At 43.9% G+C, this 141,813-nt stretch overlaps 3 protein-coding genes across 4 annotated transcripts; 1 reads left to right on the top strand and 2 right to left on the bottom strand.

Moving 5' to 3' along the window:
- Positions 1-6,030: 6,030 nt before the first annotated feature.
- FABP2 (fatty acid binding protein 2) lies at positions 6,031-10,812 on the bottom strand. Its single transcript, XM_038769327.1, has 4 exons — positions 10,746-10,812; positions 8,588-8,760; positions 6,752-6,859; positions 6,031-6,229 (listed from the first exon to the last, which is right to left on the bottom strand). Exons 1-4 carry the CDS (start codon positions 10,810-10,812, stop codon positions 6,179-6,181), a joined length of 399 nt encoding a protein of 132 aa, XP_038625255.1. The 3' UTR covers positions 6,031-6,178.
- Positions 10,813-32,354: 21,542 nt separating this feature from the next.
- On the bottom strand, positions 32,355-132,795 carry PDE5A (phosphodiesterase 5A). 2 transcript variants are annotated; one of them, XM_038769169.1, is made up of 21 exons: positions 132,730-132,795; positions 103,323-103,911; positions 96,280-96,369; positions 92,240-92,311; positions 88,590-88,679; positions 86,026-86,163; positions 85,194-85,261; positions 76,521-76,629; positions 75,062-75,146; positions 67,615-67,790; positions 63,987-64,046; positions 54,477-54,623; positions 50,065-50,190; positions 47,588-47,682; positions 42,202-42,289; positions 41,999-42,099; positions 40,701-40,778; positions 36,223-36,286; positions 35,320-35,394; positions 34,895-34,978; positions 32,355-33,166 (listed from the first exon to the last, which is right to left on the bottom strand). In XM_038769169.1, exons 2-21 carry the CDS (start codon positions 103,905-103,907, stop codon positions 33,029-33,031), a joined length of 2,469 nt encoding a protein of 822 aa, XP_038625097.1. In that variant the 5' UTR covers positions 103,908-103,911; positions 132,730-132,795; the 3' UTR covers positions 32,355-33,028. The 2 variants fall into 2 exon arrangements, with proteins under 2 accessions (XP_038625097.1, XP_038625096.1); XM_038769168.1 differs by lacking the exon at positions 132,730-132,795 and adding an exon at positions 124,997-125,073.
- On the top strand, positions 125,021-133,971 carry LOC119947611 (basic proline-rich protein-like). The gene is made up of 5 exons (XM_038769193.1): positions 125,021-125,638; positions 125,733-126,097; positions 126,147-126,375; positions 132,651-133,034; positions 133,831-133,971. Exons 1-5 carry the CDS (start codon positions 125,021-125,023, stop codon positions 133,969-133,971), a joined length of 1,737 nt encoding a protein of 578 aa, XP_038625121.1.
- Positions 133,972-141,813: the final 7,842 nt, after the last annotated feature.

Here is a 141,813-nt window from a genome sequence, read left to right as displayed (position 1 = left end):
TGGGGTCTAAAGGCCCGTCTTTCTTCCATTCCCTGTCATTGATGGGTGATGACAAAGCGTGGGTGAACTCCATGCTGCCTTGGGTCAGCCTGCCCTCCAGCCTAACTTCCTCTGTCCTATAGAAACCACAGGTAGGGCAGGATGTGAGGAGATGCCGAAACTGACGGAAATCCAGGCTGCTTCGTCACTGTGCCAGGCAAGACCTTCCTTGCCCTAAGGACTAGTTCAACTCCAGTTTATTCTGGAGAACACATTTTTGTTCCAAACATCATCCTAGAGCCCCATGATTCTACCTGAGAGATCTGCATGTACCCTCACGCCTTCTCTCTGGACCTCAAACAGCCATGGAACATCAAGGTATCTAAAATATGAAACACATTTTTTAAATGAAGTTCCTTAAGCGCTTACTATAACAATAATGGTATTTGTTAAGTGCTTACTATGTGCCAAGCACTGTTCTAAGCACTGGGGTAGATACAAGGTAATCAGGTCGTCCAAAATGGGGCTCACAGGCTTCATCCCCATTTTACAGATGAGGTAATTTAGGCACAGAGAAGTTAAGTGACTTGCCCAAAGTCACACAGCTGACAAGTGGCAGAGGCGGCATTAGAACCCATGACCTCTCACTCCCAAGCCCGGGCTCTTTCCACTAAGCCACGCTGCTTCTCTACTATGTGCCTAACCCATGGGGTAGATACAAACTAATCAGGTTGGACACAATCCCTGGCCCGATTAGGGCTCACAGTCTCAATCCCCATTTTACAGATGAGGTAACTGAGCTACTGTATTTGTCCTGATGGACCCTGAGCTGAGGAACAGAGTATTATCCCTGAATTATTGCAGGGTTCATACCTGTAGAGCCCTTCTATGGTCCTTTTGCCGTCCCATTGACACTCATCTCCGGAGTTGGCTTCTGCTCACTTGTAATAACGATGGTGTTTGTTAAGAGCTTACTATGTGCCAGGCACCGTACTAAACGCTCATAGCAAGCAGCTGTTTTTAAAATGCATTTCTTAACTAACAGACTGAGGCTGTTTCAAATAAAATGAAATAAAGAAGTCTGGGTAACAGCAATAATACAAGTAACAATAATAATGGTGGTTTTTGTTAAGCACTTACTTCATGCCAATCACCATCAAGGCCTTATTAAATACATATTTCCAAGAGGCCGCCCCCAACTAAGCCCTCCATTCCTCTTCTACTCCCGTCTGCATCACCCTTACAACAGGATTTTCACTCTTTCCCCTCCCTCAGCTCCATAGCTTTTAAGTACATGTCCGTAATTTAATTTATTTATTTATATCAGTGTCTTTCTCCCTTTCTAGACTGTAAGATCATCATGGGAAGGAAACATGTCTGCCAACTCTGGTGTACTGTACTCTCCCAAGCGCTTAGTACAATGCTCCGCACACAGTAAGTGCTCAATAACCATGACTGATTTGTTGAAGAGGCAGAGCTGGGATTAGAGCCCAGTTCCTCTGATTCCTGGGCCTTGCTGCTTCTCTATATAGATTTCTTATATAAAGGCTGAAGTTATTTCAAATCAAATGAAATAATGAAGTTTAGGAAAATAGAGAATGGGTTTGGTTGTTTAGCCAACACTCTTATCCACAATCCAAATTAGTATCACCTCAGATAAAAATACAGATAGAGATAACGGTTGAAGGTAGCATATCTTACTGGAAAGAGCATGGCCATGGAAATCAAGAGACGTGGGTTCTAATACCAGCTCTGCCACTTGCCTTGCTCTGTGATCTCGGACAAGTCACTTAACCCCTCTGTGCCTCAGTTTCTCCATCTGTAAGATGGAGAGAAGGTGCCTGCTTGCTTTACCTCTTAGATTGTGAACCCCATGTGGGGCAGGGACTGTGCCATCTGATTGTCTTGTACCTACCCCACTGCTTAGCATACTGCTTGCCACATGAACAAATGCCACAATTATTATGATTATTAAATGCCATGATTATACTGTACAATCCTCTGATCTCTATGTAACACGAAGGAAACCACTAGATGGGGCTCCTAGCTTTGTGAAGACGAGAGATTTATTAATCAACTGTGGGCGAGGGGCGCCGGGTGGGAAAACTGGGCCTTGTTTCATCCCTGAGTCCCTATTGGAAACTTGTCATGTCCTTTTCCTTGGCAACAACGAGTAAAAAAGAAAAAAGCTGAGACCTACAAGTTATGCCAGGTCTGAGAGGGAGCAAGTGTGGACTATTGGAAAGAGCATGGGATCACGGGAGCCATCTCCAAGGGGGTGATGGGGGCAATAGCCCCGACTGTTTTGTGAGCACCCTTGAACCAAACAAGTTTGGACACGCTGACTGCTGTCCCTACTGCTCTTCTTAACGAAGGAAGGAAGAGGAGGAGAAGACTAGGTTGCAGCTGAAAAATGATGGAGTGGGAGAGAGTGAGAAGAAGAAGCACGAGCCCCAGGAAAGGAGAGGAGAGGTGGAGAAAGGATCAAAGAGTAGGAATCCATCAATCAATGGGATCTACTGAGTGTTTACTCTGTGCAGAGCACTGTACTAAGCATTTGGAAGAGTACAATACAACAGAGCTGGTAGACACCAGGTCTACCAGGTGCAAGAAGTTAGTGGGATGAGAGAATTTAGGAGGTGATAGGAGATGCCGGTCAAAGCTAGAGGGATTTGGTGGGAGGTTGGGAAAGTGAGTCATAGTGGGAGTGGGAGTGTTTTTTTGAAGTAGGAGGGGCAGCTCTATTTCCAAAGACAGGCTATATCTAGGCTGACATCCACCAATCAGGACCAGTCATAACCTGTCCATACCAGTGATTCAGAGCTATTGAATTGGCTTTCTGAGAAACTGACCCCCTGTGGCAATTTTTTATTTGTTTTTTTAATGTTCTACTTGTGTTAAATTTGATGATTTGGCACCTTCTTCTTGTGTCTGTGTGTGTGAGTGTGTTTCAGAGGGTACATGGGTATTTGAAAATGATGCTTCCTCCATTGAGAGCCTACCCATGAGTGTTGGTGATAATACAAGTGTGAGGCTGACAATCCTGCACTGAGCATAGCCCTTTGCCACCCTGATATTTACTATTCCCTCTGGATGTTTTTAAATCTGCGCTTTAGAAGCTATAACCTTCCCAAAATACCTGTTCAAAGAGAGAAACCCCCTGCCTCCGGATTGCTCCATCTTCCTTTTTGTGTTTGCCCTGTTAGAGTGAGACACATCCTTCAGGACATTCTGAGTTAGATATCTTGCTAGGATTCAGTCTGCTCACATATTCCACCCTTAGAAGTTCATCTGCGGTGAAAAGCATTGCCTCACTGTTGGCGGATCATGTGGTTGGTGATTCTCGTGTCCCTCCCCACTCCCGTCATCATCCACAAAGGATGCTAGACAGATGTGTGTTCAGCTTCTTTCACAATGTGCAGGCGGTTGGGACTTCCTTTCCTTGTTTTTTCAAGGGTAGAAAGTTTACAGTAACATTTTCAATTCCTGCTAAGCCTCTCCTGTGAGTTGTTCAATTCTTAGTTCATCAGATCTAGAACTCCACATTTCTTTTCAGCACATTAAATTGCTTTTGCACTTCCACATCAAATTATTCATTGGAACATTGCAGTGTTTTCCCTTCCAAACCCTAAAATAAATACAATTATGGTTAAATTGGGAAACCCACATTCTCTGGCCCTGCCTGCTGGATCTGAGACCTCTTCCAGACTGTAAGCTCCTTGAGGGCGGGAATTATGTCTACTACCTGTTAGAGTGAATGCTGACAAGCACTTAGAACAGTGCTGTATACACAGTAAGCACTCACTCAGTACTGTTAATTGATGCGTTGATTCTGCTTCTTAATGTCCCAATTGTAATTCTTGTTTTCACTTCAACTTTGCTAGTTTTCAGTTCCAGAAAATCAGCTCTAACCTGAGGAACCTTTCTAGTGGGATTTTCCAAATCACCACCGCTTTTCCTCTCTGAATTTCCTTTCTTTTCCAGTTTCTGGTCCTGAACTATCATTTGTCTCTACTTTCTCTTTCTTTCCCTTTCACTGCTCACTAGCCAGGACTGGACTAACCCAGAGGGTACTTGAATATTTGCTGAGACTTCTCTGGGGAGATGGCAACCAATTTGTCTGTGTGGCTGATCTGTGTAAACCAACAACCCTGAAAATATCAAGCACCTCTCCCAGTGCCATTCCTAGAAATCACTTCCCTAGAAGGCCTACCCAGTCCCTTGGCATCAGAGGAAGTTGTCTGATGTTTGGAGGTATCAGTTCCTGTGTCCAACACAGATATTCAAAGTCCCATTCTCCAGGAACTTTGGTTTTTCCCTAGTGGTTAAAGTAGATATATTGATAAAATAGTGGGATGACCTCAAAACTATGCAGCTTAATCTAATCATTTTACTGGAACCTGAACCCACCCTACAAAGACTTACACAAACCCAAAATTGAGTTCAACAACTCTTCCAACACAAGGACTAAAAGGCACAGGTTCAAAATAAAGAAAGGGAAAAATGATTTAAAGCACTCAGTCGCCTTGCCCCCTCATACCTCATAGAGAAGCAGCGTGGCTCAGTGGAAATAATAGCATGGGCTTTGGAGTCAGAGGTCATGGGTTCAAATCCCGGCTCTGCCACTTGTCAGCTGTGTGACTTTGGGCAAGTCACTTAACTTCTCTGTGCTTCAGTTACCTCATCTGTAAAATGGGGATTAAGACTGTGAGCTCCACGTGTGATTACCTGATCACCCTGTAACCTCCCCAGCACTTAGAACACTGTTTTGCACATAGTAAGTACTTAATAAATGCCATTGTTATTATTATTATACCTCATCCTTCTACTCTCCTACTAAAACCCAGCCCACACACTTCTTTCCTCTAATACCAACCTACTCACTGTACCTCAATCCCACCTATCTCACTACTGACCTCTCGCCTACATCCTGCCTCTGGCTTGGAATGCCCTCCATCTTCATATCTGACAGACAATTACTCTTCCCCCCTTCAAAGCCTTATTGCAGGCCCGTCTTCTCCAAGAGGTCTTTCTTGTCTAAGCCCTCTTTTCCTTTTCTTCCACTCCCTTTTGCATTGCCCTTTGTTCCCTATATTCATCCCCCCTCCCAGCCCCCCAGCATTATTGTACATACCTGTAATTTATTTATTTATATTACTACCTGTCTCCCCCTCTAAACTGTAAGCTCACTGTGGGCACACAAAATGTGTCTTATCTCGTTCTCGCCCAAGCACTTAGTACAGTGCTCTGCACGCAGTAAGCACTCACTAAATATGATTGATTGGTTCTTTACACACAGAGGAAGTTATGCCATTAGTCACCACAGAAAGTTGCACAGTCCAATAATATAGATTCAAGAAAGTTTGGGGAACTCCGTGGGTAATCAGGGCAAAGGTAGTGGTATTAAAAGGTTCAACCCTAATCTTGAGGGTAAGATATCAAAGAGAGCACCCTGAAGCCACTGTTGGAGAGAGGGTCCTGGGCTATGGGAATCAATGGTCTGACCCAGCCTGATGTGAACTACCCGTGACAGACAAGGAAGTGTCTTCACTGTGATAAAACATTAACACTGAAATGACAAATATTTAAAAAGTACACAGACTCCTTCTGCATGTGTGTAGAAATGTTAACTTTCATTCCCTGCTATAAGGCTGGCAGCCTCATAGCAACGTCTTTGTGCTTGACCGCACACTCTCCACTGCACACATCCTTCTGACTCCTAAAACTCTCAGGCAGTTTTGGACAGTGATCTCTGGGAGCCCGAAATTCTCTTGAAGTTTAGGGAAGAGCACAACCAGAATAACTGGATAGAAGGTAATCACGGGCGCTATGGAGGTCTCGTGCTGGACGATTCCAAAATCCATGGACTCAAATCAACGTCAAAACATTGTATGGCACAGACGTTAAAAAAGGCAAATTGAAACTCTACGTAGGAAGAAACTTTTTATTTCCCATTTTAAAAAAAATGACAAATGTTTTAGTTTCCTCGTGAGATCACATCTAAATGAATCTGGGGATGCAAAACATGTTAAGCCGAATCTGACTCTTGCTTCTTTTGACTTGGTGAGACTGGAAATGTAAACAGTTGACCAGTGGTTGCCCAAGTTCTGATTAGTCCCTAACTTTGTACTTGGTGGGGAAGATGAAAATGGCAGCTGTTTATCCCGGGTTTTTGGTTCCTAACCAGGGAGTGATATATTCAAGCCCTTTTGAAGATCCTCTTGGCTTCCACTCCTTCATATATGTAAGTCTGAAAGAAGGTAACAGAAAAGGACAAGATTTTCATCATTAGCTTTTCTCAGTAAAATTTCATCCAGCCTTCACAACGAAGAGATGCCATTTTCACAATAAGTTTTTAATACGTTTTCTTTGAATCTGTTGGTGTCAGTTCATGTGGAAAATCTGGGCATGAAGAGCTTTGATTTGCATTTGTTAGTTTATTCTGCTAATTTTGAGCAAGTCAGTAAATGGGCCGGTGTGGGGGGGGGGGATGTTCCCATACTGAAAAATGGGCCCCCAAAAGGCATTTGTCCATGTAAATCCCTAAGAGTCAAAGGGGAGGACAGCCAGAGTTAGCGTTCAGGTACAGTTCAGGTGAAGAAATAAAGTGGAAAGCTCCCTATTTCTCACTTTGAGTACTTTGCCATGCCTAGGTACCCTATTGAACTCTCCCAGGAACGTAGTACAGTGCTCAGCACAGAGTAAGCACTCAGTAAATACCATTGATTGATAGACTCTCTAGGTGGTAGGCACTGATTATTCAATAACTCACCTGAACAAGTTCATCGCCTACGATTTCTCTGTAAGCCTTCAGCGTGTTTCCATTGTCAACCCTTTTGAATGTTCCTACAAGCTTGCTGCCTTCCATGTTCCAAGATCCCTACAGGCAAAACAAAATGGATTTTGAACATTAGATCCATGAAGCATTGAAGACAGAGCTTCCTATCAGAAGAGGGTCCTGATCTCTTGTCTATCCTAGAAGAGATGAAACAACACTCAGAGCAGCTATTCAGCATATCTCAACAGTCATAGCAGGAGAACAAGCACTTTGACTAGGATAAGATAGGTGGGTTTATAGAAAGAAACCTGCCCCCGGTCTCAACTGATAGTTGTGCAGAATCCCCTTGCTCTATTTTTCATTAACTACCCATGGTTTGAGGGAGTCTTATCCTTTCCTCCCACTTGCCAGGTAGTCTCAAGAATTGGATTCAGCCCCACAGCGCTAAGTCCGTATCTGCGATTCATTTATTTATATTAATGCTTGTCGCCCCCTCTAGACTCTAAGCTCGTTGTGGGCAGCGAACGTGTCTACCCATTCTGTTGTAGCATACTCCCAAGAGCTTAGAACAGTGCTCTCCACAGAGTAAGCACTCAATAAATAGCACTGATTGATCGACTGATTGATTGGACCCTCGTCCTTCAGTGTGTTCCTTGGATGGGTTTTTCTTCCCATTTTTTCTTTGTTTTTTCTGTAGATAATTGTGTCCATCTCCCTCACTAATCTGTAAATTCCTTGAGGGAAGGCATTGTATCTACTAAGTCCATTGTAGGTACTCTTCCAGACACCTAATAGCAATAATTGTGGTACTTGTTATCGCTTAGTACTGTACTAAGTGCTGGGGTAGATATAAGATAATCAGGTCAGACACAGTCCCTGTCCTACATGGGACATACAGTCTAAATGGGAGGGAGAGCAGGTACTGAATTCCCATTTAACGGATGGGGTAGGTGAGGCACAGAGAAGGCAAGTGACCTGCCCAAGGTCACCCAGCAGGGAAGCAACATGACCTAGTGGATAGGGTGTCAGAAGGTCCTGCATTCTAAACCTGGCTCTGCTACTTGTCTGCTTTGTGACCTTGGACAAGCCACTTCACTTCTCTGTGCCTCAGTTATCTCGTCTGTAAAATAGGGATTAAGACTGTGAATCCTATGGGAGACAGGGACTGTGTCCAACCTGATTAGCTTGTATCTATCCCAGTGCTTAGTAGCAGCACGGCCTAGTGGTTAGAGCACGGTCCTGGGAGTCAGAAGGAGCTGGTTCTGTTCCCAGGTCTCAGGTGAGCCCCATGTGGGACAGGGACTGTGTCCAATCCAATTTGCTTGGATCCACCCAAGCGCTTAGTACAATGCCTGGTGCATCATCATAAGCACTTAGAAATATCACTAGTAGTAGTAGTAGTAGTAGTAGTAGTAGTAGTACTAGTAGTAGTTGTAGCAGTAGTAGTAGTAGTAGTACAGTGCCTGGCACATAGTAAATACTCAATAAATACCACAAAAAAAGGCAGCGTTCTGGGATTAGAACCCAGGTGCTCTGCCTCTCAGGCTCTAGCTCTTTCCACAAAGCCATGCTGCTTCTGTACTCTGTACATCATCATCATCGATGGCATTTATTGAGCACTGTGTGCAGAGCACTGTACTAAGCACTTGGGAGAATACAGTGCAACAGAGTTGGTACACAGAAGATTCTTGATACATTCTACTGCTTGACTGTTTCTCACTTAGTGGGTCGATAGCACTGCCATCGCTTACACGATCAAACACCCACGACAGATTTAGGTGATTTAGAGAAACAGAAAGACCAGATAGGAGCATGTCAGAGGCCTCTTACATTGAGCTCAGTTCCATCCGCCAGGCTGTACTTGAAATCGACGCCCAGATCGAACTCGATTTCTAGTGTGCGGAAAGTGCTGGACTCTTTGAGGGTGAAGTGATTTCCCTCTTGTTTAAATGTTATCTTCAAATTGTCATGGCTGGCCAACTTCCTTTTCACGACATTAACCCCTGCAAAAGGAAAAAAAAAGGGGGGGGGAAGCAGGAGACTAGGATCTTCCTAACCAGCGGAAGAAACGGACTTATTTTCTGCCAGAAGCAAACAGCAGTTCCTCCAGCGGGTGGACAATTGGGGCGGTAGCCCCGGGCTCATTGCCCTTTGTGGGAGGGTCACCGTGACTTCATCCACAGTGGCACAAAGTGCCTCCCCAGTGGCCTCAGTTGGCTGGACCGAGGAAGGGGACGCATTCACATCAGGGGACGGGGGTGGGGGAAGAGGAGCTGGGAAAACGATGTCCTTTGACCTGTGGAACCACAAGGATCTCACTCTTCCAAGCCAATCAGAGCCTTCATCAGGCCCCCCGCGCCCAGGTGTTTGCTCCTAATCAAACCATTTCCTCAACTTCCAAATCTCCACAATTTAATAATGGTATTTGCTAAGTGCTTACTATGTGCTAACCACTGTACTAAGCGCTGGGGCGGATGCGAGCAAATTGGGTTGGACACAATCCCTGTCCCATGTGGAGCCCACAGTCTTAATCCCCATTGTACAGATGCGGTAACTGAAGCACAGAGAAGGGAAGTGACTTGCCCAAGGTCACACAGCAGACATGTGCTGGAGTCAGGATTAGAACTCATGACCCTCTGAGTCTCAGGCCTGTGCACTATCAACTACGCCATCACGTTTTTTATCATGGTTTCAAATCTCGGCTCTGCCACTTGTCAGCTGTGTGGCTTTTGGCAAGTCACTTAACTTCTCTGGGCCTCAGGTACCTCATCTGGAAAATGGGGATTAAGTCTGTGAGCCCCACATGGGACAACTTGATTACCTTGTCTCTACCCCAGCGCTTAGAACAGTGCTTTGCACATAGTAAGCGCTTAATAAATGTCATCATCATCACCATTTGAGAAGCAGTGTGGCTCAGTGGAAGGGGCCCGGGCTTTGGAGTCAGAGGTCACGGATTCAAATCCTGGCTCCGCCAACTGTCAGCTGTGTGACTTTGGGCAAGTCACTTAACTTCTCGGTGCCTCAGTTACTCATCTGTAAAATGGGGATTAAAACTGTGAGCCCCCCCATCGGACAACCTGATCACCTTGTAACCTCCCCAATGCTTAGAACAGTGCTTTGCACATACTAAGCGCTTAACAAATGCCATCATTATTATTATTATTATTATTTCCATGCCCTTTTACTTTCTGGCTTCAGGGCTCTGGTCAACTTACTGATCCAATCAGAAGTTGAAAAATCATTAAGAGATCTTACAACCAAAGTGTAACATGCTCGGCCTCTAGAGCCTGGAATGCCGTCCCTCCTCAAATCTGACAGATAATTACCCTCCCACCCCCCCAACTTCAAAGCCTTATTGAGGGCACATCTCTCCAAGAGGCCTTCCCTGATTAAGCCCCCTTTCCTCTTCTCCCACCCCCTTCTGCTTTGCCCTGATTTGCTCTTCTTCCTTCATTCCCCCCTCCCAGCCCCACAGCACTTATGTAAATATCTGTCATTTACTTCTTTATATTAATGTCAGTCTCCCCCCGCCCCCCCCAAGACTGTAAACTTGTTGTGGGCAGGGAATGGGAATGTGTCTGTTGTTGTATTGTACTTCCCCAAGCACGTAGTACAGTGCTTTGCACACAGTAAGCACTCAATAGATACGACTTAATAAATATGACAGGAAAGAGACTCCCTTTCTAAGTCCCCACCACCTGTTTTCTCTGGGAAGTGCTAAAGTTCCTGGAAAGATTTTTTTCTCCAGGAGAAACCCAAGGACATTTTGTGAATCAGTCCCAGGCTACCATCAGGTTGACCTTGGACAAGGCACCAGCACCTGGTCTGGTCAGTCCTTGGCCTGACCATCTGGGATGACCCAGATAAGGCCCGAAGAGCCAGATGAACAGAACCACAGAGAGGCACCTGCAAGAAAGCAAGAAGACTGCGGAACCAGGGCTACAACGGGCCGGTCCCTGGAGAAGACCAGCAGTGAAAGATAACTTACCCATAACTTCCATGAACTTATCATAGTTCTCACTGCGGTCTACCTTCCAGCTGCCGTCAAACGCCATGGTGCTGGGTGTCTTGGTTCGGTTTTCACTCCACCTAAGATTGAGCTCCAGTTTGTGGAGGGAATTTATCCCATTGCTTATCTTGGAAGCAATTTGTCCACTGATGTGGCTGACTAAAGTTCACACCTGCCTACTCTAGGTAAGAGATTACTCTGTTCCCTTTTCACTACTTACTAGCTCTCTCTTCACTACTCCACCCTAGGAACAAATTGCTGCCATTACAGCTTATTTACATTGCACTCCAACTTGCAAATCGAGGACTATTTTAGGTCTCTTCTTTTCTATTTGCAGGTCAGAAATGCCCTTCAGCTTAGCTCTGTGGCACACATCGACCAAACTTCCTTGTCCTCTGTGTTAACACTTATCTTGTACAAATAAAACAGTTGTGGGGGAGAAAGGAAATATTGATGCTCTTTTTATGGAGTGGGGGTTGCACTTTCCTACCTGCTTTGCTTTCGACTGGAAACGGCATGGGTTTGGGCTACTGAGACCGAGGGGTCTTGATTGATGGAAGCAATAGTCTGGAGCAAGGGGCAGGCCAGGGACACTTCGCCTTATGGGAAGGGAATGAACCTGTCTACCAACTCTGTTTATTGTACTCTCCCAAGTGCTTAGTACAGTGCTCTGCACATAGTAAACACTCAATAAATACCATTGATCGATTAATTGTGAAGGAATCACCCCCATTGGCATTGCACCCAAAACCCTAAACTGCAAGCCACCTAGACACCCAGTGGCAATTCCCCTAAATTTTAGTAAGAGCTTAACAGATTCCCTTAAAAAAAAAAGGGATCTGCCAGGTAGGCAAGGAGAAGGAATATCAGGAGCAAAAAGACAACTTGCAGTTTAGGGTGATCTGAGGAAGATTTGACATATTTGTCTTGCTAAGATAGTAGTTATAATTATGCTATTTAAGTGCTTACTAGGTGCCAAGCACTGTACTAGGTGCTTGGGTAGATACAAGCTAATAGATATAAGATAATTAGGTTGGACAGAGTCCCTGTCCCAGATGGGACTCACAATATAAACAGGAGGGAAGAGGATTTAATCCCCATTTTACAGATGAGGAAACTGTGGCCCTGTGAAGTGAAGTGACTTGCCCAAGGTTATGTAGCAGAGAAGTGGCAGAGCAGGGACAAAAACCCAGGTCCTCTGATTCCTAGGCTCGTGCTCTGTCTACTAAGCCACGTTACTTTCCATGTAAACTGAGCACCTTGGTTCCGAGTGCTGGGTCATTATTGAAGCAGGAAATTTACCCCACAAAAGGCACTCAGTGGTTTGAAGGAGCTCATCCTGAATTTCACACAGCTCCCGGAGGTGTCTAAGTAACTCCAACAAGACAGGCCAGTGACTGGGAGTAGGTGGCTTGAGGAACTTGGACAGTACTAAGGAGAGGTGTAACTGAGAAGCAGCATGGCCTAGTCGATAGGACCTGGGCCTGGAAATCAGAAGGACCTGGATTCTAATCCAGGCTACTCCACTTGTCTTCTGTGTGACCTTGGACAAATTACTTCACTTCTCGGTGCCTGTTTCCGTGTCGGTAAAATGGGGATTGAAGCCGTGAGCCCCATGTGGGACAGGAACTGTGTCCAACCTGATTAACTTGTATTTTCCCCAGAGCTCAGTACAGTGCATGGCACATAATAAGTGCTTAACAAATACCCTAAAGAAGGCAAGCAAAACGAAGAAAAAAACCTCCCTTGCACTGAGCAGATCCCTCACTGCATTTTTATTCCCCATCGCCTCCCCGGCTCCAGCTGGGCAACGGCATTTCAGAGCAGGCTGGGAAGGGTCCCTGCTGTCAGAAACCCCCAACCCCGACCATTGTCCCTGCCCCAGTTCTGCCCAGCTCATTAGAGCAGCAACAATGTAGAAAGGTGCCAGTGTTCAAGAGAGGACAGAAAGGCTAGTGGAGGCAGGGCTGGTGATGCGGAGCTACCCCTGGGGTAAGGGGGTGGCTGCCCTGGGGTCCTGGGAGATACCCTGCCCCTCCTCAGAGCTCTCCAGCTCCGTTCGGACAGCACCAAATAGTCGGGGAACGGGAAGAGACAGCTTGAGAGTGGTGGCAGCAGTCAGGAGCGAGAGCAACTCTCTGCGTCTCTCCCCAAGTACTGCTGGGAGTCACAAGGAGGAGATTGTCCAGCCTCAGTCCCGATGACTGCACACACTTGGGAAGGCCCTCATTCTCCCCACAGCCTTATCAGGCTCCGCTTATCTAGCGGCTCAAAGGCTGTTGGGCTCCACGGGATTCAGTTGCTGATGGTTGGCTCTGGACTGGTTTTGCTGGCAAGGCCCCAGCCTGGACTTTGGCCAGCTCCCTGAATAAGGGGTAGATATACAAATGTGGAAGTGCAATGGTGCCCACGAGCACCGGTCTCTGGCTCAGGGCGGGTTGGAGCTACAGGCCCCGGCTACGGGCCCCCAAGGAAAAGTGCCAAGCAGCTCTGTTCTTCACACTCTGGAAGGGGCTTCCCTTCCTGCCTTGTTCCCCACCACCCCAAGCTCCGGCTGGGCTTAAGCGCTTAGTACAGTGCTCTGCACACAGTAAGCGCTCAATAAATACGATTGATGATGGGCAGCACTGAGCAATCTCAAAAGCTGAGCCGCAACGTGGCCTAGTGGACAGAGCAAGGGCATGGGAGTCAGGAAGGACTTGGATTCGAAACCCGACTCCTCCTCTTGTCTGCTGTATGACTTCAGGCAAGTCACTTTACTTCTCTGGCTCTCAGTTCCCTCACCTGTAAAATGGGGATTAAGATAGCCCCACATGCGATATGGACAGTATCCAGCCTGATTAGCTTGTATCTACCCCAGCACTTAATGAAGTGTCTGGCACATAGTAAGTGCTTAACAAATACCATTAAAAAAAAATCTCAAAAGCTGGCAGATGGTGGGTGAGGGGGAAGCTGACGTCCCCTGAAATAGCAGTTTCCTTTTTGGGAAGCCACAAAGGTTGCTGAGCTGGAAAGTCACCCCAGCTTGGAGGTGACCAGCCTCCTTTTCCCAGATAGACTCAGACCACATCCTTCCCGAGGGAAGGCAACGTGGTCTGGCGGAAAGAGCAAGGAGAGCCAGGAGTTCTAATCCCAGCTCTGCCGGCTGTGTGCCCTTGGTCAGGTCACAACTGCTCTGGTCCTGTTTCCACATCTGCTCTCCCTACCTCTTAGATTGTGAGCCCTTTGGGTCTGACCTGATCTTCTTTTATCTATGCCAGTGCTCATCACAGTGCCTGGTGCATAATCAGTGCTTGAAAAAAACCATCATTCGGTGGGTGCTACACATCCTTTTTGAAGTTGGGCGTTGCACAACTGGGCCTTAATTTGGGGGAAAAATTATTCCTACATTCCTTCTTCCCTCACATCGGGTTGTGTGGGAACCCACAAGGCTACTTCACCCCTTTAAAAACCATCCCTCTAGACCGTAAGCTCGTTGTGGGCAGGGAAAGTGTCTAAGTCTGTGGTATTGTAATCTCCCAAGCCTTTTGCACTAGGTTCTGCACACAGAAAGCGCTAAGTGCCATTGATTATCATCATTGCTATTTACTGAGCATCTGTGTCCAGAGCAAGCAATCAATGGTATGTATTGAGCGCTCTTTCTGTGCAGAGCACTGTACTAAGCACTCAGGAGGATATGATGCAACGGAGTTAGTAGACATGCTCCCTGCCCACAACAAGCTGACAGTCACTGTACTAGGCACTCAGGAAACAAGCAACGAAATAAACTGTGGTCCCTCCCCATGAGAGGTTTAGGTTACAACTGGGGAGACAGCAAACACAATTGCAAACAGATAATGGGAATGACAGTAAAAAAATATACAGATGAAAAAAAACAAAAATAGGCCAGCAAATGAAACAGACAGGTATCTCCATGGATATCATGACTAGAGAGGTAGAGTTGTATATATGTGTAATCTATTTATGTATTTATGTATGTATTTATTTATATTAACGTCTGTCTCCAACTCTAGATGGTGAGCTCGTTGCGGGCAGAAATGTATCTGTCTGTTGTTACACTGTACTCTCCCAAGTGCTTAGTATAGTATATTTGCACCCAATAAGTGCTCAGAAGATACGATGGAATGAATGAATGAATGACTTGAACCCCGGAGAGCCTTCTGAAGGAAGTGGCATTTTAAGAGGGCTTTTAAGGTGGGGAAAGACCTGGTTTGCTGGATCTGCGGAAGTATCTAACTGTAGAGAAGGGAGTCAATTTATTTTTAGGTCTTTCCAAGCCACAGGCCGTGTGGTTAGAGAAACATTGCAGCTGCTGGGCCTTCTTCCCCTGCTCCCCATCTGTAAGAGGCCCATCCTACCAGTCATGGCATGTCAGGGAACATAATCCACAACCTTGTCATGGGAAGTTGTATCAGGGGGTGGAACACAAACACATGGACAGCTTTCTGGTGGTTCTGGTTGTCGGGGCTTGGGGAGAGATGGGGGACACCACCCCTCCTCTGGCCCAGAGGTTCCACTCCCCAGAACTCCACTCCCCAGAACTCGGGGAGCTAGTCGTAAAGGTTTTAGAGGTTTTACGACTGCCAACCTTTGAAATGGAATTAAACTCAGGCAAAGTCCCTCTGCAGAGACTGGTCCCTGACCATGTCAGTTAGAAGGTGAAGTTCGCCCCCACCGACCTTTGCCCCATGGCAAAGTGCTACATCTCCCAGGCTGGTCTTGGCCAGGGAGACGGCACCGGGATGAACCCAAGCCAGAGTAGCTCCATCCCTCCTCACTCCATGGATTGGCCTGGAGCTGTTTTGGAAGCAACCCATCCTTTAGTTCCTGTACAGTAACAAGGAACTACCTTCCATCCTCCAGGCAGGCCCTAGAAGTGAGTTATTGGTCTACTACAGACTTTCCTTAGAAAGAGCTGGGCCTTGACGGTAGCAAGCTCCTACTTGTAAACTTTTTGAGATCAGGGGTCTAACTCTATTGTATTTTCCCAACCACTTAGTACAGTGCTCAACAAATACAAGTAATCATTAATGCTACCACTACTAGTAAGGCTGTTTGATAATAATGACAATAAAAGTGTCTGCTAAGTGCTTACTGGTGTCACACACTCTACTAAGGGCTGGGGTAAACACAACACGATCAGACCAGAGACACAACACAATCAGACCCGAGTAATCTAGGCCAGCAGTGTCCCTGAATCAGCAACCCTAGAAAGACAGCTCATCAACCCAGACATGCCTGGGTCTGACCAATGGTCCATCCAGTCCAGGATTCCAACAGGTGCCAAGGAAGACATGGAGGAAGAGTGTAATGGGGACTGCCAAGACATGCTAATAATAATAATGATGATAATTATGATATTTGTTAACTGCTTTCTATGTGCCAAGCACTGTTCTAAGCACTGGAATAGATACAAAGTAATCAGGTTAGACATAGTCCCTCTCCCACGTGGGGCTTACAGTTTTAACCCCCATTTTACGGATGAGGGAAGTGAGGCTCAGAGAAGTTAAGTGACTTGCCTGAGGTGACGCAGCAGACAAGCAGCAGAGCTGGGAGTAGAACCCATATCCTCTGATCCCAAACATGTGCTCTAACCACTAGGCAGTGACCACTCTAATGTTTAGGGGTGTGAAATTCAACATCCCTAACTTGTCTAACTTCTCTAGTGACCGATAATGGTAATAATAATAATAATAATAATAATAATAATAATAATTGTGGTATTTAAGTATTTACTACGTGCAAGGCACCTTACTGTCAGGGTGAATACAAGCAAATCTTGTATAGGTCTCAAAGCAGACAAGTGGCAGAGCCGGGATTAGAATCCAGGACTTTCTGACTCCCGGACTCAGGCTCTATCCACTGGGCCTCACTGCTTCTCATGTATCTCATCATGGGACACGCACCCTCTCCCACCCCAGAAGATACGTCCAATTGAGTCAGCTCCCGTGAACCAACAGATAGATTCAGCAGGTATGTGCAAGGATTTAGGAGTCAGAGGACCGGGGTTCTAATCCTGTCTCTGCCACTTGTATGCTGTATGACCTTGGGCAAGTCACTGGGCCTGTTACCTTAGCAAAATGGGGATTAAAGCTGTGAGCCCCAGGTGGGACAGGGACTGTGTCCAGCCTGATTAACGTGTGTCTACCCCAGTGCTTCCAGCACCTGGCACATAGCAAGTGCTTAACAAATACCATAAAAAAGAATAATTTGTGTAAGGTGGAGTGGGTGTCGACAGTTCCGCCCTCTCCCTTTCCAGTTGCTGCCCAAACGGGCAAAATCCATTGACCAGAAAAGCCTCAAGGATGAAGAGTGGGGAAGGAGTACTTAAAGGCATTGGTGAGGTGGTGAGGAAGGGTTGGGTCTTGGGAACCAGTGACTAGGTACAATCTTGAACAAGTTCTTGTCTTGATCTCTTCCCCACTGTCTGTCTCAAGAACACTGCCTGCTTTGGAAAAATGACCCATCAACCAGTGCCTTAGACTCATTTACTCTTAACTCTTAAAAATCCTTGCTGCTGCCCATCCTCCTTCCTCTCAAGGAGTGCTTACTGAGTACTGAGCACTGTACTAAGCTCTTGGGAGAGTACGAAAGCTTTGGCAGACATTATCCCTCAAGGAGCGTACAATCTCACTGCTATCTCACTATTGAAAAGCTTCCCCTCTCCCGCTCAGTCAGTTGTATTTATTGAGCACTTACTGTGTGCAGAGCACTGTACTAAGTGCTTGGGAGAGCCTTTGGCTCCTTCTCCTGCTGTCTTTAAGCATGCAAGTTTCCTCTATTCAAAAAAAAAAAATTCATGTCTTTCTCCCTCTCTCTTTTCTACCCTCATCAATATTGAACAAAGTGTTGGCACTTTTCATTTCCACATCTAACCAGCAGAGTCACTTGAAGGGTTTGGCCACCTCTTCTCTGAACTTACCTTCATCTACCTCTGAGGACCTATCATGCTCAGATTGAGCTTTTTAGGCTTTTCCCTGGCCAACGGATATAGTGGAAATAGAGCCTGACATTCAGGAGCTGCTTCCTGTTGAGGGCTAAGGCATCAGTGGTGAAGGTTTTTGACTGAAAAAAACACTCAAGGAATTTCCCGAAGAGGGCAGGGCCAGTAAGAATTGGTGGCATTTGTTCAGTGTTTACTATATGCCAAGCACTGTTCTAGGTTCTAGGGCAGATACAAGATCATTAGGTCCCACATGGGACTTGTAAACTAAGTAGGAGGGAAGATAGGTAATTAAATCCCCATTTTGTAGATAAGGGAAATGAGGCACAGAGAAATAAAATGACTTGTGCAAGGTCACACAGATTGATAAAGGAAGCTGGTTAATGTGGATGATAACGATGGCAGCGGCTAGCAAGGCAACTGCCTGCTGAGTTTTGGTGCTATGACACAGCACAAGTACTACCCTGCTGTTACGTCGGCGTCCTTCAAAAACCTCACAATGTGCTGCACCCCTGCCGTACTCCTCGCTCGTTGCTCTCCATGCCCAAGTGGACCCGCGGCTGGCGGGAATGAGAGCATGAGCCACATTTGCTACATTGCTATGATCAATTCCTCCTGCACGTTTTCGGCTCGGAAGTCTCAAAACGGAGGTTCGTCAGTCACTCTTCATCACGGATGAGATGCTCATCTACGCAAGTCACTGCTCCACTTGTCTTTCCCAGCTGAGAACCAAAGTTTTGATCCTTAATGGCTTGGCTTCCTGGAAGGGGATCTCCATGATAGGGTTGGCCAGGAGCTCATCTTGCATGAAGGGATGGATGATTCCACAGACACTTTTAGGGAACAACAGGCAACACCCATCATAGGAGAGTTGGCAAAGAAGAAGTGAGATATACATCTTGAGGGCAGGGATCCTCTTCCAAGAACTTAGAACAGTGCTCTGCATACAGTAAGTGCTCAATAAATACCACTGATTGAAGTTAAACAGATTTGAACTATATTCTGGAATGGAGATGTTCTCCACAAATGAAAGGTTGCAATCACCTCTAAACAGAGGTAAACATTGCAGTCTTTCTTTGGTGCCAGGCTGGTGATTAGAAGAGGCAAAATGAATGATTAACCAGGCAAACCATCTAATCATGCCATTGCTGATAATTAGGACCACCATCTAAGAGGGTCAGGATAAATGAAACAACACTCCAAAGATCATGATGAAACCAGATAATTGCAATCATTTCTTCCCCACTATCTCATCATGAAATTTCTCTCTCAGCAATTACCTTGCCCACATGGGCAGTCCAAAGATATCTTAGAGTGGCCCTGCATTTCTGCCAACTGGGACCACTTTTAGACACACGGCCTCCTTGCTCCGGCGTTTGAACCATGGACCTTCTTCCCAAGGCCGCAGGTCCAGAGACACGTAGAGGTAGATGCCCTGGAAATCGGGATCTCTCGGTTCGGTCTTTCTGAAGTAACTCAGCTCTCCCACCTCTAGAGCTGCCCTGGTGGATCCTCCCCGTCCATCTCTCCTTCCTCAACTCAGCCCTGTCTGCAGTTCTCTATGAAGCCTGTCATTGCCATACACAAAGAACTAGGTCTCCATAATGTTTTAACTGCTGTCAAGAAAGAAGCGGGTCTTTTTAAGCAAAAGCTTTGTAAAGGGAGAAAAGCAAGGAGGCCAAAGAAAGAACAGCTCCAGGTGCACCAGACATGACACTACAACAGGGGATAGGATTTTTTGGGTACACAGTGTGACTGTGGATTCAATGTTGGCCTTTTGTCTCTTTCTCTCACAGCACTCTCTCTCTCTCACACACACACACTCTTCACCATCAGTGGCATCTCCCTTAAATAAGGACAACCACCAAAGCTAAGAACACCCCAGCTAATCCTTTCAAGGGATGGTCCAGGGCAATGGCTAGCCTTTAGACTTCCTACGGTGCGGACCCTTAAGGCTGCTGCCAGGGAGCCTTCTGGCTTTCTCCTCCAATTCTCCCTCCCTGTGTCCTATCTTGGTCCCAGGCTCCCCACTGTGGGACGATGGCAGTCCAGCCCACTGAGCCAGCCCCATCATCACGTAGCAAGCACTTTCTTGACCTTGACTCTAATAAAGGCAGATTTGGGCAGGGAGCAAGAATAGAACAGCTTGTTTGTCCTTCAGAAGACTGTGTCCACTGGCTTGCCTCCATCAGCGAGCTGAAAAAAACCCACCACTCCTCCGTGACTAGGCCGCCGGCCCCACAACCCAGCTTCTTCATTTCCCAGCTGTGAGACTCTGGCCAAGCCTAGGGGCCTGGCAGACCTCAGCTGAGACTCGCAAACCGAACAGCTCTGGTTTCCGACTAAGAAATGCCGAGACGGATCCAGGGGGTTCGCTGGCCTGGAACAGAAACCGAGGTTCCGTTTGGAAAATAAAAATCCCAAATCGACCTGTTTCTCAAAGGTAGAGCTGCCCGGGGGTGTTGAGAAGGTTGTGCTGTAATGGCAGGGGGGACTTTTGGAGCAGGAGGGAAATTAATGCCCCTTTTTCTCAGTTGCTTCTGTGGAGTGGGAAGAGAGGATCTGTTTGAAGATGAGGTGGAATGTGGGGGTCAGCTAGGATGGCAGGGGGGTTTCATTTATTCATTCATTCAATAGTATTTATTGAGCGCTTACTGTGTGCAGACCACTGCACTAAGTGCTTGGGAAGTACAAGTTGGCAACATATAGAGACGGTCCCTACCCAACAACAGGCTCTTGTTAGGGTGACATTCCTCCCTTTCACTCCGTAAGAAGGGGAGGGAGAGATGAAGGGGACTGAGAATTTGAGTGCATATGCGATCACTCCACAGATGCCTCCACGGGGCCCTGCTTAACGGCCTCACCTGGTCAGATGGAAGAGGAACCACACTTCGATCTTTTGTCATAATTCCTATGGGTTTTATTGCCTATGAAGCTGGAATCGACTCGGAAGAAGCAGTTTTACTTCTGTCTCCTGGGAAAATTTCTCTCTGCTAGCTAATACTTTCTTACTGTGTTTATTAGCCATAGGCAAATGAAACAACCTGGCAAACCAAACAACTTCCTGAAGCCCTTCTTTTTCCTTCCAGGCAGAATTTTCAGTGTGATCGGGCTTTGAGTTTCTCAATGCTTTCCAGTATGGGAACTGCATAAGGTCTGGCATATTTTCAGGTGTGCCGCTATCAGGGTTGTGTGGAAAGAGTCCAGGCCCGGGATCTAATCATGGCTCCATTCCACCACTTGCCTGTTGTCTGATCTTATGTAAGCCACTTAACTTCTCTGGGCCTCAGTTTCCGTTTCTGTAAAATAGGAATTCAATACATTTTCTCCTTCCTACTTAGACTGCAAGTCTCAGGCGGGACTGAGACTGTGCCCAATCTGATTATCTTGTATCTACCTCAGTGTTTAGCTTCTAGTAATAAGTGCTTAACAAATACCACAATTATTATTATTATTATTGGGGCTGCTGGGGTGGGTCGGAGGTCAAACTTTCCAAAACATGCTAGCTTTGTCTACACAGGGTTAGCCTTGCAGACAATCTTACTGTGATTGATTGATTGTTTTAAAACAATCATTTCATCATTCTAGGAACCAGCATTCCTACATAATAAAAATGGGGACACTTTGCCTTGCAACCGTAGGTAATAAAACAGAAACGCCCACAATAACCCCCCGCCAAACCCAGTCCTAAGGTTGCGCACAATTCCCGAGGTGGCCAGGGAGATTCATGAGAGATATAGCCACTCTCCAAGGAAGCCAGTGGCTTATTTTTAGGTGCATTAGCTGAAGGCAAAAAACCAGAAGGATTTGGGTCAATCTGTGTATCACCAGACCATGGTGGACCATTACAACAAAAACCTTTGGGACTTTACATGATCTCTACCTTGCCATTAGGAGGGCAATCATGACTATTAATAATAATAATAATAATAGTAATAATAATAATGGTATTTGTTAAGTGCTTACTGTGTGCTAACAGCTGGGGGAGATACAAGGTAATCAGGTTGTCCCACGTGGGGCTCACAGTCTTAATCCCCATTTTATAGATGAGGTAACACCACAGGTAAGTTAAGTGATTTGCCCAAAGTCACACAGCTAGCAAGTGGCAGGCCTGGGATTAGAACCCATGACCTCTGACTCCCAAGCCCGTGCTCTTTCTACTAAGCCACACTGCTACTCTATAATAATAATGGTATTTGTTAAGTGCTCACTATGTGCCAAACACTGTTCTAAACACTGGGATAGATATAAGGTAATCGGGTTGTCCCACATGGGGCTCACAGTCTTAACCCCCATTTTACAGAAGAGGGAAATGAGGCACAGAGAAGTAAAGTGACTTCCCCAAAGTCACATAGCTGACAAGTGGCATAGCCAGGATTAGAACCTATGACCTCCGACTCCCAAGCCCGGGCTCTTTCCACCAAGCCATGCAGCTTTTCTAAGCGTTCAGAGAAGCTTAGCGTCAACTATTCAGTTGACCCTGCTAGATTGTAAGCTCACTGTGGGCAGGAAATGTATCTTCCAACTCTGTTATATTCTCTGAAGTCCCTAATATATAGTGCTCTGTACTCAGCAAACACTCAATAAGTGCCATTGATTAATTGAGTGAAGACCAAATACTAGGCTGGATGAACCATTCATTTGTTCACTAGACTGTAAGCTGTTCAAAGGCAGGGCTAGAACCTTTTACATCCACTGTATATTCCCCAGGGACTTTGTGCAGTGCTCTGTATACTGTAGGCGTTCAGTAAGTTTTAAAAAATGGTATTTGTTAAGCACTTCCTATGTGCCAGACACTATACTAAGCACCAGGGTCGATACAAGCTAATCAGGTTAGACACAGTCCTTGTCCTACATGGGGCTCACAGTCTTATTCCCCATTTTACAAATGAGATAACTGAGTCTCAGAGAAGTGAGGTGACTTGCCCAAGGTCACACCGCAGACAGCGGCAAAGCTGGGATTAGAAGCCAGGTCCTTCCGATTCCCAGGCCCATGCTCTATCCACTAGGCAATGCTGCTTCTCAGTCAGTATTGCCACTCTGTCAGTAGAAGCATTGCTAGCATTCTTGGGGGCTTTATTCTTAATCGTGAAGATGCTGGGCAAGGAGACCTTTATACTGTTCCTCCAAGTGTCCCTTGGTGCCAATTTGTGCTTCCCAAGCGCTTAGTACAGTGCTCTGCACATAGTAAGCGCTCAATAAATACGATTGATGATGATGGTGGCTCTCGGGAAGATCATTCTAGGCTGGATCAGACCGGTGTTGCAGTTGTTACGCGTGTTTGGAGGGAAAGTGGATTCTTTTCATTGAAATACTAACTGCTAAAGCCAAAGTCCCTGGAAAAGTAGGGTTAAGAATATGCAGAGTCGTTCGTTCAAGCAGATACTTTCCTTCTCTGATATGGCCCTGTCTATTCTAATTGCCCCACATTCCTGATGGCTTCCCTGGAAAGCAAGAGAGGAAAAAAGAGTGAAGTGGAAGAAAGGAGAACAGGGAAAAAGAAATAAGGCCCCAATCTCTCTTTCCTTAATGGGATCTGGGAATTATGCAGGAGATGAGATTAATCCTCTTGGAGTTTGTGATATTTTGGCTTCTGGGCTCTAGTCTCTGACCGTGTCTCTCTCTCTCTCCCTGCAGCTCTAGGAGCTGCATGACAGAATCAGGGTTCTGATTGCTTCCCAAAGCTGTCCATGTTGTATCCCCAGAATCCTTACCTTACTCTGGGGCAGTAGGAAGCTTCTACAATCCCCTTTTGCTGCTCTCTTTTATTTTATCACTAAAAAAACCTTGAAAGACCTTTTTCTGGCAGTTTGCCGCCTGTCGGCCTCATCACCCCTCTTCTTGAGGGCAAGAACCTATCTATTTCAACACTTTATTTAAGGGCTTTTTTAAAAAAAAAATGGTATTTGTTAAGCACTCACTATGTGTCAAACACTGTTTTAAGCATTGGGGTAGATACAAGTTAATTAGGTTGGACACAGTGCCTGCCCTGCATGGGACTCACAGTTTAATTGGGAGGGATAAAGGGAGAACTGAGGCACAGGGAAGTTAAGTGACTTGCCCAAGGTCACACGGCCAGCATTTGTCAGAGGTGAGAGATTAGAACCCAGGTCCTCTGACTCCCAGGCGCTCTTTCCACTAGGTCAAACTGCTTCTCTCTAGGCCATATTAAGCCATATTCAAACACTTAGTACAGTGCTGTGCACACAGTAAGCACTCAATACAATTGAAAAAAATACGATTGAATATTAGTGCACACTAGATCTCTCATGGGTGCTCAATAAATACTATTTCACTTCCTAATGGGATAAGAAACCCCAGCAACTGAATCTCCTCGTAGCCTAGAGGAAAGAGCACGGGCCTGGTCATCAGAGGACTTGGGTTCCAACCTTGCCTCTGCCAAATGCTTCTGTGTGACCTGGGGCAAGTCATTTAGCTCCTTTGTGCCTCAGTTTCCTCATCTGTAAAACAGAGATTCAATTCCAGCGCTCTAGTTCCACACGGAAACTGAGCTCCACGTGGGACAGGGACTGTGTCCAACCTGATTATCTTGTATCCACTGCGGTGCTAGTACAGTGCTTGGCACATAGTAAGAGGTTAAATGCCACAGTCATTATTATCCTCATTATGCTGGGTTGGCCCACCTTAGCCCAGCGGGCAGTTGCTTTGGTAGCCGCTGCTGTCATTGCCTTGCTTGTTCACTTGTTCTTTTTCAGGATTCCTGCCAAGTCAGCGTGTCCTAGGCGGGTCTTCGGTCAGAAACCTTCCCCTCTGATGGCAGAGTCCCAGCAAACATTCCCCTACATGGACGGTCAGAATTAGAACCCAGTTCTCCTGGTCCTCAGAACTGGGCTCTCTCTACTGCACCAACGGCAGGGTTATTGAGGGGGAACAGAGGAGAAGAAACAGAAGCAGCATGGCCTAGTAGATGGAGCACACGCCTAGGAGTCAGAAGGAGCTGGGTTCAGATCCTGGCTCTGCCACTTGTCTGCTGTGTGTTCTCGGGCAAGTCGCTTCACTTCTCTGTGCCTCGGTGACCCCATCTGTAAAATGGGGATTAAGACTGTGAGTCCCTTGTGGGACAGGGACTGTGTCCGACCTGATTAGCTTGTATCTACCCCAGGGCCTGGCACATAGTAAGCACTTACCAAATACCATTATAAAAAAAAAAATAAGAGGGGATCCCCCTCCTCTTAGGAACACGTCTATACACTCTGTTATATCATACTGTCCCAAGCATTCAGTTCAGTACTCTGCACACAGTAAACATTCGATTAACGCCGCTGATTGACATGGCCAAGATTTCCCGTGAGGACCCCCTTCGTTTTCCTTGTACAGTAATATTTTTCAGGAACTCACATTTAGGAAAAACTGCTGAAAAAATATGTATTATAAATAACGGAAAAGGAGTAAGACCTAGAAAAGGCCCAGAAAAGGACAGTTCATGGTCATATTAAGGCAATAGCTTCCATTTTGTATGGTTTCAATAGCCAGGATGGGTTGTCAAAAGGAGAAGAGAGACTGGGAGGAATTCAAGAGGTCCAGGTTCTAGTCCCAGCTCTGACATGGACTTGCTGTGTGATCTTGGGCAAATCACTTAGCCTCTCTGTGCCTTTGGGGTTTTTTTTTTTAACCTATAAGGCTAAAATATATCTTCAGTTGTGATCCTCAGGTGGAAAAGAGACCGTGTTCAAATAGATTATTTTATATCTACCCCAGCATTTAGCACAGAGTAATCGCTTAGTGGTATCATTTTGTCTGGAAAGAGGAAGGCTGAGAGGAGCCATGATTAAAAGCCTATAAAATCATGAAGTGGGTGGACTGGTTACAACTGGAAATGTTGTGAAATATAAGCACAAGGGACACCAATCGAAACTTGGAAGACCAAACAGAATCACTTTTTTTACCCAGTAGGTGGCAAGCACATGGAACCTGTTACTTCAGAAAGTTGTGTAGTAGAAAACACTAATAAGTTTAAGACAGGGTTAAACTCACAGACAATAGAGACAAAATGGATTATCGGAGGGAAAAGCTAAAAGGCTCCAAGAACATGTCCTAGAAAAATTCATGGTTGAGGGGCCCACGATAGACTTTTAAAGGGAAAAAAGGAGAACTCTTTGACAGGCATTTCTAAACCTGAGGTAAGCAACCATCACACGGTCTTTCAACCTCAGTGCCACACCCAGGTGCAGAACTCAGGGTTGGGTGGTTTTGTTGATGGTGATGCCCATTCACAGGATGGCAGAATGCCCTAGCAGAGACTATGGTCTCAGGACAGCTCTCAACTACCCTTTTGCCCCTTTGGGATTCAGCTCTATGGAATGGAGACAGTTGTGCTGGATGCGGATTGTATTGGAGCAAACCACAGTGAAAAACAGCCACTTGGGAACTTGACTTGGTTTAATTTGTCAAATTGGCCACGGGCCTTACCCGAATTTGTCGACTGCTCCCCTTTTCCTTTTCTGACTGTGCCGGGAATTGAAGACTTCATGGACTATTCTCTCTTTCCCACCCCCTGCCCTTCGCCTTCCTGTTCTCACCAAAGCTGCCACACACAGGGAGCCTACTTGTCTAATAAACTGGGACTGAAACATGAAAAACTGTTTCGCTCCAGCGGTCACACGGCACATTTTTCCAGCTGGACTTGAGCCTCTGGAGCTCTCGATGGCTTGGCTCTTTGGCCGGTCAGAGTGGCAGAGCTACCCCGACTTCTGGACTTACCTCAGCCCTCCGTACCGGGGGGTAATCCACACGTTCACATTCCACCTGGGGATTTCTGGATTGTAGGGTAATGAAACAAGCATCACATAGTGGCAGACAAAAAAAAAATATATCTCTGTCCCCAAGAGGGTACTTGGCCTCTGAGCCACTCCCAGGGAAAATTATCCTTCCCACTGCACTGGACAGGACAGTCCCACTTAGAGTGATTCAGCCCTCCGCTAGGGCCAAGGAGTGGACACTAGTTCTCCTGTCGCTTAGGGTGGAAGCAGGGAGAGTTCTGGGGAAAAGGGCAAAATTGCCAGACTGAGAGGCAGTGACAGGAGGTGAGTCAAAGCAGCATTCCTTCCTTCCTTCCTCATATTTACTAAGTGCTGTGTGCAAAACACTGTACTAAGCGCTTGGGAGAATACAATCTTCTTTCAATCATATTTATTGAGCGCTTACTGTGTGAGGAGCACTGTACTAAGCGCTTAATAACAATGTAACAGACACATTCCTGTCCACAACGAGCTCACAGTCTAGTGGGGGAGACAAACATTAATATAAATAAATTACAGATGTATACAGACTCATATACACACAGAATCTGGCTACCGAGAATTCTTCTGGTTGTTGCTCTCCTTGCTGTGATGACAGCTCCGACAAGTCAATGGGGATTGCACTCAGTTCTTGCTATTACCCTCCTATCAGATCTACTCAATGTATGCCAAGCACGTGGGAGTATGTCTAGGAATCAGTTTCTGCCTCAGTGCATGTCTTCTCCCCAACTGGCAACCTGTGTCTTTCTCTGCCTCCCCCTGTGTCCATCGCCCGACCACCTGGACGTACCTGGTTCTCTCTCCAGAAGCCTTCTTGCCTGCCCCACTTTTGCACCGGAGGAAGTCTCAGACTTAACTCCTGGGCGACATCTGCGGTGTTTGCTGCTTGAATGGACTTTAAAACCCTCCGGGGGGGTGGTGGGGATTTCTTCCCCGCTCCCAGCCCCACGGCACTTAGGTCCACAACTGTCAATTTATTTATTTACATTAATGTGCGTCTCCCCCGCTGCCCCCAATCTCATGTGGGCCGGGAATGTGTCTGTTTATTGTTGCATTGTACTCTCCCAAGTGCTCAGTATAGTGCTCTGCACCCAGTAAGCGCTCAATAAATAAGACTGAATTAATGATTTACAGGGAGAGAGGTGGCCCCCCAATGGGAGGGTTACAGACTCTAATGTAAAATGGGGTGTGTGTGTGGAGGTCCCCTTAAAGACTTGCAAACCTCTACGGTACACACGGACTTGCCAGCATTTTCTCTGGATCTGTAGAAACAAAAAACTTTGGAAAAATCAAATCGATCAATCAGTGGTATTTATTGAGAGCTTACTACGTGCAGAGCACGTTACTAAGCACTTGGGACAGTAACAACAGAGTTGGTAGGCACATTCACTGCCCACAAGAAGCTTACAGTCTAAAACGCTCAGACAAGGCAGCATTCCTTTTTTTGTCCCACCGCTCAAGGAAATTAAATTCCCAGGTTAAAGTGACCCCAAATAGGCAAGTCTAACTGTTCAGCATTCTGTTTATTTTACAAAACATGAAAATCGATAAAAAGAATAAAGTGAAAAAGTAGCACACGAGCAGTTTATGTAGTGCACTGAAAACCATGCTAAACTCACTTCCTTGCTCACATCAGCTGTTAGATTGGCCAAACTGTCCCTTTAACTCTACTTTCAATCAATCGTATTTATTGAGCGCTTACCGTGTGCAGAGCACTGTACTAAGCGCTTGACTTTCGTAATGCAAAGTGTCATCTGAATAGCTAAGATGGGGGAAAACGCAACACAAACGGCCATTCAAAAACCTCTGAAACTACTCTAGGTAACTCCATTATCCTAGTACAAAAATAGTACCCAGAAACTATATATTTGTTCAAATATTTGGAAAAGGTAAAAGAATACAAAAATCGATACCAGCCATGGCTAGTGATAGATCATTAGGATTCTTTTCACGGAACTACAATATAAATTTATTCATTAAAACTATTTACAGTGTTTTCAGCTAACGTTCATTAGTACGTGAATACACAGGCTTTTGGTAGTCCAAAGGGAGGGGATGGGAGCAGAGTGCTTTAGTTCCCCTTCTCTTTTACAGTGGATCCAAAGGGACCTGGCAAGTGGATTCCAGGAATCCACCATCATACCTGGTAGCTCAACAGTTTGAGAACAGTTTTTCCTTCATGGCCTCAGCCCTAGGTGACCCTGAAATAGAAAAATCTCCGTGGTGGAACAGACAACTCCATGTGCAAATCTGTTCAGCTGATCAGCTAACCTTCAAACTATAAATCACCGGAGGGCCCATATTAGCGGCTCTATCGCCAAAGCCGCTTCAGCAATCAACTTATGAGTTCTACAAAGCCCGGTCTCTCCGAATGCCCAAGGTCAACAGAGGTGGGGAAACTGAAAGGAAGCAACCTGCCTCAGGTTCCAGAGCTCCAGAGGATTTGGGACTAGCTAACTGTCACCTGTCGCCCAGCCTGGGAGCTTAGTCTCTGGAACAGTCTTCCTCCCTATTAGCCTTCTGGCTCAGACACCATTTGCGGCTCAGGGACTGGAGTGGCATCTGCTCAGAGCCCGCCATTTCGCCTGCCACTTCCTCGTCTCTTTTAGGGAACCCCACGATAGACAGCAAACACAGGCCCTTTTCTGCCCCGTGGCTTCGGGTTTTCGTCCACAGTTAAACCTTTTCTGCCTGAATTTTCCTTTACACACCTATGTACCCACACACACTGAAAGAGACACACCTGTTAATACCTTATCTGTGCCAGCAGACCTGTGAGTCACCTCATCACAACCCCTGGTCACTGCACTGTACCTTTCCCACTAAACCTCTGCCAGGGGAGTGATTACTTTGAATGGGAATGGCAAGGGAACTAGGCCACCGTAATTTACCACAGCTCCCGTATTAGGAAAGTGCTGTGCAAACTTCTAGGCCTGACTGGATTTTGGTTTTCAACTTCCTATTCTGGTTTCAAAATAGCTCACCTCTCACAAGATGGAAAATTGAAGGACAACAGCCTTCTGAAAACCGGGATAAGAAATGGGGATGAAATTTGGCTTCAGGCACACACCAATCCCACTCGCACTTGGAGGCGGACGCATCCGGGGGCTCCCCCTTGTCCTGATGATGCCCTGAACCTCCAAATTCTCTAACGCTCCAGTCATCTAATGTGGAAAGAAAACAGCTCCCCCCCGGTGGCATCTTCTAAGCTTTAAATACTTGACTAGTACAGGAAACACATATTGCTATACAAACATAAACCAAACAAATTCTACTTCTAAGGCGAATGTCTTGCTTTGGTTTCTGAAAATGAGAAACATGTGAACTTTCCACACTTGATCTACTCTAGGCTCTGCAAAAAGTCATCGGGGAGTGATTTAAAAGGCCGGTGAGGAAGATCTGAGTTATTGTGAATTGTGATAAGAACATCATGCTATAACAAGGATCAACCCACCCCACTGCCCCATCCCCACCCCAAATCCCGTGGCCACCTACCAAATTGGAGAGGCCAAGGGTCTGTTGGCCAAGTAGAGAGCTCACTGCAGTTACACAGCCACTTCCACCCATGGTGGCCCTTTCCTGGTTTGAAAGTGGGGACCCAGTTGGTAGCCCCACTTCATTGCAGCCATCAGGAGCATGAAAGGCTGACGGGGAGCTTATCTGCACCAGGCAGTGGCTCTTAGCTAGGCCAGATCACCTGTTAGGGGCTGGGGGTGGGGGGGAGGAGAGAGAGAGAGAGAGGGAGAGAGAGTGTGTGTGTGTGTGGTGTGCATGCTCTATCAGTGTGCAAGAAATACACACTCCTTCGTCATCAAAAAGTGAGGTCACGGCACCTAACTGTACAAAATAGAATAAAAGTAAAACGGTCCAACAAAAACGTTACAAATTCCCAACAAAATGGTTGGGAACTTAATATCTGAACTCCATGCAGATAAAGTACCGGTCAGGCCCACGTTTAGCAAGCCTGCCGGTGCCAACCCTGAACAAAGGCAAGTCGCAAACGGAGTCCCGGATTTGTACTGCAGATAGGCCCGCTCCGCAGAGGGGACACCTTAGCCAGCGCTGTCCCCTCTAGGAAGGGTCCAGAAGGGAGACCCCCTGAGACAAACCAGAGCAGAGCCAGGGATGGGGTTCTGGGGTGAAGGGCAGGAGGGGGAGGTGTTTCTATGGGAGGTTTGGTCATCAGGGAGCCCAGCTGAGTATGACTTGCTGTTGCTCCGGTCTGCTGCGTTGACTGGGTACCTATGGCCACTGCCATCCCACCCGGTGGAGTGGATTTCTACCTGAAACTCGGTTCAACTGGGTTCATGCTCATAGACCGGACTCAGGGCCCCCGAGAATTCAAGCCTGAGTCGGGCACGAGTCCCATCCTAACCCGAGCTCATCCTCAACAGCAATTTGTTAGATCAGGTAGCAGGCGCTGGCTTACACTTGGCAGGTGAGAGCAAATTCACATTACATATACATATATGTATGAAATATATATACGCCTACGGCACCAACGTTTTTACGAGAACAGCAAAACTTTATGCAGATGTGAGTGGTAAAACAGCTTTGGAAATAAGTATATTAGTGAAGTTACTATTCCTGCAGCTCATACAGCAATAGGAGCTTGAGGAAATAGGGAGTAGTCGGTTTGGAAAAACAGGCCCATTGGTTTTCCTCTGCCTCTCCTCCCCACCTCCCTCTGCCATCGCCAACACAACTGGATCCTCGGGAAGGTCACTCACATGCTTGGCTGAGATTGTACATAGTCCCTGTGCACATCTGAATGCGGAGGCCTGGCTGTAGAGACAGACCCACCCCCACCACCCAAAAAAAAACTAGCCCAGTTCCCCTCCCTAACTGCACCCAAGTCCTGCCAGGAGAACAGGGTGGGTAAACAAACCAGGGGACCTAAAGAAGCACTGGCTGTCGGCATGTGTTGGACGAATTCCATCTTGCTTTCAAATTCACTCCAACTCCAACCAGAAATGGGGAGGTGCTTTCTACTCTGCGGAAAACCCTGCAAATCCCAGGAATGAAAATCCCAGCCTCAGAGCTGCTCCAAGTTTGGTTGATTCCCTATTTAAGCTACCGGACTTGAGGGTTTTATCCATGCCGGGGCAACTATTTTACTTTCCTGCGCAGCATCAGCGGTGCCATAAGTCTTCCCCATGGGTTTGCTTAAGTTCCCTTCAGCCCATTCCAAAGGGGCATAAAGAGCATAGGTTTACATCGAACCTAAACGCCCCATCTCATACGGGACCATCACCTCTCCCTGGTGTTTCTCTACTGTATTCCGAGCTGCGAGCCACAAAACCGCACAGTATGGGGAGAGGAAGAACTGAAAGCTGGGAGAATGGGTTACAACGCCTCCCCAGAAAGAGAGCATCAACATCTCCTTTCCCCAAAGTTCGTGAAAGAGTATTTTTTGCCCCAAGGGAGACCTTCTGAAGAAAGGATTCCCTTCTTTGTCTGCTAAGGACACAGAGAAATCCTGCCTCTTGCTCCTGAATGAACTGGCTTATATCGCCCGCTACTAGCAATAGCTTGACCTCTTGAGCTTTCCCTTTGTATTCGCTCCAGTGCTTTTGAAGCCATCAGCCTGGGCAATGTACCACAGGTACAGGAAGCTTGCTGCCCTGCCCTTCTCCTCCGCCCCTTCGTCCCAACTGAAGCAGCGTGGCACAGCAGACAAGGCATGGGCCTGGGAGTTGGAAGGTCATGCATTCTAATCCCAGCTCCGTCACTTGTCTGCTGTATGACCTTGAGCGAGTCACTTCACTTCTCTGTGCCTCCGTTACCTCATCTGTAAAATGGGGATTGAGACTGTGAGCCCCATGCGGGACAGGGACTCTGTCCAACCAGATTTGCTTGTACCCACCCCAGCACTTAGTACAGTGCCTGGCACATGGTAAGCGCTTACCAAATGCCATCGTTATTATTATTATTAATTCAGTCATTTTTCTCTATGCTCACAGGCCTCCCAGATACCAGCTGACTCACAGCATTTTCTTCAACATTCCCAAAATTCTCAAAAGGGGCTGGCAAAGATGCAGGTGTGCATGAAAGGCAAGACTGGCAGGAATGACCAGAATCCCTGGAGCATGCCAATCAATCAACTCCTCTCCATCTCCCACATTTCAGTCTATTCAGCAGGAGAGACGAGAACCTGCCTTTACATCACGAGGAAAAAAGGTGCTAAACATTCATCAAGACAGACGGCAACAATTCTACATATGCAGAATTCAAAAGCAAAGGTTTCTCTATGGCAGCCGACGAATTTAACTCGTACCTTTCCACAGGACATGACAATGCAAACTGCCTTCTCACTGCGATGAGTGCACTCTGCACTCAAGTGGCAAAAGAAATATACAAAACACTTTTCAGCGGTTACCTAAAAATGGTGCATGCTCTGCTCTTAAAAGGTTGTGCAAAAAGGAAAACCGGGGGGAAAACAAATACAGCAGTGACAAAGTAGACACCAAATCCGCTCGGTGTACCACAAGGTTTAGTATTACAAAACTATGGCATCTTCTCTGTAAACTTAAACTCTGAGTTATCTTTCAACAGGCTCCTCAGTTCCGTTTGGGCTGATTGCTTTCTCCGTTAATCAGATTCTTCTCCTGCTGCTCTGCGAGAGCCTGCCACTTCTGCCTGTTCTTTCTGCAGCCATCCAACAGAGGCAAACAGGCCTCGGATACGTGGGTCAGGGCCTTAGAGAAAGGAGAGAGAATCAAATGACAAATGGTAGCGCTTGAGGCTGTTCCTAGAAGTTTAGCAAACTCAAAACTAAGTCTAAGGTTTCAGGCCCAGAGGAGGAACCTTCAATGTGTGAAGGCTAATCTTGACAAAGGGAGATGGCTCTCTGCTTATTGAGCTAGGAATATTGAAATTAAATGCTATTTGTTCGAAGCAGGGGCCCTCCCACTTCTGATCAGAGGAATTGTGAATTCTCGGTAGTTGAAGGAAAAGCAAAAGAGCATAACTCAATCCAGAGGAAGTGGGAACGGTGTATAAGTAAATCTCTCTTGTATATGGTCTCACACAATTTACTGTTGTTAATTTCAATCCAATACAAGACTAGACACCTTTGTGAAAATAGAAAAGAGATCCTCTCTCAAACCTGGCACAAGAGCCTTAATTGGACACATCTCTGTCAGTAAAAGAGCCTGATATTTCCAGGAATGAGGATGAATACCTCCACAAATGATGGGGCAATCAAAAAAGTGAAGATTAAGGCCATTATTAGACTTCATGTTGAGAGTGGTTTAAAAATGAAATCCTGGAACACGATGTTTTGCATTTTGTTCTTAATTTACCTGTGGCTTGTTAAAATAATTCTTCATTGTAACTGGTCAGTGTGGTCTGCCTATCTTTGGAAAACAAATTGAGAAGCAGTGTGGCCTCATAGATACAGCATGGGCCTGGGACTCAGAAGGACCTGGATTATAATTCTGGCTCTGCCACTTGTCTGCTGTGTGACCTTCACTTCACTGTTCTAAGCCTCAGTTACCTCATCTATAAAATAATGATAAAGACTGTGAGCCTCATGTGGGACATGGATTGTGTCCAACCTGATTAGCTTGTATCTACGCTAGCACTTAGTAAAGTGCCTGGGACAAAGTAAGTGCTTAATATATACAATTATATATATCATGAATTAAGGCGCAGCTTATGAAATGGGCTATCCATAGTCAGTAATAATAAAAATAATGATGATGGTATTTGTTAAGTTCTTCCTATGTGCCAAGCACGGTTCTACGCACTGGGGGAGATACAACGTAATCAGGTTGTCCCACGTGGGGCTCACAGTCTTAATCCCCATTTTATGAGGCAAAGAGAAGTTAAGTGACCTGCCCAAAGTCACACAGCAGACAAGTGGTGTGAAATCAATCTTCACCACAAAAAGTTTCATCTTTTCAAACATGAGATAAGTAAACTACATTCAATTAATTCGGTGTCTTTTTTTATCAGGGCTAGTAGCAATTGGCCAAGATGACAATAATTCATGGTGTAATCTGATCCTATGAGAAACTGTGTGTGTGTGTGTGTGTGTGTGTGTGTGTGTGTGTGTGTGTGTGTATGTTCTCTTGTGTACGTGCCCCATATAATAATAGTGATATTTGTTAAGTGCTTACTATGAGAGAAGCAGCATGGTGCAGTGGATAGAGAAAGGGCCTGGGCATCAGAAGGTTGTGGGTTCTAATCCTGGCTCTGCCACTTGTCTGCTGTGTGAACCTGGGCAAGTCACTTCACTTCTCTGTGCTTCAGTTACCTCAGCTGCAAAATGGGGTTTGAGATTGTGAACCCCATGTGGGATAGGGACTGTCCCCAACCTAATTTGCTTGTCGCCACCCCAGCGCTTAGTAGAGTGCCTGGCATACAGTAAGTACTTAACAAATACCACAATTATTATTATTATTGTTATTATTATTACCTACCTCATAGAGTTGTAAGCAGATGGCATCTATAAATCCAACTTGCATACTTGGGATTTTATTTTTCTTCTCTCTGTTCATCAGGTCCTGAAAACACGAGAAAAATCTGCATTCGCTTAAAGGACCCGATGGGTATTAGCTCCTCCAAAGTGAAGGAGAAGCGGCGGCTTAGCCGAGGCGGCCCACACAGCCACAGTGCATAAAGAGATCACATCCGATTCTAACTCTGGAAATGGCCTCTTGGTACGTTTCTCTGCCCCTTGCTGGGGTGTTTGGAAGTTATCCTCAGGGAAAACCAACAGCGGTGAGGGAATAAAGGGAAGGAAGAACGAGAGGTTGGGGCTCCCTTGGGAAATAAACCAGAAAATCCATGTGTCCCCAGCTGTGTGTTGGGGCTTAAGGACCACCCACAAGGCTCCCCTACTTACTGTTGGCTCGATGTTGAGTTCTTTTCTCTCCTTGTCTCCTTGGTCAAAAAATTCAGCAGCTACCAGTTCTGCTATCTGCAATAAATAGCACTGACTGATTTAATCCTTCGACAAATGGAAAATTTGCCTGCTTTGAATTAAAAAGACATACAAAAGCGACAGATTTGACAGTCCAAATGGCAAAGAGGGAACAAAACCTTCCCAGGAAATAATAAAAAAGAAGACTAGACCAAATTTGCTATGTAAAAATAGCAAGCTGCTCAACCTAAAACTGAAAAACTTCATGCTTAGCTAGAAAACTCAATGAGAATGCCATTCTATTATGTAGGTTCTAAATGAAATTACAGCACTGGTGTCTTCCAAGCCAGTATTTATTGTTATTATTATAATGTAATCATTATATTACATATTATTATAATGATTATATTAGACAATTATAATGATTAATGAATATAACAGAATAATATTATATTATTATACCTTTTATAATTAATTATTATAATACAATAATAATACTGGTATTTATGAAGCATTTATTATGTGCCAGGCACTGTACTAAGCACTGGGGTGGATACAAGCAAATTGTATCTCTGTCCCACGTAATCATCATAATCACAATCCCCATTTTACAGATGAGCTAACTGAGGCACAGAGAAGTGAATGCGCTGCCCAAGGTCACACAGCAGACACGTGGTGGAGCCGGGATTAGAACCTCTGACCTCATGACTCCCAAGTCCGTGGTCCATCCACTAGTCCCTACTGCTTCACTTGCATATTTACCTGCTGAACCTTCTGTCAGAGTACCAAACTTCCTTTAACGGCTAAACCAGCCCAGAAACGGTTTGCACGTGACGGACATCAGTGTTGCCGGCAAACAAATGGTAAATTAAGAGAGCAACCCACCCGCTGCTGCACTGGCCACGGCTTGGTGATCGCGGACAAGTCGCATGCGGTCATCAGCATGGCTCTGTTGAGACAAATCAATCAATCAATCGATCAATCGTATTTATTGAGTGCTTACCGCGTGCAGAGCACTGTACTAAGCGCAGGGGAAGTACAAGCTGGCAACATCTAGAGACAGTCCCTACCCAACAGTGGGCTCACAGTCTAACAGAGGGAGACGGAGAACAAAACCAAACATACTAACAAAATAAAATAAATAGAATAGATATGTACAAGTAAAATAGAGTAATAAATATGTACAAACATATATACATATATACAGGTGCTGTGGGGAAGGGAAGGAGGTAAGATGGGGGGGATGGAGAGGGGGAAAGAGGCAGAAGTTTGCAGCAACGGGACTGCGTGTTCTTAGGACATTTCGACATCATATCAAACATCCTGAAGTGTCTAGGGGTGACAAAGTTAGAAGTAAAGACAGAAGGTTTTGAGATGCAGCGTGGCTTAGTGGATACAGCATGGGCCTGGGTTCTAATCCTGGCTCTGCCACTCATCAGCTGTGTGACCCATGGCAAGTCACTTCACTTTTCTGGGACTCAGTTCCCTCATGTGTAAAATGGGGACTAAGACTGGGAGCCCCTTGTGGGACATGCACTGTGTCCAACCTGATTAACTTGTATCCACCCCAGTGCTTAGTACAGTTCTTGGCACATAGTAAGCACTTAACAAATACCATTAAAAAAAGGTCAATCCTGTCAACCCTGCAAGATTGTACTCTCCCAGGTGCTTGGTACAGTACTCTGCATAGAGTAAGTGATCAATAAATACCACTGATTAATGAATTAAGTGCGTAGTACAGTGCTCTGCATACAGTAAGCGCTCAATAAATACGATTGAATGAATGAATACATTATCATTATTGGAAATCATCCCACACCAGCAACGCCCTGTCTTTAGCAAAACCTTCGGTCTTTGTTTCCAATTTTATGTCACCCCCTTACAAGTCCTACACACTGTACTAAGCTCTGGGGCAGATACAAGATAATCCACTTGGACAAGGTCCCCGTCCCACAAGGGGCTCACCTAAACAGGAGGGAGAACAGCCATGGACCAGAATCTGTCCTTGATTACCCAAAGGATATATTACCCAAATTAAGTCCTAAAATCAGCTTAAATGTGATACTGAGTTTTCCTTATGGAGCTCACTCTTGGGATGATGAAGTCTAGCTGGTATGTACTCGCTGGTGATGTCCAAATGGTTCAGTGTGACCTAGTCGAAAGAGCGCAGGCCAGGGAAACGGTGACCTGGGTTCGAAACCCTGTTTAGTCCCTTGCCAGCTGGGTGATCTTGTACAAGGCACTTAACTTTTCCGGGCCTTGATTCCTCATCTGCAAAATGGGACTTAAATACCCATTCTCCCAGTGCTCGGTACCCTGCTGTGCACAAAGTAAATGCTTAATACCACAATGATTATTATTCCTGTGAGACACATGCACACCTCCTAAGTACACTATCGATCAATCGATGGTATTTATTGAGTGCTTACTGTGTGCAGAGCACTAAGGGCTTGGGAGAGTGAAATACAGGAGTTGAGAGACACATTCCCTGAACACAATGAGCTTATAGTCCAGATGGGGAGACAGACACTAAAATAGCATGGCCTAGGGGAAAGAGCACTAGCTTGGGAATCAGAGGATCCGGGTTCTAATCCCGACCCCAGGAGCTGCCAGCTGTATGACCAGGGGCAAGTCACTTAATTTTTCAGTGCCTCAGTTGCCCCATCTGTAAAATGGGGATTCAATATCTGTTCTCCCTTCTATTTGGACCGTGAGTCCCATGTATGACAGGGACTGTGTACTATCTGATGGACATATCTACCCCAGTGCTTCGAACAGTGCTCGATGATTTGTAAGCGTTTACCAAATGCTCATAACTGTTGTGAGTGGGGTGAATATCAAGTGCTTAGAGGGGAAAGATCGAAGTGCCAAAGAAAGCCTCTTGGAGGGGATGTGATTTTAATGAGGCTTTGAAGGTGATGATGATGATGGCATTTGTAAGGTGCTTTCTATGTGCAAAGCACTGTTCTAAGTGCTGGGGAGGATAGAAGGTGATCAGATTGTCCCACGTGGGTTCACAGTCTTCATCCCCATTTTACAGATGAGGTAACTGAGGCACTGAGAAGTGAAGTGACTTGCCCAAAGTCACACAGCTGACACTTGGCAGAGCTGGGATTTGAACCCATGACCTCTGACTCTCAAGCCCGGGCTTTTTCCATTGAGCCCTGCTGCTTCTCTACTTAGAAGGGGGGCAGAGTAGTGGTCTGTTGAATACACAGGGGGAGTAATCTCCAGGCCAGAGGGAGGATGTGGGCGAAGGGTCAGCAGCGAGGGGGACATACAGTGAGTAGGTTGGAATTAGTGGAGTAAAGGGTGCAGGCTTGGCTATAGTAGGAGATCAGAGAGGTGAGGTAAGAACAGACAAGCTGATTGAACGCTTTAAAGCCGGTGGTAAGGGGTTTCTGTTCGGTGTGGAGGTGGACGGGCAACCCCTGAAGGCTCCTGAGGAGTGGGGTGACAGGCTGAGCGCTTTTGCAGAAAAATACCCTGGGCACCAAAGTGAAGTAAGGACTGGAATGGGGAGAGCCACGGTGGTCGGCGAGGAGGCTGATGCAGTAGTCAAGGCGGGAAAGGATACGTCGCAGTTCGGATGGAGAGGAAAGAGCGGATTTTAGCAATGTTATGAAAGCAGAACCGGCAGGATTTGGTGACAGATTAAATATGTGGCTTGAATGAGAGAGGTGAATTGAGGATAATGCCAAGGTTATGGGCTCGTCAAACGCAGAGGACAGTAATGTTGTCTACAGTGATGGGAAAGAGGGTGAGGACAGGGTTGGAGTAGGAAGATGAGCAGTTCTGTTTTGGACATGTTACGTTTGAGGTGTCAGCGGGACATCCAATTAGAGATGTCCTGAAGCAGGAGGCAATGGGAGTCTGTAGGGAGGGAGAGAGGTCAGGGCTGGAGAGGCAGATTTGGGAATCATCTAATCACCTACAAGGAGGTAGTTCCTGAAGCCATGGAAGCGAATGAGTTTTCCAAGGGAGACCTATCAGAACTCATCACCCAAAATGTCCAGTGATGTTGGTATTGCACGTAGTAAGCGCTTAATAAATGCTATTATTATTATTATTATTATTACTGACCACCTTGGCAGAGAAACAAACAAACGAAAAGACTGGAAAAAGTGAGGCTTCAATTAACTTCCTTTTTCTGCAGGTCTCAGACTCTACAAACCTTCATCACACCTGGATTCATTCATTCATTCATTCAATCATATTTATTGAGCGCTTACTGTGTGCAGAGCCCTGTACTAAGTGCTTGGGAAGTACAAGTTGGCAACATATAGACGGTCCCTACCCAAAAGTGGGCTCACAGTCTAGAAGATGTAGAAGGATCAGTATCTCCAACTTGGTCGTCTTCCCTAGGATTTTCCCAATGCTCTCATTTTTTCATCCAGTTGAATAATAATAATAATAATGATGATGATGGCATTTGTTAAGGGCTTACTATGAGCAAAGCACTGTTCTAAGCACTGGGGAGGTTACAAGGTGATCAGGTTGTCCCAGAGGGGGCTCAAAGTCTTCATCCCCAGTTTACAGATGAGGTGACTGAGGCACAGAGAAGTTAAGTGACTCACCCAAAGTCACACAGCTAACATTTGGCAGAGCTGGGATTCAAACCCATGACCTCTGACTCCATAGCCCAGGCTCTTCCCACTGAGCCACGCTGCTTCTCTTGAATGAAATACAGGAGGGACACACTAATCAATTGTATTTACTTACCCTGTGCAGAGCACTGTACTAAGAGCTTGGGAGAGTACACCAATGAATGCATCTATCTGCAAACTGTTAGCCTACTTACATCAGCCTTGGTTGGCCTAGCAGAAAGAACATGGAATTGGGAACCAGAAGGGCCGGGTTCTAGGCCTGGTTTCACCACTTGCTTGCTGTGTAACTTCTCCATGCCTCCCTTTTCTCATTTGTAAAATGGGGTTAATCTACCCAGCTTCCACTGTGAGCCCTGTAAGAGGCAGGGACTTTGTCCGCTGTGATTATCTTGTATCTACCCCGGAAATTAGCACAATGCTTGGCACATAGTAGGCCTTTAATTCACAACACGATGAGCGCATTAGTGGGATCAGATTTGCTATTTCCTCTCCAAGACAATGAGAGCAGCGAAAGGGCGATGAGACTGTCCTACCCACCTTATGAGACCATTTCTTGGACAAAAGCTGTTCACTGGAGTTCAGCAAACCAACCTCTCTTACAGATGGATAGATCAAGGGCTCTGCCATCAGAACTGGGCCAGCGTGATATTAAGCCTCAACCCTACTAAATCCCAATGCTGTTGGACTAGAACTAAAGAAGGAGAAAAGCTTCTCATTTCCAAGACCCACAGCTTCAACCACTTGAAAGCCACTTACAAAAACAGTTCCTTTTGCGGGGGATCTTCCAAGTTAAATTGCTTCTTCCGTATAAGTTCGAAAAAGTCTCCCCGTCTCCTGGAAAACAATGAAGGCCACACAGGTTAGAGGCCACCTTTCCCTAGGCTGCCATTCCGAAGCCTAACAAGAATTAAAATAACCCAGGAAAAAAAAAGTGCTTGTGGATTTCTTTTTTTCCTGGAACTAGCTGTGGCCAGACCACCTGAAAAACATTTCCCTACACGTGCAAAGCAATGGGAAATTTGGAAACACAGATATCATTAAGCGGAACGTCTTCAGGAAGGGGACCACTTTAAAGAACTCTGGCTCTGGGTCATCTATGCTTACACTCGCTTATTCTTATTCTCGCTTCCCCTTCTGAGATTTCTTTTTCCCAGAAAAAGCAGGACATTTCACCTAGTCTGGAGAAGACTGTTAATTAAGAATGGTTATAAATTTTTCTCTCAGCCGGAAGAATCCCAGTAGGTCCCAAACTCCATAGATGTGTTACTTCCCAACAGAGATGTACATCACCGCCTCTAAAATGCACGACAAAGAACATCTGCCGCACAGCAGGGATGCAATTTGCGGCCAACTGCTCGGGATAAAGCATCCTGCTTCCAGTCTGCGGGGAACAGGTCCAGTGCCTTGGGTGTGGGTCACACAGGGAACACGTGGTGTGTTCTGAAACCTTCTGGTTTCAACTGCTAAAAAGGCATGAGGAAGTGTTTTAAGGGCCATGCCAGATACCCACACTGGTCTGCATTAGAATGCAAACAGATTTCACTGTTTCCCATTGGTGATGGTGGGAATAATTAGAAATCAATGAACCCCATTTTAGGTAATAGCTTTAACATCCTGTGTTGACACCAAACCTTTTGCCAGAACAATAACAAAGGACCTATGTGACCTGCTTTGAATTTCATCTCATTCCCCTCTGTACAGCTGGATGTGAACACCAAAAAGGCCAAAAACCTGGACCCGGAAGGAAAAGGAGAAGGAAAGGGCCTGGGAAACACATAAATCAAACCCTCGGCCTCCAAACGGACATGCATTGATTATGTTTGTGCCCTCTGCGCTCCCGGAAGCATGGCAATTTATCTATTTTCAACTACAGTGAGTGTCTTGCTCTCTTTATATTTATGGGGGCTTTTTTGATTCTTTGTGTCTATTCGATCCTGATGCCTCTCTCTCCCCAGACACTTTCTCCTGCAAGCCTAAGAGTTCCCGACAAATGTCCAAGTCGTTTTATAGAGCCTAGCCTTGGCTAGGAGCCCTTAGTGGGGCTTGCAACTTACTTAATGTACAGGGCTAAATCAGTTGCTAGGATGGCTTGCTTGATCATTTTCAGTGTGGTCTTGTATTCTTCAACGGAGAGGCCGCTGAGAATTTGGTTACCCTGGGCAGAGGAAAAACAGCATTAGCACTTTGCTGCGTAACAACCTAAGTTTGCAGAGCGTAAAATAACCACGAACACACACATACACACATGCACACTTACGGGACTATTCAGGATCATCAGGCACTGGTCAAAATGATGGTGCTCCATTATGGAGTGGCAGTAAAGCTGGGCGAGGGGGTGTTCGCTCCTGAGGAAACATGTGGTGAGGTGGGGGGAAAGGGACAGAAACACCATGTTAATCGTCCCCTCCCATTCAGCAAGAGTCAGCCCCTCTGTGGAGGCTTCCTGCTGTCAAGCAACTTCCCAGGCAGACTGTCCCCAACCCCGCCACCACTACCTCCTCGAGACACTCTTCTCTGGCTTCCCCTTGGAAAAGGCGCGGAGAGAGGTTGGAAGGCCACTTATGCACAATAAACCTAGCCAGAGAGATGGGCTGTGTCTATGACTGCCGTGAGAGTTGTTTTGTCAGAATGGAGCCGACGTCGTGGGTTCTGTTTCAAACCACGCGTGAGGAAGCGGGCAGGACATAAGGAACTGCAGCAAAAAGCACAAACACTAAAAATGCAAATGCCCTCAGAGAAAACTATGGATGCACAGGTACACCTGCTTGGAAAAGCTCCCCACAGTGGCTTCTAACCTGAAAATTATGGCCTGCAAGAGGCACGTGGCCTGTTCCCCGCTGCTCATAGACCATTGGCTCACAGATAATAATAATTATGGCATATGTTAAGCACTTACTATGTGCCAGGAACTGGACTAAGCGATGTAGGTGGATTCAGGATAATTGGGTTGGACACAGTCCCTGTCCCACATAGGGCTTACGTACTCAATCTCCTTTTTACAGATGAGGTAAATGAGGCCCGGCTCCACCACTTGTTCGTTGTGTGACTTGCCTAAGGTCACACAACAGACAAGTGGTGGAGCCGGGATTAGAACCCATGACCTTCTGACTCCCAAGCCCGTGCTCTATCTGCTACGCCTTGCTGCTTCTCAAGCAGATGGAACAAAACTGCTGGAACAAGCACAAGCAGATGGAACAAAACTGCTGGAACAAGCAGCTACTCACTCTCACCTTGTAAAATCCTTATAGTATCCTTAAGCCATTTATTTGCTGGATTCAACTTTGGAAGGTTATGCTTTTCTTGTTAAAAATTTACTTTCTCTCTCTCTCAACAGATGGCCTAAACATATAGGTAATTCAGGCCAAAAGAGAGTTTTCAGATTAAATTCTCCACGTAATTTGCTAGGTGGACTCTCCCACTCACACCCTGAAGAGCGCACTCCTGAATGAAACTTTATGTCTACATTATGAGAGAAGCAGCGTGGCTCAGTGGAAAGAGCCCGGGCTTTGGAGTCAGAGGTCATGGGTTCAAGTCCCGGCTCTGCCACTTGTCAGCTGGGTGACTTTGGGCAAGTCACTTCACCTCTCTGGGCCTCAGTTCCCTCATCTGTCAAATGGGGATTAAGACTGTGAGCCCCCCGTGGGACAACCTGATCACCTTGTAACCTCCCCAGTGCTTAGAACAGTGCTTGGCACACAGTAAGCGCTTAACAAATACCAACATTATTATTATTCTTACATTAAGAGTTGGGAAAAATTTGTAGGAACTGATATTTGGCTCCTGTTAGCTCCTCAGGAACTGTAAGCCATAAACAGAGAAGCCATTGTTTTGCAAGTGCCCAGGGTGCAAAAAGATCCCAATTACTCACCAGTTCCCTCGGCTTCGTTTGCGCTCACAGATCATGAGTGTTGCCGGTAGTGATGATAATAATAACAACAATAATAATGGCATTTGTTAAGTGCTTACTATGTGCAAAACACTGTTCTAAGTGCTGGGGAGGATACAAGGTGATCAGGTTGTCCCACGTGGGGCTCACAGTCTTAATCCTTATTCTACAGATGAGGGAACTGAGGCACAGAGAAGTTAAGTGACTTGCCCAAGGTCACCCGGGTGACAATTGGCAGAGCCGGAATTCGAACCCATGACCTTTGACTCCCAAGCCCGTGCTCTTTCCACTGAGCCATGCTGCTTCTAATGTGATGTCTTTGGAGATCCTCATGGGCAGGAACTGTGTACCTTGCTTCTGTTGTACTTTCTCACAAGCTTAGTACAGTGCTCTACATTCAGTAGGTGCTCGATAAATACCATTACCAGTACTATCTTGAAGGATAAATGGGGGGCAGGAGGGGTCAGTATCCACACACCTAAACATTCCTCTCATTTGCCGCAATTTTACCATCTGAGGTGCCAAGGCCCAAACCAGAGAGGGCTTGAGGCCCACTCACTGAGAGCTGGAGACATCTGTCCTTTCTAAAAATGGTTTTTTTCTGCTATCTCTAAGTTGAAATTTACCCTCGAATGTAAGTTTTAAAGTTCCATCATCTCCTCTGCACGGGGCAGCACAGGGTTCATTTCAAAGTCCCACAAGCAGGGTTTTGCTGCTCGCTAGAGATCCTGAAGTAGGTGGCCCCAGATGGCTAACAACCTTTTCCTTATCAGGCAACGTTCAGTTACGTTCAGGAACTTTCGGGAGAAAGGCTCGGAGGATTTCCAAACTGTTTGTATTTGCCCTCCTTACCCAAAAAGGAATAAAATATGTTTAAGAATTTATAATGTTGGGCTCACATCCAAAAACCTAAAAATAAAATTGAAACAAACAAGCTTTCCCTGCCCCCTCCATTCAAGAAAGAACACCCTAGAACTTATGCGCATTTGCACATTAATTTCCACTTATTTATCTAACTCTCCCATCTATAGTGTCTGTGAGCATTTTGTTTGTCAGTCTCTCTTCCCTCCTCCCTCCATCATTAGATTATAAAGTCCTTGACAACAGGGTGCAAGTGGAGATTTACTCAAACGTACTTTCCCAAGTGCTTAGCATGGTGCTCTGCACACACTACACCCTACTGATTAAATGTTGTAGACTTAGGAAGACAAGGTTAGGGTTGATATATCTATTAATAGAGAGAAAACAGAGGGATAATGAAAGGTCAATCTTTGATCTTTAAGATAAGTGATGGAGACCAACCATTACACTGTTCCTCCAGGCATCCTACATGGCCATGGTTGGAGAGAGATGGTAAGCTCATTGTGGGCAGGGAATGTGTCTGTTTATTGTTGTACTTTACTCTCCCAAGCTCTCAGTACAGTGCTCTGCACACAGTAAATTCTCAGTAAATCCAACTGAATGAATGACCTGGATGGATCCAGGATGGATGAATGTCTGGATGGATCCATTATTTTGACCCAGGATGACATTTCCTATGTTCTTAATCACTCTAAGGAATGTTTGCTCTTCTATTATTTTTTCAAAGTTCATTGCTTAAGAGAAAAAGCTCTTACGCCAACTCTCACTCCCTCACTACCAGAAAAAGAACTGGAAAACTTTCAGTCTTCACTAACCACAGGGATTTAGAAAAGAAAAACGTCTCCAGAACAACTTTGGTCAAAGAAGATGGTATTATTGAGCTGTGCTAATCTCTACTTTGTGGCACGTATGAAGGCAGGATTTTGCTGTGTTTGACTGTTTCCCAGGACATTTTTGAAGAGATGACATTTCTCCAGATGTTTTCCGGCAATTTTTTTTTTACATAAACAAAGCAAAAAATAACTGAACGGGCTCATTCTTTGGGAGGGAGCTGCAGCCTTGTCTGGGGGCTTGCATTTATATCTTCAAAGTTATCACTCGCTCCCCGCAAGGGTTTTTTAAATTTTTTTTAAGTTATGCATCACAGATGACTCATATCCCTCAACTTTATAAATTTGAACAAAGAATGTCAACACTGGCTCAAGATGAAAAGGTAATTACATTTTGCTCTACAGACCTTTCTACTGCTTTTCTATCATTTTCATGTTCTTCCTCCTCTCTCCCCTATTGAGATACAAGGGGTCATAGGCCATAGCTGTCCTTGGGAAAGCAAGCCTTAAGAGGCCTCTTAAGCCCCTTTTTGTTTCAACAGCAAATACTCGATCTTTACCTCTCGAGCGAGGGCCTCACATCTTTCTTCCCAATCCAAACTCAGCATAAGGCACTGTTGATGCTTCAACACTACACATTTTTTTTCAACATGAAGCTTTTCATGTAATTAGTCAGTCAAGGGAAGGGACTGCCAGACCTACCCAGAATTTCACTGATTTAAAAAAACAAAAAACAAATCAAAAATGGTGCTTCATAAGAAAATCTAATCACTGACATCCAGGCTTTTTAACCTGTTGGATTCAATTTTAGACTTTAAATTTCTTTTAAACCCACAATTTTAAAGCAGATTCTCTGTATGGCGAAATGAATTATCCCACGGAGAGGCAGCCTTTAGCACTGAATATGCCAGTGGAAGTTTCCCTTTGGTAAGTTGAGCCTCTCTTTGAAGGGTTTGGAGGCAGCTAATGCAGGAGACGGAAGAGTCAACAACTTAAGGGCAAGTCCTGCTGGCGTTAGGACATTTCTGTCCCCTAAGAGTCAGTGGCGTCTGTGGACTTCCCGCCACGGCTTCTCGGGGTGGCGGGTCAGGCTTTGAATCTAGGCTCATCCTCTAGTCCTTGCCTCTAGTCCTCTAGACTGTAAGCTTGCTGTGGACAGAGAATGTGTCATATTGTTGCATTATACTCTCCTAAGCGTTTAATACAGAGCCCTACAAAGTGTCAGCACTCAATAAATACCACTGATTGATCATTTTTGAGATGAGTCAGAAGGAGCATAACTACTCTTCCCAGGGAAGCAGTGTGGCCTGGTGGATAGAGCATGGGCGCGGGAATCAGGGGACCTGGGGTTCTAATCCCAGCTTTGCCACTCGTCTGCTGTGTGACCTTGGGCAAATCACTTCACTTCTCTGGGTCTCAGTTTCCTCATCTGTAAAAATAGGAATTAAGACTGAGCCCCGATGTGGACTGCGTCCAATCCGATGACCTACCCCAGTGTTTAGTACAGTGCCTGGCACACAGTAAGGATTTAAATACCAATAAAAAAAAATCAGGTAGAGTATTCCTACTAGGGAGAAAAACAAAGTCAGCCCCCAAAATGTGCTTCTCTCCCCAAAGGTCAGGCTTTTAGGTTCTCAAACATTTAAATATATCTGCAAAAACAATTTAACTCACATCATCTGAAAGTGTAGCTGTTTATTATTTTAATTTTTTTTAAGGATATTTGTTAAGTGCTTACTCTGTGCCAGGTACTGTACTAAGTGCTGGGGTAAGCTACAAGCTAATCGGTTTGGACACAGTCCATCTATGTCCCACATGGGGCTCACAGTCTTAATACCCATTTTACAGGTGAGGTGACTGTGGATCAGAGAAGTGAATTGACTTGCCCACGATCACATAGCAGACAAGGGGCAGAGACGGAATTGGAACCCAGGTACTTCTGTCTCCCAAGCCTGGGCTCTACCCATTAGGCCATGCTGCTTCCTTTGGCCTACTGAAGGAAGACCTCCCTCTACCACTGAGGGAAGGAATGCAACTCGTCCTGTTCGTTTGGGAGAATGACTTACCTTTGGATATATGAATTGTTCACACCTCGGTGATCCAAATCGTGGCTCAGGGCTGCAATCAACAAAGCCAGGATCTCCAGGTCGGTCAGCTTGTTCTGCGTGAAACAACAACAAACAAGATTTAAACCTGAACGATGCACTACGTGGGAAAGGGAAATGTAACGGTTAGCGGAGGGGTTTATGTTGCACAGTGATGGTGTTACAGTCTTTGCAGTAATGACAGGTTTTCCCAATGTTTGGATCCTATCGTTAGTCACAAAAGACATACATTACAATAATATTTCCCTTTCCTAATTAATTTGGTTCATTTGGAGGTCAGACATCGCTTCAAATGGGAGCAGAAAAAGAACATCAGGAAACTTGTGGCACCTGAAAGTGTTTTTCAACATTTTGAACTTGACTGGAAGCTACTGATACCAGTTTTCAATAAATGTTCCTGCTGGGAAAGAAAAGACGTTTCCCTTCCTGTTACAAGAACGGTCCCTGGGGAAATGGTCCCCTGGTTGTCAGTAGAGTCAAAGGAACACATATGCATCCTTCTTTCTCCCAAAATTATGGCTTGCTTTTCACTCCATAATCTCAGGTAGGGACCACACTGCCATAACACTTCCAAAGAGAATGAATCAGATCCCTAACCTATGCTCCATTTACTGAGTTTAAACCCTTGTCCCACAAAACCCTTCTCTCCCCTACTCTCCTCTTCTCTCCTTCTCCAGCCCAGCCCGCACCCTCCGCTCCTCTGCCACTAATCTCCTCACCGTGCCTCGTTCTCGCCTGTCCCGCCGTCGACCCCCGGCCCACATCATTCCCCGGGCCTGGAATGCCCTCCCTCCACACATCCGCCAAGCTAGCTCTCTTCCTCCCTTCAAAGCCCTACTGAGAGCTCACCTCCTCCAGGAGGCCTTCCCAGACTGAGCCCCCTCCTTCCTCTCCCCCTCCTCCCCATCCCCCCGCCTTACCTCCTTCTCCTCCCCACAGCACCTGTATATATGTTTGTATGCATTTATTACCCTATTTATTTATTTTACTTGTACATATTTATTCTATTTATTTTGTTAATATGTTTTGTCGTCTTTCTCCCCCTTCTAGACTGTAAGCCCGCTGTTGGGTAGGGACCGTCTCTAGATGCTGCCAACTTGTACTTCCCAAGCACTTAGTACAGTGCTCTGCATACAATAAGCGCTCAATAAATATGATTGAATGAATGAATGAATGAAAACCCAACTAAATGAAGATTGATATGAAGACATCCTTTGGAAGTGAGAATCAAGGCTGGACCAAAAAAGGGAAGAAGCAGATGCCTAATTTAGCAGGGGCAGAATCAGGATTTGGTTTCTCGCACTGTGAATTATTGATCAAAGGAGTAAAATCACCATCCAAGGGGTACAATCCTGCCCAGTCTGAAAATCTGGGGTCTGGGAGTGGATCCCATTTGATATCTCCCAAACCGACATCATCACCTCTGACCCCTTGCTCACGCTGTTCCTCCAGCCTGGAACTCATTTCCCCCACCCACAACCCAAATCCACCCCATCTCAGCCCTCCCCAACTTCAACATTCTCCTAAGATCCCTACCTCCATCGGCAAACCGCAGACTAATTTCCACCGTGCCATGTCTTATCAACCCAATAGCCACCTCTAGGACCGAGGTTTTTTACTTATACCCATCCTCATCACTTGGGTCTATATGCATATTAAACTGTTCATTAAATGCTTTACTCTGATTCTACTATTTGTAAGTATTTTTATGCTGGTCTCCATTAGACTGCACTCTGCTTGCAGACAGGGAATGTGACTGTGTCTTTGCTGCCCTTTCCTGAGGACAGGGTTCGTGCATTGTACTTAGTAGGCCCTCAGATAGCATCATTACTGCTGCTAAAGCGTCCCAGGCAGTTGACTAGCTGCATAAGCTCCTGGGATTGATGCCGGTGAAGAAACAAGGGCTTTCTGCGCTGTGTGACGCACTATGCTCACAAGGCAGTGCCTCAACCATTGAATCTGCTGGGGTCATAGTCTCCCCAAGACCGAGGAGATCCAAAATGGGGCTGGGATTGGGGATCTTGCCCAAGACTAAGCCTGTCCCACTTTTCTGTGGACTTCTCAGCGCTAAACAAAGATAGGCCCTGCTGGAGAATTTGACAGCAACACTGGCTCTCTGGTCAAAGATACAAACACCCAAAGGGCTTCACTCTGTGGAACTTGGACTCTCTGCCCCTGCATTTCCATATGATTTGTAGAGAAGTCTAAGGTCTGAGTTTCAGCCACTAAACAACTATCCTAAGGTAGATTTTTGCCACCCATTGTAATTTGATGTCATTCGATCTCTCTCTTTCTCTCCCTCCACAGAGATATTGCTCATAGAATGGATTGGCTACTTAAAATGCTGGTCTCAACCCGAAGCTTCCAAGACTTCCAAGACTTTAGCTATGAAGGTTTGCATAGCTACGAAGTAAGACGTCAAAGCCTGTAGCCCATACCTGAATTTTGCCTGATTTTAAAGCAGCGAACATACACTGTGCTGTATTAAAAGCATGTCTCCAATTGTGGTAGGCGACATTCTTCCGGTAATTCTTCTTCACACTTAAAATCCATTTGCAAAGCACCTGAAGGAAAAAAGCATAATGAAATTTCGAGTTAAATAGGTAAAGAGCTGAAAGAAAACCCATGAGCCATTTAGCTTAAGCCTCACATTGGTGAACTTCATCTACAAATACCTCTCTCTCTCTCTCTCTCTCTCTCTCTCTCTCTCTCTCTCTCTCTCACACACACACACACACACACACACACACACACGTATTCTGATTATGCACAACACTGAGGGAACCCCCTGGATTAAGGGGGTGACATAAACATCAAGGAAGGGAATATTGGTTGACAGTTTGCCTCTACGGGTGCTGAATGCATTCTACTGGCAGCAAAATGGCTCTTCCCACTAGACAACACTGCCAGGAACTGGAAGTCAGGACATCTAATTCTAGTCCTGGCTTCACCACTTGCCTGTTGTGACACATTGGGGTGTGTCATTGAACTGCTCTGTGCCTCAGTTTCCTAATGTATAAAATGAGCAAATAATATCTAGACTGTGAGCCCGCTGTTGGGTAGGGGCCGTCTCTATATGCTGCCGACTTGTACTTCCCAAGTGCTTAGTACAGTGCTTACAGAAGTGCTGTCTCACAGTAATTGCTTAATAAATGCTATCATCATTAGGGCCAAATGAGGAGATTCAAAAGCTATCTTCACTCAACAGCCTCCCCAATCTCCCTCTGCCCTTCACCTTCTAGGATGCACCTATTCCTCAAAGGTGGGTGAATCACGGCCTGTCAGCTGGATCCAAGCAGTTGATTTGACCGATACCCCGGCCCCGACGCTGGCCAACAGATCCGGAGTCCTTGGTGGGCAGCAGCTGACGACTGCACCGATGCCAGTCTCAGAGCCATTTATGAACAGCAGAGGCCTGAAGAATCTCCACTTCTGCCTCTCAGAACTCCCCTCTGATCTCCAGCACGTTGGCCGGGGGCTCTCAAGGTATGCCCTCGATGCATTGGTGAAGATCACCTGGCAGTCTTCCAACCTTAAATAACTGTCCCCCTTTCCTCTCCACTCATCTCCTTGTTGAGTAGGGAACGTCTTTATATGTTGCCGATTTGTACTTCCCAAGCGCTTAGTACAGTGCTCTGCACACAGTATGCACTCAATAAATACGACTGACTGAATGAATGAATGAATGAACTCGCAGGCTGGCAGCAGGGCTGCCTCCCACAGAGTATTTTCCTTTGAATTCATGGGAAAAGTAAAGCCTCAGCGTCTGTTCTAAAAATGCATTTCAGAACTTGGGAAAAGGGAAAGTCAGCGCCGAGTCCCAGAACTTGAGTTTATTTCAACCCCTGAGGAGACACTCAATAAAATGCCCAGTGACTGACTCATGGGCACAAGCAGGGCTACTCTTTCTGGATTAGAATGCAGTAAGCGCTCAATAAATACGATTGATTGATTGATTGATTGATTAGTTGAAACGCAAGATGGCAGTCTCTTTGGAGTCTGCCTCACCAAGTCTGAATGATTCATGGCAAAGTAGGAGTAAACAGAAAACAGACTTGTGCTCTTAGGGGAAGCAGTGTGGCTCAGTGGAAAGAGCATGGGCTTTGGAGTCAGAGGTCATGGGTTCAATTCCCAGCTCCGCCAATTATCAGCTGTGTGACTTTGGGAAAGTCACTTCACTTCTCTGTGCCTCAGTTACCTCATCTGTAAAATGGGGATGAAGACTGTGAGCCCCCTGTGGGACAACCTGATTAGTTTGTAACCTCCCCGGTGCTTAGAACAGTGCTTTGCACATAGTAAGCACTTAATAAATGCCATTATTATTATTATTATTATTGCCAAACACAGATTCCTCTAGATGCAGCACAGGTCTTGTAAAGATGGGAAAGGGTGAAAAAAAAAAACCCAAAACAAACCTTTTTTTTTTTAAACATAGGTTCAGGGGCTTCATAACCATCATAAAATGAGATTCTGCTGTGTTATGTGAAGCTCACAGATCTGGGGTTGAGAATGGGTACCACGCTAATAACTTCACCTGTTTCATATCCATTTTCTTGTTCCTCCCCTAATTTCTTGTTCCACAACTGACGTAGTGCTTGTCACATAGCAAGGCCTTAATAAATGCCATCATTATCGTTATTGTTCCACCCCGATCCTGGAGGCCTGAGAACCTCTATCCTTCATACCCCCTGCAGCCATTGCTATGTGGCCTTTAATTCGAAATGAAAAGTGCAAAGTTAGCTAGCTACGGAGGGACTGTGAACTACTGCATCTGAACTTTTCTGATGCTTTGCATTAAGCTCCATCTTTATTCTGAGAGTTGGTGACTTTCCAAGTATGATGCCTCACTCCAATTTTTAACCACGGACACCTCGTGGGAAAGGACTGAGTCGGCTGGTTGTCACTGCATTTTCCTTAACACCTAGGACTCCGCAGTGCCTTTAACTGTGAGAATGACACTCCTGCTGCTATCGCCGCTGGAGAGGACGGTATTGGGGTTTCTGAAGGTGACATCTCTGTAAAGAGGAACACCTCTCAACTACCAGGATAGTCCTGGTACTCAAATCCAGGACAAGGTGTTCTGGACAAAGATTGTGATCCTGGGGACCTTGACCTCTCGAACTGCTTGGCACTGGGGTTGGGGAGGAAGGAAAAGCCGGCGGGGGGGATTTGCACCTTGGCATGCTGACCTGCTCCTGTCAGAAAGTGAGGAAAGAAGCCCATTGACATAGAGTGAGTAGATTGGGAAAGAGTGAGATCCAACAGCGAGAAAGCACAATCTATTCCTCTCTCTGGGAAATTCCCTTCTCATGGCAAGGTCCTCCCAGCACCCTACACTCAGCAAACGCTTCTCTCTTTTGCAGTCCCTTCCTTCCTCTGGCTGAGTTCTCCCCCTACAAACTTCTCCTCTTCTAAGTAAATCTACTCAGCAAAGCTAATTTAGATCAAGTGATGGATATTCACCCCGGATCTCCTCTGCCCCAGGCAGCTCAAGGAACATGAGGTTGGACTGGCTGCCAAACAAACCCTACTGACTCCTGACCTTTCCCACCCTACAAGGGAGGGCAGCAGGAACATTATATGATGTTTCAGTGGCCAAAGACCTCGATCATGGTTCTGTCTGGCCAAAAAAATCAGCTAAGCTAATCTGGGGAAGAATGCCTTAGGGAAGGAGGGGACAAATCTTTAAGCACATTTTACACTCAAACTGCCAATGTGGTTTGAGGGGTCAGGGCAATAACTGCTACAGGTAATTATACACTTTAGGATTACACGGCTCAGGATATATACCTCACTGTACCTGATGAAAAATTTACTGAAAAATGAGTATGAGGATTTGGAACTCTGCTTCACAGCCACATCAGTTTCAAAACAAGCAAGTTTTCCAAACAGTTTAAGAGCAAAAGAATCTGGACATCTAATGATCTTTATTTTAATAGGATATAAAATAACAAAACCTAATTTTCTTCTCTGACGAAGTTATGGGTTTGGTGGGTTGGGGGAAAGCAACAGTTGAAATACAAATTAGCAGTGACCGCAGAATGGAAAAGGGCCTTTATTATAGAAAAACAAGGCACTTGGGATTTTTTGCTTGGAGAAGAGGAATCTGAGGGGTGAGAAACTGCCTTCAAATCTATGATAGTTTTTTTTATATAATAGTATGAAACTAGTAGTCCTGTCCTAAATGAAAATGGAAAGTAACAAGAAGAATGCAAAGAGGATTTAGGTAAGAAAGGCAACTGGGTAGTTTTGTTGGTTAAACACAATCCATGCTGGGCAATGGCAGCAAATGTCCCCACAGCTTTATAGTCTGGATTCCTAGCCTCGCTCAAACCTGGAATCTGAAAAGACCTGGCCATTTCCAATCTGGGACGAAAAGACCCCAAAGCGTGTCTTTCTGACCTGTTAATTCTTTGAAGTCAGTCTCCTCCCGGCCCCTCCTTCCCTTAATTCCCTGCCTCTTCCGCACCCCCAAAAATGGGTGTCTGATTATTTTTAAATCCCCAGGAGATGCATTAGACACTCAGTTCACATGATTTCGGTGTAGCCCTAGTATTAGATGGCCACTCATGATACCCAGCCTAATGATAATGATACCCAATGCTCTAACAACACTGGCAGAAATCAACAAACGTGCACCAGACCACTCAATATCTTGGGGGCTGATTCAAGCTAATCACCTACAGGTGACAGGGCCAGCATAAATTTTCTGGGTGGCTCTGCCCAGTGTCCAAAGGTCCTTCCTCAATTTGAAAATGTGCGGGTCACTTTGCAGGGGAAGGAAGGGATATCTGACTGACCGGTTGGGTTCTTGTCCAGCTCTGTCCCTTCCATTCACCAGCAATCCTACCTCATGTTTCATCTGGAAATTCTGGACAAGGTTGAGGTCAGTGAACATTCGAATCGTGCACAGTGTGGTTTCCAAATCGGAGAGCTCGAAATCACTGAAGCTGAAGTCGATTAACTTGAGAGACTGGGCAGATGGCACAACAGCGGCCTTATGGAGGAAAAAATGGAAACAAACAAGGAATTAGTCATAGCAACAATAAAAAGATGCATATCTCTCCATCATTATAGCAGGCAAAAAAACCCCTTGGAAACATTCTTTTATGTTATTCATTGCAAATGCTCGTTTCATTCTCCTGCTCCTTTCTCTCTTGCTTCTGGCTCCCTTTAAAGATCAGCGAAGCTTCACTTGTTCCTGAAACTTACGGCAACTCTCTCTTGGTCTAAAAGAAGAATCCTTCCCAAGACCAAAATTCTCAGGAAAATATGCATTCTAATAAGTCATTTCCTTGGGCTGAAGCAGAGGAAGGAGGAGGATTTAAGTTGTTTAGATACATAACTTCACTGTTTACGCCAGCGACAAACATCAGAGACGAGAGGCAATCAACACCAGCTGAGCCTGGAAATCTGGAGGTGGGAACGGACCCACCTTATAACTCAGCATACCGCTAACAGCTGCTTTAGTTAAACACACTGTGCTCTCCAAGGGAACAGATGTCTTTTCCTTGGGGCATCATTATTCTTAAAGCAGGAAGTCTTTTTTTTCTCCCTCCCTTTGACAAAAGAATATTTTAGAATATACTGAGCCAACACAGCTTGTGCCGCCCTTCACAGACACAACCTCATCCCCAGTGTCCAGGATGGCCCTTTTCAGCTTCTTTCTTAGTTGTCACAAGAAAGAAAGTTTCCTTTTCTCTCACTCAAACCACCACATAAGCCCTCCGAGCTGACCCAAGAGAAGAAAAGAAAACGGTGAAGGGATCTGGGTTTGGCTCCTGATTCCTTGTATGGTCCATGTGGAACACAGCACATCTTTTTAACCTTCTGTGTCTCAATTCTTGATCTCTGTCAAGGGTATTTTGAGATTTTCACTCTGCCTCAGACCTACTGTCTTCAGAGAGGCTGTAAAGCATGTGGAAAATCTCGGATGAAATGCAATGGGGAAAAACAAAACTTTTATCCAAACCCTCATTACTCTCTACCTAGTGACACCTACATCAAGTATTCACTCAGGTCTGTGGAACTGCCATCAGCCAGGGACAAATCAATCAACTGTATTTACTGAGTGCTTACTATGTGCAGTGCAATGTACCACGCTTGCAGCTCTCCACAAGAAGGGTTTAAGAACAAACTTGGGTCACCAAAGCCCCTGATTCAAATGCTGACTTGCTCAAACATCCCTCTAAATAGCCTTTCCAACCAGCTGGGGTGCATTTAAATAGGTGGGGAAATGCTTTAATTCACCACTGAAAAAGCAGCATGGCTTAGGGGAAAGAGCACGGCCCCAGAGTCAGAGGACTGTGGTTCTAATCCTGTCTCTTCCCCTTGTCTATGACCTTGGGCAAGTCACTTAACTTCTCCAGGCCTCGGTTTCCTCATCTGTAAAACGGGGATTAAATCCTGCTCCCTCCTGTTTAGGCCGTGAGCCTCATGTGGGACCTGGATTGTGCCTGACCTGATTATCGTGTATCTACCCCAGAGCTCAGTATGGTGCTTGACGTGAATGCAGTAACTGCTTAACACTGGAAAAAAAAACAATTATCTGAGTGGCCACAGGGCCTGAAGACGACTACATTCTCACACAACCCACATTCTTCTGTTCCTATGGCACAATGGCCTGGAGAACCCAATTTTTGTGGTTTCTGAGAAAACACCACAATCTCTCTAGCTCCAGGGGGCAAGTTACTGGGAGATGAGTCTGGGAAAGTGACAAGTTCCGGGTTCAACCCTGAATGTGCTAAGCAACCTAGGGAGAAAATGTGTTATTTGAAAGTATGTGGCTCTTGCCTTCTTGGGGATAGTCTGTCCCTGACTGTAAACTCCGAGGAAGGGGTCTAGATCTTGACTCTACTGAGTAGACATTCCCAAGTGCCTAGTTCATAATTCTGCCTGCAGCTCCCGCTCAGTAAATCCTAGTAATAATAATAATAGTGGTATTTGTTAAGCACTTACTAAGTACTGTTCTAAGCACTGGGGTAGATACAAGGTAATCAGGTCAGACACAGCCCGTCCCACATGGGGTTCACAGTCTTAATCCCCATTTTATAGATGAAGTAATTGAGGCACAGGGAAGTTAAGTGACTTGCCCAAGGTCACACAGCAGGCATGTGGCAGAGTCGGGATTAGAACCCACATCCTCTGACACCCAGGCCCATGCTCTTTCCACAAATCCACGCTGATGATGGAAAGGTTCCCTTTACCCAAAACCTGTCAACTGGAGGAAAAAGAGAGTCAGTTTCAGGCTGGAGAAGCAATACCTGGCCCTATTTAGTTGATTCTGCATTTGACCCAGTTTTCCAGCTTATTTTCCCCACAGCTGTTGCTAAATATTGGAGAAACGGACTCCACGATGAAAACACTGAAACTCTTCTGTTCTAGCAGTAGACATGGGTGTGCCTATTAGATTAGGGAAGGTTTAGTTGCAAATAGGAAGCTGTATTGAGGATCTCAGGAAGTTTTTTTAACCTCTCCCTGCCAGTGTCAATAGTAATTAAATGGAAAAAAAGAAGAAGAAAAAAAAGCCTGCATCCTGGAAGCAGTTGAAACACTATTAACTGCATTAAATTGTGTTTAGTTCACCAGCACTTTGCTGGTGAATACCAGTAGAACTCCACCTCACCTCTGACACACTGCTTCTCTGTCCTAGAGCTCCACCCAGACCCCCATCTGCAAATTGGCCAAACCATAACTCTCCCCATCGTCAAAGGCCTCCTAATATCCCACCTCCTCAAGGGAGCATTCCTGATTAATAATAATAATAATGATATCTGTTAAGCACTTACTATGTGCAAAGCACTGTTCTAAGCGCTGATTAATTCACAACATCCCAAATCACGTGCCTCCAAAAGTCACCCTAAACCTTATGTATTTATACCCATCCTTAGCACCTGTGAACACATGCACATTCCAGGTTCTACCCAGCTATTTCATCTTACGCATTCTTACCAACATCTGTTGTACCGTCACCCTTTGCCTAAATCCCCATTTGACTGTAAACTCCACGAGGGCAGGGGCCACTTTCACTCACACTTACAAGTGCCTCCTGAGTCCCTGTATCCAGAGGCAGGCACAAGTCGAAGGGGGAGACGAAACACTGTGCCTCAGAACCTCGGGGAGAAGTTCGACCTTGCCCCTTGGCCTCTCTGACACAACTCCTGCTTCCTGCCCTCCTTTTGGGATTAGAGTTAGGGTACAAAGTGTGCAACGGTGATGCCTGGTGGGTGAGGTAGGTCCAGTGCTACAACTGTTTCAGTCCAGGAACACAAAGGAAGGAAGCGCCTAATTTCCATTCAGCGTCCTGGGTGCTGCCAGGGATTAAAAGATAGATCAAACTGTTGGTTTTTCTTTCCATTAGCGACCCCGTTCTCCATGATACAATTTTGCCTGTGCCTCTATGATGCAACACAATTTTGCCTGTGCCTCTATGATGCAACCTCTGCTTGAAAAGTTCAGTTAAAGATTGATTTAGAGGGCTTGTCAATTAAGGAGCAGACAAAAGTATACTGTATTAATGAAATGCTCTTAATGCCCTGCATAGCTACTGAGAGAAACCTCAATTTGGCAATAGCTCTGCAGTACTGTTCTGCATTTTTCTATACAGGCTTCACCTTTGAAATAGTAACACAACACAATCCCTGTCCCCTGAAAGACTGTAGGTTAGCACCCATGAACACGGTCTGGGTATACTATTTTTAACATTTTAATAAGCACTAACTCTCTGCTGGATACACATATGGCTAATGCAATTGAATATTCAGAGATGCAGAATTCAGTCTGATTCCATCTCCACTGGCCCACTTATCTACCTAATAGCACCTCTCCTGGAAGACGGGCAGAGACTCTGAGGAGATGCCCCTCCGTCACAATTGTGTTTCTTGTTAAAAGATTGGATCAACTCCTACGAGAGGAAGTTAAAACTACTGGCTAAAAGAGTAATCACAGTACTAACTGTGCACCTATAGAATGCAATACACTCTACTCGGTGCATGGAGAGGTTGACCAGAGTCTAGTGAAGGAGAAAGACATTAATATAAATAAATGCTGTGGGGCTGAGACTGGGGTGAATACCAAGTTATATTTTTCCATCTGAAATTCCTGAGTCTTATTTTTGGTGTGAAATACTCATAAAAGTCTATATTCAGCCTCTAGTAGCTTGATAAGTTTGTCTTTGGACCTCAGGCACAAATTCAGAAATGTAACCAACTGCTACTCTTCTGTCCAGCCAGCTACAAAACTCATCTGGCCATCAGTGGAAGCTCAGCTAGGCCTGAAGGATCAGGTCCCAAGAGCAATCTTAAAAACTATGGAAACCTGGAAGCAGCCCCTAATAGTTCCCCCCCAAAAAATGTAATTTGGAAGAGATCCCTGAAAACATTACCCGCTCAAGAAAGTTGAGTTAATAAAAAGCGGCATCTACTGAACTTTGTCCTCTATAAAATGTCAAATTTTTCCACTTAACTGCAGTGTTTTATTAGGGAATGTTACACTGTATTACATAAGCACCAAGTATTAACTGCAAAAAGAGGAAAACAAGGGATTGCAATGTCAGAGCAGTCCTGAGACTCTCTATCTTGGTGATTCTTTTCTGGACTCAACAGGTCAACAACCAACTTCAGGGGTTATGGATGAAGAGCAGTAATTTCACTGTTCTGGCTTTTTATTGACAGTGCCATTGACTGGAACGTGAAGTGTGCTACAAATGCAGCCAGCTCCCAACCAGGGACACTGTCTTAGAGTGCAGGGTGGATCCTTCCCGGACTGTCAGTTCCTCTGATTCCCCGTGGGTCTAGTCTGCTCCATACTCCTCTGAGCCACCCTTCCACAATACACGGGCTCTTCACTGAGGAAAAATACTTGGAATTTACATCACAGGGGCCTTACAGCCTGAATCGGACCTCCAAATTGGCCTGCCTCTTCACAGGAAGGCAAGCCAGGGGTCCTGGGGTGGGTTTTGGGGTGGGCAACCAATCCAGAAATACATTCTACTAGCGAACGAAGCATTTAACTGTCCGAATCAAATCTTGAGAGAAGTTACATGACAGAAGGGTCAAGATTCCGATTAATGTACATTTTCTTTCTTCACTCCTTGACTTATTTCTCTCGAGGCTCCCAGACCTCGTGTGAACTGTCAATTAGGATCAGTTTATTCTGATTTTACTGTTGGCAAATATTTCAGTTCCTGTCTCCCCCATTAGAAGAAAAGTTCCCTGAGGGCAGAGAAACGGGCGCACACCTCTGTTGTCCCCTGGGTCAATTTTCATTTCCACCACCGCACTGGAGAGAAATTTCATTATCTACTTCAGAAGGTGACAAGCAGGAGGACCGAAATCTCAAGGTGAAGAGGCAGAAAGATTTATCCAAAGTGCATTTAAAATAATTACACTCAGTTCTAACACAAACATATTTTCATTACACTTTTAGGGAATGTTTACCGGAGTCTACTTGGATACGGCTGTATCATCATCAATCGTATTTATTGAGCGCTTACTATGTGCAGAGCACTGTACTAAGTGCTTGGGAAGTACAAATTGGCAACATATAGAGACAGTCCCTACCCAACGGTAGGCTCACAGTCTAAAAGATTATCTGTATGAGATAATCGGAACACACCCCTGGTGTGTGTGTTTAGTGCTGGGACATTGTGAATGCTACAACCCAAATTTTTCTCACCCTGGGGTTTGGCAAGAACACAGTCACCACTTTACAGGAGGACCAGGTGTCCTGAAGTCTGCTCGCAATACAACAGTTAGGAAATACCATATCCCCAGAGTTACTGTAGAAGGAAACAACTTTATTTGCAGCCCAGGAGATTAGGCTATCATAGGCCAAGCCTGATAGATTTCTCTGTGATTCCTTCCCCTCTTTTAGCAGAAGGCGTGCTTTCCAGAAGGCTGTAAAGACAACTCCCATAGAAGCCAGCGTGACTCCTATTCCTAAAACAGTAAGACACATTAAGTTTAGAACTAACCAAGTCCTAACCAGGTTTACAGTGAACAAAGGCCTCCCTCATAAGGCCGAGTTGTGAGAGCGCAAGATCTGGGGAAGATGGCATTGCAGTTCAGCTCTCCTGACATGCTACACCTCTGTTTGCACTCTCTGTCCCTCTCCTAACCGCACCCGGCTCATGCGTTCCCCACCTGACTACTTGCTCTTGCTATTTCCAGGCCTGGAACTTACTTTCCTCCCCAAATCCACAAGACCTCAGGCCTCCCAACATCAAAAGTCTTCCTTAAAGCCCACCTCCTCCAGGAAGCCTAACTAATTTCATTTCCAAGAGAAACAGCGTAGTCTAGTGGTTAAAGAACGGGCCTAGGAGGCAGGCGGACCTGGGTTCTAATCCTAGCTCCACCACATACCTGGGCAAGTCACGTAACTTCTTTGTGCCTCAGTTACCTCATCTGGAAAATGGGGATAGAGGCTGTGAGCCCCAGGTGGGACAGGGACTGGGTCCAACCAGATAACCTTCTATCTACCCCAGCACTTAGAACAGAGCCTGGCACATAAGTGCTTATCAGATACCACTAAAAAAAAAAATTACCTCAAGTTGTATAAACCCCTAAGCTTGATACATTTATGAATTTTACCTACCCTCAACAGTTGGGCATGGCCTAGTGAAAAGAGCCCAGGCCTGGAGTCAGAGGATCTGTGTTCTAACCTCAGCTCTGCCACTGGCTGCTGTGTGACATTGGCAAGTCACTTCCCTTTTCTGTGCCCCAGTTTACTAATCTGTAAAATGTGGATTAAATCTGTTCTTCCCTCCTATTTACATGTGAGCCCCGCAAGGGACCTGATGACCTTCTATCTACCTCAGTGCTTAGTACAGTGCTTGTCACAAAGTAAGCACTTATTACAAACCGCAATTATTGTATTATTATACATGCACCCAGTCTCCGGTGTGGAGGAAAGGAAAGAAGCAGCGTGGCCCAGTGGGAAGAGCATCGGCCTGGGAGTTAGAAGACCAGCATTCTAATCCTGCCCTACCACTTACTTACTTTGTGACCTGGGGCAAGTCACTTTACTTCTCTCAGCCTCAGTTTCCTCACTTGTAAAATAGGGATTTAATACTTATTCTCCCCTCTTACTTTGACTGCGAGCCTCACATGTGATAGGGATTGTGTCCAACTGGATTAACTTGTATCTATCCCCGTACTTAGTACAGGGCTTGACACATAGTAGGCACTTAAATTCCATTACCAGTTATAATAAAAATCAACCCTTGGAACAGCTGTCACAGAAGGAGATGTCTGAAGTTCACTAATAATAATAATAATGGTATTTGTTAAGCGCTTACTATGTGTAAAGCACTGTTCTAAGCACTGGGGAGGTTACAAGGTGATCAGGTTGTCCCACGGGGGGCTCACAGTTTTAATCCCCATTTTACAGATGAGGTAACCGAGGCACAGAGAAGTTAAGTGAGTTGCCCAGAGTCATCTGTAACCGAGGCACAGAGAAGTTAAGTGACTTGCCCAGAGTCACACAGCTAACAGTTGGCGGAGCCGGAATTTGAACCCATGACCTCTGACTCCAAAGCCCGTGCTCTTTCCACTGAGCCATGCTGCTTCCAGCCACTACCATTTATACCACTACTTCTTTCACTGTTAGGGTTGTGAATGCCGAAACTGTTGCATGCAGCCCTTGTTAGGCCCCCAGAAAACACAGAGTCATCACCCTTCATTCTGCACAACCGCCCTCCATATATCTGTAGAAGAGCCCTTTATGCACCTCCTTCTGGTCTACCCCTAAGTCGAGCACATTCAACTCCTGCATCACCCTTTTTGTTTCTCTTTGATTCACTCACTTTGTATTTGGAAACACCTTGGTTACAACTCATTGATCGATACACTGTCTAGAACATAATCCTCGGTTTAAAACTATTTTCAACTGCACTGCTGATCTGGAGAAAACGTGGCGAAAGGAATAAGAGTCCATAAAAGCACTGTAAATTTGTAACTGTTTTCATATTTGCTTTTTCATTTGTCCACCGAGTCCTTGGAAAGATCCCCTTGTATATTCTACAATGTGTGAGGGGTCTAGAGAGCGGTTTACAAAGAAAGAACCAACCTTGGCTTTCATTTGAGTCTATTTCATATCTGGGGCCTCCAAACCTCACCCTCATGCTGTGCTCCGGCTTCCCCATCAGAGTAAGTCCAGTGAGGTGAACATAATGATCCACATAACCATCACAGTCACCTGGAAATAGCCCTCAGTATCCCTGACATCTGGGGAGGACGGAGGGAGGAGAAAAGGTGGGAGAGGAGAGTATGGGGGTAGAAGGACACAGCTTCCTGGGGGCTTTTTCTCCCTAAATTGTCAGTGTTTTATTTGGGGGGCTAGTTTCTCCCCTTTGCAAGGAACAGTTGCATAGGGAAACCCCAGGAAACTGACTTTCAAATAAGCTCAAGTTTACCACTGTCAGGGGGGAACATCTCTGGGCAATAAACTGACAGAGAGCTGACCGGGGTTTAAACCAACATCAGTTTACCACAGCAATCAAACGAAACTACTTCTCTCTGCCACATACATCTTGCAAGTACCATCTAAGGATTATTGGTCTCTTTTGATATCTTTATCTCGGTACCTCTCTGCCGTCCTCTGCTGCATTTGATATTGACAAATAGGATCACCTATTTATTCAGTTACCTTGGTTTACCTCCTCAATGAGTAGAAATGATTATTGGTGGACTGCAGTAATGACACCTTGCAATACATCTGGTCTTACTGATAGGCGGAGGTTAAGTCTGCTTAAATGGCGCACATATAGTAGATTTGCAACTAGTGAATTGTTAAAGCCATTGGAAGAAGGGGATTAGGTTCCCACACAAATGGCTGTCCAAAAATTTGGCTTACAAAATACATTTTGGATTGAGCTTATGTTATTTTAACCTACTGTGCAAGAGAAAAGATTCTGAGCCAAGGGACTGTTGTGCGGGGAACTAGCTTTGAGTTGGTCTTATGTTCTGGGGAACAGATCTTTGGAGGCAATTAATTTGTTTTGAACAATTTTGTAGGAGGGAAGGCATTTTTGTGAAGGGAACAAACCATGCTGGAAGGCTGCTGATGGGGGAACCTTGTGAGAGTCTACTGTTTCTACATTATAAAAGCACCAAATTTGAGATGGACAGAATGTGGCTATGTAAAATGACTTGGGTCGCTCTGCCCATTTTTATATATCATCAAATGGTATTTTAAATCTATGAATTCACAAGGAGGAAAGTGAAAATCAGTTGCTGCTCATTATCTCAGCCACAAATGTTTATCAACCCACACAAATTTTAAATCCTGAGAACCGATGGACGTATGCTTACTTGTAAGATGTCTTGAGGTATTTGATAATAGAGAAGAAAACTAAATTTACCGCTAGCGACTGCAGCTCCCTAGTTTCCTCTTCTGCAGCTGAAGCATGATACGAGAGAACCTACAGGGTATGAAAGGGAAAAAGTTTAAGTGTAAAACTGCTCTGTTGGGGGGGATATCACATCACACTTCAGAACCGTTTTGGGAGTGTTGCTGCTTCAAATACAGTGGACGTTGCCAAAAGGCCAATTTCCAGAAATGTCCATGTCAAGAGAGGTGAGTTAGTTTCTACGAGCAAATAAAATGCCCAGGAAAGAAATGAAACAGTTCCTCTCAGCAGAGAAGAGCTTAACCCCTTTACATTCAAGGAACAACTTACATAAGAAATTCCAACTTTGGGTCTGACATTGTTGAACTAACACACCAATGTAAAAACGTTTATAAGACACACAAGGAAAAACATCCTCCTGGTGGAAACTTGGCACAACAAGCTTTTGCCTTAATGGTGAATTTTTTTTTCCAATTTGAAAAGCAAACGTAAAAACCCCAAGGAAAACCACAACATGTATCTATCCATTTTACACTGAGGAAACTAATGAGAAGAGGTAAGAAAATCTTAATGGTATGCATGTGAGTTACTGGGATAAACGATCTTTGGTAATATACTGTATATATGTACATATGTTTGTACATATTTATTACTCTATTTATTTATTTATTTTATTTGTGCATATCTATTCTATTTATTTTATTTTGTTAGTATGTTTGGTTTTGTTCTCCGTCTCCCCCTTTTAGACTGTAAGCCCATTGGGTAGGGACTGTCTCTATATGTTGCCAACTTGTACTTCCCAAGCGCTTAGTACAGTGCTCTGCACACAGTAAGCGCTCAATAAATACGATTGATTGATTGATTGATTGGTAATGCTATTTTCCAGTTGGAATTCAGCAACACGTAGCATATTTTAAAAGTAACATATTCTGGTTGAATGTTAAGAGATATGTGAAGATCCTGAGACTACCTTAAGAGAAAACACAACAGATGTGCCTGTAGAGGATAACTATTTATTTCCTTTCAGGATTTTCATGTTTTTTCCTGGGGCTCTATTACAGTCATTTTTTTTTCCAATGCATGGTTTTGCTATGCATTTTGGACAGAAGACACATGGAAAGCTAGGGAATGTTCTTCCAGCAACACAAGTCTGTCCAGAAAGAACTGGATGTGATGTTGGGAGAAATGCTAAAGGGGTATGAAACTTCCATGTTCTAGAAGAACTGATTATCTGCAGAGCAAATTTAATGTGAAGACACTTTCCTGCTGTGTGATGTGGGCAAGCCACTTAACTTCTCTGTCCCTTAGTTTCCTAATCTATGAAGTGGTGATTAAATACCTCCTCTCAGGCTGTGAGCCTCACATGGGACAGGAACTGTATCTGATCCGATTGTATTTTCCCCATTACTAGGCATATGGTAAGCACTTAAAGACCACAATTATTATCAATCAATCAATCGTATTTATTGAGCGCTTACTGTGTGCAGAGCACTGTACTAAGCGCTTGGGAAGTACAAGTTGGCAACATATAGAGACAGTCCCTACCCAACAGTGGGCTCACAGTCTCGAAGACTGTGAACCTAAATTATAACTTTAGGTTCTTGGGAAATCTGCTGAGCAGATGGGATCAAAGTTGCCTGCCACTTACCTGCTCTCCCAGAACCCAGATTAATTAATCTTAATTATTGAGCACTTACTGCATGCAGAGGACTGTACTAAGAGCTTGGGAGAGTATATTACAGCAGAGCTGGTAAGCATGTTCCCTGCTCACAAGGAGCTTACACTCTAGAGGGGGAGACAGACTTTAAAATAAATTCTGGATATGAACACAAGTGTTGTGGGGCTGAGGGTGGAGTGAATATATAGTGTTTAAAGGGTATAAATCCAACAGCACGGGTGATGCAGAAGGGAGAGGGTGTGGGGGAAATGAGGGCTTAGTTGGGGAAGGCCTCTTGGAAGAGACGTGATTTTAATAAGACTTTGAAGGTGGAGAGAGTGGTGCTCTGTTGGAATGAAGGGGCATGGTGGAGTTCCCGGCCAGAGGCCTGCTGTGGGCAAGGGCTCCGTGGCAAAACAAATGAGAGCGAGGTTGTGGAAGCAAATCTACAAAGTAAGATGGGGCAGGGTGATTGAGTGGTTAAGGAGTTTCTGTTTGATGTGGAAGTGGATGGGCAACCACTGGAGGTTTGGATTTTCTAACCTCAGCCTTCTCTCTTCTCCCAGTAAAACTCTGGGAAGCCTCAGAGATTCCAGGTGGACTGGCAGTTGAGGCAGTCGCTGTAAATTATACGATATGCTCTGCATATAGTAAGCATTCAGTAAATACCACCGATTGATTGCCTCCCAGGATACGGGAGAACACGTCCAAGAATGAAGAAATCCCCCACCACAACCCAATGCTTTTGAGTCCCACCATGTTTCAAACTGCTACTAAAGTTAGGGTGGGTAGAGGTTGAATATCTTTGACACCTTTCAGACCCAAATGATTCTGATAGTTTTTATTGCTGTAGGCAATTCGTATGTTGTCCAGAGAGGATGAGCTCCTGACTTCCATTGTGTTTCATTACAGACATGTAAACAGCAGAACTGCATATTATAAAATACAGTTAACAATTCAACTCAAAACAGGCCAAATTCAGAAATAAATTCTACCAACTCTGTTATTGCTACAATCAAGTCAATTCATCTCAACCATAAAAACTCCAGAACATTTTGGTTCTCATACTTCTAAACAAGGGCATCTCCTTCTGGGTTTTATGAACAATGGAGCCACTTCCCACTTTGGTCTGAGGCTGTACAAATTACTTCCCTTTGAAGCATACTGACTGTGTCTGTAAAAGACAAGTGGTTTGGTTTCGGGTTGATGAATATGTTTGAAAAGGAATTTTCCAGTGGAAAATTGCCTTTCTGGTCCCAATCTGCCCAAGACAACCCTAGCTTTAATCACACAGCAAACATTAGGAGAACCTGCACCCCGTGAAGACAAGGCTGAAAATTTTAGTTCCACACGCTGCATGCACTTAGTACAGTGCTCTGCAGGCAGTAAGCGCTCAAGAAATACGATTGAATGAATGATTTGCCTCATAGCCTACTCCTGGAGCCCTGTGATCCACGTGTCCCCCTATTTAAAATAAATTATTTATATTCATGTTTGTCTCCCTCTCTAGACTGCAAGCTCATTGTAGGCAGGGAACCTGTTGCCACAACTCTGTTGTACTAACTCTCCTAAGAGCTCAGTACAGTCCTCTGCAAACCACAAACGCTCAGTAAATACCACTGGTGACTGACGTAATACATCATGGCCCCCTCATTCCACCCTCCTATCCCTCTGATCCAGTCCTGATCTGTCCTTAGTGTCCAAGCAGTCTGCCAATCACAGGAATTATCAGGCCAATCAGGAAACCTACATGAAGATGTAATATTAAGGAGAAGCGTTCTGCCTTCGTGGCCTTAACTACATATTTTTCTGTTCTTCGATGTCAAAAAGTGACAAAAAGCACTACTACCAAATCATTCGAACATCAGCTGACCCTCAAAGCAGAGGGGTAGTGCAACGTTACTGCTATCTTCTTTGAAACCTTAAAGTCTTGTGAGATGGAGGGAAGCTGAAAGCTTTAGACTCTAAAGGTCTTGGACTCACCTCTAACGTTACCATCTGTTTGGCCATTGCTCTCTCCACTGCTTCATACATCTGTGTGTTCTGGATTCCCAAGCCGCAGAAGATGACAAAAGCTTCCAGAAATTGCTCGTCATTTCTGTTGAATGGCTTCAGTTTGCCAGAGTTTTCTTCCATTTTATTAACAAGCTGGCAAACCCCTACAATGGAAATTTTACAAGCATATTACTAATAATCCATTTTTACAACATGGGTTTTATATTTTTGCTTGGTAAAACTTAAGGGTCTCCAAGCAAACTAAAATCCCACAGAAAAAAAGATGTACTATTAAGTAAATAGATTAATTTAAATTAGAACCATGTTCTCATCTGTCTTAAATCGATGATAAGTGTCTTGCAGAACCTTAGAATATAGTTCTTCTGACTCTGAAGAGCACTTTAGAATGGTTTGGTCCCTTAAGACAATCTGCCCTTCAGGGCTAATTAAGTTTTGGGAGGTTTTCCAAGAGAACAATTATGATACACATCAGAATACAGGGGTACAAACTTTGCTTTTTCCTACAAACTAGGAAGATTAAAACAAACCCATCTAGATAATAAAGAGGGAAAATATTATCTTTTGCACACACAGACCCTAGATTAAAACTGCAATCTACGGCTTAGCATACAACTCTTAATAAATAAATACATGACTAATGGGAGGTTAGCCAGACCCTGGCTATCTCATGCTGACATTTATGAATAAGAAAGATGACTGGATAATTTTATATTACTTTTGATATTGAATTAGGTAGTCTGAGCCAGTAGACTCTGGGGCTCTTCCTGAGACGGTCAGAGACTTTAACCTTTCTCTCATCCTCAACTCTCTCATCTGAGAAATCAGAATAATATCAACAATTGGCATCCATTAGTGTTCTGAGTCGGGCAGAAATACTGCCAAAGATACCTTTTCACTCTAACCAATACCTTCGCTGGAAATCACTTTTCCCTGCTTTTCCAAAGGCTATCTTTTATTCAACTCTACTACTTCTCCTTAATAATGGCATTTATGAAGCGCTTACTATGTGCAAAGCACTGTTCTAAGCACTGGGGAGATTACAAGGTGATCAGGTTGTCCCACGGGGGGCTCACAATCTTAATGCCCATTTTACAGATGAGGGAACTGAGGCATAGAGAAGTTAAGTGACTTGCCCAAGGTCACACAGCTGACGGTTGGTGGAGCTGGGATTTGAACCCATGACCTCTGACTCCAAAGCCCTTACTCTTCCACTGAGCCACACTGCTTCTCCTTCTCCTTCAGTCTCCTGATCCACAATAGATAGTTAATGGTGAAACATACCCCATTCCAGCGCTTAGAACAGTGCTTTGCACATAGTAAGCGCTTAACAAATGCCATCATTATTATTATCCAAACACATGTAGGTCATATACACCTCTGCAGTCAGCTATCTTTTTTAGAACACGATCTCTACTGCTTTCAGCTTCTGATTTGTTATGTGTGAATTTTCCCTTAGTTTACAATAGCAACCTTAATTATCTTGCCTTTATTTGTTTGAACAGTGTGGGTGGCTCACATTTGATTAAGGCATTATATGTCTTTACACTTACTGCAAGAAAAAACAACAAGAAAGAAGGTAGGTGTATCTAAGGCCATTCATGAAAAACCATGAGAGAATAAATCACATTATAGATGCTTAATCATGTCGGGATTACTACAGCACACAGCCTCTCCCACCTACATTTCCTGTAAGTCCTGTCCACTATTTAGGACAAAGAGAGTTTATTTTTTTCCTGTGATTTCTTCACCTAGGTGTTACAGAAAAGTCATTTATCATAACCAAAAATATTTGTCATTCTCATGACTTATTCAGCCAATCTGTATTTACGGAACAGCTCTACTAATTATTTTTGTTGTGGAATTAGAAATTTTATATAGAGATTGCATGACCTTCTGAGGTCTATTCAGATGTTTTTGTTATTATTATTTGGATTATCCCTCAAGTAGAGGCCACAGCTCTATCTTTTTGCCTACTCCTGCCTCTCCTATAAAATTCACAGCCTGGCAACACCCTATCCCATCTGTTTTCTTCCCTCAAACAAGTTTCAGAGATGTCAACTTCTACATCTAAACTAGGGAAGCAGCATGGCGTAGTGGATGAAGCATAGGCCTCGAAGTAAGAAGGTCATGGATTCTAATCCTGGCTCCACCATTTGTCTGCTGTGTGGCCTTGGGCAGGTCACTTCACTTCTCTGGGCCTCAGTTACCTCATCTGGGACATGGGAATTAAGGCTGTGAGCCCCAGGTGGGACAAGGACTATGTCCTACCAGATTTGCTTGTAGCCATCCCAACATTTAGTACAGTGCCTGCCACACAGTAAGTGCTTAACAAATACCATAATAACAATAATTATTATTAATAAAATAACCCAAGAAAATTTCTAAGAAAATCTAACCCAAGTTTAACACAATATTTAAATCACAAGTAAGCAGCAAAAGGCTTATAAAGAATAAACTGTGGGACTGAATGGCAAGACCTGTGAGCTCCGTCACAAATTCCTCTATTTTATTTCATTACCTAAGGATTCTGGGTTCCAAAAAAATTACGTGTGATACTAACACCTTCAACCCCACCAAAAGAAGCAAACACAAGCAGCTGACACAGGCAAGCTAATTTAAAAAATAACATTCTTTCCCGGCCAAGAAAAAGGGATTAAGGAGTTGCAGTTTCTCCAGATGCTTTTGAGAACTTAAAGGAAATCATGCAGTACGCCATCATTCCAAGAGTTCTCAAAACCATACAACCATAACTATCAATCAACCAATCAACTGTATTTATTGAGTGCTTATCATGTGCAGAGCACTGTACTAAGCTCTTGGGAGAGTACACTATAACAGTATAACACAGACATTCCCTGCCTATAACGAGCTTACGGTCTAGAAGGGGAGACAGACATTACTATAAATAAATTACGGATATGCACATAAACACTGAGGGGCTGAGACAATTAATGAGAGTCATTGTGAGAGAGAGAGAGAGGAGGCAACAGGAAAGAGAAAGAGCAAGAGACATGGAGAAGATAGCGGCAGTGCCATGAGTCAAGTGTCAGAGGAGGAAGGTGCTAGAAGAGAGACAGAAGGAGAACAAAAGGCAGAAGCATGGAAAAGAAACAGACAGAATAAAAAAATGAAGAGGCAGAGAAAGCAGAGTAGTGAGAGTCAAAGAGCACACAATAATGAATAGCCAAGACAGAGGGACATCAATCTGAAAGGCAGAAGCAGACAAAGATTAAACCAAAAAGAGTCAAGGACTCAACTGATTAAGTGAACTGAGTGCATTGATGACTTGTTGAATGGGAGGAAAGGGTTTTAGTGGATATGTGGGTGAGGTTGGGAGCAAGTGGATAAAGCAATTTTAAAATCAACTGTTACATTTTCCAACTTGACAGCTTCACTAGTGAACGGGAAAAACGACAAAACATGAAACTTAAAACTAGTAAATTCAGTGGCGTCAAAAACACTAGTAAGATTCCAAAATATATACTGCACTGTCCCCTTGGAAGGAAATCTAAAGTAGTTGTTTGTAGGGAATAAATGGCTTGGAGATAACCACCCTAATATATAGACTATATAAAGAAAAATAATCACTGGAAACATATTTCAAGGAAAAATTGGGCATGGGAAAGTTGGAGAAGACCCTATAAATGTTCTAGTGCTGCTTCATTCACGTATTCGTTTGGGCTAAAAAAAAGACCCTTTTTAATTTTCATACTTATTTACATAGTTTTGGACACACTGTGAATTTTTCACTGTTCTTCATCAGGCCAATTAAACTTTTTCTATTTCCAAAGTTGGTACTTATTTCTTTTTCTTTCCTATGTACTCTTATTATCTTTTCTGAGTCCACCCTTCCTTTCTCATTCCCCAGTGCCTGACAAAGAGGAACATACACAAGCAAAGAGGGCAGACAAACACTCCCAAGACACGGTATGGACCACTCTCAAACAATGGGGCATGGCATTCCATCTCTGGGAGACAACAGCAGCAGACAGGCCGGCTTGCCTTGCGGCACTCCCTGAGCAGAAGTTCTGGGAAAATCTCAACTCCAAAAGGCAGATTCAAAAAGAGCCGCAGAAGTTGCAAATAGCAAACATATTTATTTGGCAAAGAACTATCTTAACACGCCCTCTGTGTGGAAAGGATTCTCAGCCTCTTATTGGTCTTTTCAGCCGCAGTCACGGATGGGCCGCAGAGTTATCTGCGAACACAGAGGATGAGAGGAAGGTAGGTAGGTACTAATCGCCATTTGGGAACCTTTTTGCAGTCTCAGAGCGTAAAATGTCTAGAATTCCAAGAGTAGTGGACTAGAGTTCAATAAGAATTGCTTTCAGACTTTCTAAACAAAAGCCGACTGAATAGCTAACAGAAAATGGGACAAGTGTTGCAATATAATATTGAAAAAAAATATAGTCAAAACAAAGTAGACATCATAATTTGAGAGTGCTTCTTCCTAAGCCATCTCATTACAAAGCAAAGAATTTAGTGTTCCCGCCACATCCTCCTGGGAAGAGCACTATGGCTCTGTTCTGGGTGATTTGTTACCCAAAATCTGAGGAATGGAAAGAAATTCAGGACTAGAAGGAAATAGTGATGGAGAGCCCAGACAAGTGGATCTGACAGTGAAATTAAAGAATTTAACTTAAAGAAGTGCTGATGAAGAGGGATAATACAGAAGGAAAATTATTTATTCTAGGTTTTAAACTGTGGAGAAAGAGAGAGGGGAGACGGGATGAAATGAGTGTGACCGCATAAGATGCAGATCTGATGGTTTTGGGGTAGGCTGAAGGAGAAATTAGCATAGGAGAGATGGGGTTTAGTACCTTTCCTAGTCTTACTGCGAATGCCTTGCGAAATACCAAATACGGTGAAGCAGTAATGTTGCTAATGACTGGAACAACAACAGGAAGAAGTAGAAATAAAAGAATCAGATGCTGACCAGAGAGGGAAGTGGTGAAAATCTCTGTTACCTGAGATATTTAAAACTCAGGTCGGGCAAAGCCCTAGCAAAACTCTGGTAGGAAACAACTCCGCACTAGCCCTTGGGAAACAGATGAGATGATCGAACACGAGTGGTCTGATTTCTATATTTCATTCTAAATGTCAGTATTGAAGAAAGAAGGGGGCAAAGGGGAAGGAAGAGAACACATGCCCCTCCCCACCCCCCACATCCCCCCCACCAGAGTCTCTCAGCATGCAACTCTCTGGGAATGTGCTCCGAGAAGGACATAAGAGAATGGATACCATGACACATAAGAAAAATGGTCTATAAACAGGATCTTTTTCAAAGGTTTTCATGAGGCATTTGTGGGTCTAAGGAGAGTGTAGAGTTCAAATTCCTGGTTGTGTCATACTAATAAAACAGTAGGACAGTTCCGGAAAGTTTTTCTAAGTATCTCAAAGGTGTATGAGCCACTCAAAGGAAAAAAAAAAAAGCCTTTTTTTAAGGACACAAAGGAATCTACTCCCTTTAAAACTACAATCACTAGTAAGCGACTGTTAAGGTTAATGGAGATGTAGGCATTGTTATTTACTTTTTTAAAACCAAAAGAATGGAGGGAGTAAATTCTATTTACCATATCACTTTTAACAGTCATTGACAGATGCAAAGACAATAGGAGAACAAAGGATATCTTGGTAATTGGCTTCCTCCCCTATTTCAATTCTCACTCAAAATAACTTCTATGAGGAAAATGGGGGTAGAAAAACTGGGCACTGAAATTTAGATATTTTCTTCCCCCACCTTTATTTAAAATTAAATCACCCATTCTCATAACAATTGTTACAGGTTAATTAGTGAGGTCCTTGGGTGACACCAAGTAAGACTGTGTTAAGAATACCTTCATTTCCATTAATTCCCTTAATCAGGGCACTTTTATAATACAATTATTTACTGGACAGAATGTAATAGTTCTCTGGGAGCCTTTACAGTTTACTAAGAAAGCCACTATTTGAATGATGTTTAAGGGACTATTTGTTTGGTAGTCAGTGTTGGGTTCCCTGGAGCAGTTTTGTTCTTTTCTGTACTTGCTAGTATTGTACACCTGAAATGAATGGCCTTTTTTTTATTCTTTTAATTTTCCATGGGAGAGGTGATAAGCTATGCACGGTGTTCATTTGACACTTAAGTACAAGGAAGGGGAGGAATCAGTGGGCCAATATGGCCTCTGTGTATTCTGGACAAGAAATCTGTTTTCTGTGGCAAGTCATTAACCCAAGAATCAAAGACCTTTCGGCCCAGAGCTCCTTCAACTGAATTTAAAGGCTCCAACCAGCTTGAAGATTGGCTCTCTGACCCATATGTGCCTAGGAAACATGTCCACCAACTCTGTTAATTATTACATTGTACTTCCCCAAGCGCATAGTACAGTGCTCTGTAAACAGCATAAATGCTCAAAAAATATGACTGAGTGATAGAAAATGTAATTCCCAGCCTGGGAGTGCTACAAGAATAAGTGTCTTTCTTCCTCTTAAGTTGCTTGACCTCACTTCTGCCTCTGATAGGAAATGGTACAGTCTCTTCAGCAAGAACATACTGAAATGAAAAAGCTTCCTTCTACAGCTTTAATGAACTCAGAAAACAAGTGCTTCCTAAATAGTTGACTTTAATGCTTTTTCCGAAGAGATCATTTGTGATGAGTGTTTTGGTCTTGTGAATATCACAATGGTGTGGCAGTTATAGAGATGCACACTCCTTGAGTGGCTTTTGGTAATTGTTTAATTCTGTCTTTGAATTAATTTCTCTACCTGTAACCCCACCCCCTTTTCTAAACTCCTCATAGCTGGCGATCAAGTTTTCTAGACTCCTAATTTCTAGACTCCTTCCCACAGTCTTCTGTAATTCCTAATTCGACCCTCTTCCTAACTTTATTCTTCCTTAGTTGTCCCGAATAAGGAATTTGTTTTGGAAAGGAGATGAAAGGGGGCCAAAACGGCCCTGATTTCAGTTGTTGATCATAAGTTTGGGTAAATCGGAAAGTACAGTCAACCCCCTTTCAAGAAGAATGCCTCCAGAAGAGTGAAGGAACATTTTATCTGTTATTGACACAGAACAGAGGAGTGGAAACATGGTATTTTGCAAACCTTATACTATGGATTTGGAAATAGATAGTAAAATATATTTTCTGGAAGTAAATAGACTTTTTATCTACGGTATTTTTAAAATATAACCTTTTGTTTAAACAAAAACAGTACCATGGTTTAATATCTTTATATCTTCATGGGGAAGGGGGAGCACCAATGTATCCCCCTTCTCTGCTAGACACTTCATTCGGAGAACAGCAATTTTGCTTCCACCCTGCAATAAATCCCTGGAGGTAGCATTCTGTGTGAATGTATGGAAAATTGACTGCTCTGGCATACAAATTACAGATTATTTTAGTGGCATGCAGAATTCAGGTTAAAAAAGTAGTAATACCTATCACTTTATTCTTCTTTCCATTTTTTATGGGTGTACAAAGCAAACTTCTAATGTGCTGGTTTGCATTTTCTGTATTTTCATTCTATTGGACAAACAAATGAGACAGTTAAAAGCTACAGAGGTTCACTGATTAGCTTCTGCATATTTAGTCATCTTTCACCAGAATGCAACACCTAAACAGATGATATGCACACTAATAAGCAACATTACTACTAAGCAAAAAAGATTCAAATTCTGCCCATCTCTCTTTTGGCATTTTTTAACCTAGAATGGTCAAAAAATACTCAGTTTGCCCCACAGGTTATAGTTAGAAATAAGAAGTTTGATTAAAGGTGCTTAATGAGAACAGACGCTCCCTTTGAATACTACAAGCTTACAGAAATCAAAGGAGATTAGTTGCTTGAAGAATACACAGTCTAGTTGCTAGAGGAATACACAATCTACACTCTGAAACCATGAGTCTTCAGATTGTGAGCTCCCTCTCTGAAGGAGAGGGACCATGTCTAATTTTCACCAGTGAATTCTTTCCCAGCACTTAGTACAGGGCTGTTCTTGCAATATATGCTTAGTGAATATTACTACTACTACTACTACTACTATTACTACTACTACTACTACTACTACTACTACTACTACTAATGAAATCTAGGAAGCTAAGCTTGTCTACGGAGACATGAGCCGCACAGAGGAATCCTGCCTGCACTATCCAGGGAATAGCCATTTCAGCACTTCTGCAACAACTGTATGCACATACACGCTCCTGGAGCACTTATTATTATTATGGTATTTGTTAAGCACTTACTATGTGCCAAACACTATTATAAGCACTGGGGTAGACTCAAGTTAATCAGGTTGGACACAGTCCACTTCTGCACATATTGACAAATACTCTATTTATTCCTCTCTCTTCTATCTGTAAACAACTGTCTGCCTCCCGGAGGAGACAAGCCCGAGTGACATTACAATTAACAAGCAAAATCTTGTGACAGTTACAACTAGCTGTAGCCAAAATACTCTATAACGATTCGGGTTTCAGCAAAACAGAGTTTTGGGCCACTACACCATTAAGAACAATTCCTTGTTAACTTGATTCAGTTTTCATTGACTATCATGGTGAAGATGTCCAAACACCTAATCATTCACTGGTTTTTCTCTTCTTGCCAGCCATATTTCCTTGAAACATCTCATTTGTTAATATATCCATTATGGAGGGCCTGGTACGGTTGTATACAATTTTGCCTTTGACACAGTGAGCACAACATACTCCATTTTCTTTTTAAATGGTACTCTTAGACACTGCTAGTGCTCGACAATTTCACAGTAGAGAGTGCTGATGTTCCTAAATTCCCATTACTCTCAGGTGGACCAAAGAAGTCTCCTCCTAATCCTTTGAGGAGAACCCTAGGGAATAGGAAAAGACTATTCTCTCGCCCAATTCTAAATTCAGTTTACTTACCGTCCAAGGAAATCGTCTATCTTGGCAGACATCTGGAATATTAAGAGGCTCCATAGTGTTCTTGACATACTGTGCATACACGTAATTGATCTTGTTTGTGTCATAGTTCCTGTTGAAGCAATGTGAAAAAAAAGTATTTGGGGGAAGAAAACATGTCAGATACAAGTATATTAAAATAACTAAGGCAATATCAAACCACCATGGTTGACCTAGTAAAGTATTCTTAATTAGAAGACTTCAATCTCTAGGAGGGATTTGTGCAATGTGAATTTTTTTAAAAAATCAATCAATCAATCGTATTTATTGAGCGCTTACTGTGTGCAGAGCACTGTACTAAGCGCTTGGGAAGTACAAGTCGGCAACACATGAAAATGAAATACTTCATAAACTGAGAAAGGAACATTTGAGGAAATAAGCAAAATCAGGGAGGGCCTCATTTATAGCCTCATTTATCCTTGAGCTATTCATTGTAAAATCCTTGTTTCTGGACTGCTTTCAGTTTCAGCAACTCTGGGGAATGGTGCCCACTTGTACATCATGTATTCTACATTTTTATTAAAGTTCTTTCTTGCTCGCAGCCTAATTTCTTTGGCACTCTGCTAATCCAGATGGCCGCCTTAACTCGCCACTCCTGCGTCTCTTTAATTATGCCTCGGCAGGAATTTAACTTTGTTGGTGAACTCAACCAAACATTTGCTTCTAGGCATATACGGTAACATAATGGGAATCAGGGGGAAAGGGTGAAGGCTGATGGGAAGCAGGGAGGGGAGAGGAGAGGCCCTGTTCAGGCAGCTACCCTGGACACAGCAGATGGAGGCAAAACTCTTTGTGGCCTCAAATTTCTGGAATATAATTGAAAGGTTATTCCACTCATTTAACCAAATTTTCTGGTCTCAGGCACCTGGTGAAGACTTCTAGATGCCAACCTTTGTTCTGTCCCAAGCAGGTGTGCCAGAAGTTGAGGTAATTGTCGGCCTGGCCGGGAATGCGAGGCAAAGGTACCCAGGGGCTGAACTTGCTTTGACGGAGACAAGAAGTGAGAGGAAGAAGAGGAGAGTTGGAGCTGTGCTTCTTTCTTATTCCTTAAGTGCTACAGCAAGGGAAAACCCTTAGCCCTCACATGGAACTGCCTTTCAAATATATTCCAGAAATTTGAGGCCACAATTTTTCTTTTTTTACGGGCTGCAAGGCTAGGCCTCTTTCCACATCCCAGCCCTCCATCTGCTTGGGCTCCGGGCAGGAGCCTGCAAATCACACCCAATTGGCTCAAGTGAGTTTACAAAAAGCCTGTGGCAAGGACTGTTTGATAAACAAGGCAGCTTTTGCCCCTTATCTTTCTTTCAGTCACAGGAGAGTTTAAGCTCGAAGAAGGAGTAACTGGAATGGAAATACAAAATGTTGCTTTATGAAAATAGTAATGGTGACTGAAAAAGTATTCTTTAAACCTGCTTAAAATGCTGCAATGAATACCGCAAAATCTAATTTATGAAAGACTTGCTACATAGCAGTGGTTGAGTGAATGAATGAATGAAGGAGGGATATTAATGACCTGTGGCCAAGAAATTTGTTTATTAAATTAAAATGATAAAGAGAGTTAATGGTGGTCCATTAGATTTGTTCTGCACAATAGCCAACTGCACAATAAAACACTGACCCTTACTGAATTCTCCTTCTTATAAATGCTAGACATAAGAGAGCCAAACTGTCTGGATTTGTACAAACTGATAGATATTAATTTACACCCTCAGTAAGTAATTTTTAAATGAAGATGTGGACCACTGGTACTGAAGGCTGTAAACTCCTTGAAGACAGGTAGCATGTCTACTAATTTTATTACTTTCTCCCTAGCTCTGAGGACAGTGATCTAAACCCAGTAGGGGACGAGTACATACTGTTTGGTAAGTGTCCACCCAAAGTAAAATAATGCCCACTGCGGCTGATAGTGTAAGGGAGCACTAGAAGCCCCACAGTTCAGAGTCAAGTAAATCACTGAAGCTAACAGAGGCAAGAAAGAGAAAATTAATGTCAGCTGCTGAGGCATGTCTATAGATGGAAACCTTAATCATGAATTTCAAATTTACAGAAAACACACACATTGTCTAACAACTCTATAAATCAGTAACAGAGCAAATCCCCCTCCCCTTTAAGAAAACTGGAACAACAGAGCAAACTTGTGAATTGCATCTCACCTGAAAAATGTGTTTCTTTATGAATAATTGAGTTACTACATTGCGATTGTATCACTAAAACATCTGTTTAGTCAAAATAAAGACTTAAAATAAACCACACAGCAACAAAATTTCTTTTCACTCCCCTTAGTGGGTGGCACTTTTGCTGAGACTTTAAAAACCACCCACACTCTGGGCCAGGACTGTTTCCATATAATTCCTACTTAAAACTCTCTCCCAGGAGGTTTCTATGGTTTTTGCTGCAACATCTGCCATTAAGTTTTCTACATTAATTTTAGGTACCCTTAAGCTCCTCGTGTCAGCTAAGAAGTCAGAAGTCATTTCGACTTTCTTTAAATTAAAGGAGAAATTCATGTAAACATGTTGGTTTGGGGGTGGGGGGAGGGAAACAGCCAAATTCATCCAGATACCTATCTCAGATAGAAAAACTGTTTAACACTATTACCAATTTGTTTTCCTACTGCTTATCTCAACGATCCTGCTTCACTGCCCTTCTATCTAAGGCACAGACCAATAACCATACTTGGAAAGTGACATACGCAGCTAAGTATTGAGAAATGAAAATCAGAGAATCATGTAACATTCTTGACTCAGCTTGGCTTGCTTCAAAATGTCCAAATAAGAAGAATTTACTTTGCAAAAGGTGTGACCTTATGGTAAGAGCAGAGGATCTGGGGTTCATGAGAGCTGGATTCTACCTAGTCCAGGCTCTACCCCTGCCTTACTCTGTGACCTCAAGCAATCAATCAATGGTATTTATTGAGCAACTATATGCAGAGCATTGTACTAAGTGCTTGGGAGAGTACAATACAACAAAGTTAGCAGAAACATTCCCTGCCTGTAGAAAACTTACAGTCTAGAGGGGAAGACATCATTTATGTATATATTCATTAATATAAATAAATAGCTTATGAAATGTACATAAGTGCTGTGAGGTTGAGGGTGGTGTGAGTATCAAATGCTCAAAGGTCACAGATCCATGTGCAAGAAACTTAACCTCTTTGGGCCTCGATTTCCCTATCTGTTCAACGGGGATAATAATCGCAGGATGCTATGAGGATAGCATAATCTTACCGCGTGGTGTTGTGGGATCCCTTCAGCCATTTCCTGGTGGAAAAAATCCATGGAGCCATCTGTACCCAAAAGGATCCTGGGGGTTTCTGGGATCCTCGGATTTTTTCCTCTCGGGTTAGGGATGCTTTGAGGGGCTCAACTAATTGTGCCTCCAAGTGCCATCCTTTGAATTGCTGCCAGCACCCTGTGACTTTTAGGACCACACCCCAGTAGGTGCAGGACACATCTGAGGTCAGGCTAGCCCATCCCACCTCCAGAAGCATGGTGACTCCTACCTCTGTACATAGTTATTACTCTATTTATTTATTTATTTTACTTGTTCATATCTATTCTATTTATTTTATTTTGTTAGTATGTTTGGTTTTGTTCTCTGTCTCCCCCTTTTAGACTGTGAGCCCACTGCTGGGCAGGGACTGTCTCTATATGTTGCCAATTTGTACTTCCCAAGCGCTTAGTACAGTGCTCTGCACACAGTAAGCGCTCAATAAATGCGATTGATGATGATGATGATGATGATGCTCTGCACACAGTAAGCGCTCAATAAATACGACTGATGATGATGATGATGACTCAGAGCTTGGAAGAGCTCCTTATTCCCTTTCTCCTCTAGGACCAAAAGGCACACTCTCCCAATAGACATGTATCCCACACACTCTTCTCCCCCAACACAGATGCTAGGGGTTACGAATCATATATTGCTTTCTCTAAAACACTGAAATTTAACAATATATTGCCAAGTGTGGCAGTTTAGTTTAGGCAAATTATAGGTGTGCATTTTACCGTTCCTCATCGAAGTTTCCAAAAGCATCAGAATATCTGAGCAACACCTGTTCAAAACCCATCCATTATCTAAATGCTTCTCCCTAAAGCTGATAACTTTCCTAAAGGGGGAAGGTCCCCCTCATCCAGAACAGTTCCACTACACGGCGACAGTGGCAGAATTTTTTCTGATTCACAGATATTTTGGTCTGGTCCCCCTCACTGAATATCGCTCTTCTTGGGGAAATCCAGCCAATTCTGTAAATAGAGCTATGCTTCCTGGTCCTTCCCCTCTGGGCCCAAAGTGAGGGATGTTCTCAGTAGTGGTATTTGTTAAGTGCTTACTATGTGCTAGGCACTATACTAAGTCTTGGGGTAGATACAAGGTAATGTGGTTGGACATTGTGGGACATATCCCACAATGGACTCACAGTCTTGATCTCCATTTTACAGGTGACGTAATAGACACACAAAAGTGGAGTGCACACAGTAGACGAGTGGTGGAGCTGGGATTTTAGACTGTGAGCCCACTGTTGGGTAGGGACTGTCTCTATATGTTGCCAATTTGTACTTCCCAAGCTCTTAGTACGGTGCTCTGCACATAGTAAGCGCTCAATAAATACGATTGATGATGATGATGATTAGAATCCAGGTCCTCCTGACTCCCATGCCTGTGATCTATGTTCTTCCTCACAGCTCATGGAGCTCTCCCCTTAGTTAGCCTCTCCGCCTTATTTCCATTTTTTCGGGCTTGGTTCTCTGATGCGAGCAACGTCTTTTGGGCTGTGGGCAACACGGAAGTTAACTCCTCTTTCCCCGCCCCACAGCACTTATGTCTCTATCTATACTTGTTGTAGTAATCTTTATTACTCTATTGTACTTTCCTAAGCAGTTAGGTACAGTGCTCTGCACCCAGTTAAGCGCTGAATAAATACAGCTGAATGAATGAATGTTTTTACTTTGTGAATAGGCAGAGGTAAAGGACTCGAAATTTGCAAAATGTTTTGCTTTCATTAATTAGTTGTTCCCCACAGAAATAGCATGAAGGAATACCTACTAATTGGCTAAAGTTTTTTAAAAAATAATATTACCATGTTCAAATTTCCACAAAAGAAACCCTCTTTCCCCCTGTGATTGGCTTTGTTCCGGGTTGGACTACCAGGAGGCTGACTGTCACCTTATGTAGGTGAGTTTTCCCTTTGGGAGATGATTCCCAAAACGTGCGACTTCCGTGACCTTCTGAGATTTTCCCCCCATCTCAGGTGTGGGGCTAGCCTCTCTCAACCATCGCAAACTTATACGAAAGTTCTTTGGAAAGCAGAAGTGCTAGACCCAGCCTGGGTATAATTATAAAATATTACTCACAATTCAAAAAATCTTTTGTTAAATTACTGTGTCCAACCAATTAGCTGGTATCTACCCCAGCGCTTAGTACACTGCCTGGCACATACCAAGTGCTTAACAAATACCATTAAATGAAAATCAGCACCGAGTCTTTGACATCAATCATCAAGATTTCTTCCAGCACTTTAAATGATGATTTTATTGCTGATGCATGTAAGCGTCTTTTACCATCTAAAACACTAACTATATATCTTAATTAATGCTTTTTCCTTCCCTTAGATTTACTGTCAAGTTGCTATGGAGTATGGAACAGTAAGTGAATTAAAGATGTCATTTGCTTCATCCATATACCTCATTGATGAATGTCTGAATTTACCATTTTAGCAGGGAAAAGAACAATTTAATATATAACACTTCAAAACAAAACCATTTCAGATTCCTAATTACCAGTAGAGGTCGCTGTTACCCAAAGAGAAATCCTTGGATGATAATAATAATAATAATAATAATAATAATAATAATGGCATTAAGCGCTTACTATGTGCAAAGCACTGTTCTAAGCACTGGGGAGGTTACAAGGTGATCAGATTGTCCCTCGTGGGGCTCACAGATTTAATCCCCATTTTCCAGATGAGGTAACTGAGGCACAGAGAAGTTAAGTGACTTGCCCAAAGTCACACAGCTGACAATTGGCGGAGTCGGGATTTGAACCCATGATCTCTGACTCCAAAGCCCAGGCTCTTTCCTACTGAGCCACGCTGCTTCTCAAATGAAACTACTGCAGTCTGCCCATGCAAGGCCAGAAACAATGTGTTCACTGAGTGACTAGGCAGAGGTAAATGACTCTAAATTTGCAATGTGCTTTTCTTTCATTCATTAGTTGTTCCCCCCCCCAAAAATCGCATGAAGAAATACCTATTCATTGGCTAACATTTTTAAAAATAATATTACCATGTTCAAATTTCCACATGTCCTCTGTCCTTCAAGAGTAGGAATTAGCTAGTGAACAAAACCCAAGAATCAATCTACTGCATTTCTAATTCTAAATAATTCTAAACAAATGATTTTAAATCACTCTAAACATTAAGTACTCTAAAAAGGACCTCAAATCTCTTCTCCCAGGTCGCTGGGTTTTATACTACTAGTGGAGTAGAGGGGTGTGATTTTTGTACTCCACTGCCATTTATGGTCAGTCTTTGAAAAATAAAAGATGGGGATCATTATTTGTAGCATTTATCACAGTGCTAAATGAAAAAATACAGCTATGAAGCCTTTATTTTCACAGATTTAATAGCCTGGTAATTCAAAATAGTGAAAAATTTGAAGCAACTCATTTCCTAGCTGCTTAGATTCCTAACTGACTACTGGCTAACCAAATCTCTTTGATTAGAGTGGGTTTTTTTTCTAGCCCCTTGATTATACACTAATGAAGTTTTACTCAACGTTTCAATCGTATTTATTGAGCGTTTACTATGTGCAGAGCATCATAACAAGCACTTGTGAAAGTACAACAATAAACGGACACATTCCCTGCTCACAAAAATACAGTTGCTTAACAATTTTCAGTTTTTCCCAATGGCCTTATGAAATGGTTTTGAGAAAGCAAGAAGAATTCTGCACTGTATAATAAAAACCCTATCGATAAAGCCTTGAGAGCACCTTTTAGAAAGACGCATAATGCCTAGATAGGGCCTTTTAAAAATGGTATTTGTTAAGAGTTTACTACATGCCAGGCACCATACTAGCTTCAATCTTCTTCTAGACTCCCACCTCCTCCATGAAGTCTTCTCTGGCTAATTCTCAAAAACTCAGTCTGCATCAACTTGATATTCACCCAGAGCACTTACATTTATATGTATAATCATATTACTTCCTGTTATATCCTTGTTCTTCCTCCTGCATTTCTTTGTAAATAATTTGCCTCCTGTATTAGAATATAAGTTCCTCCAGGACGAGGAACATGTGTTTTTGCTAAACACACATTCCTTATTTTGCTTCTGTTGCATTTTCCCAAGTGCTTAGTGCAGTGCCGCACTCATTCATTCATATTTACTGGGCGCTTACTGTGTGCAGAGCACTGTACCAAGCACTTGGAAAGTACAATTTGGCAACAGATAGAGCCAGTCCCTATCCAACAATGGGCTAATCAATCAATCAATCAATTGTATTTATTGAGCGCTTACTGTGTGCAGAGCACTGTACTAAGCGCTTGGGAAGTCCAAGTTGGCAACATATAGAGACAGTCCCTACCCAACAGTGGGCTCACAGTCTAAAAGGGGGAGACTGAGAACGAAACCAAACATACTAACAAAATAAATAGAATAGATATGTACAAGTAAAATAAATAAATAAATAAATAAATAGAGTAATAAATATGTACAAACATATACATATACACAGGTGCTGTGGGGAAGGGAAGGAGGTAAGATGGGGGGGGATGGAGAGGCTACTCAGGAAGGCCAATGGAATCAATGAATAAATACCATTGATTGATAGATAATTCAGAATGCGCAATACCAAAAAAGTTACATATCTGCACCACAACCATCAGGTGATTTGGACTGCTCCTGGGGCACACAGCACTAACCTGTACTTGACACAAGTCCAGCTTTGGTCTGGTGAAAAAGAGCACTGCTCTGGAAATAAAAGCAGTTTCTGCTCAGTGCGAAAACGATATATAAGCGCCTTGCAATGGGCTGCAACCAGGTTTCCACTTCAAAGCCCAGTGGGAATACATTTGTCAAGGAGAGAGAGAGAGACAGAAGGAGAGAGAGGGAGAAAGAGAGATGTCCTACATAAGCCACCAACACTTTCCTTAATTCCTTTGGCCAGGTACTCAGTTCTAACACTGTAGGACCATTCACTCATTCATTCATATATATTGAGCACTTACTGTGTGCACAGCACTATACGAAGCACAATACCACAATAGACAGTGACATTCCCTGCCCAAGACAAGCTTACACTTTAGAAGGGGGGAGAAACACATCAATACAAATCAATAAAATTACTGATATGTATCTAAGAGTTGTGGGGGTGGGAGGAGGGGAAGAGCAAAGGGAGCAAGTCAGGGTGATGCAGTGTTAGTGAATCCTTTTGGAGTGACAATTCCAGAATCACATCGAAGATCTCAAAATATTGCATACATGTATTTTTTTTACAGAAATACAACTAGAAAGGAAACACTACAAAACAATCAATGTTTGTCAATGTGAATTTCTTGAAAAGATGTTTCCAAGAATAAAACAAATGCATTTATTACTGCATCTCTATGTGGGGAGGAACAATTCAGAATAAAACATTTTACCTCTTTAAGGCATCAGCAGAATCTTCTAACTCCGCAAATTCCATGTGAAACACACTAGAAAATGATTCCTGAAAAACATCATGAAAAGATTGTATGAGATATTAAATTCGGTGAGAGCAAAAATAGTTTTTTACTTTTACTGCACTCTCCAAAACACCTACTGCGTACTCTGATTCAGCAGGCACCCAATAAGCATTATTTAATGCACAAGACTTCTTTTGTCAGGATGTATAAACAATACACACACACACAAAGAAAAAAAAACTTAAGACGATCATCCTTGGTGCAGAATCAGGAAATACGGACAATTAACTTCATTTTCTTTTCCCCCTATTGTTCCTGAGGCTCGGAATTTGTCAGGTGCAGGTTGCCAAACTGAGTAAAATTATTTTCAGAACTTCCTAATTCCCAGTACCCAGAATGCCAACTTCTGTCATCTTCATTTCTATCAACTTTTCCTCACCAAAATTTCTAAGTCCTCCTTTTTGTGGGAAGTCCATTGGGTTCTACATTTTCTCTCACAGATGCTTATCCTCCACCCTCACTTTCTTCAAATGAATTGCTCCCTTGCAATAATGGAAAAACATGTCAAATATATTCTTTTATTGCTCACAGTGATTCTCAATAAATGATTTATTTTACGAAACTCTGAAACCTTTGCAATAGGCAAGAGCTACTGTGCAGAGCACTGTACTAAGCACTTGGAAAGTACAATTCAGCAACAGAAAGAGCCAGTCCCTACCCAACAACGGGCTACTGTGGATTCTATATCGGAAGCAGGTTACTGTCTGGATTTCTAAAACACAAACGAAGAGTCGTACTCGGTACTCACGGAGCAATCTTCGTCCACTATGAAAATGGTGCACTCCTGCACCTGCATAAAAGAGATAATTGTTGCTGCTATCTTCTTCAGAATGACTTCCAGTGATTGCTGCTCTTCAAAAATCAGGCTAGCAAGGTCAAGCAGCACCTGGACAAAAATGAAAACCCTATGATGACCTCTGCAATAGTTTTGGGAAGAAATGAAACAACACATCAATGTATTCTATCCTTCTCAAAAAATTTATTTTCCATCTGTATATTCGAACAAAGCACGTCCTCCCATGGAAATAGGTGCTTAAACTGATTGGACTTCAATTTGCCAGTTCATTCAGCTCTCCTATGACACGGGGATGGTATTGGTGCAAAACATGACAAAGAAAAATTCGCCCTGAGATATATTCATCAGTTTTTATGCTACACACATGCACATAAGTAGTTTCTTTGAGAAATGGCACACCAAGCCCAGACTGGCACCGTTAGAAAAATGTTCCCTAGTTCGGTTTCCTACTCCCTAGAGTTATTCTGACCTTTTCCTCAGCTAATGGGGCTTAATTAGATGCATGGGCATCAAGAATGAATCACCTGGATATTCGTCCCATTATCCAAGTATTTGATGCAGTGCAGTTATGACCTGAAAGGTCCATTTTTCAATATTTTACCTCAGAAACGTTTCTCTTTTTATTAATAAGAAACAGAATAGAAACAAATATGTCAGAAAATGAAAAGCTACATACACATTTTTTTCTAAACAAGATACACTCAGCTCTCCTATAAAGCCCCTCCCCACGGCACTTGTATATATTTGTACATATTTATTACTCTATTTTATTTGTACATATTTACTATACTTATTTTATTAATGATGTGTATATAGCTATAATTCCATTTATTCTGATGGTATTGACACCTATCTACTTGTTTTGTTGTCTGTCTCTCCCTTCTAGACTGTGAGCCCGTTATTGGGTAGGGACCGTCTCTATATGTTCCCGCTTTGTACTTCCCAAGCGCTTAGTACAGTGCCCTGCACACAGTAAGCATTCAACAAATACGACAATGAATGAATGAATAAAGCAGGAGTTACATTCTTGAAGAATACTGACTTAGGAAAACTCACATTACAGTGTGTTTGGCTTAACGGAACCAGTGTGCATGTGCACAAACAACTTCTTCAGACATCACAACCAGACAGACACATGTTGTTGAGAGAACATTTTCTAATTCCCTGGCCAAGTTCTATCCAAAAAGTGAAGTAAAAATATGAGTTACAGAAGAGTGTTTTCTGAATAGTTATGATCCAAATCACTCAGTTCATATGCTTCAAAAGGCAGTGTAACCAGAACTGCTTATAGAAAAGAAAAAGAGATGTCAGAGAAAAGCCAGTGAAGAGAGGCAAATGAACAGAACTGCAATTCAAGATGCAGCATGTGAAGATATCTCCCATTTCCTCCTTCCCCTCTTCACCAAAAACATGCACTGAGTGCCCGTGAGATGTGGTCTACACATGACAATGTTCAAAGCTAGGTAAGTACATGTTTCTGTCAATAGGTATATACATAGTAAGGCTTGTATAAAGATAAAGAATATACAAATAATTGACCATTAAAACCATACATAAGTTAAACACAAACTGGGTAAATACAAGCTGGGGAAATTTAAAGAGGGAATCCTGGAACTGAAGGAAGTCCTCATTTCTAGTATTCCGATACTTTCCTTTCAAAGAGTGGAGTTTAGAATAACATATTACCAACAACAGTTTCTACAGCTGTTGGCACTGTAGGCGGGAGAAAGGGACTAAGAGTAAGAAAGTGCTGAGAGAGATCTAACTTCAAAAATGAGAACAAGAACCAAGATGCTAAACAAGTTGTGATCAAACCCCCTCAGTATCAGCTTGTTGACAGTCACTCAGTCCTGCAAAATGAATGAATGGTCTCTCTCACTCCCATATACATCAATGGCTAAACTTAGAATCCAATAACATCAGGCCAGAAATAAACAGAAGTAAAAGGTTTTTTTTAGGAGATGGGATGGGGGCGAATTCCTTTAACTTTGTGAACCTAAGTCAGGCAACATTTCTCATCCTATGTCTTGGGAATACATCTTCTGGACACAGTTATGTACATATCTGTTATTTTATTTACTGGTATTGATGTTTGTCGCCCCAACTCTAGATTGTGAGCTCGTTGTAGCCAGGGAATGTTACTGTTTACTGCTGTACTTTCCCAAGCACTTAGTACAGTGCTCTGCACACAGTGAGTGTTCAATAAATACAATTGAGTGAATGACTGAATGAAAAGCCAAACAGCAAAATAATCTGGGAAATGGTCCTGCTGGGCTGTATCCATTCTCCTTTGCCTGAGAGAATAGCAGCATTTATCTTATGAGATTACTGGATTTATTAGTGGAAAATGGGTGCGATTTCTCAGGCTCATTTACTATTATGAGGACCTACAGGGCATTCTTGTACAGACAGACTGTAGCAAATGACAAAAATTTCATGTGTGTAAATAAGACACACCAAGTCCCATCTGACCTTTACCATTCCCTCTGGCCCTTGATTAGACTCGCTGGCTGTACCTGGTTGCGTCTGTTTTCAAGCAGGGATGTCTCATACAGTTGAGCATTGTGGAGAACAATTCCACAAAATGCCAGATAAGCAGCAAAATCCTGAAAAACATACAATTAATTAGGAAGAAGATAATGAAGTGCCAGAGCAGGGTTTCTAATTGCTTGCCATCTGGAAAATGAAAGAACAAATGTTTGCTTTGAATCAAACTGGCAGCAACTACACAAAGGTCAATGAACAACTGGCAGTCAAATTGAAGTCCCCCAATCAAACACACAGCGGTAGTCACACTTCATGGATACAGGCTGCCTCTTCAGTTGGTGTCATTTCATCAATCCATCAGTTTTACTTCTTTAGCGTTTACTGTGCAAAGCATTGTTCTGAGTGCTTGGGAGAGTAAATATGTTCTCTGCCCACAAGGAGCTTACAGTTTAGAGGGAGTTTCATATGACTTATTCTCAGACAAACTTGAAAATAAGAGGCAGCTATTAGAGAGATGAAGTTTATGTTTACTAAATTTAAAAATTATAATAGGCACAATGCAAATCTTGTAAATCAAAAACTATGAAGGATACAGACTTCTATTTATCCAATTCCTCAGCTCCAGGGAGCCAGGAAAACAACAGCAACAAAAATACATGGATGATATGCACACCTTATCTCCCTCCCACTTCAGCATATAGGTCATCGAATAACTGAGGCAACTGTTAAAGCGCTAAGAACAGTGCTTTGCACATAGTAAGCACTTAACAAATGCCATCATTATTATTATTAAAGGAGCAGCGTGGCTTAGTGGAAAGAGCATGGGTTTGGGAGTCAGAGGTCATGGGTTCCAATCCCGGCTCTACCACTTGTCTGCTGTGTGACTTTGGGCAAGTCACTTAACTTCTCTGTGCCTCTGTACCACATCTTTAAAATGGGGATTAAGACTGCGAGCCTCACGTTGGACAAACCTGATTACCTTGTATCTACCCCAGGGCTTAGCACAGTGCTTGGAACATAGTAAGCACTTGGCAAACACCATCATCATCATCATCATTATTATTATTATTATCATTAAGTGCTTACTATGTGACATGGACTATGCTAAGCGCTGGTTTCGATACAGAATAATCAGATGAGACACGGTCCCAGTCTCACATGGATACACAGTCTAAGGGACACCTAAGCACCACATGGCACACATATATATATATATATATATATATATATATATACACATATATATATATATATATACACACATACACATATCTTTAAACTCTATGGCTTCCTACCTCTAATTTATTTTAGAGTCTGTTTATCCCATTTAACTGTAAGCTCTTGAAGGCAAGGGACATGTCTACTAATTCTATTATATACATCTCACACTGTTAGTAAAATACATCAGCAGGACACATTTATTTATATTAATGTCTTTCTCCCCCTCTACACTACAATCTTGTTATGGGCAGGGGACGTATCTACCAACTCTGTTATATTGTACCTTCCCAAGTGCTCTGTACACAGTAAGTGCCCAATAAATACGATTGATAGAACTGATTGAGATGTAGGGTTATGGAACTGGAAAACAGCTCTGGGCAAGGGGCAGTTGAAGTACCGTGCTTCTGAGCCTCCTTCTTTCCCAAAGATAACTTGCATTGGCTGTTCAGGAAGCCTTGCTTTGGATATGCATGGTGAGGCTAAGGATATTGCTGGCTATAGTCAATCAATCAAGCAATGGTAATTACTGAGCGCTTACTGTGTATACTAATCACTTGGGAGAATAGAATACAACAGAGTCGGTAGCACATTTCCTGCTCACAATGAGCTTACAGCTTAGACAGAGATATGCATAAGGACTAACAGGGCACAATGTTCAGTGATTAGCTTTGCGTCTATTTCGGTTTTGTCCCAATTAATCTACAGAAATAGATTTTCTTAGGTCCTTACTAGTAAATTTGACATTAAGAGATGCACTGAAGCTATAATAGACTAATTGCTCTGTATGACCTGAGAGAGTAATTTGCCTCTCTAAGCATTTAATGTCCCATACTGAAAAGAACAATTCTCTGTTTTTTGTTTTACACAGAATTCTGGGAGTACAATTAAGCATGGAAATGGAAGACTTGTAGATGCCCCTGTTATTGAAACAAAAAGTGTTTTATTACACAAGCCTTATTCCCAAATAGATTACTCCGCCGATTAAAAGAAAATCTTATTCCTGTGCGCCGTAGAGTTTGTTCTCCTATTTGTTGATGTACCTGGCCTGTCCAATACAGAGTTTTTTTTTATTCGATTGACTCTCTGATTCGACCATTGCTTAGACCATTTTCCACACCTGGGGTATTCTCCCCACTCAATTTTGTCAACCCAAGCCCACCCACCTCTTCCAAGTCCTTCTGTACAAAAACAAAAACAACCAAAACTCCCACAACCAAATACACTTCCTCCAGAAAGTATTTCCCCAGCAATCCTTCCCCATTTCCAGTCAAGCCATCCCTTCAGATAATAATAATAATAATAATAATAATTGTGGTATTTGTTAAGCGCTTACTATGGGCCAGGCATTGTACTAAGCGCTTAAAATTTTTAAAAAATCTAAATAATGGATATGAGCAGATTTAAAATCTTTCAAAATAGCTACTGCTTGCACTTGGAGTGAGTGATGAGCAGAGCCACACATTAATTCAGATGGTGACTGCCTTTCTTTCAACTGATTCAGCCTGAAATAACAATAATAATTATGGTATTTGTTAAGCACTTACAAAGTGCCAAGTGGTGAAATGACACCAAACACCCCACTGTCTTGTGCTAAGTCTGTAAAATCATTCTGGAAACTTCAGATGTCTACTCCGGAGTCTTAAACTTGAAACTTCTCAGAGACTTATTCGGGGTGTGAGTTGTTCCAAGAGCTCTCGAAAGTTAAACGATACTATAATGGTTAAAGCAACATTTAAAAGTCACTTTGTCCTGCTCCTCCTGTGCAGCTGGTGCCACATAGAATACTTGATAGAACACAACCTCATGTCAATAAATCCCACTGATAGATTGATCAATTCAAGAGACCCTGCTTTAATTTTGTAAGGAAACTGATTACAGAGAGTCTCCCAACAAAAGATTTCAGGATCGAGAACCAGCGCGAAGTAATTTTTTGTGGTGCTAATTCATGCAACACCACTCACACTTTCACATCACCAGTTGTGTTTCTGCAGTGGCACGGAGTGTAACAAGTGATTAGGAGGGCATGAGTACAGTACGCTGAGAAATGCCCACAGGAATTTTACACACCCAAACTACTTGCGACCAAAGTGACCGCAGCATCCTGCCGATGCTGTGCCCTAAGCCCACGGACTACCAGATGGTTGTCTTGGTAGCCACCGCCGCCCTCGCTACTCACATGAGCCAGCTATTTTCAAGATTCCTACAGAGCCTGTCCATCATTTAAACTGCCCTGGTTGATTTGTCAATAAGAGACCTTCATCTCCAATGGCACGGACCTATTAGAAGTGGCTGAACTGTAAGTATATTTTTGTTTTACTTCAGCAAATGCATTTGGCCTACTTTTTATCTGCTTCCAGTTTAAAAAGCATCAAAAACTGTTGGTTCCAATCGACTGCCCAAATAAAGTGAGAGCTCACCCATAAACTGACTCAAAAATAGATACACCGTCTGTTTGTACCTTTTCATCTTTTTCTGTGAATGTCCCGCCATTTCCGGATTTCTTATTGATAGCTTGAGCCACACCGACAACCTGAAGAAACAAAAGGATAAAAGTTCAACCAGTTTCCAACAGGTGAAGCGATTCTAATAAGAGAAAACTATTGACTGAACACAAGGAGCTCTGCTTACCTTTTTTAACACTTCAGTTATTTTTACGACATTTAAGTCTGTTCCTTAGAATGCATTGTACCATTACACCTCATTTGAGATAATACATATTTGAATTCTAAAATCCCCAGGTGGAATCTGTGAGACTGTATCCAATCCTTTCTTTCTGGTATGGAATCCTTGAGCATTCATTTTAACTTGCAGCATTCTAAAAGCTTTTTAACATTTTAAATTCACCTTCTCTTACAGCATCTCGTTTAATTTGCTTTATCGCCAATGCTGTTCATCATTCTGATTCAGATCAACTAACACCATTCTCAGGATGGCGGTGACCGCCCGTGCAGGTACCAGACATTCTGCTGTGTTGTATTATATACGTTCTCTGGACTGTGAGCTTGTTGTGGGCTACCAACTCTGTTGCACTGTACTCTCCCAAACGCTCAGAATAGTGCTCCACACACAATAAGCACTCAAGAAATACCATTGATGACAATGATTATGCTGGGCACGCAGCACAATACAATAACATATGTGACTTTTTGTGGTCATCTGTCTGAGAGTCTGAACACTGAATTTCTGGCCACCCTTTGCTCCAGACCCATTGTGTTCTGGTCCCTATGAACCCAGGCCTCACTTTGGGACCAAAGAACATGGCAGCGGGAGCCGAGGCAGAGGAAGCCCATGGGGCTAAAATAAAAACTGTCAGACACACAGGACAGAGAAAAGTTGATGATGGCCCACTCTAAACTTCACAGTACAGTGCTTAATAGTCTCCAAAACTTCAACTGGGGCTCGGTACAGTACTCAGCATAAAGTAGGTACTAAGCAAACACTGCTGATACTGATCCTTTTCTCTGCATAGTCAAAAGGATCCGCTATCTTCCAAGCCATAGAAGCAGCGTGGCTCAGTGGAAAGAGCCCGGCTTTTGGAGTCAGAGGTCACAGGTTCAAATCCCAGCTCCGCCAATTGTCAGCTGTGTGACTTTAGGCAAGTCACTTAACTTCTCTGTGCCTCAGTTACCTCATCTGTAAATTGGGGATTAAGACTGTGAGCCCCACGTGGGACAACCTGATCACCTTGTATCCCCCCAGTGCTTAGAACAGTGCTTTGCACATAGTAAGCGCTTAACAAAAACCGTCATTATTATTATTAACAACCCCACAGCACATCACTCTGGAGAGCTAACCAAAAATAAACTGAGCAAACGAATATGAAATGCTCAGAGCAGACAACCTTATTAAAACACAAATCATTCTCCAGTCAACATTCCCCTCCCTACTCAAGATATTAATAAAGTGGCTATGGTATTTACTTAGACTGTGAGGTAGGGACTATCTGACCTGATTAACTTGTATATTCCCCAGCACTTAGAACATTGCTTGACACATAATAAATGCTTAATGCCATTATTATTACTCCTGAGTGTCCAGTTGGTGCAGTTCACTATACCAAGCTCTTGGGAAACTACAACCGAAGAATGAGACAACTTTCTGTCTGCAAGGAGCTTACACTCCAATGGGGGCATGGGGAGGAAGACACAGAATAACAAGTTAACTACCTAATTAAATTGTCTTTTCATCCTAAAAAAAGCTCCTTCAACCACTTTAATTTTCTCAGATTCAAAATACAGTGTGTACATTTTATGTATAACACCACAGTACTTTAAATAGTTAAACTGTCCTATTTTAAAATAATGATACCAATTACCTGATGAAAGGACCATCATACTTTACCTGGGGCCTGAGCCAAGTAAGCTAATTCTATAAATTGATATTACTCATTTTTGAATGACAAAGGTGTCTCACTACCTACTGGAAATGTTGGGGTGGGGACAACCTTTCTGATATGGCACTGTTTCTTAGCACAGTACGTTGATGAATATTCCACATTTATTTTCAGGTTCCTTTCACATACAGTCTGAGACAGCCCATTTTTTAATGGAAAAATCACAATGATCAAATTATTAGTAAGGGTGAGGAATCTATTTTCCAAGACTGAAAACCGTATTACCCCGTGAGAACCTCAATAATAATAATAATTATGGCATTTGTTAAACACTTACTATGTGCAAAGCACTGTTCTAAGCACTGGGGAGGATACATGGTGATCAGGTTGTCCCATGTGGGGCTCACAGTCTTAATCCCCATTTTACAGATGAGGTAACTGAGGCACAGAGAACTGATGCAAAGTGAAGCACAGAATTTTAGTGTAAAAATGTAATACTTAATATCCTCTCCCCCTTTTTGCCTCAGACTGGTTTACTGATCTGTCAATGTTTCATTTATTTTGTTTTCATTTCCAAACTGAAAAGGTCTGTTTTATGTCACTTGGAACCATTCAAAAAAAAATTATCTAGAGATAAAAGGATAGTTGCAGGCTTGTTCAATCCACTGGGGCCAAATCAAACTGGAACCATTTTATCTGAGAAGAATATGAGGATTAATTATTCCCTAATGTGTCTGATTTCCAAAACCACATATAAAAATACCCCTACATGTTTAAAGAACTTCTCATCAACTATTACACTGAAAGATCAGTGATCGGTTACAGAACTAAATCAGGGAAATAATTGGAATTGTCTTCTATTCCCCAGAGAGCTCATTATCATCTGATTAGATCAATTTTAGCAGTAAATATATGAGAATGATACCATATGTCTTTTGATAAAGACATGCTATTGTTGCACAAATTACGTGACAGAGCTGGTGGAAACTTTCCTTCCAAATGTTATGTTTGAAATATACAACCCAAAGGCCCTATGAAAATTGAAAATATCAAAGATCAGCCACAGTGTATCATGCAATCTGACTGCCCGGAAAGGAAGATACAATGTGTTTCATAATCAATTTCATTCAGTATAATGACTGGAAAAGAGATGTCTCCTAAAATGTTCTAAACAACCAAAAATCACATTAATGTTTCATGATGAATTACCAAAATTTATAAAATTTAAAGAGAAAAATGAAAAAAGAGCCAAGGTATGTCCATTATCTTTAGAGTCTTTCATATGGTCTTCTTCAATGGTACTTGAGAGAAAATACTCTACTTTAATGCCATCAGTTAGAAACTGATTGACTATGTTTTTCACATTAATCTGGGATGGAAGCCTGGGCACCACACTGGTTTACAACATTCCAGTTTAAATACATATTTTAACCTTATTAATTAATCGATACTGTACTCTCCCAAGAGCTTACTACTGCTCTGCATACGCTCAGTAAATACGACTGACTCATCACTCATACTGTAAATACGACTGACTGATCACTCATACTCACGATATATGGTCACGTGCTATGAATCTGTTTAAAGGTTAAGAAAATCTAATTTGGACTCTCCACAATTTCAATATTGCAATGGAACAATAAGAAAGAGCAATAAGCAAATCCTCCTCAATTTGGCAGGAAACCAGCACAAAGCAACGTAAAGAGATAGCTTCCAGAAAATGACCCTGATTTCCAAACTATTTCCACAAAGTGAAATTTCACCTTCGATTCATCCAAAACCCAGAGTTCATAGTTCCTGTTTTGAGGTTAAGGCTTACTTAAAGGAAGAATAAACCAAAGAAGCATCCATGGAGCCAAGAGGGATCACCAATAAGGCCAGAAGAAGGCATCTAGTTGTTACTCCAAGAAGACCCCCTTCCTCTCACCACCATAAAGAGCATCTCTGAGTCCCCATACTGCTGAACTGATTGCCCCATGATGGTTCTGCTCATTTCTCTGTAGAAGGTGATGTCGCTAATTAGTCACTAATTAATTACGCGTACATACAAAGTACACTTAGCAAAGTTGACCTAACTTCTGTAGACTGTAGTTTGTATTATCTTCCAGAGCTAGAAACTAGAATGCAGTGTTAGCTGACAATACAAGATGAATGAACTGACTTACCTCCTCCCTGTGGTTCTTAATTGGCATACAAAGAATACTCTGCGTCTTGTAACCGGTGATCTGGTCAACTTCTGCATTGAACCTGGGATCCTATCAAGGGAAAAAAAATTATATAAATACCTGCTTGCTCCAAGATTGATTTTCTTCTGTGGTTTAAGAGAATAGAGAAATCTAACCTTCTGCTTACCTTGTTACTAACAGAAAATATTTTCATTATGACCTGCAGCAGTGGATATATAAATCTGTATCCTTCTTGACAGGGGGGAATTATTTCTCAAACAAGGTCTGTGGGAAGCATACCACCAATGCTGACTAATGCACAAGTTCCAAACCCAATTTCACATACTACAACTCTGAATGCCCATCGTGACTTCTACCTTTGTCAAACTGCATCTAGCTTGTAGTTTGTATATATATCTATAATTTCATTTATCTATTTTAATGGTACTGACACCTGTCTACTTGTTTTGTTTTGTTGTCTGTCTCTCCCTTCTAGACTATGGGCCCGTTGTTGGGTAGGGATTGTCTCTATCTGTTGCTGAATTGTACTTTCCAAGCGCTTAGTACAGTGCTCTGCACACAGAAAGCGCTCAATAAATGCGATTGAATGAATGAATTTAGCATTTGCCAAAGTAGATGAAGGGATATTGAATCTGGCAAAGGGTAAGAAAACCATTTGAATCATCAAGTTAACAAATCAATCTGATTTAACCTTTATTTGGCTAGCCTGCTTCCTTCCCCAACATTATCGGTGAATTAAGTTGAAATGCTAAGGCTGTGCAGAGATGCCACTGGAACTGATTCAGAGGCTTCATAGACGAGCCTCTCATGACATTTCTATAGACTTTGTCTGTGCCCAGCCTGGGAAATCATCGAGAAACCAAATACCACCACCTCCATGCAATGTCACCCTCTTGATTAAAGTCAGGGTCAGTAGCTGTGGGACTCTGGGTTTGAGTCCAAACCCAGGAAAAAGGAAGGAGACAAGGAGGGGAGGCAACGCTCAGGTAGAGTAATGTATCAACACTATGGAGAGGCATTTTTTTATAAACCAACCCCCAAGTACATGAGTGAATTAAACCAACATGAATCATGCCCTCAAGGAGGCAGCGATATAAAAATAAAATTGGTGCGGACAAACCTAAAACAGTCATGCAGATAAAGATACACTCATATTAATGTGTAAAAGCAAGTATTTATTTTGAGTCCAGTTCTCCCAGTGACTAAAGTTACTCCCCGGAAGGTCAGCACTTTGAGAGCATTGTTAGCTCTTTCAGACCTCTTGTGAGAGTTTAGTGCACTGCTACATTAGTGTGCACATATGAAGTAACACCCAGGGTATTTCCCTAGTGGCTTGAACAAATTGATGCTCCTCTCCAAGTGCTTCTGAGAAAATCCTACTGTGGTGTATTTTGTTGGCATTGAAAAAAATGGCAGAGTGGAGGAAAGAGGATCAGTATCTTACTATTTCCACTGAGTCTGGGAAGATTTCGGAAATATAGTGTGATTTCAAGAGCTCCTAGGAAGTCGCAAGGGCGTAGAGTCTGACAGGTGTTCTAGAATTAGGACATGGATTTGGAAAGATCACTGGCTATATTAATATCAAGGGACATCGAATCCCAACACCTCTGCCTTATTTCTGTTGTCACCCGAGGCCTCAGAGTCTTAGTTGTCTCTGGTCAATGGTGTGTCGGATAAACAGCATTTTGCAGAGAACAGATCTGAAGAAGCTGCACTCACCCCAGATACTGACTCACGCTGTACTTATGGGAAAGTCATTTATCCCTTCTTTGTTTCTTTGCCTTTCGTTTTAAAATGGAAATGGTTCCTGTTCCTGTTGGACATTTGTTAATAGTTCTTGAGGAAAAGAACAAATTGTTGCTTGGGAAAGAATTTCTCTCAAGCACCTTGATTTTCACTGTATATGCTACTTTACACTTTCCATTTTGGCACTCTTCAGCGACCATTTCACTTGTCGCTTTTCCGCCTCCCAAACTAGGTTGTTATGTTTGGGATCTGAGCATGCCAGAGAGAAGTTTGTTTTAAGAAAGACAAGCTTAACATTTTCCCAAACTATGAAACTTAAAAACACTTCCTCTGTCCAATGCTAAGCATTAAGTGCCTCTTTTAGGAATGCCAGATGGCATTAAATTTCAGAGTTTTCAACTGGGGTTCCACACAACACACCCCGATGGGCTCTGTTATTTTTCCATCAGGGTCAGATTACCTCTAAGCGACAGGCCAAACTCATTTCCCCTAGACCAGGCAGAACTTCCAGGGAAGACACTTTTGGGAATTAGCTACATCTTCTGTGACTTCACTAGGGGATGGGGTTCAAGCCACAGGGACTGAGGCTTCCCCTGCCTCTCTGGGAAAAGTTCATAAAGTGTGGCTTGCCCCATATTCCCCCTAGGGAAACAATCCAAATTCCTTCTGGAGGAGTTCCAGAATTCTGGGCCCACCATATTCAATTGCATTATGAATGTGGGCACAATCTCAAACTTAGGACCATTTTAGTTCCACGGGTCCAATGAAATCAGGAGGAGAGGTTCTTGAACTTCCCACACTCCCTCTCCTCTGACAGTTTCACATGCCTCAGAACACAAATGGTTAGGAATCGATGCTCCTCAGCAATTAATGGGAGACAGAGACCAGCTTGGCTGGTGGGTTTCAATCAGACTGTTAATGAGGAACATACTGTTCAGCACATTATTTCAGGAGCGGAATGGGGAATAAAGTATCGAGACAGAGAAAATCAAACTCAGAGATGAAATTCCAGGAAGCAAAGAACTAAAGTAAACCAAGCTATTTCTGATCAGGTGCAATTAGTAGAACTAGTCCTTCTCACACATCTGACTCCAAAAATCTTAGAAAATTCACTTCCTAGGAAAGAAGGCCCTCTTACTCTCCAACTACTGCAGCAGTTTTGGGAAATTATACCTGATGTGGTTATTACGGCCAATGACCAACCACCTCTATTCCTTACTTGCCCAAGTGCAACTTCATTGCCACTTTTGGACTTCTGTTGAGAAGTGAGTGGGGGTGGAGTAGCATCTTCAGGCTCATTTTATATGAGACTTCAAAATCGTGATTTTTCAACTTCCCACCACCCTTCCAAGCCCCCCTCGCTCCAGGCAGAGAGAATTTTCTTCTGAAGCTGTAATTGCTGGAAGAGTGTGAAAAGGGAAAGGAGCACTGTTTGGCTTGGGACTCATATTGGAGAACCAAAACCATTCCGATGAATATTTTATGAAGCTTTCCAAAACCTTAACATGAATTCTTCCACTCTAGAGGACTGGTGGTCAGATAGACAACTTTATTAGGGAGAAACTTAGCTGAGCAACGAGCTTGAGGAGCTAAAGATGAAAGTACTCAGGACTCTAAGGAGAGAAATCAACAAGACAAAGAAAATAAACATGAGAAAGTAACTTTAACAAGCTTAAGAAGGACCCAACTGAAAGAAAGTCTAAGAACCAATAAAATCCAAAAATCTGGACTCTCTCTAAACTGTTTGGCAGAAACAAGAACATATGGAGACTAGTCAGTTACACCCAGAATTATAAGTGGGGAGGCCTGAATGAAGTTGAAAGGCACAAAAAGTCACTATGGTGGAATATACAGAAATAGCAAGTGGAATATACAGAAATAGCAAGACGATGATGAACAACAGAAAATTGGGGTTTCTTTTATAAGACAACAGAGGAAAATGTGGCTTCCAGAAGAGACTGGACGGAGAGTTGAATTGCGATGATTCCAAACGGTAGAGGCCTTAAGCTATTTTTTCTGTCTTTAAAAAGAAAAGAGTCCCTGTAAGGTTCGGGCTAATTCGGGGAACACTCAGCCAGGAACCTGTGGATGTTTCTTCTTGCGCACTTGGCCAGAGTGGAAGAATGGGAACACAGAGTAGCCTTTTCCCTGCCCTACACTCTTCTATGAAATGACTGGACAAAAATCACTCTCACTGACCTCAACCATTCCAGCAGCACTGAAGCTTTGCTCCTAACAAGTGGGTCAAATGGGATGACACCATGCTATCGAAAGAGCCGCTGTCAGGTGAGCTGATGTGTTGCTTCTGCAAACACAAAAGGTTGAAGAAACAAGAGACCATTCTGAAGCCAGCATATGCATTAGGCAGCATACGCACTGCCTGCTAGGAAGGAACAGCAGCCGACTGATTCGTCTGCAAGGAGAAGAAAGGGGATGGCTCTCTACAAGCAGAGACATCACGCGGCCCATAAGGCAGAGAAGCAGAGCTACGGCGAAGATCTGCCTTACAGATGTGGTAACATCTGCCACCCAGATGTATACTTAGAAGATGGGGATTGAGGATTAGAGTTTTCAGCACCTTTTAACACATGGATTCTAAACCACAGAGTGACATTTTGAAAAATAAAGGGAGATAATATAATGCAATAATCACTAAACTCCTACGGATGTTTTAGAAGCTAAAATGGATTAATACTATCCCTAGCAGTGTCTGAATACAAGACCTCATTTAAACAAGTTTCCCAAAAAACTTCATAAATTAAATAGCTCATGTCTATACATTACATTAATAACTGTTTAAATGCATAACCATCTTCAGACTGGCAATATTCAAGTATTTTTATTTGTAATATTTAAGGTTTTAAAAGTATTTTTCTTTTTTTTGACTACTTGATCTTAAGGTATATTGATAAATATGTACACTTATATACCATAGTCCTGAACAAATTTTTAACCACTGCCGTTCTTGGATAAAAAAATGAAACCAGTTCCCCACTGAAACCTCTTTGAGGCAGGGACCATGTTTTATTTCTATTCTAGGTTCTACTATGGTGCACTCCACGTCACCCTGACTTGCTCCCTTTAATCCTCCCCCAACCCAGCCCCACAGCACTTATGTACATATCTACAATTAATTTATTTATAATAATGTCTGTCTCTCTCTTTATAGTGTAAGCTCACTGTGGGCAGGGAATGTATCTGTTATATTAGACAATACTCTCCGAAGTGCTTAGAACAGTGCTCTGCACACAGTAAGTGCTCAATAAATACTACTGACTCACAATAAATGCTGCTGTGGATGATGGAGCATTTTCAAACTCTCTTTTGGCCCTATGATTAAAAGAAGGTAAGATTTAGTCCTAAAGTCAGGAACAAAATTAAGTTCTAAAGTTACTCACAACCCCCTTAAAGATAATATAAGCTCTCTATTAAGTACAAAGTGAACACAATTTGGCTCCAAAGAGTAGAAAATAAATTTCCCCCTGCCTTTATTTCATTCTACTGTACATGACAAAAATGCTTAGGAAGGGCTTCTATCAATTCTGAGCCTTTTAAAGGGAAAGTCTGAGTTCCAGTGTAGATAGTGAAGCAGCATGGCATAGTGGATAGAGTCCGGGAGGCCTGGGACTCCAAAGGTCATGAGTTCAAATCTCAGCTCCGCCACTTGTCTATTGTGTGACCTCAGGCAAATCATTTCACTTCTCTGGACCTAAGTTACCTCACCTGTAAAATGGGGATTGAGACTGTGAGCCCCACTTGGGACAACTTGTCTACCTTGTATCTACCTCAGCACTTAGAACAGTGCCTGGCACATAGTAAGCGCTTAAAAAATACCATAATTATTATTATTATTACTACTATAAGGAAAAATGATTCAGATTGTTGGGACCACAGACGGCAGCACATTCATTCTGCACATTTCCACATCATTTAAATCCTAACCTCAGAGCCGAGCTAAAAAATATGTAAGCATCTTGAGATACAAAACATACATACCGACTGGTACCATGTATGAATAGAGCAGCTCATTTCTTAAGACACACTGCTTGAAGCTACACTGTATCTGGTTGTTTTAAATGGTGGACATTTTGGTGAACCGAAAAGCTTCTCTTGACAAGGGATGGGTTTAGTCATTGCTCTGCCTGAACGTAAGTTTAAGGGTCATACAGAGGTCTGAGAATACAGAGTCAGAGGAGTATCAGTGCATAGTTTGTTTATATGCATAATTAGAATGAAAATTCAATGTATTTATTCTGATACTACTGTTGTAAGTATTTTCAGGAATCTGTCCCTTAGAATACAAGTGCCTTGTGGGAAAGGAATATATTTTGTACTTCTGTTGTATCTTCCCAGATGCTTAGTTTGTACTTAATATATATCGGAACTACTGCTACTGCTGCTGCTGCTACTACTACTACTACTACTACTACTACTACTACTACTACTACTACTATCTTGTGGGTGAAACCCCCAAAGTATCTTTGGTGTGGGATAAAGGCACAGGATAGGTTTATAAAAGAGGCTTTAGATCCATGATGAATCCGTGATGCTTCACGGAAACAGACTTCTCTATTTCTTTCTTTGTGCTTTGAACTTCCTACCCACGCGAACTCTGGGCTGATAGCAACAACTAATTTTCACGCTTATTCCCCTAGAGAACCAACACTCACTCTGGAAGTTCTGCACTGGAATCCTTTGAGAAATAACACTATTACCCCCACCATCCACTTGAGTCCAAGTAGAGCAGTGCTCCTTGGTACGCCATTAGGCAGAAGATGACACCAGACTGGCCCAGTTCCTAAAAGGATAAATTACAAGGCGCAAAGTGCACAGCAAAGGTAGTCTTTAGTTCCTCGAAGCATTCCACAACTCAAAGAAAATCAAATTCTCCATGTAGAAAAACCGGCAACACTCTAGTAGGTATTTGACATGAATCTCAAATGGACTGTCCATTGCCCTGCTGACACAGAACTGTCCTCTACAGTGCTGCCCTGGGACCTGCCCAATACAGATGAAAGGAGTCAAGACTGCCTAAAGGGATGGTAAGTGGATAGAGCAAAGAACTAGGAAGGCATTCTGTTCCCTGACAAGCTCCAGCGAAGCACTTTTGACTTTAATATCAAATCCCGAGTAATGACAGTTTGTGGCAAAAGCCTTCACATCCATTACCCGGTAGACTAGCCTTTTAGTAACTCCCTTGCTTTTAATAGTTTTTGGTGGCCCCACCATTCAACCCAATGCTCCCATTCTCTTTCTTCCGGAAGGTCTATAGTTACCTCGTATGCATCTTTGATGTTCAAAGGCTGACCAAGAGCCGCCACGTGGCCCACAATCCCCTTGTTCCACTCCAATCGGATACAGTTATTGGATGCTTCTTCCAACGTAGAGCCCTCTGCAACATCAAACAGCCGGCTGATGAGAAATTTCTCGTTGGAGCTATCCTCACAGACCAGGAAGAGGGAATAACGGTCAGCGGCAATGAGCCCGTGGATATGGAGGAAGATTTTGTGGCACAAGGCCGTGACATCCAAATGACTGGAAATATCTTTCACTAATTCCAGTAGTCTCGAGCACTGGTCGCCAGCATCCGTTCCAAACCTGGGGGACTGCAGAGGCATCTGCTCCTTCTTCTCAGAGTCAGAGAGGAAGCTCACCGTCCCAATGGAATCCTTGACCACGATGGGCCTGAGAGGTCTGTCGAACTCAGAGGCAGAAATTTTCCTCACCGGGGTCCCGTGGGCAGCAATTTCTGAATGCGGTGTCTGCTGTGTAGGACAAGAGCAGGACTCGGGGTGACCTTTGACTCCCTCTTTGCAGGCTGGGATGGTGTGAACTCTTTCAGCGAACCAGGCATTGACCATTTCTCTGAAAAACAGAGTATGAGAAGTTATTCAAGATTCCAATAGGGGAACAAGTGCTGAAGGACCCTGAATGCGGATTTAAAGTGGCCCCGCTAATGCATGAGCACTCGCCTGCCCTTTTACAAGTGGTAAACAAAGCTGTGCACTCAATGTGGGCACCTGTACAATCCCCCATGTCTAGGCAGTGGTGATGTTGATTTCAGGGAAAACTAACTGCCTTATTCATTTGAAATTACGTGAAAGCAGAAAAAAGGCGCCACCGAGCAAATGAAATAACTGGTTATTGTGGGCAATTAATTGGGGGAAATGATGGCTTGTTTTCAAAGCTGCAGTTTTCATTGCGTACATCTGTAATGCTTACACTTTCCAGCTCTACATTCCATTGCTTTTGAGTTCATTTTAAGGAGAAAATAGGAAACACGCTTTGGCTCTAATGTGATCAAGTGACCTGAGAATTTTCTCTAAAACTTAGGGGAGAGTTCTGCCCAAAAGTGCCCCCTGCTTTTATTGGAAAAAGTAAACTGGGATAGTAGGGAAAGAATAGGTTATATTTTCTAAGCAAAAAATGATTTAAATACATAAGTTCGGTCTGTTTTTTATGGCCTATAGTCAAATAGCACAGATTACCTACAAGACTAAAAACTCATTGATATGTAAAGCCTGCTAAGAAAGACAACTGAGACATTCGTTTTTTCTGGAAAATTACAACCAACCCTCACCATTTTAGCAGAATTACCTCCAAAAGGAAAATGGTGGGAACACATTCGAGGATGCCCCAAGTATCCCAACTTGCCTTCCACAACTATGGCAAGAAGGCCAAAGACAACCGCATCACGAAGGCTCCACAAAATGTAATAATAATAATTTTGGTATTTGTTAAGCGCTTACTAAGTGCAAAGCACTGTTCTAAGCGCTTAGGAGAATACAAAGTGATCAGGTTGTCCCATGTGGGGCTCACAATCTTAATCCTCATTTTACAGACGAGGGAAGTGAGGCACAGAGAAGTTAAGTGACTTGCCCAAAGTCACACAGCTGACAAGCGGCAGAGCTGGGATTTGAACCCATGACCTCTGACTCCCAAGCCCGGGATCTTTCCACTGAGCCACACTGCTTAACGTTGGGTAGACCAAGGGACTGTGGAGGTCACTGTGGATACCACTGAGAATGATAGATTCTGAGGAGCCAAAAAACTCTGCTATTCTAACCACAGAACCCTGCTTCTTTTTAACTTTCATTTTATGCATTTGTCTGTCTTATGTCATCTCTCCTTATGTATGTCTGTGGTCATTCCCCCTTCCCTACTTCAGTTCTTAGATTGTGAGCCCTTCGAGGGTCAGGGACCACGTATGACTAACACTCATGCATGGAAGATTTCCCAGGACTTGGTATAGTTCTCTTCACCCAGAAAGCATTTAATAAATACCATTACTTCTACTCTTAACTATGCTAATTATCTTGACTATTTGCAGTGTGACAAGCAAATTCTAGAGGAACTCCTATGTCCAAGAGATAAAAAGTTTCCAATAAAAATCTACAAAGCACGACTAGATGCCATTTAAAAAGATTTATTTTGGCAGGGTGATTTCAATGAAACTTCGAAAGAAAAAAAGGGGAAAAAATTGAGGAAAGTCTACCACCAAAATATCTCCTTTCGTAGCCTCTCAAGTGATAGAAAACACTGTCAAGGGTAGGTCTCCTTTAAGACTCCAAGTCTGAACTTGGAATTCTGAGCAATCTCTTGTGACAAATACCCAAACATTACTGTTGGGGGTTTGGGTTTGTTTATTCTTGGGAAGAGTTTCCTGTTTCTAAGAAAAAAAAAAAGCTGACCACCAACCTCCTCCGAGTCTCCCTCCCCCACCCATCATGGCCACACAAGTTTCAAAGAAACTCCCTATTTTTCAAAAGGCTCATAAAAAATTAATCATTTGATAAGACGCTATGGGTCGGAGACTACTCGCCGGCATAAGACAAGACAAAACAAGTTACAGGAAAAAAATCAAGACATACGAATTTAACCTGTACTAAAATATACAGTTTGGATTGTTAAAAATAAAATGGATTTTATTCCATCTAATTTTAAGTTTTGTTGGACCACCGTATTTGAAACAGTATATGATCCCTTGAGAGATCCTTCAGTCCCACTGCCCATTATGTAGCCCTTTAACTCCAAAAGATAAAGGCTATCGGAGTGAAACAAGGTATAATAGGCCCTTAGTACCACCTCAGGAAGAAAAGCCTTTCTTCTCTGCCTGTCACATAAGATGAAATGCTGAGGTAAAGAAACAATTTGGTCACATTTTCCAAAGGCCTCATTTCAGTCTCTCCGGTCACAAAAGTAGCTCAAAATCATCCACAGTGGTAAATCAGAGAGTCTCCACATGTTTAGTTGGCTAAGCAGAAGCATTAACTCAATGCAATGAGCAATTATGTCCCCCTAGTCTACTGCAAGATAAACAATGTGAGCAAAAAAATGCAAATCTGCTCTTTCAAAAATTGGCTTTATAGTTGTTGCTTTTTACATTTTTAGGCATATTTTTAACCAAAGATAATCACCCTAGCCAGTACCTAATGATGAAGCCTAAAAATTCTCTTGAATTTGGGTAAACAAGTTTTTGAAAAGTAATCATTCCAGAAATTCCTTCTTTTTTTTCCTAATCACTTAGGTAGTATTGAACAGATGTACTAATCTTGAAAGAATGTTAACTGGAACATTAAACTAGTTCATTTTTAAGTAAGTAATGGGACACCTTTCTATGGAACTTAAGTACATTGTAGCCGATCGCATTTTCTTTCACATCCTTCCCACATGTTTCTAGCTCTATGACATTCTTGCACTTTATAATATATATATATATGTGTGCATATATAGAAGTGCATGCACACACACACACACAGTGCATCTGCACAAGTTTACATAATTCTTCCCCTTAAAGTCTGAAACAACTAGACATAGAGACATGGAGCTATGTCATCAGTGGTGCAGGTTTTTGAGCCCAGATCCAACTGGAAGAGAATTTTTCAGGTTGCCTGGACGTCAATCAATCAATCAATCAATCAATCGTATTTATTGAGGCGTGGGCTGCGCACACCGCTATCGCTGCAACGCCTTTTCATTCATTCATTCATTCAATTGCATTTAATGAGCGCTTACTGTGTGCACAGCACTGTACTAAGCGCTTGGGAAGTACAAGTTGCCAACATATAGAGACGGCCCTTACCCAACAACGGGCTCACAGTCTAGAAGGGGGAGATAGACAACAAAACAAAACATGCAGACAGCCTTCCTCCAAGCAAGTCCTCGGTCCTGAAATCTTTGTGATCAGAAGGAGGCACACCTGGAATTTTCCAAGGGAGATTCCGCATAATTCTAGCCAACACGAAGTACAGCTGCATTCCCATACTGACCACTCATTGACATTACTAATAAGACATTTACTGGGTGAAGAGGGAAACACAGAAGGTCAGAGAGCCATAGAGGATTGGACTGTGGGGAGAAGGGTAAGGACTGTGATAACAGGAAGGAATTAAGAGGAAAAAGGGTGAATGACAATAACAGTTTAGGATGGCAGAGCGGGTGAGGGGCTGACTCGATCAGCCCTAGTTGGTGGTGGTGGTGGGGATTGGTATTTAAAGAGGGTGGATGATTGATAATTGTGATTTGTTAATTATCAAATTAACAAGTAGTAGGAGGGTGGACAGAGATTTAAAGAGGGGTGGGCAAAGTATGCATTCTGTGTTAAAATAAAGATGGGGGGGGGAAGGAAGTCAAATGACTTGTATTTCCCCCAGTGCTTAGAACTGTGTGGGGCACATAGGAAGCACTTAAATGCCATCATCATCATATATACTAAAAAAGTAATCTTGGAAAGAAACAATAAAAACAAAAAATTCAGAATACATTGGAGAAAGAGAGGGAGAGGCCATTAAGTAGGAGAAGGGGAAAGGAATAGAGAAAAAGGGAAAGATGCTTTCAAAGCAGTCTGTGTGAAAAGGAGATATTTCTACTAATAGACCACCAGCCTGATTTGCAAACAAAGATACCAAACTTTCCATCTGGCTTAGAATTTTAGCAAACCCAAACCATCACTCCACTATGGTAGGACTAAAAAATGATGAGGTTCCCAGCTACCCATCGCTAGTTCAATCAATCAATCAATCAATCAATCGTATTTATTGAGCGCTTACTATGTGCAGAGCACTGTACTAAGCGCTTGGGAAGTACAAATTGGCATCACATAGAGACAGTCCCTACCCGATAGTGGGCTCACAGTCTAAAAGGGGGAGACAGAGAACAGAACCAAACATACCAACAAAATAAAATAAGTAGGATAGAAATGTACAAGTAAAATAAATAAATAAATAAATAAACAGAGTAATAAATATGTACAACCATATATACATATATACAGGTGCTGTGGGGAGGGGAAGGCGGTAAGGCGGGGGGATGGAGAGGGGGACGAGGGGGAGAGGAAAGAAGGGGCTCAATCTGGGAAGGCCTCCTGGAGGAGGTGAGCTCTCAGCAGGGCCTTGAAGGGAGGAAGAGAGCTAGCTTGGCGGATGGGCAGAGGGAGGGCATTCCAGGCCCGGGGGATGACGTGGGCCGGGGGTCGATGGCGGGACAGGCGAGAGCGAGGTACAGTGAGGAGATTAGTGGTGGAGGAGCGGAGGGTGCGGGCTGGGCAGTAGAAGGAGAGAAGGGAGGTGAGGTAGGAGGGGGCGAGGTGATGGAGAGCCTTGAAGCCCAGGGTGAGGAGTTTCTGCCTGATGCGCAGATTGACTGGTAGCCACTGGAGATTTTTGAGGAGGGGAGTAACATGCCCAGAGCGCTTCTGGACAAAGACAATCCGGGCAGCAGCATGAAGTATGGATTGAAGTGGAGAGAGACACGAGGATGGGAGATCAGAGAGAAGGCTAGTGCAGTAGTCCAGACGGGATAGGATGAGAGCTTGAATTAGCAGGGTAGCGGTTTGGATGGAGTTCAATAAAAAACAGGAGTTTCTTTTGAATTTCAGAAACACCAAATCCTCACAGGCTTTACTACACCTAGTTCTCTTATAAAGGACGGGTTGTGTACTTGCAAAATACCCCATTAAGGAAAACTCACACGGTAGTGTTCACCCATTAGAGTGGAAGTTTCTTGTGGACAGGGAATGTGTCCCTTTTTTCCTCAGTACTTCCCAAGCACCTCCAACAGTGCTCACAACCTTGACAATAGCAACCCACTTTGATTCCAGGTGCTTGGGCCCAAAATGGTTTCTTCCAACAGTGCAGCGTACTGTCAACAGGCTCGCACTGTTGTACAAACATTCCCTTATTCCTCTAACAAGGTTCTAACCAAAAGGGGTAAGAAAAACACTCAAGTGCTCCAATTAGAATAGAAGCAGTGTGGCCTCATGGTTAGAGTATTGGCCTGGGAATCAGAAGGATCTGGGTTCTACGCCCAGCTCCCCCACTTGTCTGCTGTGTGACTTTGGGCAAATCACTTCATTTCTCTGTGCCTTAGTTTCCTCATCTACAAAATGCGGACGGAAACTGGGAGCCCTTTGTGGGACAGGACCTGTATCCAATCCAATTTTATTTTGTATCTACCCCCACCTGGTACAGTGCCTGGCACATAGTCAGCGCTTAATGAATACTACAATTAAGATTATTACAATCAGAAAGGAAACTGAGAGTTCATCCAGTTGGCTTTCTACTTCCATGCTGACAAGCACCGAAACTTGTCTCCCAAGCTAGCTGTCTCCCTAGACTTGAATTTTTGAGCAAGGGATTTCCTGGACGTCTTTGAAAATGAATTCCAGAATCTGTCCGACCTTTTCCATCCATGAAAAATATATCCCTTCTGCTGAAATTTAAGGCCATTTCCTCAATAAATACCACTGTGTGATTATTTTGGACTTTCAACTGAAATTGTCAGGATAAGTCCTCAACTGAAATTGTCTGCAAAAACTGTCTAACCTCCCTACTTAAATATAAGAGTTCACCACTTATGCCAGTCCCTTAGCCACCACTGCCTGGAGAATAAAACTGGCCATAGCATGAATTCAACCCTACCCTTCCCTAGAGCGATGAGTAAGGGTCACACAATTTGAGAGACACTGAGGGTAATACTTAATGGAGAAAGGCCAAAGGAATCAGAACTGCTTAGCCTGAACAAGAAGGAGAAAGATAACTTACTAGCAATATAGAAATACAGTATATGAAGGGTTACTTCCCTGAGGCTTAATTTTCTCCATTTCCCCTAAGGATATAAAGAAGGAAATGGAGTAAAATTAGATTAGGACAGATTTAAATTAGGCGCATGGAAAACTTCCTGATTACAAGGGATATTGAATAGTGCACTGAAGAGATGAAGAGAAGTCTCCTTTCAGAAGTACGTTAAGGCCCTAGACTCCTGCTAGGGAAAGTTTAAGTTCAGCATTGCCTGAAAGGATGGAGATGACTAGAAAGGGACCCTTGGATTCTAGATTTAAAAAATCAAAGGGGGTATAATTGCTTTGTTAATAGCAACTTCCCTAAAAAGCTTTATTATAAATGTTTTTTAACTAATCGCCATCATGCCCTTTTGATATAATTACAGACAGAATAAAACCAATGTCAATTTCACATGGGTGGACCAAAAAAAAAAAAATCACCAAATAAGAATATTAAGGAGTCAAGACTAGAAGTCAGATGTGTTCCTCTAATCCCAGTTGTACTGTTTCAATAAGAAGCTGCTTATGGGATTGGCAAATAAGGCTTTTATGCTATTTGAAGGTTTGTTTGTTTTTTTTCCTGACAAAATGACACAGTCCACATGTTCATTGTTTCTCTTTTTGGTAAAAATGAAATAATGGGTCCAAGGAAATCTTAAGAACACCTCCACAGATATAATTAATGGTTAATAATTTATATTTTATAATATATTGGTAACATTTTTTATAATCATAGTTAGTACATACTGGCACATGTAAAAAAAATCACCATAACACATTTTAGTATTATTGTCCAAAAAAGGAAAAATTTATGGTATGTACGGATAGGGCAAAAGGGTAAAAGAACTTCTTGATACTGATGAATACAGTATTACATAACCCTTTAACCACCAGTTGGTAATTATTTTAACATTTTCCTCATGCTTCAAATTTGGCATTGCTGTGAATTCTACTGCTGGAATACATTACTAATACTACAAGCATCAAAAGCACCACTTGCTAAGATACAACATGATTAGGAAAGCAGATATAACATATCTTCAGTAAAGTGTGTAATTTAATTTATTGCAATTTGTCAGTTATTTTAGCATCTGTTGTTCTCATTAAATTGTAAACTCCTTGATAACAGGAATCACATCTACTAATTCTGCTGTAATCTCCCAAACACTTAGTACAGTGCTCTGTAATAAGAATAATAATGTTAGCATTAAGCGCTTACTATGTGCCAAGCGCTGTTCTAAGCACTAGGGGAGATACAAGGTAATCAGGTTGAACCACGTGGGGCTCACAGTCTTAATCCCCATTTTACAGATGAGGGAACTGAGGCCCAGAGAAGTTAAGTGACTTGCCCAAAGTCACACAGCTGACAAGTGTCAGAGCCGGGATTAGAACCCACGACCTCTGACTCCCAAGCCTGTGCTCTTTCCACTAAGCCACGCTGCTCTGCACCAAGTAGGTGCCAAATATTTATGATTGGTTATAAAAAAATCTTACGGTTTTTAATTAAGATTAGTATTGAATTTTGCCTTAGTTTATGACTTGCGCCGTAGTTGTTCAATTCTTTTAAAATGGTACTTGTTAAGCATTTACTATGTGCTGAGCACTCTACAATGTGTTGGGGGTAGATACAAAACAGTCAGGTTGGATACAGTCCCTGTCCCTCTTGGGCTCATAGCTTAAGTAGCGGGGAGTGGGATTAAATCCTCATTTTACCAATATCTTCTCTATGCCTCAGCTACTTTAAATGACTTGTCCAAGGTCACACAGCAGACAAGCGGCAGCAGAATTAGAACCCAGACTCCCTGTCTCCCAGGCCTGGGCTCTTTTCACTCGGACCCACTGCTTCAATTGAAACCTAAAAAAAATACGCCTATGTGATTGGTTGCAAATACAAAGTGGTGGTTTGAGGAACATGACTCATTTTGATATTACAAAATGACTAAAACAAAGGAATTTTATCTGGAAATCTGGAAATTCTGGAAGTGATAAAGAACTGTATTTTTAAAGAGACTTTACAAAACTATTTTCTCAAGGGTTTGGAAGATTCACTCTTCACTGTACTTAGTACTTTGTTTTTTAAAAAATAATAATAATAAAGCGCTTACTATGTGCCAAGCACTGTTTTTACCAAAAGCAATGTCACAGGCATAACTCTGTAACCATCCTACTGACATTCCATCTTTACTTTAGGTTCCTTTGCAAACAATTAAGTCTGTATTTCCAAATCACTTCATTGTGAAAAATTAACAATATTTGTACCTCATAATTTTGTCTTTATAGTCACCTTCTCATACATGATACAATTAGGGTTTTAAACAGACCACAGAGATAACTTATACCCAATCCTTACACCGCACAAAAGACAAACTTTAGAGCAACTTCGGACTTGTAATGCTACATAAGATTTTCCTTCCTTTTGAATAACTTGGAACAATCAGAGCTTCAGTGCTTAATTATCCTTCACTTTCTGGATTATTTCAAACATCCTCCTTATCAGCAGCACTTAAAGTCTAAATTGCAAGCTCCTTGAGAGCAGAGAACATTTGTCTTGTTCCTGTTCACTCCCAAATGCTAAATTCAACACTTCACACTCAATAGGAGCTCAATAAACACAATATCAGATATGTTAATGGATCTAAAAAAATAAACAACTGATTGAATGACTGATTTCTATCTGCAGAACAGAACCTTAAGTCCTTGGGGGATGTTGAAGAGAAGTGAAAGACAGGACCCCAACTCTTTGGAGGATTTAGAATCTAAAAGGATGGGAGCACGCACAAACTGCCAAATCCCAAAGATGGGGGGGGGTAAAAGAGGGAGTGCCAACCCTGTGACAAACACTGTGGGTATATAAACAGATGTCTATATAACGGCCCAACGGGAAGCAGCGTGGCTTAGTGGGAAGAGCACAGGCTTGGGAGCCAGAGGTCATGGGTTCTAATCCCGGATCCATCACTTGTCTGCTGTGTGACCTTGGGCAAGTCACTTCACTTCTCTGTGCCTCAGTTTCCTCATTTGTAAAATGGGGATTAAGACTGTGAGCCCCACATGGGACAACTTGATTACCTTGTAGCTACTCCAGTGCTTAGAACAGTGCTTGGCACATAGTAAGCGCTTAACAAATACCATCATCATCATTATTATTATTATTAGAGAAGCAGTGTGGCTTAGTGGAAAGAGCACTGGCTTGGGAGCCAGAAGTCATGGGTTCTAATCCCGGCTCTGCTACTTGTCAGCTGTGTGACTTTGGGCAAGTCATTTAACTTCTCTGTACCTTAGTTACATCATCTGTAAAATGAGGATTAAGACTGTGAACCCCATGTGGGGCAACCTGCTTACCTTATATCTATCCCAGTGCTTAGAACAGTGCTTGGAACATAGTAAGCACTTAACAAATACTATTATTATTATTGTTATTATTAGCAGGCAAGACAATCAGGGAATGCCTGTTGACTTTAGTGGGGGTTTGGGGAAGGGGAAGCTGTGAGACAAGGCTGTGGTAGCTCTTGGACTTCGAGATTCAAATTCAAATATTTTCTCAAAAAATATTTTGAGCTTAACTCTCCCATGATTAGGAAGGGTGTGAGGGTCTGTAAGTGGTGTACACTAGACCAAAATGGTGAGTTGCGGTAAAATCCTGTAAAACTGACCAAACCAAGAAACAGGTCCCAGTTGGTGTTGGAGAAGGCAATGGCATGCGCAGGACACATTGTACCCTGCATTTTCACCTCATTTCAGAAACCTAATGACATCTCCAAAGGGGTAAAGCACGGAGGCATCTGTTCTACTGTTTGAAGGAAGCCGAGCAGATGGAGAAAAAGGAAGAGAAGATTAGTCAGTGCTTAGAACAGTGCTTTGCACATAGTAAGCACTTAATAAATGCCATTATATTATTATTATTATTATTATTAGGGGAAAAAAGGCACTTTCCTATTGAGGTGGGTATTGACTGAGTGTCTAATGACAGCAATACTTGGGGAGTCGTGCACCTCGAATATTCAACAAATCCTCTGGGGAAAAAAATGGTTTGGTTCAACCTTAGAACATCTGCTTTTGCTGAAGACCAATGATTACACTTTTGTTGGAAAATAAACATTACCTTCATATACTTTGTAGAGAAGTTGCCACAATCAATCACCAGTTTCTCAGTAATTTAAGGACATGCCATTTTAGTTTAAGAATGTACCAATCAACCATATTTACCGAGCGCTTCCGGTTTGCAGAACACAGTACTACGAATTTGAGAGAGTACAATACAACAGGGTTGGTACACACATTCCCTAAGGGTTACTTATTTTCTCCTGCATAGTACGGTTTTCTCAGGATGCTGCTCCTTAGAAACCCACTATACCTGAGCTGCACAGGGCTGCTAATGAAAGACAACACCGATCATAAACATGTCAAACAAACCCTGACTCAAAAATAAATCCAAGGAAAAATGTATGCAAAAACTTGAATCCAATCCGGACCCTGACGTTTGGGATCCCATCCAAAACATCCTCACAGAGATCTAGTTGGCCTATTTCATTTTATAACTTGTAACACTAAAACGAATACAATCCGTTATCCTACACAAACAAGGACAGCTAATACTTGCAGCACAAAAATTCCCTTGCCTTAAATGAACCCTCAAAGTACCCATTCTCATTCACTGGGTTGCATGAAAGGAAATAACAAGCCAAACAGACGTCTTAAGGAACTGACCCACTCCGCTTGTTGTGAGATTTATATTTAGAAACTCTTAGCTGCTTTCTAAACAATACATCCAATCAGAGAAATATTATTCCCCACTCCACTTGCTTCTTATGCAACAACAACAATTTAGTATGAAAAGCATTATCAATGGAAACAATGCTTAACAGACTAATTTCACAAGGCATCTTTATAGCACTAAGAATGCTTAACTTTCTGGGGTAATGCTGCAAGGAGGCGGGTGTGCACTGTGAAAATAAATGAGCTCGTGCTCTTGAGGGGACATGTCATCCTGGTTCTACCTAACAGCTGCTTTAGGGCAGGGCCGCGCGGACAGCATATTTCCAACGTTGAAAAAAACAACAACCCACACAGAAATCCCAGTTCTTCAGTAATGGGAAGACAGAGGGAAAAGGTCAAAGAGTAACTTCCCAAGGGAATGATGGAAATGGCTGAAAGACTCTTCAGAGCAAATATGCTTATGAAACAAAGGGTAGTATATTCTTACAGTGGGATTACTGAACTTGTCACTGTAACACGACTACAACAGAGAAACATGCGTTACCAACGGTTTAATTACCAAATCCAAAATAGATTCACGTTCTTGAGAGGAATGTGTAATAAACATACCTTAAAAAGATCGGTTTTAAGAGCAATAACTACGGTGAAATATTCTAATGCTGCAAACTCAAAAGTTTGATTGGTCTTCAAACAATACTTTGTATCTAACATGTCAAAAGTTCTTGATAAAGTAGTACCTGTACTCTCTTATGATCTACGATACTAAAAACAAGAGGCAGTGAGATTACAGGGTAATTAATAGTGAGTTGGTAAAAAAACCAACTCAGAACCTGCATCACTTCTAACCCAATTTCTACTTTCATCATGTGGGTAAAATAGGAGTTGGAAGCTCATGGTTTGGTACTTAAATAAAATGGACAATTTTTAACTGATGTAAAAGAAGTAGCAAGCAGTTAATCTTGTAGATTTTCAACTAACCTAGCCTAGTGAGTTTGCCCTAACACTTGAGCTTCAAGTGTTTTTCTTCAAAAAATAGCATAAAATACAATATTCAAGGTCTAGTAACATGATTGATGAAAGCTAATACTCACTGAAATCCAAAATAGATATTATTTCCATTTTCGACAATCATCAAAATAGTAAAAGAATGAAACAATATGCTTATGGGGACTTAAAACTAAAAATGACTAAGATCCACTAAATGATGCCCATTCAGCATGGAATGCTGATTATAGAAGAAAAGGGTAGAGGATTTATTGATTTTTTTTTCTTCCAGATCCCTGGCAGAGGAAATATATTCTTGAATTGTTTTTACATCTGGCTCTTGTGGGCAGTAAGGATAGCTAGAGTAGGGAAATCTTTGTGAATGGAATAAAGGGACTCAGTTAAATATACTGGTGTACCTTATTTTTGTGGCAACTGACAATGCAACACTTCTCATTTTACATTCTTGTGGGAAATGTTGCACATGAACACTTATTTCCTTGAACTATCTATGGGGCAAGAGATATTTAGGGTGAAATTTCCAAGTAGCCACAATCCGACATCCAAATATACCCTCTTTAAAAAAACAAAAAACCCCAAAAACAGATGTCCCTGGGGGTCTGCAATTTCCCACACTCCAAAAGACAGGACTCACTAGAGTAATTAAATAGTCTCTGAGAGGCAAAGAAAATTTGGAAACATAGCAGAGTACCCTTCAAGTTAAGAGCCTTTGTCAGACATTCCTTAACACACCCTTGCTACTCTTGAATCTCCTGAAAAATCTGGCTTAAGTGTTTTTTTGTTTTGAGCTAGAAATGAACACTATGGTACTGAAGTGAGAGGAGGCGCTACAATTGGTGTTGATTCTAAAATTCCATTTCATTTGAAAAAAATCTGACAACTGGTTTCCATGGAACAACCACTAGATACCAATAACCGTTGTTTTCAAGTTGGTAATTTCTCAGTAGAAACCATTCACGTAAAACACTTGGGGGCTGTTTGAGAATTCATTCATTCATTCATTCAATCATATTTATTGAGCGCTTACTGTGTGCAGAGAACTGTACTAAGCGCTTGGGAAGTACAAGTTGGCAACATATAGGGACGGTCCCTACCCAACAACGGGCTCACAGTCTAGAAAGGGGAGACAGACAACAAAACAAAACATGTGAACAGGTGTTGTTATCAGAATAAATAGAAGTAAAGCTAGATGCACATCATTAACAAAATAAAATAAATAGAATAGTAAATACGTAAATAGTAAATATTGGATCCCCTTCAGCTGCTCTGAGGTGAGGAGAGGCTGGGAGCACTGGCAGAATGACCCAGAATTGTAACTGCCCCCCAACACCCCACCAGCCTAGATTCCGGTGGCTTCAGCTACTGCCTGCTTCCCCTGAGCCCACAGTAGCGAGCCCACTGTTGGGTAGGGACTGTCTCTATATGTTGCCAACTTGTACTTCCCAAGCGCTTAGTACAGAGCTCTGCACACAGTAAGCGCTCAATAAATACGATTGATTGATTGACCGGAATGACTTCCTAAGGCAATGAGCTGTGTGACGCACGTCACTTGGATCTTACTCAGGTCAGATGAGCCATTTCAGTCACACACCAGTGGTCACTCCCCCGGGGCCACGGGAATAGTGACTTTTATGGCATTTTGAGCTGGACTCCCAACCTTCCTCATCTCAGGTCTCTGACAAGATGGGAAGTTTCCAAGCCATGCTGAAAAGACTCCAAATGGCAGCTTTCACAATGAAAAGTGGATTCCTCTGGAGTCAAGCCAACTCTGACTACAGGTGGCCTGAAGTGGAACCAAAAGTTGTCTTCTTAAAGAGCAGAGGAAGATGGTTAGGCTTATATCTGGATCATTTTTCTGCAAAAACCTTCAATCCACATCTCTCCTCTCCTCAAGAACCTCCGGTGGATGCCCATCCATCTCCGCAACAAACAGAAACTCCTCACCATCGGCTATAAAGCCCTCGGTCTGGTGGCTTCACCTCACTGATCTCCTATTTCAGGCCAGCCTGCATACTTCGTTCCTCTAACAGCAGCTTGCTCCCTGTACTCCAATCTCACCTGTCTCACTGACGACCCCTGTCCCACATCCTCCCCCGGGTCTGCAATTCCTTCCCCCTCCATTGACACCAGACCACCACTCTTCCTCACTTACTAGCCTTATTAAGGTCACATCTCCTCCAAGAGGCTTTCCCCAGTTCTCCAACTCCTTCTCTCTTCTGCATCATCTATGCCCTTGGACTTGCATTCTTTGGGCACTTGATATTCACCCCACCTCCAGCCCCACAGACGTTATGTACCTATCTGTAATGTATTTATTTATATCCACGTCTGCCTTCCCTCTAAACTGTAAGAGTTCATTGTGGGCATGGAACGCACCTACCATCTCTATTATAATGTACTCTCCCCAGGCACACAATACAGTGCTCTGCACATAGTAAGTATTAACTAAATATCACTGTTGGATGGATTATGTGGATAAAATGAGTCATCAGAAGAACCAAATTATTAAATAGGCTGCCCATGCTGTTTTGCGTGGAAACCAGGGCACTGGTTTTATTAACTTTAGCTTGAACATCACTCTCGTCCCTCTGAGCAGCCGCTAAGGATCTGCCCATACTTCAAGCTTCAGGATGCCATGAGACCTAAAGTGAGAATGTACAGGTGATGCTCCAGTCCAGAGATGGGCCACCCAGTCTATTAAATTGGAAACTTCTTGAGAGTAGGAACCACGTCTCTTAGGTCCATTTATCTTTCCCAGTGTTTATTAATAATAATAATGGTAACTGTAACAATAAGCACTTACTATGTGTCAAGCACTCTTCCAAGTTCTGGGGTAGATATGAGTTGAACAGATTGGACAAGGTGAGCACTTAATATTACCACTCCATGAGAGCAGCGACCATGTCTTTTAAGATTGTCTTACTCTTCTCAAGCGCCTCATACAGTGCGCTGCACACAGTAGGTACTCAAATTGTACCGATGTTGATTTAAAGTGAACAAGAGCCCCTGAGAGTTAGTCAATGGTAGGCTGACCAATAAAGCCAGGGCAGCCCCAATTTTTGGACATTGGAATTTTCTTTTCACTGACTAGGGTGACCTACAAAAAAAAATATCCTACAACAGTTCTAGAAAAATTGGGACATAGGTCCAGCCTATCAATAGCACAGATAATGTTCTGTGTTGGATCTGGTCAGCAAATGAATTAATTAAATCACACCCTGTCCAGGGTTTCTTTACTGTCAACATTCACCACAACGAGCTTGTCATATCTTTCTTTCCACTGACAGTGAGTCATAAAAAAGGATTCTGAAACAATGGTAGAATTGTACATGGGCTGGAAGATTATGCTGTCAGTGACAAGACCATACTCATGAATAGAGAAGCAGCATGACTTAGTGGAAAGAGCATGGGCTTGGGAGTCGGAGGTCGTGAGTTCTAATCCCAGCTCTGCCACTTGTCAGTTGGGTGACCATGGGGAAGTTACTTTACTTCTCTGTGCCTCAGTTGCCTCATCTGGAAAGTGGAGCTTAAGACTATGAGCCCCTTATGGGGCAACCTGATAACCTTGCATCTACCCTAGTGCTCACAACAGTGCTTGGCACATAGTAAGCACTCAAATACTATCAGTGCTTAGAACAGTGCTTGGCACATAGTAAGTGCTTAACAAATACCATTATTATTATTATTATTATGCATCTGAAACAATCTCTTGCAGGCTCACCAGTGTAAATCAAATGCAAAAGCACACTCAGGTCTACTCTAAAGTGTGCATTTTGACTAGAACAGAATTAGGAAGCTAAGTCCTTCCATCAATGTAAGCCTGTTTGGGCTTGGTATACTGCATTATCAAAGCTGCCTGGGCACATTTGAGTGGCATCAGAATGTTTTGAGTGCTACGGGGTGGGTTTTCCTTAGCCCAAAGTTTCACAATAACACTAAACCTCACATTACAGAAGACACAGTGTGAAAGGTAAACTTACAGTGAACGACATAAACCTGCTTTGAACTATATGTTCTCCTTTCCAACAAGCCTTTCGCAAATTAAGACGATTTTAACGGGGGAAAAAATTTTAAAAACTTTCAAGTGCTTTAAAACACAGGGGTCTTTGGGAACTAAAAGATTTTTCTAATCGACTTAGCATGGCTCTGTATGGGCAGGAATAAAATTTTCCATGGAAAACTACACTGGTGTTTGCTCACACTCACACTCCCCTAATGGTTTCTGAACTTTGATCCAACTTTGTCATAAAAAGATATCTAAACTTAATATCTGCCACTTCCAATATATGCCAAACCTACTCTAGTGCTGGACTCTATTGCTCTGTTTTGTACTAGGTGGGCACAACATAACCATGACCCTTAGGGATCTGAAAGATTCCCAGCCACTAAAGAAATGAAAAGCAACCTTATTTTAGTTTACTTTAGATTCAGAGCAAGCTACTATCAGAGCTCTGGGGGCTTAATTTGATGATGTATGAGCAAACTTGAAAAGACAACCACCAATAAACATTGTCTCAACCATATCAGCCTGCGAGAAAATATAAAGGACTGCACAAATAGCTCTCACTGTGTTCTGGTTGATTTAATCTAGATCACTGATAGCTATAATTCATTTTGGACTGTTTCTTTTGTGTCCAACCCAGTGCTTATCACAAGTGCTCAGCACAAAGCAGCTTAGTAAATACCGCTATCAACCAATGATCTTAAAATTGGAACTCAAATTCACACAAGCAGGTTTGAGGCCCTCATAAAGGAGACCATTCCTCTTCCCCTTGAAACCACCTCCTTAACTGAGCCAGTTGCAAGACATAAAAGAAACCTGTCCCACATTCGTTTTCCAGGAGGTATTAAAAAATTAGCAATCTACTAGAGGAGGGATACGTATCATGTTTTAACTCTGCCCTCTCCTCTGCCTGGCAAACTGATTTTGCCATCCTTATTGACAATCATGCCACTGCCTTGGCTACTTGTTCCAGATGTGTAACTGTCTTCTCAAACTCCTGTTCTCCCATCTCCCCCATCTCTTGCCCCTAATGAGCTGGCCACCCACTTTATTTAGAAAACTGCAACTATCAGGCGTAACTGCCCTAAAATCTGCCCTGCCCTTCCCCAGTCCCTCCTTCAACTCTCCCACCTTTCCCAGCAGTATCTCAAGAGAGGATCTCTTACCTCCTCTCAAAAACCACCCCTCTACCGTTGCATCTGACCCCAACACTTAGCAATTTCTCAAAACACTTGCCCCCTCCCTTTTTCCCTCCTTTACCTCACAGTTCCCTTCAGCTGTTTTCTTTTCAATGGTTTCTACCCCACTGCTTTCTAACATGCTCATGTCTCCCCTTGCCTAAAGAAAAATCCTCCTTTGACCCTATACTTCCCTCCAGTTATCGCCCCATCTCCCTCCTACCATTCCTCTCCAAACTCTTTGAGCAAGCTATCTACACCTGCTGTCTCAAGTTCTTCTCCCCCTATTTTCTCCTTGACCCCCTCCAATCTGGCTTCCGTCCCCTTCACTCCACAGAAACCACCCTCTGAAAGGTCACCCATCATCTCCTTCTTCTGCCTTAGAAACATCTCTACTTGGATGTCTTGCTGTCACCACAAACTTAACATGTCCAGAACAGAACTCCTGATCTTCCCACCCAAACTACGTCCTCCACCGTAGGCGGCAACACCATCCTTTCTGTCTCACGAGCCTGTAACTCGGTGTTATCCTTGACTCCTTTCCCTTACTGAACGTACACATTCAATCCATCACTAAATCCTGTAGGTTCATCCTTTACAACATCACTGAAATCCACCCTTTCTGCTCCATCCAAGCGGCTTTCACATTAATCCAAGGACTTATCCTATCCCACCTTGATTACTGTATCAGCCTCCTTGCTGACCTCCCCTGCCACCTTTCTCGTCCCACTCCGGTCCACACTTCACTCAGCTACCCTGATTATTTTTCTACAAAAACCTTCAGGCTGTATTTCCCCACTCCTCAAGAACCTCCAGTGGTTGCCCAGCCACCTCCACAACAAACAGAAATTTTTTACCATCGGCTTTAAAGCAATCGCCTCCCCAGCCCCCCCCACCTCCCCTCACTGCTCTCCTACTACAAATTAGCTTGCACACTTTGTTCCTCTAATGTTAACCTACTCACTGAACCTCAATCTCATTTATCTTGCTGCTGACCTCTCGCCTACATCCTGCCTCTGGCCTGGAATGCCTTCCCTCTTCATATCTGACAACTATTCTCCCCACCTTCGAAGCCTCACTGAAGGCACATCTCCTCCAAGGGGCCTTCCCTGACTAAGCCTTCTTTTATTTTTCTTCCACTCCCTTCTGTGTCACCCTGACTAGCTCCCTTTGGTCATCCCCCCACCCCCAGCACTTTTGCACATATCTGTAATGTACAAAATTAGTATTATTAGTATTATTATACTAATGTCTCTCACCCCCTCTGGACTGCCAGCTTGTTGTAGGCAGGGAATGCATCTGTTATATTGTGATGTTTACTCTCCCTAGGGCTTAGTACAAAGAGGAAGGGCTCAATAAATACTGCTGATTGATTGACTAGGTCAAACAATTTCCTTTGCGGAGCTATGAATTTTAAATCACGAAATGTTTATCTTAAAGGTATAAACTGAGTGTCAACTGACAATTAAACCTCCTAAGTAAAAAGGCACTAGAGTCACACACCACTTGTTTCTTGGAGAAGATGGGCTTCTTGAATAAGTTTACATATAAATGTACCACTATATACAAGCCCAATCTTAAAAGCTTGTTTTTTTTTTTCTTTTGGCTTCATAATTAATATAATTGATTAGTGTATTCGTCTATGCATCAGTTTCCAGAAAGTTTAACCACCAGAATAAGTGAACTGGGTTATTTTTTAAAACCTCATTAGCCCAAAATTGGAATTTGTTTGTAAATTATCACCTTTGGACAATATAGTTTGTTCTGAAAGCAATTGTTCTAACAAAACAGGAATTAACAGTACAGGGTTCTATTTCAATTCATAATCACTCTTCCCCCAGGGAAATGACAATTATTAATGAAGACCATAAAAAAATTCCACTACCAAAACTCATCAACTTGGACAACTGAATTTTTGTAAGGAATAAGGGACCACACATGCTTGCTAGTCAGCCCTATTCTGCACAAACAAATCTTCCGAGTTACTTTTACTCTTACGCATTTTAAAAGAGTTCAATTTTTCAATTCAAGCCATTTCCCTTTTGGGGAATAAAAGGGCATATTTACAAAGGAATGGACTAAAGCTCTCCCCTTCATTAAGGAAGCCTCAGCTCTGCACCTAAAGAAGAATGAGAATGGGGGTCACTATTCAAAGTCCTTGACGGAACGGAGAGCTTTACTGGGACTAGCGAGTAATTTTGGATTCTCTGGGCAGCGAACCATTGGGCACTTGAAACATTTAAATGCGTAACAGGATCTCTGATCCTGGAGGAAAAGCCAGGAAAAAAACTTGACATTCTCACTTTCCCACCCAAATTATTTCTTAGTGCGGCAGCCTCCAGAAAAGCAATGTTATTTCTTCCAACTGGGGCAGAGCCCACCTCCAGTAATCACGGATGCTCCATCTCCCGGGAAAGATGACACCAAAAGACAACAGTCCCAATTCGGGGCTGTGGCATTTTGGAGAGCAGAAACAATGAATTTCCCGGGATCCGTGCAACTTGGCCACCGGTCACTGGGAAATGTGCGCGTTTTTTGCAGCATGCGTGAGTCGTTGCCCAGGCTGGATGCCCTAAACCCAAACCCACTGTGGCTGGCTCAGCCTCAACAATCACAATAATAATAACAATAATAATGTTGGCATTTATTAAGCGCTTACTATATGGGGCTCACAGGCTTAATCCCCATTTTCCAGATGAGGTAACTGCGGCCCAGATAAGTTAAGTGACTTGCCCAAAGTCACACAGCTAACAAGTGGTGGAGCCGGGATTTGAACCCATGACCTCTGACTCCAAAGCCCGGGCTCTTTCCACTGAGCCGCGCTGCTTCTCAATAATGACATCAGTGGCATGCGTGGCTCAGTGGAAAGAGTACAGGCTTGGGAGTCAGGGGTCGTGGGTTCTAATCCCAATTCTGCCACTTGTCTGCTGTGTGACTTTGGGCAATTCACTTAACTTCTCTGTGCCTCAGTTACCTCATCTGTAAAACGGGAATGAAGACTGTGAGCCCCACGTGGGACAACCTAATCACCTTGTATCCCCCCAGCGCTTAGAACAGTGCTTTGTGCATAGTAAGCACTTAATACCATCATTATTATTATTATTATTAAATGTTAAACACTCATTAGGTGCTAAGCACTGTGCTGGACACACACACACACACACACACACACACATACACACAATACAATCAGATCAGACACTACCTCTGTCCCACTGGGGCCAGTCTAAGGGGGAACGGGTCAATTATCCGTGTTTGGCACCGTAACTTTGGTCACCCATTAGACAGGTGATGGATTCATTCATACATTCATTCAATTGTACTTATTGAGCGCTTACTGTGTGCAGTAGGCACCTGTAAGCACCTGTATATATGTTTGTACATATTTATTACTTTATTTATTTTACTTGTACATAGCTATTGCATTTATTTTATTTTGTTAGTATGTTTGGTTTTGTTGTCTGTCTCCCCCCTTTTAGACTGTGAGCCCACTGTTGGGTAGGGACTGTCTCTCTATGTTGGCCAACTTGGACTTCCCAAGCGCTTAGTCCAGTGCTCTGCACACAGTAAGCGCTCAATAAATATGATTGATTGATTGATTGATTAATTCATTCAATTGTATTTACTGAGCGCTTACTGTGTGCAGGGCACTGTACTAAGCGCTTGGGAAGTACAAGTTGGCAACACACAGAGACGGTCCCTACCCAACAGTGGGCTCACAATCAATCAATCACATTTATTGAGCGCTTACTGTGTGCAGAGCACTGTACTAAGCGCTTGGAAAGTCCAAGTTGGCAACACATAGAGACGGTCCCTACCCAACAGCGGGCTCACAGTCTAGAACGGGGAGACAGACAACAAGACAAAACACACTAACAAAATAAAATAAATAGAATAAATATGTACAGATAAAATAGAGTAATAAATACGTACAAACATATACGTCAGGGGTCCCTTTGGGTCATTTCTGGGGGGGAAAGTGGGAATAAATACCTTGTTTTGTCTCCAAAGGGCAGCATGGCCGGGGCCAGGGGGCCGAAGGCAGGCCCGTGCAGCGCCCCCTCGCGGTCAGGCAGAGGAGCCCCCCGTTGCTCGGCGCCCCCCGTTGCTCGGCGCCCCCTAGTGGTCATACAGTGGAGCCCCCTCGCGGTCGGGCAGCGGCGCCCCCCCCGTTGCTCGGCGCCCCCTGGCGGCCAGGCGGCGGCTCTCCCCTGTTGGCGGGGCCGGGCGTCCAGTACGCAGCCTTCCTGCCCCCGTAGCCGCTCAGCCAGCTCCGCCTCGGTCCCTGGCACGCCCAATCAGCGCCCCCTAGCGGTCAGGCAGAGGCGCCCCCCCCGTTGCTCGGCGCCCCCTGGTGGTCACGCAGCGGCGTCCCCCGGCGGTCAGGCAGCGGCGCCCCCCCCCCCGTTGCTCGGCGCCCCCTGGCGGCCAGGCGGCGGCTCTCCACGTTGGCGGGGCCGGGCGTCCAGTACGCAGCCTTCCTGCCCCCGTAGCCGCTCAGCCAGCTCCGCCTCGGTCCCTGGCACGCCCAAGCGGCGCCCCCTAGCGGTCAGGCAGAGGCGCCCCCCCGTTGCTCGGCGCCCCCTAGTGGTCATACAGTGGAACCCCCTCTCGGTCAGGCAGCGGCGCCCCCCGGTGGTCACGCAGTGACGCCCCCTGGCGGCCAGGCCGCGGCTCTCCCCTGTTGGCAGGGCCGGGCGTCCAGTACGCAGCCTTCCTGCCCCCGTAGCCGCTCAGCCAGCTCCGCCTCGGTCCCTGGCACGCCCAATCAGCGCCCCCTAGCGGTCAGGCAGAGGCGCCCCCCCCCCCGTTGCTCGGCGCCCCCCGTTGCTCGGCGCCCCCTGGTGGTCATACAGTGGAACCCCCTCTCGGTCAGGCAGCGGCGCCCCCCGGTGGTCACGCAGTGACGCCCCCCGGCGGCCAGGCCGCGGCTCTCCCCTGTCGGCGGGGCCGGGCGTCCAGTACGCAGCCAACCTGCCCCCGTAGCCGCTCAGCCAGCTCCGCCTCGGTCCCTGGCACGCCCAAGCAGCGCCCCCTAGCGGTCAGGCAGAGGCGCCCCCCCCCCGTTGCTCGGCGCCCCCTAGTGGTCATACAGTGAAACCCCCTCTTGGTCAGGCATTGGCACCCCCCGGTGGTCACGCAGTGACGCCCCCTGGCGGTCAGGCAGCGGCGCCCCCCCCGTTGGTCGGCGCCCCCTGGCGGCCGGGCGGCGGCTCTCCCCCGTCGGCGGGGCCGGGCGGTGCTGCCCCCTAGCGGCGCCGGCGGCCCTGGCGGTGCCGGGCGTCCAGTACGTAGCCTTGGTGCCCCCGCGGCCGCTCAGCCAGCTCCGCCGCGGCCCCGCTCGGAGCCTGCGGCGGCACGGAGGACGCCGGGCACACACAGACACACACACACACACACACACACACACACACACACACACAGACACAGACACAGAGACACCCCACCCCCCCCCTGGGCCGGACCAGCCTCCTCCGCCAACCGCCAACCTAGTCCGGCCCCTCGGGCCTGCCCCCGGATACCCCCCTTCCCCCCCCACCCCCGGCACTTAGCATTTATCCACTCATTCAATACTATTTATTGAGCGCCTACTGTGTGCAGAGCACTGTACTAAGCGCTTGGGAAGGACAAGTCGGCAATAATAATAATAGACTGTGAGCCCACTGTTGGGTAGGGACTGTCTCTATATGTTGCCAATTTGTACTTCCCAAGCGCTTAGTCCAGTGCTGTGCACATAGTAAGCGCTCAATAAGTACGATTGATGATGGCACTTGCACTGCAGAGAAGCAGCGTGGCTCGGTGGAAAAAAGCCCGGGCTCTGGAGTCAGAGGTCATGGGTTCAAATCCTCACTCCGCCAACTGGCAGCTGTGTGACTTCGGGCACGTCACTTCATTCAGTCGTACTTATTGAGCGCTTACTGTGTGCAGAGCACTGTACTAGGCGCTTGGGAAGGACAAATCGGCAATAATAATAATAATAATAATGGCACTTGCACTGCAGAGAAGCAGCGTGGCTCGGTGGAAAAAAGCCCGGGCTTTGGAGTCATCATCATCATCATTATCATCATCATCATCAATCGTATTGAGCGCTTACTGTGGGCAGAGCACTGTACTAAGCGCTTGGGAAGTCCAAGTTGGCAACATATAGAGACAGTCCCTACCCAACAGCGGGCTCACAGTCTAAAAGGGGGAGACAGAGAACAAAAACCAAACATACCAACAAAACAAAATGAATAGAATAGATATGTACAAGTAAAATAAATAAATGAATAAATAAATAAATAGAGTAATAAATATGTACAAACATATATACATATAAGTCAGAGGTCATGGGTTCAAATCCTAACTCCGCCAACTGTCAGCTGTGTGACTCTGGGCCCATCACTGCATTCATTCATTCATTCAATCGTATTGATTGAGCTATTTCTGTGTGCAGAGCACTGTACTTGTGAGCCCGCTGTGGGCAGGGTGGGTCTCTCTTTGTTGCTGAATTGCCCTTCCCAAGCGCTTAGTACAGTGCTCTGCACACAGTAAGCGCTCAATAAATGCGATTGAATGACTGAATGTCTCCCCCTTCTAGACTGTGAGCCCGTTGTGGGCAGGGAGGGTCTCTCTCTGTTGCTGAATTGTCCTTCCCAAGCGCTTAGTACAGTGCTCTGCACACAGTAAGCGCTCAATAAATGCGATTGAATGACTGAATGTCTCCCCCTTCTAGACTGTGAGCCCGTTGTGGGCAGGGAGGGTCTCTCTCTGTTGCTGAACTGTCCTTCCCAAGCGCTTAGTACAGTGCTCTGCACACAGTAAGCGCTCAATAAATACGATTGAATGAATGAATGTCTCCCCCCTTCTGGACTGTGAGCCCGTTGTGGGCAGGGAGGGTCTCTGTTGCTGAATTGTCCTTCCCAAGCGCTTAGTACAGTGCTCTGCACACAGTAAGCGCCCAATAAATACGATAGAATGAATGAGTGAAATACAAGTTGGCAACGTATAGAGCCGGTCCCTACCCAACAGCGGGCTCACAGTCTAGAACTTCTCTGGGCCTCAGTTCCCTCATCTGTAAAATGGGGACGAAGACCGTGAGCCCCTCTTGGGACAACCTGATGGCCTTGTATCCTCCCCAGCGCTTAGAACAGTGCTTGGCACATAGTAAGCGCTTAATAAATGCCATCATTATTATTATTATTTGTTAAGCGCTTACTACGTGCCAAGCACTGTTCTAAGCACTGGAGGCGATCCGGGGTAATCGGGTTGTCCCACGTGGGACTCACAGTCTTCATCCCCATTTGACAGATGAGACAACTGAGGCCCAGAGAAGGTAAGTGGGTTGCCCAAAGTCGCATAACTGACAGGTGGCGGGATTAGAACTCACGACCTCCGACTCCCAAGCCCGGGCTCTTCCCACTAAGCCACGCTGCTTCTCTGTTGTTAATGCGCGCTGAGCACTGTACTAAGCGCTCGGGGGAGGCCAATACAGCTATAAAAAGTAACGAAACCTGCTGAAAAACGAAAGGGGGGCGGCCCTGCATTTTCATTCAGTCCTTCAGTCCTATTTATTGAGCGCTCCCTGGGTGCAGAGCACTGGACTAAGCGTTTGGAAAGTACGGCCGGAAAGAGAGACAATCCTTGCCCACAACGGGCTCACAGTCCGGGAACAGACGTCAAGTAAACAGGCATCATCATCATAATACTAATAATATATCATCATCATCAATCGTATTTATTGAGCGCTTACTATGTGCAGAGCACTGTACTAAGCGCTTGGGAAGTACAAGTTGGCAACATATAGAGACCGTCCCTACCCAACAGTGGGCTCACAGTCCAAAAAGGGGAGACAGAGAACAAAACCAAACATACTAACAAAATAAAATAAATATAAATAAATATCTATGTTATATATAGATATATACATACATCTATATATATACACAAGTAAACAGGCATCATCATCATCATAATAATATGTTATATATCTATTAAATATATACACACATACATCTATATATATCTATATATATACAAGTAAACAGGCATCATCATCATCATAATAATATATCTATGTTATATATCTATTATATATAGATATATATATACATACATCTATATATATCTATATATATGTTATATATCTATTAAGCGCTTACTATGTGCCAAGCACTGTTCTAAGCACTGAGGGGATACAAGGCAATCAGGTTATCCCACGTGGGGCTCACAGTCTTCATCCCCATTCTATCAATGAGGTAACTGAGGCACAGAGAATAATAATAATGATGGCATTTACTATCATCAATCGTATTTATTGAGCGCTTACTGTGTGCAGAGCACTGTACTAAGCGCTTGGGAAGTCCAAGTTGGCAACATATAGAGACAGTCCCTACCCAACAGCGGGCTCACAGTCTAAAAGGGGGAGACACAGGACAAAACCAAACATACTAACAAAATAAAATAAATAGAATAGATATGTACAAGTAAAATAAATAGATAAATAGAGTAATAAATATGTACAAACATATATACATATATACAGGTATACTATGCGCTTACTATGTGCAAAACACTGTTCTAAGAGCTGGGGGGGGTTACAAGGCGATCAGGTTGTCCCACGTGGGGCTCACAGTCTTCATCCCCATTTTACCGATGAGGTAACTGAGGCACAGAGAATAATAATAATAATAATGATGGCATTTACTAAGCGCTTACTATGTGCAAAGCACTGTTCTAAGCGCTGGGGGGGTGTTTACAAGGCGATCAGGTTGTCCCACGTGGGGCTCACAGTCTTCATCCCCATTTTACCGATGAGGGAACTGAGGCCCAGAGAATAATAATAATGATGGCATTTATTAAGCGCTTACTACGCGCAAAGCATTGTTCTAAGCGCTGGGGGAGGGTTACAAGGCGATCAGGTTGTCCCACGTGGGGCTCACAGTCTTCATCCCCATTTTACCGATGAGGGAACTGAGGCCCAGAGAATAATAATAATGATGGCATTTATTAAGTGCTTACTATCACAAAGCACTGTTCTAAGCGCTGGGGGGGTTTACAAGGCGATCAGGTTGTCCCACAGGGGGCTCACAGTCTTCATCCCCATTTTACAAATGAGGTAACTGAGGCACAGAGAATAATAATAATAATGATGGCATTTACTAAGCGCTTACTATGTGCAAAGCACTGTTCTAAGCGCTGGGGGGGGGTTTACAAGGCGATCAGGTTGTCCCACGTGGGGCTCACAGTCTTAATCCCCATTTTACAGATGAGGGAACTGAGGCACAGAGAATAATAATAATGATGGCATTTATAAAGCGCTTACTATGTGCAAAGCATTGTTCTAAGCGCTGGAGGGGGGTTACAAGGCGATCAGGTTGTCCCCCGTGGGGCTCACAGCCTTCACCCCCATTTTCCAGATGAGGTAACTGAGGCCCAGAGAAGTGAAGTGACTTGCCCAAAGTCACACAGCTAAGTGGCAGAGTCGGAATTAGAACCCAAGACCTCGGACTCCCAAGCCCGGGCTGTCGCCACCGAGTCACGCTGCTTCATATCTATATCAATAAATAGAATTATTCATTCATTCAATCGCATTTATTGAGCGCTTCCTGTGCGCACAGCACTGTACTAAACGCTTGGAAAGTAGAACACAGCAATAATGAGAGACAATACCTGCCCACAGGCATCAGTATCAATAAACAGAATTGTTCATTCACAGCCCAGTGCTCTGCACACAGTAAGCGCTCAATGAGTACGATTGATTGATTGATTGATTGATAGGATGAAACACAGTAAGCGCTCAATAAATACGATTTATTGATTGATCGAAAGGATGAAACACAGTAAGCGCTCAATAAATACGATTGATTGATTGATTGAAAGGATGAATCGTATGCATTGAGCGCTTACTGTGTGCACAGCACTGTACTAAGCGCTTAGGAAAGTACAATAGAGCAATAAAGATTACTACTACTACTAATAATGATGGCATTTATTAAGCGCTTAGTACGTGGAAAGCACTGTTCTAAGCGCTGGGAGGGGGATACAAGGTGATCAGGTTGTCCCACGGGGGGGGGGGGGGCTCCCAGTCTTAATCCCCCTTTTACAGATGAGGGAACTGAGGCCCAGAGAAGTGAAGTGACTTGCCCAAAGTCACACAGCTGACAATTGGCGGGAGCGGGATTTGAACCCATGACCACTGAGTCACGCTGCTTCTCTACTACTTCTACTACTACAACAACTATAGATAGGGACAGAAGTGCTGAGTTGCTGAACTGTCCTTTCCAAGCGTTTAGTACAGTGCTCCGCACACAGTAAGCGCTCAATAAAGATGATGGAATGAATGAATGAATGCGGGGGGAGAGGAGTTTCCAAGCGCTTAGTACAGTGCTCCGCACACAGTAAGCGCTCAGTAAATACGACTGAATGAATGAATGGGGGGGAGAGGAGTTTCCAAGCGCTTCGTACAGTGTCCTGCACCCGGTAAGCGCTCAATAAATACGATGGAATGAATGATAGGCGGGAAGAGGACTTTCCAAGCGCTTAGTACAGTGTCCTACACACAGTGAGCGCTCAATAAATACGATGGAATGAATGAATGAGTGGGGGGGAAGAGGCGTTTCCAAGTGCTTCGTACAGTGTCCTGCACCCGGTAAGCGCTCAATAAATACGATGGAATGAATGATAGGCGGGAAGAGGAGTTTCCAAGCGTTTAGTACAGTGTCCTACATACAGTGAGCGCTCAATAAATACGATGGAATGAATGAAGGGGGGGGAGAGGAGTTTCCAAGCGCTTCGTACAGTGTCCTGCACCCGGTAAGCGCTCAATAAATACGATGGAATGAATGAGTGAGTGGGAGGCGGGAAGAGGAGTTTCCAAGCGCTCAGTACAGTGTCCTACATACGGTGAGCGCTCAATAAATACGATGGAATGAATGAATGAATGAATGAATGAGGGGAGAGGAGTTTCCAAGCGCTTTGTGCAGTGTCCTGCACACGGTAAGCGCTCAATAAATACGATGGAATGAATGAGTGATAGGCGGGAAGAGGACTTTCCAAGCGCTTAGTACAGTGTCCTACATACAGTGAGCGTTCAATAAATACGATGGAATGAATGACTGAGTGGGGGGAGAGGAGTTTCCATGCACTTCGTAGTGTCCTGCACCCGGTAAGCGATCAATAAATACGATGGAATGAATGAGAAGCGGGAAGAGGAGTTTCCAAGCGCTCAGTACAGTGTCGTACACACAGTGAGCGCTCAATAAATACGATGGAATGAATGAATGAGTGGGGGGAGAGGAGTTTCCATGCGCTTCGTAGTGTCCTGCACCCGGTAAGCGCTCAATAGATACGATGGAATGAATGAGTGAGAAGCGGGAAGAGGAGTTTCCAAGCGCTCAGTACAGTGCCCCACGCACAGTGAGCGCTCAATAAATACGATGGAATGAATGAGTGAGTGGGAGGCGGGAAGAGGAGTTTCCAAGCGCTCAGTACAGTGTCCTACACACGGTGAGGGCTCAATAAATGCGATGGAATGAATGAATGAAGAGTGGATGGGGGAGAGGAGTTTCCAAGCGCGTAGTACAGTGCTCCGCACGCAGTGGGCGCTCAGTAAATAGGATGGAATGAGAGAGTGACTGACTGAGTGAGTGACAGCGCGGGGGGTCAGAGGCGCTTGTCGGGGTTCGTTGGCCCGCGGAGCGTGGAGGGGGCGGGGCGCGGCGGGCGGGGCGCGCGGCGGGCCTCACCTGGTGGCCTTGCGGGCGAAGTAGGAGTGGGCCCAGTGGGGCTGTCGGTGGAGCCAGCCTTCCACACGGCACGAGGGGCCCCGCCCGCACGGACCCCCCCGCCGCCAGCAGTCACCGTCGGCACCCGGACCCCGCCGCCAGCAGTCACCACAGTCGGCACCCGGACCCCGCCGCCAGCAGTCACCACAGTCGGCGCCCGGACCCCGCCGCCAGCAGTCACAGTCGCCGCCCGGACCCCGGCAACAGTCGGCGCCCGGACAACAGCCGTCCGGACCCGGACCCGGCCCCGCCATGCCCCGACGCCCGCCCAGCACCACCCTCCTCCTCCTCCCTCTCTTCCCTCCTCTTCTTCTCCTCCTCCTCCTCCTCTTCTCCTCCACCACCTCCTCCTCCTTCACTCCTCCCCTCCGTCCCTCCCTCCTCCTCCTCTCCTCCCCCTCCCTCCCTTCCTCCTCCTCCTCCCTCCTCCTCTCTTCCCCCTCCCTCCCTTCTCCTTCCCTCCTCCCTTCTCCTTCCCTCCTCCCCCTCCCGCCTCCACCCTCCCTCCTCCGTCCTCCTCCCCCCTCCCTCCTCCGCCTCGCCGTCCCTCCTCCTCCTCTCCCTCCCTCCCTCCTCCTCCTCTCCCTCCCTCCTTCTCCTCTCCTCTACCTCCTTTTCCCTTCTCCTTCTCTTCTTCTCCTCCTTCTCCTCTTCCCTCTTTCTCCTCTACCTCCTCCTTCCCTCCTCCCCCTCCCTCCTCCTCCCTCCCTCCTCCTCCTTCCTCCTCCCTCCTCCTCCTCTCCCTCCCTCCCTCCTCCTCTCCCTCCCTCCTTCTCCTCTACCTCCTTTTCCCTTCTCCTTCTCTTCTTCTCCTCCTTCTCCTCTTCCCTCTTTCTCCTCTACCTCCTCCTCCCCTCCTCCCCCTCCCTCCTCCACCTCCTCTCCTCTACCTCCTCCTCCTCCTCTTCTCCAGTGTTGCCAACTTGTACTTCCCAAGCGCTTAGCACAGTGCTCTGCACACAGTAAGCGCTCAATAAATACGACTGATTGATGGATTCCCCCTCTTCTCCACCTCCTCTTCCCCACCTCCTCCCTCCTCCTCCCGGCCCCGCCGGCGCCCAGGTGTTGGCGGCGCAGTACCCGCCCCCGCCTGTGCGGGGCGCAGTTTGGGGCGCCCCACCGCCCCGCCCCGCGCCGCCCCCTCTCGCCGGGTCCCCCCCGTCCGCCGCCTCCGTCTCGTTGGCCTCCCGGGCGGCCAGCTAGCCCGCCGCCGCGCCAACTCGGTGTCCTGGGGGGTGTCGGAGTGGGGGGGCGGGGGGCGGCTCCCCTTTTTCTCCTCAGGCCGGCCCTAGCCGGGCCGCGGCTTCCATGGAAACAGCCCGGGCTTGGGAGGCAGAGGACCTGGGTTCTAATCCCGCCTCAGCCAGTTGTCAGCCGGGGGACTTGGGGCAACAACTCAGGGCCTCAGTTCCCTCATCTGGAAAATGGGGATGAAGACTGGGAGCCCCACGTGGGACAACCTGATCTCCTTGTAACCTCCCCTAATGCTTTGCACATAGTTAGTGCTTAATAAATGCCATCGTTATTATTATTATTATCACCCCCCCATACACACACACACACACACATTCATTCATTCAATCGTATTTATCGAGCACTTACTGTGTGCAGAGCACTGTAGTAAGCGCTTGGGAAGTCCAATTAGGCAACAGAGGCAATCCCTACCCAACAACGGGCTCGCAGTCCAGAAGAGGGAGACTCGCAACAAAACAACACAAAACAAGTAGACAGGTGTTTTGAGAACAAGTAGACACCTCTACACAAGTAGACGCTGCTTCTCAACTAGAGCTCAGTGGAAAGAGCCCGGGCTTTGGAGTCAGAGGTCATGGGTTCAAATCCCGGCTCCACCACTTGTCAGCTGTGTGACTTTGGGTCACTTCACTTCTCTGGGCCTCAGTTCCCTCATCTGTCAAATGGGGATTAAGACTGTGAGCCCCCTGTGGGACAACCTGATCGCCTTGTAACCTCCCCAGCGCTTAGAACAGTGCTTTGCACATAGTAAGCACCTAATAAATGCTATCATTGTTATACTTGATAATAGATAAATAGAATTATAGCTATATACGCATCATTAATAAAGTTAATAGAGTAATGAATATGTGCACACACTCACAACACACCACCTTCCACACCCTTGGGCCCTGTTTGGCCCTGAGTGAGGGGATGAGGGCGGATGCTGTGAGGCCTCCTCTGTGTGACCCCAGATCCCTTTTAGACTGTGAGCCCACTGTTGGGTAGGGACTGTCTCTATATGTTGCCAATTTGTACTTCCCAAGCGCTTAGTACAGTGCTCTGCACATAGTAAGCGCTCAATAAATACGATTGATGATGATCCCGAGTGAGGGGATGAGGGTGGGCGCCGTGAGGCCTCTAATCCAGCAATTGTATTTATTGAGTGCTTACTGTGTATGGAGCGCTGTACTAAGCACTCCGGAGAGTACCGTAGCCAGGGACTATGTCTACCAACTCACAGTCTTGAGGGGGGAGAAACGGATTTCTCCCAAATGCAAAGAAAGCACACAAATGTCAGTGGAAGGGGGGGGTCTCTGTCCCTTACTTTTGTTTCCTTCCAAGCTTTTCCACTTCACCGTTGGTACGTGGTGAATACTCAAATTGTTAGTCTTCCTGGCCTCCGTGCACGATATGCATCCACAAACAGCAAGCACATAGCACACGCATTTGGTTAGGATGAGGTTCAGGCTGGGCCGGGCTTCGTCCCGGTGGTATGTCTCTAGCCGCAGATGACACTTTATGAACTGCGCTGAAACTACGTGAAATCCTCGAACTTGGTAATTATTTTTAACAATAATAATAATGGTGGCATTTGTTAAGCGCTTACTATGTGCAAAGCACTGTTCTAAGCACTGGGGGGGATACAAGGTGATCAGGTTGTCCCACGTGGGGCTCACAGTCTTAATCCCCATTTTACAGATGAGGTAACTGAGGCTCAAAGAAGTTAAGTGACTTGCCTAAGGTCACACAGCAGACATGTGGTGGAGTCGGGATTCGAACCCATGATATATGACTCCCAAGCCCGTGCTCTTTCCACTGAGCCACGCTGATGCAATGTAGTGCAGAGTTAAATTTATTTCTGAATTTAAAAATAAGAGCTCCTGCCACTTAATTGAGTTTGTATTAGGGATAGGGAGTATCTGAATTTTTTGCTAGCAGAAATCAGGATGTAATGGCTGTGATATATAGACAGAACAATCAATCAGTGGTGTTTACTGAGTGCTTACTGTGTGCAGAGCAGTGTACTAAGCACGTGGCAGAATACAAAAGAGTTGGCAGACGTGTTCCCTCTCCACAACAAGCTTTCCATAAGTCCCGTTCTTTCTGTTTACAGGTGATGCTGATTGATGGTAGGATGTATGTGTTTGCTTGAAAGCACCTGTGCCCCGCCGTCCACAAAGTACATTAAGATTGTTCTTTGTGAGACTGATGCAGAATAACACCTCAGGTTCCTCCTCCTGTCTTCTGAAAGTCTCCTTTAAAGGTGAGCAACCACTTTTCTGACTGCTCTTTGCCAGCCTGGGTGGTCTATTTCACTTGTTTCGCAGCAGCCGTCTGCTCCAGCACAGTGTTTCGTTGAGTCACAGAGCATATAAAAACCCAGCAACTGAGGGAAGCTCGTTAACAGCCTCTAACAAATTACCATTTTATGCATGTATATAATTGAAAATATACTCCCGATGGTTGGATATGCTATTGATCAGTCAAGTCATATTTACTGGTGAAACTTTAGTCATGCGTAATAACTAGAAACTTTAGTCATGTATTAAGTGCTTACATTGTAGTAAACACTGGGCAGATAGAGGATAATCAGATCGCACACGGTCCTTGACCCTCACTGAGCACACAATCCAAGATCTGGAATTCAGCAGAGTGACTCGGTTCCTGTTCCCTACTGGGTATACCCTTCTTATCGTTATCGTTTCCCAGAAATAATAATAATATTCGTTAAGCACTTACTCCGTGTCAAGTACTGGAGTAGATGCAATATAATCAGGTCAGACACAGTCCCTGTCCCACATGGAGCTCACAGTCCAAAGGGGAGAACGGATGTTTACTCCCCGTTTTCTAGATGAGGAAACTGAGGCTCAGAGACATTAAGCGATTTGCCCCAAATCACAGCGGGCAAGGAGCAGAGCGAGGATTAGGACTCAGGCCTCCTGACTTCCAGCCCTGTGCTCTTTCCATTAGGCCACGCTGCTTCCTGTGATGGCATGGAAAGAAAATTGTATGGGGTGACTTTAAGATTTTTGAAGGCAGGGACCAAGTGTTTATACTTTTGTCTGTGTTCCCAAGTGCCTGTACACAATACTGCTGTTGTTCATGGTGTGGAGTCTGCTGCATGCCAGCTATCTCACTGAGTTGAGGGAAACAAAACCGTAATTTTATGGCTGTGAAATGAAAAGCAAGCAGCTTGGCTTAGTGGATAGAGAGGATAGTCCTGGGAGTCTGAAGGAACTGGGTTCTAATTCTGGCTCCGCCACATCATCATCAATCATATTTATTGAGCGCTTACTGTGCGCAGAGCACTGTACTAAGCGCTTGGGAAGTACAAATTGGCAACATATAGAGACAGTCCCCACCCAACAGTGGGCTCACAGTCTAAAAGGGGGAGACAGAGAACAAAACCAAACATAGTAACAGAATAAAATAAATAGAATAAATAGAATAGAATAGATATGTACAAGTAAAATAAATAAATAAATAGAGTAATAAACATGTACAAACATATATACATATATACAGGTGCTGTGGGGATGTCTGCAGTGTAACCTTGGGCAAGTCACTTCACTTCTCTGGGCCTCAGTTCCCTCATCTGTAAAATGAGGATGAAGACTGGGAGCCCCATGTGGAACAGGGATTGTGTTCAACCTGATCAACTTTTACCTACCCCAGCGCTTCAGCAGTGCTTGGCACATAGTAGGCGCTTAACAAGTACTATTATTATTATGATATCATTTTACTAGTCTTCTTCATCTTTCAACACTTTGAGATTCCAAGTGGAGAACTTGGAAGTTTAAAAAGTGCCCCATTTTTAGGCGGAAACTTCACCCCAGACCTGTTCATATTGAGTGATTTTTTGCCAGAAGAGAAAAATTCCAAATGACATAATCCTGAGGTCCTTGGTTTATGCAAGCCTCATCTTCAAGGTCACGGTTTACCAACAGACATGTATGGCTCTACACATAGTAGATGCTCAGTAAATACTACTGATTGTTCGATTCGGGGCTGAGCGTTCCTTTTATTAGACTTGCTAGCAATTTGAATATTATTTTGTCTAGAAAAATTACACTGCTGTACTTAAATGGCTAAGTAAACTGTACACGGTGTTTGATTATGATAACCTAGTTTCGGATAGATTCGGGGCAGTGGCGGGCATTGGAGTCTTTTAAAAAGCCTATATCAAAAACAAGGGCATGTTCACAAAAAGGTCTGTTCTGAAGAACAGAACCAATCTGCCTCTCCCTGCAGGAGGGAGGGCATTGATGATGATGATGATGAGGGTGTAGTTTGACAAATTCTTAGTCCTTTCTCCAGTTTCCCCAAACTCTCCCATCTCGCAAGCCAGATTTTCTTAGTCGTTGGGGCCTGGACTGGAGAGGGCCTAGACTGGAGGCATCTAAGGTGCAAATTGACCCCAAAAGGAACAAAATAATTCAAATCTCATTTCCTTGGTAATTATTCAAAGGCGTTTATTTTACAGCGTGGCCTAGTGGATAGAGCATGGGCCTGGAAATCAGAAGGACCTAGGTTCTAATCCCGGCTCCGCCACTTGTCTGCTGTGTGACCTTGGTCAAGTCACTTCACTTCTCTGGGCCTCAGTTACTTCATCTGTAAAACGGGGATTGAGACTGTGAGCCCCATTTGGGACCGGGACTGTGTCCAGACCAATTTGCTTGTATCCACCCAGCGCTTAGTACAGTGACTGGCACATGGTAATGCCTAACAAATACCACAATTATTATTATCAAGTCGCTTCACCTTTTTGTGCCCAGTTCCCTCATTTGTAAAGTGGGGATTAAGACTGGGAACCTCATGTGGGACAGGGACTGTGTCCAACCTGATTAGCTTACATCTGTGTCAGTGCTTAGTGCAGTGCCTAGCACATAGTAAGCCCGTACCAAATACCACTTTACAAGATTCTGCTTCCCTCCAGGTGAGGGGGACGAGTGCCAGATCTGGGCCTGCCGCACTTGATGGGGCAGTCCAGAAGTTTCCCCTCCTCACAAGCAACATGGCATAGGGCCTGGAAATCAGAAGGTCATGGGTTCTAATCCCGGCTCCTCCACTTGTCTGCTCTGTGGCCTTGGGCTAGTCACTTCACTTCTCTGGGCCTCAGTGACCTCATCTGTAAAATGAGGATTGAGACTGTGAGCCCCACGTGGGACAGGGACTGTGTCCAACCTGATTTGCTTGTAATAATAATAATAATGATAATGATGGTATTTGTTAAGCGCTTACTATGTGCAAAGCACTGTTCTAAGCGCTGGGGGGATACAAGGTGATTAGGTTGTCCCACGTGGGGCTCACAATCTTAATCCCCATTTTACAGATGAGGTAACAGGCACAGAGAAGTTAAGTGACTTGTCCAAAGTCACACAGCTGACAAGTGGCGAAGCCTGTGCTCTTTCCACTGAGCCACGCTGCTTCTCTGAGCCACGCTGGATAGCCACGCTGCTATCCACCCCAGGGCTTAGTACACTGTCTGGCACGTAGTAAGCACTTAACAAATGCCGTAATTATTATTATGCCCTCCCCTGCCCTCCAATCCTGGAAGCTGAGAGTTCACTGGGGCGTTTCCTCACATCACTCCTTCAACTACACCCCTTGGCCAAAAAAACCCAAAAATCATAAAAAGAAAAAGAACAAAAGTCCTTGGTTTTTTTTTTTTTCCTTTCAATCAGAGCAGATCATAAAATCTAGGGTAGAAGAGAGCACCAGAGGAAAAGACCTGCCCATTCGGGTCATCAAGCCACTGTTTGCCCCTGCCATCACTAAATGGTCTTTCACGGCTCCCTTGGAATTTTCCCGTCACCCTCCGGGGTTCCTGGCTTGTGTCTGAGAAACACTGCCTTATCTCATCGGAGCATACCTCTCTCCAAAACTAAACCCCAGAGGGGTTTCCATCCAAGGGTCTTGCTGAATGTAGCAGACAAGGATAAAGGATGCTGAGACCAAACCACAGGAAGGAGTATCATACAGAGGATGCTGAGCTTTTCCTCTGAAGTTGGAACAAGAACAAATAGGGTTAATTGGCAGCAGGAAAAATTTGGGATGGATCTAGGGAAATATGCCTAGACACATTGCTAAAATCTGTGGAATCCTGTGTGACTCTGGGCGAGTCACTTAACTTCTCTGTGCCTCAGTTACCTCATCTGTAAAATGGGGTTTAAGATTGTGAGTCCCACATGGGACAACCTGATCACCTTGTATCCTCCCCAGCGCTTAGAACAGTGCTTTGCACATAGTAAGCGCTTAACAGATGGCAAAATTATTATTATTATTATTGTCAGTCAGTCAGGTGGATTTACTGAGTACTTCCTCTGTGCAGAGCACCGTACTAAGCGATTGGGAGAGTACAACACAACAGTATAACAGACACATTCCCTGCCCACAATGAGCTGAGGTCTTTAAGAACTTAGTACACGTCTTCAAGCGCTTAGTACAGTGCTCCGCACACAGTAAGCGCTCAATAAATACGATTGAATGAATGAATGAAAGAACGAGACACAAAATTTACTAGGAGACTTGGCAGGTGGGTCTAAAGGGTAATCGATTAAATTATCCTCTGCGATCCTTTTCTGCCCCACTGTTCTAACACTAGAGCTCATCTGTAGAAAGTACGTTCATGGGGCAGTGGTGTTTTCTTTTTTAACATCCAGTGATATTTCACAGGCACCACAGCAGCCAAGAGCTGTTTGGCTCCATATAAAACATACAGAAGATGTGAGACCTGCACTCTGATCTGTTAGGAAAGAGAACTACAGTCTCTAGAGCAGTCAGGTGGCATTGTTCAGAATTTCTAAAAATAAAATAATTAGTTTGGGACAAGTGAAAGAAGTGAAACTAAGGATGATCAGCTTCTCTACCAAACCTATCAGGATGTGACATACTTAAATTGGGCGTCTAAAATGTAACTAGGTCATTTTAAATAGACTTCTTTTTTGGGAAAAAAAAAAGCAAAACAAAAGGCATACAGAGTTCAAAGATATATGTTGCAAGGAATCTAGAGAATACCAACTTATTTGGTGCCTCTGTTAGGTGAAGATTCTAGCCTGTGGAATTATTTTCCCTTAGGACTTGAAAAGTAAAAAGAGTTTTGATAGCTGAATTGAATCAGTTCTTTTAAAGCGATCATCACTGTAGCACTGCAGGATTTTTTTTAAATCAATAGTCATAGCAGTTTTACTGCTTCCTCCTGTAAATGATATGGAATATTCATCTGTCGGCAAAGCTGGCTGTGAAAATGCCGATTTTTGAAAGCTGGCAGAAAGTAAGATGAAGGCACATCTGTAATGTCATCTATCCAGATGCAGTGATTCTACATTTTTCACTTTTCCATATCAAAACGGAGACCATAGATGTTGAACGGGAAATAACTGTTTCCCCCTCCGCCAACGTGCAGGCTCCGTGTTACGTTTCCTCCTACTGTTGTTACTGATCCTGCTGCCTTTAAATAGTGATGCTTACAAGAAAACGGATCAATACAACAACAGAAAGGACTGCATTCACGGTATTTTTAATTTCATGTTCAAACTTCATGTTCATTGCCCTGAATGCTGTTGGTGTGAAATCACAGAAGAGGTGCCAAGATTGAATTAGTGTCACAAAAATCTATTCCATTCTAAACTATTATTAAAGCATAAACCAGGTCAGCATACTACTAAGGATGCAAACTTATAATCCCATTTCAGAAAAGTCATCTTTTATTTTAACTAAAACACCATCTACTACCTTTGTAAGTGTACAAATCTGCACGGTGCTTCATATTTAATATAGGTAGTCAGGAAAAAGTGTGTATTTTTTCGTCGT

This window comes from Tachyglossus aculeatus, chromosome X5 (assembly GCF_015852505.1).
Source record: "Tachyglossus aculeatus isolate mTacAcu1 chromosome X5, mTacAcu1.pri, whole genome shotgun sequence".
Taxonomy (NCBI): Eukaryota; Metazoa; Chordata; class Mammalia; order Monotremata; family Tachyglossidae; genus Tachyglossus; species Tachyglossus aculeatus.
This window is presented reverse-complemented; position numbering and strand designations above follow the sequence as displayed.

Excerpts from the sequence above, each read along its gene's own strand:
- LOC119947611 (XM_038769193.1), top strand. The coding sequence starts at position 125,021 with ATGGCCGGGGCCAGGGGGCCGAAGGCAGGCCCGTGCAGCGCCCCCTCG. Across the intron at positions 126,098-126,146 it reads CGCCCCCTAGTGGTCATACA|TGACGCCCCCTGGCGGTCAG; the intron begins GTGAAACCCCCT and ends GTGGTCACGCAG. Across the intron at positions 133,035-133,830 it reads CCCGCCATGCCCCGACGCCC|GTGTTGGCGGCGCAGTACCC; the intron begins GCCCAGCACCAC and ends GCCGGCGCCCAG.
- FABP2 (XM_038769327.1), bottom strand. The coding sequence starts at position 10,812 with ATGGCGTTTGACGGCAGCTGGAAGGTAGACCGCAGTGAGAACTATGAT. Across the intron at positions 8,761-10,745 it reads TAAGTTCATGGAAGTTATGG|GGGTTAATGTCGTGAAAAGG; the intron begins GTAAGTTATCTT and ends TTCCTTTTGCAG. Across the intron at positions 6,230-6,751 it reads TAGGCGATGAACTTGTTCAG|ACTTACATATATGAAGGAGT; the intron begins GTGAGTTATTGA and ends ACCTTCTTTCAG.
- PDE5A (XM_038769168.1), bottom strand. The coding sequence starts at position 125,022 with ATGCTGCCCTTTGGAGACAAAACAAG. Across the intron at positions 54,624-63,986 it reads GGGAGCTGCAGTCGCTAGCG|GCCGCTGTTGTGCCATCTGC; the intron begins GTAAATTTAGTT and ends TTCCTCCATAAG. Across the intron at positions 34,979-35,319 it reads AACTCAACATCGAGCCAACA|GACCTGATGAACAGAGAGAA; the intron begins GTAAGTAGGGGA and ends TCGTGTTTTCAG.